Source organism: Neovison vison, chromosome 6 (genome assembly GCF_020171115.1).
Source record: "Neovison vison isolate M4711 chromosome 6, ASM_NN_V1, whole genome shotgun sequence".
NCBI classification, from domain to species: Eukaryota; Metazoa; Chordata; class Mammalia; order Carnivora; family Mustelidae; genus Neogale; species Neogale vison.
This window is the reverse complement of record NC_058096.1, coordinates 133,560,089-133,704,267: the sequence shown is the minus strand read 5'-3', so window position 1 is coordinate 133,704,267 and position 144,179 is coordinate 133,560,089.

The window sequence follows — 144,179 nt, the reverse complement described above, 5'->3', positions numbered from 1 at the left end:
GTGGAGAGTAGCACAGGCAAGCATTAGCAGCATCCCACAGACCCGACCCTGAGACTCCAAGGAAAGCTGTGCTTTCCCAGAGGGGATGCCCTGAAAAGAGGATTTCGCTCTATGCGGGTTTTATACAAGGAGCTGTGGAGACTAGCTCAGGCAAGCAGCAGCAGCATCCCACAGACCCGACTCTGAGTTCCCAAAGAATGCAGTGCTTTCCCAGATCGGATACCTGGGCATCGAGGTTTTCATTCTATGCGGATTTCTCCCACCATGCTCCGAAAGCTAGCCTAAAAGACAAGCAGCACCAGCAGCCCACAGAACCGACTCTGATTGCCCAGCGACCGCTGTGCTTTCACAGAGGTTTTCAGCATGGCGCGAACCGCACTTCGCTGCTGCTTCCTCAGCAAGGCTGTGGGCGTTTGCTCTGTCGCGTCAGGGAAGAATAGCTGCTGAGAGCTGGTGCCTCTTGGGCCTTGCTTTCCCGGGCTTCATGTTCGTGCCCTGGGTTCACCCTGCCAAGACGAACGAAGCAGACACAGCCTCGACCCTGCGGCAGCGTGCATGGCCTAGCATGGCACTCTGTTCCATGCCATCTCCGGGCGTGGGCAAGGCCTGCCTTTTAGCTCTGGCATTCAGGTGGACAGGGCACTAGGCCAGTGCCTTTACGAGCCGAGAGGAGACGTGACAGGATCACAGCACACCGCCCACGCCCTGCGATGGGTAGTCATGGATAACTGTCCTCCTTCTCCGGGACACCCCCTGCCTCCGCCAATGCTGCCACATCCTGGAGCAAGATGACATCTGACTGCCCGTTCCACCAGGAGCTGTTTCTGCGAGTTCAGGGCCGGGAGCCTGCTGGTATGCCCACGTCTGCCCTATGGACAGGTGGCCAAGGAGCTGCTCTCCTCTTGGGCCCAGAGACACAGGACAGGCCTGCCTTCTGCCCAGACTCTTTCCTCAGAGTGGAGCAGGCGGGTTTGCCCTAGTCGTCCGCTCGTGTCTCCTTAGCAGCCAGGCTTCATTCTCTCCGCACAGGGAGAGGCAGAAACTTGTCCTGCCACAAGCCCACTGTTCCTGCCAGGGCAGGCTCTCCTGCTTCAAGACAGTTTCCAGACAACAAGGCCAATGGCCCCTTCTCTTCATCCCAGAGAGTTTGCTGCACTTTCCCATGATATGCTCCTCGAGAGCCCAGTGACAGACGTGTCCCTTTCCTTAAGCCTCTTTGGACAGGTGCAAGCACGATTCTCCCTCAGACAGCGGGTTTACAGGGTCATAATCATTTCGCTCCATGAGGGTTTATTACAACGTGCTGTGAGGACTAGCTCAGTAAAGCATTAGCAGCATCCCACAGACCCGACTCTGAGTTTCCAAAGAAAGCTGTGCTTTCCCAGACGGGTTGCCCCGGAAAAAGAGGATTTCGCTCTATGCGGGATTTATACATGGAGCTGTGGAGACTAGCTCAGGCAAGCATTTGCAGCATCCAAGAGAAGAGACTCTGAGTTTCCATGAAAGCTGGGCTTTCACAGTGGGGATGCCCCGGGAAAGATGATTTCGCTCTATGCGGGTTCTATACAAGGAGCTGTGGAGACTAGCTCAGGCAAGCAGCAGCAGCAGCATCCCACAGACCCGACTCTGAGTTCACAAAGAATGCTGTGCTTTGCCAGAAGGAAAGCCTGGGCAAAGAGGCTTTTGCTTTATGTGGGTTTCTCCCACCGTTCTACAAATACTAGGATAAGGCAAGCAGCACCAGCAGCCCACAGAACCGACTCTGATTCCGAGAGACTGCTGTGTTTTCCCAGAGGTTTTCACCATGGCGCGAACCGCACATGGCTGCTCCTTCCTCAGCAAGGCTGTGGGCGTTCGCTCTGTTGCGTCAGGAAAGAATAGCTGCGGGAGAGCTGGTGCCTTCTGGGCCTTGTTTCCTGGGCTTCATGTGCGCGCCCTGGGTTCACCCTGCCATGCTGAACTAAGCAGACATAGCCTCGACCCTTCAGCAGAGTGCGTGGCCTAGGATGGCACTCTGCTCCAATGCCATCTCCGGGCGTGGTCAAGGCCTGCCCTTTTGCTCTGGCGTTCAGTTGGACAGGGCACTAGGCCAGTGCCTTCCCCAGCGAGAGGTGACATGACATGTTCACAGCACACCATACACGCCCTGTGATGGGGAGTAATAGGTAACTGTCCTGCTTCACCGAGTCACACCCTGCCTCCGCCAATGCTGCCACATCCTGGAGCAAGATGTCATCTGACTGCCCGTTCCTCCAGGAGCTGTTTCTGCGAGTACAGGGCCGGGCCCCTGCTGGTATGCCCACTTCTGCCATATGGGCTGGTGGCCAAGGAGCTGCTGTCCCCTTCGGTCCAGAGGCACAGGACAGGCCTGCCTTCTGCCCAGACACTTTCCTCAGAGTGGAGCAGGCGCGTCTGCCCTAGTCGTCCGCTCTTGTCTCCTTAGCAGCCAGGATTCATTCTCTCCGCACAGGGAGAGGGGCACACTTGTCTTGCCACAGGCCCGCTGTTCCTGCTTGGGCAGGCTCTACTGCTACACGACCGTGTCCCGACAGCAAGGACAATGGCTCCTTCTCTTCATTCCCGAGCAGTGTGCTGCACTTTCCCATGACATGTCCTCGGGAGCGCAGTGACAGACGTGTCCCTTTCCTTAAGCCCCTTTCCACAGGCGCAAGCACGTTTCTCCCTCAGAGAGAGGGGATGCCCGGTCAAAGATCATTTCGCTCCATGAGGGTATATTACAACGTGCAGTGGAGAATAGCTCAGGCAAGCAGCAGCAGCATCCCACAGACCTGGCTTGAGTTCCCAAAGAATGCTGTGCTTTCCCAGAGGGGATGCCCCAGAAAAAGAGGATTTCGCTCTATGCGGGTTTTCATACAACGTACTGTGGAGACTAGCACAGCCAAGCTGGAGGAGCATCCCACAGACCTGACTCTGAGTTTCCAAGGAAAGCTGTGCTTTCCCAGAGGAGATGCCCCGGAAAAGGGGATTTCGCACTATGCGGGTTTTATACAAGGAGCTGTGGAGAGTAGCACAGGCAAGCATTAGCAGCATCCCACAGACCCGACCCTGAGACTCCAAGGAAAGCTGTGCTTTCCCAGAGGGGATGCCCTGAAAAGAGGATTTCGCTCTATGCGGGTTTTATACAAGGAGCTGTGGAGACTAGCTCAGGCAAGCAGCAGCAGCATCCCACAGACCCGACTCTGAGTTCCCAAAGAATGCAGTGCTTTCCCAGATCGGATACCTGGGCATCGAGGTTTTCATTCTATGCGGATTTCTCCCACCATGCTCCGAAAGCTAGCCTAAAAGACAAGCAGCACCAGCAGCCCACAGAACCGACTCTGATTGCCCAGCGACCGCTGTGCTTTCACAGAGGTTTTCAGCATGGCGCGAACCGCACTTCGCTGCTGCTTCCTCAGCAAGGCTGTGGGCGTTTGCTCTGTCGCGTCAGGGAAGAATAGCTGCTGAGAGCTGGTGCCTCTTGGGCCTTGCTTTCCCGGGCTTCATGTTCGTGCCCTGGGTTCACCCTGCCAAGACGAACGAAGCAGACACAGCCTCGACCCTGCGGCAGCGTGCATGGCCTAGCATGGCACTCTGTTCCATGCCATCTCCGGGCGTGGGCAAGGCCTGCCTTTTAGCTCTGGCATTCAGGTGGACAGGGCACTAGGCCAGTGCCTTTACGAGCCGAGAGGAGACGTGACAGGATCACAGCACACCGCCCACGCCCTGCGATGGGTAGTCATGGATAACTGTCCTCCTTCTCCGGGACACCCCCTGCCTCCGCCAATGCTGCCACATCCTGGAGCAAGATGACATCTGACTGCCCGTTCCACCAGGAGCTGTTTCTGCGAGTTCAGGGCCGGGAGCCTGCTGGTATGCCCACGTCTGCCCTATGGACAGGTGGCCAAGGAGCTGCTCTCCTCTTGGGCCCAGAGACACAGGACAGGCCTGCCTTCTGCCCAGACTCTTTCCTCAGAGTGGAGCAGGCGGGTTTGCCCTAGTCGTCCGCTCGTGTCTCCTTAGCAGCCAGGCTTCATTCTCTCCGCACAGGGAGAGGCAGAAACTTGTCCTGCCACAAGCCCACTGTTCCTGCCAGGGCAGGCTCTCCTGCTTCAAGACAGTTTCCAGACAACAAGGCCAATGGCCCCTTCTCTTCATCCCAGAGAGTTTGCTGCACTTTCCCATGATATGCTCCTCGAGAGCCCAGTGACAGACGTGTCCCTTTCCTTAAGCCTCTTTGGACAGGTGCAAGCACGATTCTCCCTCAGACAGCGGGTTTACAGGGTCATAATCATTTCGCTCCATGAGGGTTTATTACAACGTGCTGTGAGGACTAGCTCAGTAAAGCATTAGCAGCATCCCACAGACCCGACTCTGAGTTTCCAAAGAAAGCTGTGCTTTCCCAGACGGGTTGCCCCGGAAAAAGAGGATTTCGCTCTATGCGGGATTTATACATGGAGCTGTGGAGACTAGCTCAGGCAAGCATTTGCAGCATCCAAGAGAAGAGACTCTGAGTTTCCATGAAAGCTGGGCTTTCACAGTGGGGATGCCCCGGGAAAGATGATTTCGCTCTATGCGGGTTCTATACAAGGAGCTGTGGAGACTAGCTCAGGCAAGCAGCAGCAGCAGCATCCCACAGACCCGACTCTGAGTTCACAAAGAATGCTGTGTTTTGCCAGAAGGAAAGCCTGGGCAAAGAGGCTTTTGCTTTATGTGGGTTTCTCCCACCGTTCTACAAATACTAGGATAAGGCAAGCAGCACCAGCAGCCCACAGAACCGACTCTGATTCCGAGAGACTGCTGTGTTTTCCCAGAGGTTTTCACCATGGCGCGAACCGCACATGGCTGCTCCTTCCTCAGCAAGGCTGTGGGCGTTCGCTCTGTCGCGTCAGGAGAGAATAGCTGCGGGAGAGCTGGTGCCTTCTGGGCCTTGTTTCCTGGGCTTCATGTGCGCGCCCTGGGTTCACCCTGCCATGCTGAACTAAGCAGACATAGCCTCGACCCTTCAGCAGAGTGCGTGGCCTAGGATGGCACTCTGCTCCAATGCCATCTCCGGGCGTGGTCAAGGCCTGCCCTTTTGCTCTGGCGTTCAGTTGGACAGGGCACTAGGCCAGTGCCTTCCCCAGCGAGAGGTGACATGACATGTTCACAGCACACCATACACGCCCTGTGATGGGGAGTAATAGGTAACTGTCCTGCTTCACCGAGTCACACCCTGCCTCCGCCAATGCTGCCACATCCTGGAGCAAGATGTCATCTGACTGCCCGTTCCTCCAGGAGCTGTTTCTGCGAGTACAGGGCCGGGCCCCTGCTGGTATGCCCACTTCTGCCATATGGGCTGGTGGCCAAGGAGCTGCTGTCCCCTTCGGTCCAGAGGCACAGGACAGGCCTGCCTTCTGCCCAGACACTTTGCTCAGAGTGGAGCAGGCGCGTCTGCCCTAGTCGTCCGCTCTTGTCTCCTTAGCAGCCAGGATTCATTCTCTCCGCACAGGGAGAGGGGCACACTTGTCTTGCCACAGGCCCGCTGTTCCTGCTTGGGCAGGCTCTACTGCTACACGACCGTGTCCCGACCCGACAGCAAGGCCAATGGCTCCTTCTCTTCATTCCCGAGCAGTGTGCTGCACTTTCCCATGACATGTCCTCGGGAGCGCAGTGACAGACGTGTCCCTTTCCTTAAGCCCCTTTCCACAGGCGCAAGCACGTTTCTCCCTCAGAGAGAGGGGATGCCCGGTCAAAGATCATTTCGCTCCATGAGGGTATATTACAACGTGCAGTGGAGAATAGCTCAGGCAAGCAGCAGCAGCATCCCACAGACCTGGCTTGAGTTCCCAAAGAATGCTGTGCTTTCCCAGAGGGGATGCCCCAGAAAAAGAGGATTTCGCTCTATGCGGGTTTTCATACAACGTACTGTGGAGACTAGCACAGCCAAGCTGGAGGAGCATCCCACAGACCTGACTCTGAGTTTCCAAGGAAAGCTGTGCTTTCCCAGAGGAGATGCCCCGGAAAAGGGGATTTCGCACTATGCGGGTTTTATACAAGGAGCTGTGGAGAGTAGCACAGGCAAGCATTAGCAGCATCCCACAGACCCGACCCTGAGACTCCAAGGAAAGCTGTGCTTTCCCAGAGGGGATGCCCTGAAAAGAGGATTTCGCTCTATGCGGGTTTTATACAAGGAGCTGTGGAGACTAGCTCAGGCAAGCAGCAGCAGCATCCCACAGACCCGACTCTGAGTTCCCAAAGAATGCAGTGCTTTCCCAGATCGGATACCTGGGCATCGAGGTTTTCATTCTATGCGGATTTCTCCCACCATGCTCCGAAAGCTAGCCTAAAAGACAAGCAGCACCAGCAGCCCACAGAACCGACTCTGATTGCCCAGCGACTGCTGTGCTTTCACAGAGGTTTTCAGCATGGCGCGAACCGCACTTCGCTGCTGCTTCCTCAGCAAGGCTGTGGGCGTTTGCTCTGTCGCGTCAGGGAAGAATAGCTGCTGAGAGCTGGTGCCTCTTGGGCCTTGCTTTCCCGGGCTTCATGTTCGTGCCCTGGGTTCACCCTGCCAAGACGAACGAAGCAGACACAGCCTCGACCCTGCGGCAGCGTGCATGGCCTAGGATGGCACTCTGTTCCATGCCATCTCCGGGTGTGGGCAAGGCCTGCCTTTTAGCTCTGGCATTCAGGTGGACAGGGCACTAGGCCAGTGCCTTTACGAGCCGAGAGGAGACGTGACAGGATCACAGCACACCGCCCACGCCCTGCGATGGGTAGTCATGGATAACTGTCCTCCTTCTCCGGGACACCCCCTGCCTCCGCCAATGCTGCCACATCCTGGAGCAAGATGACATCTGACTGCCCGTTCCACCAGGAGCTGTTTCTGCGAGTTCAGGGCCGGGAGCCTGCTGGTATGCCCACGTCTGTCCTATGGACAGGTGACCAAGGAGCTGCTCTCCTCTTGGGCCCAGAGACACAGGACAGGCCTGCCTTCTGCCCAGACTCTTTCCTCAGAGTGGAGCAGGCGGGTTTGCCCTAGTCGTCCGCTCGTGTCTCCTTAGCAGCCAGGCTTCATTCTCTCCGCACAGGGAGAGGCAGAAACTTGTCCTGCCACAAGCCCACTGTTCCTGCCAGGGCAGGCTCTCCTGCTTCAAGACAGTTTCCAGACAACAAGGCCAATGGCCCCTTCTCTTCATCCCAGAGAGTTTGCTGCACTTTCCCATGATATGCTCCTCGAGAGCCCAGTGACAGACGTGTCCCTTTCCTTAAGCCTCTTTGGACAGGTGCAAGCACGATTCTCCCTCAGACAGCGGGTTTACAGGGTCATAATCATTTCGCTCCATGAGGGTTTATTACAACGTGCTGTGAGGACTAGCTCAGTAAAGCATTAGCAGCATCCCACAGACCCGACTCTGAGTTTCCAAAGAAAGCTGTGCTTTCCCAGACGGGTTGCCCCGGAAAAAGAGGATTTCGCTCTATGCGGGATTTATACATGGAGCTGTGGAGACTAGCTCAGGCAAGCATTTGCAGCATCCAAGAGAAGAGACTCTGAGTTTCCATGAAAGCTGGGCTTTCACAGTGGGGATGCCCCGGGAAAGATGATTTCGCTCTATGCGGGTTCTATACAAGGAGCTGTGGAGACTAGCTCAGGCAAGCAGCAGCAGCAGCATCCCACAGACCCGACTCTGAGTTCACAAAGAATGCTGTGTTTTGCCAGAAGGAAAGCCTGGGCAAAGAGGCTTTTGCTTTATGTGGGTTTCTCCCACCGTTCTACAAATACTAGGATAAGGCAAGCAGCACCAGCAGCCCACAGAACCGACTCTGATTCCGAGAGACTGCTGTGTTTTCCCAGAGGTTTTCACCATGGCGCGAACCGCACATGGCTGCTCCTTCCTCAGCAAGGCTGTGGGCGTTCGCTCTGTCGCGTCAGGAAAGAATAGCTGCGGGAGAGCTGGTGCCTTCTGGGCCTTGTTTCCTGGGCTTCATGTGCGCGCCCTGGGTTCACCCTGCCATGCTGAACTAAGCAGACATAGCCTCGACCCTTCGGCAGAGTGCGTGGCCTAGGATGGCACTCCGCTCCAATGCCATCTCCGGGCGTGGTCAAGGCCTGCCCTTTTGCTCTGGCGTTCAGTTGGACAGGGCACTAGGCCAGTGCCTTCCCCAGCGAGAGGTGACATGACATGTTCACAGCACACCATACACGCCCTGTGATGGGGAGTAATAGGTAACTGTCCTGCTTCACCGAGTCACACCCTGCCTCCGCCAATGCTGCCACATCCTGGAGCAAGATGTCATCTGACTGCCCGTTCCTCCAGGAGCTGTTTCTGCGAGTACAGGGCCGGGCCCCTGCTGGTATGCCCACTTCAGCCATATGGGCTGGTGGCCAAGGAGCTGCTGTCCCCTTCGGTCCAGAGGCACAGGACAGGCCTGCCTTCTGCCCAGACACTTTCCTGAGAGTGGAGCAGGCGCGTCTGCCCTAGTCGTCCGCTCTTGTCTCCTTAGCAGCCAGGATTCATTCTCTCCGCACAGGGAGAGGGGCACACTTGTCTTGCCACAGGCCCGCTGTTCCTGCTTGGGCAGGCTCTACTGCTACACGACTGTGTCCCGACCCGACAGCAAGGACAATGGCTCCTTCTCTTCATTCCCGAGCAGTGTGCTGCACTTTCCCATGACATGTCCTCGGGAGCGCAGTGACAGACGTGTCCCTTTCCTTAAGCCCCTTTCCACAGGCGCAAGCACGTTTCTCCCTCAGAGAGAGGGGATGCCCGGTCAAAGATCATTTCGCTCCATGAGGGTATATTACAACGTGCAGTGGAGAATAGCTCAGGCAAGCAGCAGCAGCATCCCACAGACCTGGCTTGAGTTCCCAAAGAATGCTGTGCTTTCCCAGAGGGGATGCCCCAGAAAAAGAGGATTTCGCTCTATGCGGGTTTTCATACAACGTACTGTGGAGACTAGCACAGCCAAGCTGGAGGAGCATCCCACAGACCTGACTCTGAGTTTCCAAGGAAAGCTGTGCTTTCCCAGAGGAGATGCCCCGGAAAAGGGGATTTCGCACTATGCGGGTTTTATACAAGGAGCTGTGGAGAGTAGCACAGGCAAGCATTAGCAGCATCCCACAGACCCGACCCTGAGACTCCAAGGAAAGCTGTGCTTTCCCAGAGGGGATGCCCTGAAAAGAGGATTTCGCTCTATGCGGGTTTTATACAAGGAGCTGCGGAGACTAGCTCAGGCAAGCAGCAGCAGCATCCGACAGACCCGACTCTGAGTTCCCAAAGAATGCAGTGCTTTCCCAGATCGGATACCTGGGCATCGAGGTTTTCATTCTATGCGGATTTCTCCCCCCATGCTCCGAAAGCTAGCCTAAAAGACAAGCAGCACCAGCAGCCCACAGAACCGACTCTGATTGCCCAGCGACTGCTGTGCTTTCACAGAGGTTTTCAGCATGGCGCGAACCGCACTTCGCTGCTGCTTCCTCAGCAAGGCTGTGGGCGTTTGCTCTGTCGCGTCAGGGAAGAATAGCTGCTGAGAGCTGGTGCCTCTTGGGCCTTGCTTTCCCGGGCTTCATGTTCGTGCCCTGGGTTCACCCTGCCAAGACGAACGAAGCAGACACAGCCTCGACCCTGCGGCAGCGTGCATGGCCTAGGATGGCACTCTGTTCCATGCCATCTCCGGGCGTGGGCAAGGCCTGCCTTTTAGCTCTGGCATTCAGGTGGACAGGGCACTAGGCCAGTGCCTTTACGAGCCGAGAGGAGACGTGACAGGATCACAGCACACCGCCCACGCCCTGCGATGGGTAGTCATGGATAACTGTCCTCCTTCTCCGGGACACCCCCTGCCTCCGCCAATGCTGCCACATCCTGGAGCAAGATGACATCTGACTGCCCGTTCCACCAGGAGCTGTTTCTGCGAGTTCAGGGCCGGGAGCCTGCTGGTATGCCCACGTCTGCCCTATGGACAGGTGGCCAAGGAGCTGCTCTCCTCTTGGGCCCAGAGACACAGGACAGGCCTGCCTTCTGCCCAGACTCTTTCCTCAGAGTGGAGCAGGCGGGTTTGCCCTAGTCGTCCGCTCGTGTCTCCTTAGCAGCCAGGCTTCATTCTCTCCGCACAGGGAGAGGCAGAAACTTGTCCTGCCACAAGCCCACTGTTCCTGCCAGGGCAGGCTCTCCTGCTTCAAGACAGTTTCCAGACAACAAGGCCAATGGCCCCTTCTCTTCATCCCAGAGAGTTTGCTGCACTTTCCCATGATATGCTCCTCGAGAGCCCAGTGACAGACGTGTCCCTTTCCTTAAGCCTCTTTGGACAGGTGCAAGCACGATTCTCCCTCAGACAGCGGGTTTACAGGGTCATAATCATTTCGCTCCATGAGGGTTTATTACAACGTGCTGTGAGGACTAGCTCAGTAAAGCATTAGCAGCATCCCACAGACCCGACTCTGAGTTTCCAAAGAAAGCTGTGCTTTCCCAGACGGGTTGCCCCGGAAAAAGAGGATTTCGCTCTATGCGGGATTTATACATGGAGCTGTGGAGACTAGCTCAGGCAAGCAGCAGCAGCATCCAAGAGAAGAGACTCTGAGTTTCCATGAAAGCTGGGCTTTCACAGTGGGGATGCCCCGGGAAAGATGATTTCGCTCTATGCGGGTTCTATACAAGGAGCTGTGGAGACTAGCTCAGGCAAGCAGCAGCAGCATCCCACAGACCCGACTCTGAGTTCACAAAGAATGCTGTGTTTTGCCAGAAGGAAAGCCTGGGCAAAGAGGCTTTTGCTTTATGTGGGTTTCTCCCACCGTTCTACAAATACTAGGATAAGGCAAGCAGCACCAGCAGCCCACAGAACCGACTCTGATTCCGAGAGACTGCTGTGTTTTCCCAGAGGTTTTCACCATGGCGCGAACCGCACATGGCTGCTCCTTCCTCAGCAAGGCTGTGGGCGTTCGCTCTGTCGCGTCAGGAAAGAATAGCTGCGGGAGAGCTGGTGCCTTCTGGGCCTTGTTTCCTGGGCTTCATGTGCGCGCCCTGGGTTCACCCTGCCATGCTGAACTAAGCAGACATAGCCTCGACCCTTCGGCAGAGTGCGTGGCCTAGGATGGCACTCCGCTCCAATGCCATCTCCGGGCGTGGTCAAGGCCTGCCCTTTTGCTCTGGCGTTCAGTTGGACAGGGCACTAGGCCAGTGCCTTCCCCAGCGAGAGGTGACATGACATGTTCACAGCACACCATACACGCCCTGTGATGGGGAGTAATAGGTAACTGTCCTGCTTCACCGAGTCACACCCTGCCTCCGCCAATGCTGCCACATCCTGGAGCAAGATGTCATCTGACTGCCCGTTCCTCCAGGAGCTGTTTCTGCGAGTACAGGGCCGGGCCCCTGCTGGTATGCCCACTTCTGCCATATGGGCTGGTGTCCAAGGAGCTGCTGTCCCCTTCGGTCCAGAGGCACAGGACAGGCCTGCCTTCTGCCCAGACACTTTGCTCAGAGTGGAGCAGGCGCGTCTGCCCTAGTCGTCCGCTCTTGTCTCCTTAGCAGCCAGGATTCATTCTCTCCGCACAGGGAGAGGGGCACACTTGTCTTGCCACAGGCCCGCTGTTCCTGCTTGGGCAGGCTCTACTGCTACACGACCGTGTCCCGACCTGACAGCAAGGACAATGGCTCCTTCTCTTCATTCCCGAGCAGTGTGCTGCACTTTCCCATGACATGTCCTCGGGAGCGCAGTGACAGACGTGTCCCTTTCCTTAAGCCCCTTTCCACAGGCGCAAGCATGTTTCTCCCTCAGAGAGAGGGGATGCCCGGTCAAAGATCATTTCGCTCCATGAGGGTATATTACAACGTGCAGTGGAGAATAGCTCAGGCAAGCAGCAGCAGCATCCCACAGACCTGGCTTGAGTTCCCAAAGAATGCTGTGCTTTCCCAGAGGGGATGCCCCGGAAAAAGAGGATTTCGCTCTATGCGGGTTTTCATACAACGTACTGTGGAGACTAGCACAGCCAAGCTGTAGGAGCATCCCACAGACCTGACTCTGAGTTTCCAAGGAAAGCTGTGCTTTCCCAGAGGAGATGCCCCGGAAAAGGGAATTTCGCACTATGCGGGTTTTATACAAGGAGCTGTGGAGAGTAGCACAGGCAAGCATTAGCAGCATCCCACAGACCCGACTCTGAGACTCCAAGGAAAGCTGTGCTTTCCCAGAGGGGATGCCCTGAAAAGAGGATTTCGCTCTATGCGGGTTTTATACAAGGAGCTGTGGAGACTAGCTCAGGCAAGCAGCAGCAGCATCCCACAGACCCGACTCTGAGTTCCCAAAGAATGCAGTGCTTTCCCAGATCGGATACCTGGGCATCGAGGTTTTCATTCTATGCGGATTTCTCCCACCATGCTCCGAAAGCTAGCCTAAAAGACAAGCAGCACCAGCAGCCCACAGAACCGACTCTGATTGCCCAGCGACTGCTGTGCTTTCACAGAGGTTTTCAGCATGGCGCGAACCGCACTTCGCTGCTGCTTCCTCAGCAAGGCTGTGGGCGTTTGCTCTGTCGCGTCAGGGAAGAATAGCTGCTGAGAGCTGGTGCCTCTTGGGCCTTGCTTTCCCGGGCTTCATGTTCGTGCCCTGGGTTCACCCTGCCAAGACGAACGAAGCAGACACAGCCTCGACCCTGCGGCAGCGTGCATGGCCTAGGATGGCACTCTGTTCCATGCCATCTCCGGGCGTGGGCAAGGCCTGCCTTTTAGCTCTGGCATTCAGGTGGACAGGGCACTAGGCCAGTGCCTTTACGAGCCGAGAGGAGACGTGACAGGATCACAGCACACCGCCCACGCCCTGCGATGGGTAGTCATGGATAACTGTCCTCCTTCTCCGGGACACCCCCTGCCTCCGCCAATGCTGCCACATCCTGGAGCAAGATGACATCTGACTGCCCGTTCCACCAGGAGCTGTTTCTGCGAGTTCAGGGCCGGGAGCCTGCTGGTATGCCCACGTCTGCCCTATGGACAGGTGGCCAAGGAGCTGCTCTCCTCTTGGGCCCAGAGACACAGGACAGGCCTGCCTTCTGCCCAGACTCTTTCCTCAGAGTGGAGCAGGCGGGTTTGCCCTAGTCGTCCGCTCGTGTCTCCTTAGCAGCCAGGCTTCATTCTCTCCGCACAGGGAGAGGCAGAAACTTGTCCTGCCACAAGCCCACTGTTCCTGCCAGGGCAGGCTCTCCTGCTTCAAGACAGTTTCCAGACAACAAGGCCAATGGCCCCTTCTCTTCATCCCAGAGAGTTTGCTGCACTTTCCCATGATATGCTCCTCGAGAGCCCAGTGACAGACGTGTCCCTTTCCTTAAGCCTCTTTGGACAGGTGCAAGCACGATTCTCCCTCAGACAGCGGGTTTACAGGGTCATAATCATTTCGCTCCATGAGGGTTTATTACAACGTGCTGTGAGGACTAGCTCAGTAAAGCATTAGCAGCATCCCACAGACCCGACTCTGAGTTTCCAAAGAAAGCTGTGCTTTCCCAGACGGGTTGCCCCGGAAAAAGAGGATTTCGCTCTATGCGGGATTTATACATGGAGCTGTGGAGACTAGCTCAGGCAAGCAGCAGCAGCATCCAAGAGAAGAGACTCTGAGTTTCCATGAAAGCTGGGCTTTCACAGTGGGGATGCCCCGGGAAAGATGATTTCGCTCTATGCGGGTTCTATACAAGGAGCTGTGGAGACTAGCTCAGGCAAGCAGCAGCAGCATCCGACAGACCCGACTCTGAGTTCACAAAGAATGCTGTGTTTTGCCAGAAGGAAAGCCTGGGCAAAGAGGCTTTTGCTTTATGTGGGTTTCTCCCACCGTTCTACAAATACTAGGATAAGGCAAGCAGCACCAGCAGCCCACAGAACCGACTCTGATTCCGAGAGACTGCTGTGTTTTCCCAGAGGTTTTCACCATGGCGCGAACCGCACATGGCTGCTCCTTCCTCAGCAAGGCTGTGGGCGTTCGCTCTGTCGCGTCAGGAAAGAATAGCTGCGGGAGAGCTGGTGCCTTCTGGGCCTTGTTTCCTGGGCTTCATGTGCGCGCCCTGGGTTCACCCTGCCATGCTGAACTAAGCAGACATAGCCTCGACCCTTCGGCAGAGTGCGTGGCCTAGGATGGCACTCCGCTCCAATGCCATCTCCGGGCGTGGTCAAGGCCTGCCCTTTTGCTCTGGCGTTCAGTTGGACAGGGCACTAGGCCAGTGCCTTCCCCAGCGAGAGGTGACATGACATGTTCACAGCACACCATACACGCCCTGTGATGGGGAGTAATAGGTAACTGTCCTGCTTCACCGAGTCACACCCTGCCTCCGCCAATGCTGCCACATCCTGGAGCAAGATGTCATCTGACTGCCCGTTCCTCCAGGAGCTGTTTCTGCGAGTACAGGGCCGGGCCCCTGCTGGTATGCCCACTTCTGCCATATGGGCTGGTGTCCAAGGAGCTGCTGTCCCCTTCGGTCCAGAGGCACAGGACAGGCCTGCCTTCTGCCCAGACACTTTGCTCAGAGTGGAGCAGGCGCGTCTGCCCTAGTCGTCCGCTCTTGTCTCCTTAGCAGCCAGGATTCATTCTCTCCGCACAGGGAGAGGGGCACACTTGTCTTGCCACAGGCCCGCTGTTCCTGCTTGGGCAGGCTCTACTGCTACACGACCGTGTCCCGACAGCAAGGCCAATGGCTCCTTCTCTTCATTCCCGAGCAGTGTGCTGCACTTTCCCATGACATGTCCTCGGGAGCGCAGTGACAGACGTGTCCCTTTCCTTAAGCCCCTTTCCACAGGCGCAAGCACGTTTCTCCCTCAGAGAGAGGGGATGCCCGGTCAAAGATCATTTCGCTCCATGAGGGTATATTACAACGTGCAGTGGAGAATAGCTCAGGCAAGCAGCAGCAGCATCCCACAGACCTGGCTTGAGTTCCCAAAGAATGCTGTGCTTTCCCAGAGGGGATGCCCCAGAAAAAGAGGATTTCGCTCTATGCGGGTTTTCATACAACGTACTGTGGAGACTAGCACAGCCAAGCTGGAGGAGCATCCCACAGACCTGACTCTGAGTTTCCAAGGAAAGCTGTGCTTTCCCAGAGGAGATGCCCCGGAAAAGGGGATTTCGCACTATGCGGGTTTTATACAAGGAGCTGTGGAGAGTAGCACAGGCAAGCATTAGCAGCATCCCACAGACCCGACCCTGAGACTCCAAGGAAAGCTGTGCTTTCCCAGAGGGGATGCCCTGAAAAGAGGATTTCGCTCTATGCGGGTTTTATACAAGGAGCTGTGGAGACTAGCTCAGGCAAGCAGCAGCAGCATCCCACAGACCCGACTCTGAGTTCCCAAAGAATGCAGTGCTTTCCCAGATCGGATACCTGGGCATCGAGGTTTTCATTCTATGCGGATTTCTCCCACCATGCTCCGAAAGCTAGCCTAAAAGACAAGCAGCACCAGCAGCCCACAGAACCGACTCTGATTGCCCAGCGACTGCTGTGCTTTCACAGAGGTTTTCAGCATGGCGCGAACCGCACTTCGCTGCTGCTTCCTCAGCAAGGCTGTGGGCGTTTGCTCTGTCGCGTCAGGGAAGAATAGCTGCTGAGAGCTGGTGCCTCTTGGGCCTTGCTTTCCCGGGCTTCATGTTCGTGCCCTGGGTTCACCCTGCCAAGACGAACGAAGCAGACACAGCCTCGACCCTGCGGCAGCGTGCATGGCCTAGGATGGCACTCTGTTCCATGCCATCTCCGGGCGTGGGCAAGGCCTGCCTTTTAGCTCTGGCATTCAGGTGGACAGGGCACTAGGCCAGTGCCTTTACGAGCCGAGAGGAGACGTGACAGGATCACAGCACACCGCCCACGCCCTGCGATGGGTAGTCATGGATAACTGTCCTCCTTCTCCGGGACACCCCCTGCCTCCGCCAATGCTGCCACATCCTGGAGCAAGATGACATCTGACTGCCCGTTCCACCAGGAGCTGTTTCTGCGAGTTCAGGGCCGGGAGCCTGCTGGTATGCCCACGTCTGCCCTATGGACAGGTGGCCAAGGAGCTGCTCTCCTCTTGGGCCCAGAGACACAGGACAGGCCTGCCTTCTGCCCAGACTCTTTCCTCAGAGTGGAGCAGGCGGGTTTGCCCTAGTCGTCCGCTCGTGTCTCCTTAGCAGCCAGGCTTCATTCTCTCCGCACAGGGAGAGGCAGAAACTTGTCCTGCCACAAGCCCACTGTTCCTGCCAGGGCAGGCTCTCCTGCTTCAAGACAGTTTCCAGACAACAAGGCCAATGGCCCCTTCTCTTCATCCCAGAGAGTTTGCTGCACTTTCCCATGATATGCTCCTCGAGAGCCCAGTGACAGACGTGTCCCTTTCCTTAAGCCTCTTTGGACAGGTGCAAGCACGATTCTCCCTCAGACAGCGGGTTTACAGGGTCATAATCATTTCGCTCCATGAGGGTTTATTACAACGTGCTGTGAGGACTAGCTCAGTAAAGCATTAGCAGCATCCCACAGACCCGACTCTGAGTTTCCAAAGAAAGCTGTGCTTTCCCAGACGGGTTGCCCCGGAAAAAGAGGATTTCGCTCTAGGCGGGATTTATACATGGAGCTGTGGAGACTAGCTCAGGCAAGCATTTGCAGCATCCAAGAGAAGAGACTCTGAGTTTCCATGAAAGCTGGGCTTTCACAGTGGGGATGCCCCGGGAAAGATGATTTCGCTCTATGCGGGTTCTATACAAGGAGCTGTGGAGACTAGCTCAGGCAAGCAGCAGCAGCAGCATCCCACAGACCCGACTCTGAGTTCACAAAGAATGCTGTGTTTTGCCAGAAGGAAAGCCTGGGCAAAGAGGCTTTTGCTTTATGTGGGTTTCTCCCACCGTTCTACAAATACTAGGATAAGGCAAGCAGCACCAGCAGCCCACAGAACCGACTCTGATTCCGAGAGACTGCTGTGTTTTCCCAGAGGTTTTCACCATGGCGCGAACCGCACATGGCTGCTCCTTCCTCAGCAAGGCTGTGGGCGTTCGCTCTGTCGCGTCAGGAAAGAATAGCTGCGGGAGAGCTGGTGCCTTCTGGGCCTTGTTACCTGGGCTTCATGTGCGCGCCCTGGGTTCACCCTGCCATGCTGAACTAAGCAGACATAGCCTCGACCCTTCAGCAGAGTGCGTGGCCTAGGATGGCACTCCGCTCCAATGCCATCTCCGGGCGTGGTCAAGGCCTGCCCTTTTGCTCTGGCGTTCAGTTGGACAGGGCACTAGGCCAGTGCCTTCCCCAGCGAGAGGTGACATGACATGTTCACAGCACACCATACACGCCCTGTGATGGGGAGTAATAGGTAACTGTCCTGCTTCACCGAGTCACACCCTGCCTCCGCCAATGCTGCCACATCCTGGAGCAAGATGTCATCTGACTGCCCGTTCCTCCAGGAGCTGTTTCTGCGAGTACAGGGCCGGGCCCCTGCTGGTATGCCCACTTCTGCCATATGGGCTGGTGGCCAAGGAGCTGCTGTCCCCTTCGGTCCAGAGGCACAGGACAGGCCTGCCTTCTGCCCAGACACTTTGCTCAGAGTGGAGCAGGCGCGTCTGCCCTAGTCGTCCGCTCTTGTCTCCTTAGCAGCCAGGATTCATTCTCTCCGCACAGGGAGAGGGGCACACTTGTCTTGCCACAGGCCCGCTGTTCCTGCTTGGGCAGGCTCTACTGCTACACGACCGTGTCCCGACAGCAAGGCCAATGGCTCCTTCTCTTCATTCCCGAGCAGTGTGCTGCACTTTCCCATGACATGTCCTCGGGAGCGCAGTGACAGACGTGTCCCTTTCCTTAAGCCCCTTTCCACAGGCGCAAGCACGTTTCTCCCTCAGAGAGAGGGGATGCCCGGTCAAAGATCATTTCGCTCCATGAGGGTATATTACAACGTGCAGTGGAGAATAGCTCAGGCAAGCAGCAGCAGCATCCCACAGACCTGGCTTGAGTTCCCAAAGAATGCTGTGCTTTCCCAGAGGGGATGCCCCAGAAAAAGAGGATTTCGCTCTATGCGGGTTTTCATACAACGTACTGTGGAGACTAGCACAGCCAAGCTGGAGGAGCATCCCACAGACCTGACTCTGAGTTTCCAAGGAAAGCTGTGCTTTCCCAGAGGAGATGCCCCGGAAAAGGGGATTTCGCACTATGCGGGTTTTATACAAGGAGCTGTGGAGAGTAGCACAGGCAAGCATTAGCAGCATCCCACAGACCCGACTTTGAGACTCCAAGGAAAGCTGTGCTTTCCCAGAGGGGATGCCCTGAAAAGAGGATTTCGCTCTATGCGGGTTTTATACAAGGAGCTGTGGAGACTAGCTCAGGCAAGCAGCAGCAGCATCCCACAGACCCGACTCTGAGTTCCCAAAGAATGCAGTGCTTTCCCAGATCGGATACCTGGGCATCGAGGTTTTCATTCTATGCGGATTTCTCCCACCATGCTCCGAAAGCTAGCCTAAAAGACAAGCAGCACCAGCAGCCCACAGAACCGACTCTGATTGCCCAGCGACTGCTGTGCTTTCACAGAGGTTTTCAGCATGGCGCGAACCGCACTTCGCTGCTGCTTCCTCAGCAAGGCTGTGGGCGTTTGCTCTGTCGCGTCAGGGAAGAATAGCTGCTGAGAGCTGGTGCCTCTTGGGCCTTGCTTTCCCGGGCTTCATGTTCGTGCCCTGGGTTCACCCTGCCAAGACGAACGAAGCAGACACAGCCTCGACCCTGCGGCAGCGTGCATGGCCTAGGATGGCACTCTGTTCCATGCCATCTCCGGGCGTGGGCAAGGCCTGCCTTTTAGCTCTGGCATTCAGGTGGACAGGGCACTAGGCCAGTGCCTTTACGAGCCGAGAGGAGACGTGACAGGATCACAGCACACCGCCCACGCCCTGCGATGGGTAGTCATGGATAACTGTCCTCCTTCTCCGGGACACCCCCTGCCTCCGCCAATGCTGCCACATCCTGGAGCAAGATGACATCTGACTGCCCGTTCCACCAGGAGCTGTTTCTGCGAGTTCAGGGCCGGGAGCCTGCTGGTATGCCCACGTCTGCCCTATGGACAGGTGGCCAAGGAGCTGCTCTCCTCTTGGGCCCAGAGACACAGGACAGGCCTGCCTTCTGCCCAGACTCTTTCCTCAGAGTGGAGCAGGCGGGTTTGCCCTAGTCGTCCGCTCGTGTCTCCTTAGCAGCCAGGCTTCATTCTCTCCGCACAGGGAGAGGCAGAAACTTGTCCTGCCACAAGCCCACTGTTCCTGCCAGGGCAGGCTCTCCTGCTTCAAGACAGTTTCCAGACAACAAGGCCAATGGCCCCTTCTCTTCATCCCAGAGAGTTTGCTGCACTTTCCCATGATATGCTCCTCGAGAGCCCAGTGACAGACGTGTCCCTTTCCTTAAGCCTCTTTGGACAGGTGCAAGCACGATTCTCCCTCAGACAGCGGGTTTACAGGGTCATAATCATTTCGCTCCATGAGGGTTTATTACAACGTGCTGTGAGGACTAGCTCAGTAAAGCATTAGCAGCATCCCACAGACCCGACTCTGAGTTTCCAAAGAAAGCTGTGCTTTCCCAGACGGGTTGCCCCGGAAAAAGAGGATTTCGCTCTATGCGGGATTTATACATGGAGCTGTGGAGACTAGCTCAGGCAAGCAGCAGCAGCATCCAAGAGAAGAGACTCTGAGTTTCCATGAAAGCTGGGCTTTCACAGTGGGGATGCCCCGGGAAAGATGATTTCGCTCTATGCGGGTTCTATACAAGGAGCTGTGGAGACTAGCTCAGGCAAGCAGCAGCAGCAGCATCCCACAGACCCGACTCTGAGTTCACAAAGAATGCTGTGTTTTGCCAGAAGGAAAGCCTGGGCAAAGAGGCTTTTGCTTTATGTGGGTTTCTCCCACCGTTCTACAAATACTAGGATAAGGCAAGCAGCACCAGCAGCCCACAGAACCGACTCTGATTCCGAGAGACTGCTGTGTTTTCCCAGAGGTTTTCACCATGGCGCGAACCGCACATGGCTGCTCCTTCCTCAGCAAGGCTGTGGGCGTTCGCTCTGTCGCGTCAGGAAAGAATAGCTGCGGGAGAGCTGGTGCCTTCTGGGCCTTGTTTCCTGGGCTTCATGTGCGCGCCCTGGGTTCACCCTGCCATGCTGAACTAAGCAGACATAGCCTCGACCCTTCGGCAGAGTGCGTGGCCTAGGATGGCACTCCGCTCCAATGCCATCTCCGGGCGTGGTCAAGGCCTGCCCTTTTGCTCTGGCGTTCAGTTGGACAGGGCACTAGGCCAGTGCCTTCCCCAGCGAGAGGTGACATGACATGTTCACAGCACACCATACACGCCCTGTGATGGGGAGTAATAGGTAACTGTCCTGCTTCACCGAGTCACACCCTGCCTCCGCCAATGCTGCCACATCCTGGAGCAAGATGTCATCTGACTGCCCGTTCCTCCAGGAGCTGTTTCTGCGAGTACAGGGCCGGGCCCCTGCTGGTATGCCCACTTCTGCCATATGGGCTGGTGGCCAAGGAGCTGCTGTCCCCTTCGGTCCAGAGGCACAGGACAGGCCTGCCTTCTGCCCAGACACTTTGCTCAGAGTGGAGCAGGCGCGTCTGCCCTAGTCGTCCGCTCTTGTCTCCTTAGCAGCCAGGATTCATTCTCTCCGCACAGGGAGAGGGGCACACTTGTCTTGCCACAGGCCCGCTGTTCCTGCTTGGGCAGGCTCTACTGCTACACGACCGTGTCCCGACAGCAAGGCCAATGGCTCCTTCTCTTCATTCCCGAGCAGTGTGCTGCACTTTCCCATGACATGTCCTCGGGAGCGCAGTGACAGACGTGTCCCTTTCCTTAAGCCCCTTTCCACAGGCGCAAGCACGTTTCTCCCTCAGAGAGAGGGGATGCCCGGTCAAAGATCATTTCGCTCCATGAGGGTATATTACAACGTGCAGTGGAGAATAGCTCAGGCAAGCAGCAGCAGCATCCCACAGACCTGGCTTGAGTTCCCAAAGAATGCTGTGCTTTCCCAGAGGGGATGCCCCAGAAAAAGAGGATTTCGCTCTATGCGGGTTTTCATACAACGTACTGTGGAGACTAGCACAGCCAAGCTGGAGGAGCATCCCACAGACCTGACTCTGAGTTTCCAAGGAAAGCTGTGCTTTCCCAGAGGAGATGCCCCGGAAAAGGGGATTTCGCACTATGCGGGTTTTATACAAGGAGCTGTGGAGAGTAGCACAGGCAAGCATTAGCAGCATCCCACAGACCCGACCCTGAGACTCCAAGGAAAGCTGTGCTTTCCCAGAGGGGATGCCCTGAAAAGAGGATTTCGCTCTATGCGGGTTTTATACAAGGAGCTGTGGAGACTAGCTCAGGCAAGCAGCAGCAGCATCCCACAGACCCGACTCTGAGTTCCCAAAGAATGCAGTGCTTTCCCAGATCGGATACCTGGGCATCGAGGTTTTCATTCTATGCGGATTTCTCCCACCATGCTCCGAAAGCTAGCCTAAAAGACAAGCAGCACCAGCAGCCCACAGAACCGACTCTGATTGCCCAGCGACTGCTGTGCTTTCACAGAGGTTTTCAGCATGGCGCGAACCGCACTTCGCTGCTGCTTCCTCAGCAAGGCTGTGGGCGTTTGCTCTGTCGCGTCAGGGAAGAATAGCTGCTGAGAGCTGGTGCCTCTTGGGCCTTGCTTTCCCGGGCTTCATGTTCGTGCCCTGGGTTCACCCTGCCAAGACGAACGAAGCAGACACAGCCTCGACCCTGCGGCAGCGTGCATGGCCTAGGATGGCACTCTGTTCCATGCCATCTCCGGGCGTGGGCAAGGCCTGCCTTTTAGCTCTGGCATTCAGGTGGACAGGGCACTAGGCCAGTGCCTTTACGAGCCGAGAGGAGACGTGACAGGATCACAGCACACCGCCCACGCCCTGCGATGGGTAGTCATGGATAACTGTCCTCCTTCTCCGGGACACCCCCTGCCTCCGCCAATGCTGCCACATCCTGGAGCAAGATGACATCTGACTGCCCGTTCCACCAGGAGCTGTTTCTGCGAGTTCAGGGCCGGGAGCCTGCTGGTATGCCCACGTCTGCCCTATGGACAGGTGGCCAAGGAGCTGCTCTCCTCTTGGGCCCAGAGACACAGGACAGGCCTGCCTTCTGCCCAGACTCTTTCCTCAGAGTGGAGCAGGCGGGTTTGCCCTAGTCGTCCGCTCGTGTCTCCTTAGCAGCCAGGCTTCATTCTCTCCGCACAGGGAGAGGCAGAAACTTGTCCTGCCACAAGCCCACTGTTCCTGCCAGGGCAGGCTCTCCTGCTTCAAGACAGTTTCCAGACAACAAGGCCAATGGCCCCTTCTCTTCATCCCAGAGAGTTTGCTGCACTTTCCCATGATATGCTCCTCGAGAGCCCAGTGACAGACGTGTCCCTTTCCTTAAGCCTCTTTGGACAGGTGCAAGCACGATTCTCCCTCAGACAGCGGGTTTACAGGGTCATAATCATTTCGCTCCATGAGGGTTTATTACAACGTGCTGTGAGGACTAGCTCAGTAAAGCATTAGCAGCATCCCACAGACCCGACTCTGAGTTTCCAAAGAAAGCTGTGCTTTCCCAGACGGGTTGCCCCGGAAAAAGAGGATTTCGCTCTATGCGGGATTTATACATGGAGCTGTGGAGACTAGCTCAGGCAAGCAGCAGCAGCATCCAAGAGAAGAGACTCTGAGTTTCCATGAAAGCTGGGCTTTCACAGTGGGGATGCCCCGGGAAAGATGATTTCGCTCTATGCGGGTTCTATACAAGGAGCTGTGGAGACTAGCTCAGGCAAGCAGCAGCAGCAGCATCCCACAGACCCGACTCTGAGTTCACAAAGAATGCTGTGTTTTGCCAGAAGGAAAGCCTGGGCAAAGAGGCTTTTGCTTTATGTGGGTTTCTCCCACCGTTCTACAAATACTAGGATAAGGCAAGCAGCACCAGCAGCCCACAGAACCGACTCTGATTCCGAGAGACTGCTGTGTTTTCCCAGAGGTTTTCACCATGGCGCGAACCGCACATGGCTGCTCCTTCCTCAGCAAGGCTGTGGGCGTTCGCTCTGTCGCGTCAGGAAAGAATAGCTGCGGGAGAGCTGGTGCCTTCTGGGCCTTGTTACCTGGGCTTCATGTGCGCGCCCTGGGTTCACCCTGCCATGCTGAACTAAGCAGACATAGCCTCGACCCTTCAGCAGAGTGCGTGGCCTAGGATGGCACTCCGCTCCAATGCCATCTCCGGGCGTGGTCAAGGCCTGCCCTTTTGCTCTGGCGTTCAGTTGGACAGGGCACTAGGCCAGTGCCTTCCCCAGCGAGAGGTGACATGACATGTTCACAGCACACCATACACGCCCTGTGATGGGGAGTAATAGGTAACTGTCCTGCTTCACCGAGTCACACCCTGCCTCCGCCAATGCTGCCACATCCTGGAGCAAGATGTCATCTGACTGCCCGTTCCTCCAGGAGCTGTTTCTGCGAGTACAGGGCCGGGCCCCTGCTGGTATGCCCACTTCTGCCATATGGGCTGGTGGCCAAGGAGCTGCTGTCCCCTTCGGTCCAGAGGCACAGGACAGGCCTGCCTTCTGCCCAGACACTTTGCTCAGAGTGGAGCAGGCGCGTCTGCCCTAGTCGTCCGCTCTTGTCTCCTTAGCAGCCAGGATTCATTCTCTCCGCACAGGGAGAGGGGCACACTTGTCTTGCCACAGGCCCGCTGTTCCTGCTTGGGCAGGCTCTACTGCTACACGACCGTGTCCCGACAGCAAGGCCAATGGCTCCTTCTCTTCATTCCCGAGCAGTGTGCTGCACTTTCCCATGACATGTCCTCGGGAGCGCAGTGACAGACGTGTCCCTTTCCTTAAGCCCCTTTCCACAGGCGCAAGCACGTTTCTCCCTCAGAGAGAGGGGATGCCCGGTCAAAGATCATTTCGCTCCATGAGGGTATATTACAACGTGCAGTGGAGAATAGCTCAGGCAAGCAGCAGCAGCATCCCACAGACCTGGCTTGAGTTCCCAAAGAATGCTGTGCTTTCCCAGAGGGGATGCCCCAGAAAAAGAGGATTTCGCTCTATGCGGGTTTTCATACAACGTACTGTGGAGACTAGCACAGCCAAGCTGTAGGAGCATCCCACAGACCTGACTCTGAGTTTCCAAGGAAAGCTGTGCTTTCCCAGAGGAGATGCCCCGGAAAAGGGGATTTCGCACTATGCGGGTTTTATACAAGGAGCTGTGGAGAGTAGCACAGGCAAGCATTAGCAGCATCCCACAGACCCGACTTTGAGACTCCAAGGAAAGCTGTGCTTTCCCAGAGGGGATGCCCTGAAAAGAGGATTTCGCTCTATGCGGGTTTTATACAAGGAGCTGTGGAGACTAGCTCAGGCAAGCAGCAGCAGCATCCCACAGACCCGACTCTGAGTTCCCAAAGAATGCAGTGCTTTCCCAGATCGGATACCTGGGCATCGAGGTTTTCATTCTATGCGGATTTCTCCCACCATGCTCCGAAAGCTAGCCTAAAAGACAAGCAGCACCAGCAGCCCACAGAACCGACTCTGATTGCCCAGCGACTGCTGTGCTTTCACAGAGGTTTTCAGCATGGCGCGAACCGCACTTCGCTGCTGCTTCCTCAGCAAGGCTGTGGGCGTTTGCTCTGTCGCGTCAGGGAAGAATAGCTGCTGAGAGCTGGTGCCTCTTGGGCCTTGCTTTCCCGGGCTTCATGTTCGTGCCCTGGGTTCACCCTGCCAAGACGAACGAAGCAGACACAGCCTCGACCCTGCGGCAGCGTGCATGGCCTAGGATGGCACTCTGTTCCATGCCATCTCCGGGTGTGGGCAAGGCCTGCCTTTTAGCTCTGGCATTCAGGTGGACAGGGCACTAGGCCAGTGCCTTTACGAGCCGAGAGGAGACGTGACAGGATCACAGCACACCGCCCACGCCCTGCGATGGGTAGTCATGGATAACTGTCCTCCTTCTCCGGGACACCCCCTGCCTCCGCCAATGCTGCCACATCCTGGAGCAAGATGACATCTGACTGCCCGTTCCACCAGGAGCTGTTTCTGCGAGTTCAGGGCCGGGAGCCTGCTGGTATGCCCACGTCTGCCCTATGGACAGGTGGCCAAGGAGCTGCTCTCCTCTTGGGCCCAGAGACACAGGACAGGCCTGCCTTCTGCCCAGACTCTTTCCTCAGAGTGGAGCAGGCGGGTTTGCCCTAGTCGTCCGCTCGTGTCTCCTTAGCAGCCAGGCTTCATTCTCTCCGCACAGGGAGAGGCAGAAACTTGTCCTGCCACAAGCCCACTGTTCCTGCCAGGGCAGGCTCTCCTGCTTCAAGACAGTTTCCAGACAACAAGGCCAATGGCCCCTTCTCTTCATCCCAGAGAGTTTGCTGCACTTTCCCATGATATGCTCCTCGAGAGCCCAGTGACAGACGTGTCCCTTTCCTTAAGCCTCTTTGGACAGGTGCAAGCACGATTCTCCCTCAGACAGCGGGTTTACAGGGTCATAATCATTTCGCTCCATGAGGGTTTATTACAACGTGCTGTGAGGACTAGCTCAGTAAAGCATTAGCAGCATCCCACAGACCCGACTCTGAGTTTCCAAAGAAAGCTGTGCTTTCCCAGACGGGTTGCCCCGGAAAAAGAGGATTTCGCTCTATGCGGGATTTATACATGGAGCTGTGGAGACTAGCTCAGGCAAGCAGCAGCAGCATCCAAGAGAAGAGACTCTGAGTTTCCATGAAAGCTGGGCTTTCACAGTGGGGATGCCCCGGGAAAGATGATTTCGCTCTATGCGGGTTCTATACAAGGAGCTGTGGAGACTAGCTCAGGCAAGCAGCAGCACCATCCCACAGACCCGACTCTGAGTTCACAAAGAATGCTGTGTTTTGCCAGAAGGAAAGCCTGGGCAAAGAGGCTTTTGCTTTATGTGGGTTTCTCCCACCGTTCTACAAATACTAGGATAAGGCAAGCAGCACCAGCAGCCCACAGAACCGACTCTGATTCCGAGAGACTGCTGTGTTTTCCCAGAGGTTTTCACCATGGCGCGAACCGCACATGGCTGCTCCTTCCTCAGCAAGGCTGTGGGCGTTCGCTCTGTCGCGTCAGGAGAGAATAGCTGCGGGAGAGCTGGTGCCTTCTGGGCCTTGTTTCCTGGGCTTCATGTGCGCGCCCTGGGTTCACCCTGCCATGCTGAACTAAGCAGACATAGCCTCGACCCTTCGGCAGAGTGCGTGGCCTAGGATGGCACTCTGCTCCAATGCCATCTCCGGGCGTGGTCAAGGCCTGCCCTTTTGCTCTGGCGTTCAGTTGGACAGGGCACTAGGCCAGTGCCTTCCCCAGCGAGAGGTGACATGACATGTTCACAGCACACCATACACGCCCTGTGATGGGGAGTAATAGGTAACTGTCCTGCTTCACCGAGTCACACCCTGCCTCCGCCAATGCTGCCACATCCTGGAGCAAGATGTCATCTGACTGCCCGTTCCTCCAGGAGCTGTTTCTGCGAGTACAGGGCCGGGCCCCTGCTGGTATGCCCACTTCTGCCATATGGGCTGGTGGCCAAGGAGCTGCTGTCCCCTTCGGTCCAGAGGCACAGGACAGGCCTGCCTTCTGCCCAGACACTTTGCTCAGAGTGGAGCAGGCGCGTCTGCCCTAGTCGTCCGCTCTTGTCTCCTTAGCAGCCAGGATTCATTCTCTCCGCACAGGGAGAGGGGCACACTTGTCTTGCCACAGGCCCGCTGTTCCTGCTTGGGCAGGCTCTACTGCTACACGACCGTGTCCCGACCTGACAGCAAGGACAATGGCTCCTTCTCTTCATTCCCGAGCAGTGTGCTGCACTTTCCCATGACATGTCCTCGGGAGCGCAGTGACAGACGTGTCCCTTTCCTTAAGCCCCTTTCCACAGGCGCAAGCATGTTTCTCCCTCAGAGAGAGGGGATGCCCGGTCAAAGATCATTTCGCTCCATGAGGGTATATTACAACGTGCAGTGGAGAATAGCTCAGGCAAGCAGCAGCAGCATCCCACAGACCTGGCTTGAGTTCCCAAAGAATGCTGTGCTTTCCCAGAGGGGATGCCCCGGAAAAAGAGGATTTCGCTCTATGCGGGTTTTCATACAACGTACTGTGGAGACTAGCACAGCCAAGCTGTAGGAGCATCCCACAGACCTGACTCTGAGTTTCCAAGGAAAGCTGTGCTTTCCCAGAGGAGATGCCCCGGAAAAGGGGATTTCGCACTATGCGGGTTTTATACAAGGAGCTGTGGAGAGTAGCACAGGCAAGCATTAGCAGCATCCCACAGACCCGACTCTGAGACTCCAAGGAAAGCTGTGCTTTCCCAGAGGGGATGCCCTGAAAAGAGGATTTCGCTCTATGCGGGTTTTATACAAGGAGCTGTGGAGACTAGCTCAGGCAAGCAGCAGCAGCATCCCACAGACCCGACTCTGAGTTCCCAAAGAATGCAGTGCTTTCCCAGATCGGATACCTGGGCATCGAGGTTTTCATTCTATGCGGATTTCTCCCACCATGCTCCGAAAGCTAGCCTAAAAGACAAGCAGCACCAGCAGCCCACAGAACCGACTCTGATTGCCCAGCGACTGCTGTGCTTTCACAGAGGTTTTCAGCATGGCGCGAACCGCACTTCGCTGCTGCTTCCTCAGCAAGGCTGTGGGCGTTTGCTCTGTCGCGTCAGGGAAGAATAGCTGCTGAGAGCTGGTGCCTCTTGGGCCTTGCTTTCCCGGGCTTCATGTTCGTGCCCTGGGTTCACCCTGCCAAGACGAACGAAGCAGACACAGCCTCGACCCTGCGGCAGCGTGCATGGCCTAGGATGGCACTCTGTTCCATGCCATCTCCGGGCGTGGGCAAGGCCTGCCTTTTAGCTCTGGCATTCAGGTGGACAGGGCACTAGGCCAGTGCCTTTACGAGCCGAGAGGAGACGTGACAGGATCACAGCACACCGCCCACGCCCTGCGATGGGTAGTCATGGATAACTGTCCTCCTTCTCCGGGACACCCCCTGCCTCCGCCAATGCTGCCACATCCTGGAGCAAGATGACATCTGACTGCCCGTTCCACCAGGAGCTGTTTCTGCGAGTTCAGGGCCGGGAGCCTGCTGGTATGCCCACGTCTGCCCTATGGACAGGTGGCCAAGGAGCTGCTCTCCTCTTGGGCCCAGAGACACAGGACAGGCCTGCCTTCTGCCCAGACTCTTTCCTCAGAGTGGAGCAGGCGGGTTTGCCCTAGTCGTCCGCTCGTGTCTCCTTAGCAGCCAGGCTTCATTCTCTCCGCACAGGGAGAGGCAGAAACTTGTCCTGCCACAAGCCCACTGTTCCTGCCAGGGCAGGCTCTCCTGCTTCAAGACAGTTTCCAGACAACAAGGCCAATGGCCCCTTCTCTTCATCCCAGAGAGTTTGCTGCACTTTCCCATGATATGCTCCTCGAGAGCCCAGTGACAGACGTGTCCCTTTCCTTAAGCCTCTTTGGACAGGTGCAAGCACGATTCTCCCTCAGACAGCGGGTTTACAGGGTCATAATCATTTCGCTCCATGAGGGTTTATTACAACGTGCTGTGAGGACTAGCTCAGTAAAGCATTAGCAGCATCCCACAGACCCGACTCTGAGTTTCCAAAGAAAGCTGTGCTTTCCCAGACGGGTTGCCCCGGAAAAAGAGGATTTCGCTCTATGCGGGATTTATACATGGAGCTGTGGAGACTAGCTCAGGCAAGCATTTGCAGCATCCAAGAGAAGAGACTCTGAGTTTCCATGAAAGCTGGGCTTTCACAGTGGGGATGCCCCGGGAAAGATGATTTCGCTCTATGCGGGTTCTATACAAGGAGCTGTGGAGACTAGCTCAGGCAAGCAGCAGCAGCATCCGACAGACCCGACTCTGAGTTCACAAAGAATGCTGTGTTTTGCCAGAAGGAAAGCCTGGGCAAAGAGGCTTTTGCTTTATGTGGGTTTCTCCCACCGTTCTACAAATACTAGGATAAGGCAAGCAGCACCAGCAGCCCACAGAACCGACTCTGATTCCGAGAGACTGCTGTGTTTTCCCAGAGGTTTTCACCATGGCGCGAACCGCACATGGCTGCTCCTTCCTCAGCAAGGCTGTGGGCGTTCGCTCTGTCGCGTCAGGAAAGAATAGCTGCGGGAGAGCTGGTGCCTTCTGGGCCTTGTTTCCTGGGCTTCATGTGCGCGCCCTGGGTTCACCCTGCCATGCTGAACTAAGCAGACATAGCCTCGACCCTTCAGCAGAGTGCGTGGCCTAGGATGGCACTCTGCTCCAATGCCATCTCCGGGCGTGGTCAAGGCCTGCCCTTTTGCTCTGGCGTTCAGTTGGACAGGGCACTAGGCCAGTGCCTTCCCCAGCGAGAGGTGACATGACATGTTCACAGCACACCATACACGCCCTGTGATGGGGAGTAATAGGTAACTGTCCTGCTTCACCGAGTCACACCCTGCCTCCGCCAATGCTGCCACATCCTGGAGCAAGATGTCATCTGACTGCCCGTTCCTCCAGGAGCTGTTTCTGCGAGTACAGGGCCGGGCCCCTGCTGGTATCCCCACTTCTGCCATATGGGCTGGTGGCCAAGGAGCTGCTGTCCCATTCGGTCCAGAGGCACAGGACAGGCCTGCCTTCTGCCCAGACACTTTCCTCAGAGTGGAGCAGGCGCGTCTGCCCTAGTCGTCCGCTCTTGTCTCCTTAGCAGCCAGGATTCATTCTCTCCGCACAGGGAGAGGGGGACACTTGTCTTGCCACAGGCCCGCTGTTCCTGCTTGGGCAGGCTCTACTGCTACACGACCGTGTCCCGACAGCAAGGCCAATGGCTCCTTCTCTTCATTCCGGAGCAGTGTGCTGCACTTTCCCATGACATGTCCTCGGGAGCGCAGTGACAGACGTGTCCCTTTCCTTAAGCCCCTTTCCACAGGCGCAAGCACGTTTCTCCCTCAGAGAGAGGGGATGCCCGGTCAAAGATCATTTCGCTCCATGAGGGTATATTACAACGTGCAGTGGAGAATAGCTCAGGCAAGCAGCAGCAGCATCCCACAGACCTGGCTTGAGTTCCCAAAGAATGCTGTGCTTTCCCAGAGGGGATGCCCCGGAAAAAGAGGATTTCGCTCTATGCGGGTTTTCATACAACGTACTGTGGAGACTAGCACAGCCAAGCTGGAGGAGCATCCCACAGACCTGACTCTGAGTTTCCAAGGAAAGCTGTGCTTTCCCAGAGGAGATGCCCCGGAAAAGGGGATTTCGCACTATGCGGGTTTTATACAAGGAGCTGTGGAGAGTAGCACAGGCAAGCATTAGCAGCATCCCACAGACCCGACCCTGAGACTCCAAGGAAAGCTGTGCTTTCCCAGAGGGGATGCCCTGAAAAGAGGATTTCGCTCTATGCGGGTTTTATACAAGGAGCTGCGGAGACTAGCTCAGGCAAGCAGCAGCAGCATCCGACAGACCCGACTCTGAGTTCCCAAAGAATGCAGTGCTTTCCCAGATCGGATACCTGGGCATCGAGGTTTTCATTCTATGCGGATTTCTCCCCCCATGCTCCGAAAGCTAGCCTAAAAGACAAGCAGCACCAGCAGCCCACAGAACCGACTCTGATTGCCCAGCGACTGCTGTGCTTTCACAGAGGTTTTCAGCATGGCGCGAACCGCACTTCGCTGCTGCTTCCTCAGCAAGGCTGTGGGCGTTTGCTCTGTCGCGTCAGGGAAGAATAGCTGCTGAGAGCTGGTGCCTCTTGGGCCTTGCTTTCCCGGGCTTCATGTTCGTGCCCTGGGTTCACCCTGCCAAGACGAACGAAGCAGACACAGCCTCGACCCTGCGGCAGCGTGCATGGCCTAGGATGGCACTCTGTTCCATGCCATCTCCGGGCGTGGGCAAGGCCTGCCTTTTAGCTCTGGCATTCAGGTGGACAGGGCACTAGGCCAGTGCCTTTACGAGCCGAGAGGAGACGTGACAGGATCACAGCACACCGCCCACGCCCTGCGATGGGTAGTCATGGATAACTGTCCTCCTTCTCCGGGACACCCCCTGCCTCCGCCAATGCTGCCACATCCTGGAGCAAGATGACATCTGACTGCCCGTTCCACCAGGAGCTGTTTCTGCGAGTTCAGGGCCGGGAGCCTGCTGGTATGCCCACGTCTGCCCTATGGACAGGTGGCCAAGGAGCTGCTCTCCTCTTGGGCCCAGAGACACAGGACAGGCCTGCCTTCTGCCCAGACTCTTTCCTCAGAGTGGAGCAGGCGGGTTTGCCCTAGTCGTCCGCTCGTGTCTCCTTAGCAGCCAGGCTTCATTCTCTCCGCACAGGGAGAGGCAGAAACTTGTCCTGCCACAAGCCCACTGTTCCTGCCAGGGCAGGCTCTCCTGCTTCAAGACAGTTTCCAGACAACAAGGCCAATGGCCCCTTCTCTTCATCCCAGAGAGTTTGCTGCACTTTCCCATGATATGCTCCTCGAGAGCCCAGTGACAGACGTGTCCCTTTCCTTAAGCCTCTTTGGACAGGTGCAAGCACGATTCTCCCTCAGACAGCGGGTTTACAGGGTCATAATCATTTCGCTCCATGAGGGTTTATTACAACGTGCTGTGAGGACTAGCTCAGTAAAGCATTAGCAGCATCCCACAGACCCGACTCTGAGTTTCCAAAGAAAGCTGTGCTTTCCCAGACGGGTTGCCCCGGAAAAAGAGGATTTCGCTCTATGCGGGATTTATACATGGAGCTGTGGAGACTAGCTCAGGCAAGCATTTGCAGCATCCAAGAGAAGAGACTCTGAGTTTCCATGAAAGCTGGGCTTTCACAGTGGGGATGCCCCGGGAAAGATGATTTCGCTCTATGCGGGTTCTATACAAGGAGCTGTGGAGACTAGCTCAGGCAAGCAGCAGCAGCATCCGACAGACCCGACTCTGAGTTCACAAAGAATGCTGTGTTTTGCCAGAAGGAAAGCCTGGGCAAAGAGGCTTTTGCTTTATGTGGGTTTCTCCCACCGTTCTACAAATACTAGGATAAGGCAAGCAGCACCAGCAGCCCACAGAACCGACTCTGATTCCGAGAGACTGCTGTGTTTTCCCAGAGGTTTTCACCATGGCGCGAACCGCACATGGCTGCTCCTTCCTCAGCAAGGCTGTGGGCGTTCGCTCTGTCGCGTCAGGAAAGAATAGCTGCGGGAGAGCTGGTGCCTTCTGGGCCTTGTTTCCTGGGCTTCATGTGCGCGCCCTGGGTTCACCCTGCCATGCTGAACTAAGCAGACATAGCCTCGACCCTTCAGCAGAGTGCGTGGCCTAGGATGGCACTCTGCTCCAATGCCATCTCCGGGCGTGGTCAAGGCCTGCCCTTTTGCTCTGGCGTTCAGTTGGACAGGGCACTAGGCCAGTGCCTTCCCCAGCGAGAGGTGACATGACATGTTCACAGCACACCATACACGCCCTGTGATGGGGAGTAATAGGTAACTGTCCTGCTTCACCGAGTCACACCCTGCCTCCGCCAATGCTGCCACATCCTGGAGCAAGATGTCATCTGACTGCCCGTTCCTCCAGGAGCTGTTTCTGCGAGTACAGGGCCGGGCCCCTGCTGGTATCCCCACTTCTGCCATATGGGCTGGTGGCCAAGGAGCTGCTGTCCCATTCGGTCCAGAGGCACAGGACAGGCCTGCCTTCTGCCCAGACACTTTCCTCAGAGTGGAGCAGGCGCGTCTGCCCTAGTCGTCCGCTCTTGTCTCCTTAGCAGCCAGGATTCATTCTCTCCGCACAGGGAGAGGGGGACACTTGTCTTGCCACAGGCCCGCTGTTCCTGCTTGGGCAGGCTCTACTGCTACACGACCGTGTCCCGACAGCAAGGCCAATGGCTCCTTCTCTTCATTCCGGAGCAGTGTGCTGCACTTTCCCATGACATGTCCTCGGGAGCGCAGTGACAGACGTGTCCCTTTCCTTAAGCCCCTTTCCACAGGCGCAAGCACGTTTCTCCCTCAGAGAGAGGGGATGCCCGGTCAAAGATCATTTCGCTCCATGAGGGTATATTACAACGTGCAGTGGAGAATAGCTCAGGCAAGCAGCAGCAGCATCCCACAGACCTGGCTTGAGTTCCCAAAGAATGCTGTGCTTTCCCAGAGGGGATGCCCCGGAAAAAGAGGATTTCGCTCTATGCGGGTTTTCATACAACGTACTGTGGAGACTAGCACAGCCAAGCTGGAGGAGCATCCCACAGACCTGACTCTGAGTTTCCAAGGAAAGCTGTGCTTTCCCAGAGGAGATGCCCCGGAAAAGGGGATTTCGCACTATGCGGGTTTTATACAAGGAGCTGTGGAGAGTAGCACAGGCAAGCATTAGCAGCATCCCACAGACCCGACCCTGAGACTCCAAGGAAAGCTGTGCTTTCCCAGAGGGGATGCCCTGAAAAGAGGATTTCGCTCTATGCGGGTTTTATACAAGGAGCTGCGGAGACTAGCTCAGGCAAGCAGCAGCAGCATCCGACAGACCCGACTCTGAGTTCCCAAAGAATGCAGTGCTTTCCCAGATCGGATACCTGGGCATCGAGGTTTTCATTCTATGCGGATTTCTCCCCCCATGCTCCGAAAGCTAGCCTAAAAGACAAGCAGCACCAGCAGCCCACAGAACCGACTCTGATTGCCCAGCGACTGCTGTGCTTTCACAGAGGTTTTCAGCATGGCGCGAACCGCACTTCGCTGCTGCTTCCTCAGCAAGGCTGTGGGCGTTTGCTCTGTCGCGTCAGGGAAGAATAGCTGCTGAGAGCTGGTGCCTCTTGGGCCTTGCTTTCCCGGGCTTCATGTTCGTGCCCTGGGTTCACCCTGCCAAGACGAACGAAGCAGACACAGCCTCGACCCTGCGGCAGCGTGCATGGCCTAGGATGGCACTCTGTTCCATGCCATCTCCGGGCGTGGGCAAGGCCTGCCTTTTAGCTCTGGCATTCAGGTGGACAGGGCACTAGGCCAGTGCCTTTACGAGCCGAGAGGAGACGTGACAGGATCACAGCACACCGCCCACGCCCTGCGATGGGTAGTCATGGATAACTGTCCTCCTTCTCCGGGACACCCCCTGCCTCCGCCAATGCTGCCACATCCTGGAGCAAGATGACATCTGACTGCCCGTTCCACCAGGAGCTGTTTCTGCGAGTTCAGGGCCGGGAGCCTGCTGGTATGCCCACGTCTGCCCTATGGACAGGTGGCCAAGGAGCTGCTCTCCTCTTGGGCCCAGAGACACAGGACAGGCCTGCCTTCTGCCCAGACTCTTTCCTCAGAGTGGAGCAGGCGGGTTTGCCCTAGTCGTCCGCTCGTGTCTCCTTAGCAGCCAGGCTTCATTCTCTCCGCACAGGGAGAGGCAGAAACTTGTCCTGCCACAAGCCCACTGTTCCTGCCAGGGCAGGCTCTCCTGCTTCAAGACAGTTTCCAGACAACAAGGCCAATGGCCCCTTCTCTTCATCCCAGAGAGTTTGCTGCACTTTCCCATGATATGCTCCTCGAGAGCCCAGTGACAGACGTGTCCCTTTCCTTAAGCCTCTTTGGACAGGTGCAAGCACGATTCTCCCTCAGACAGCGGGTTTACAGGGTCATAATCATTTCGCTCCATGAGGGTTTATTACAACGTGCTGTGAGGACTAGCTCAGTAAAGCATTAGCAGCATCCCACAGACCCGACTCTGAGTTTCCAAAGAAAGCTGTGCTTTCCCAGACGGGTTGCCCCGGAAAAAGAGGATTTCGCTCTATGCGGGATTTATACATGGAGCTGTGGAGACTAGCTCAGGCAAGCATTTGCAGCATCCAAGAGAAGAGACTCTGAGTTTCCATGAAAGCTGGGCTTTCACAGTGGGGATGCCCCGGGAAAGATGATTTCGCTCTATGCGGGTTCTATACAAGGAGCTGTGGAGACTAGCTCAGGCAAGCAGCAGCAGCAGCATCCCACAGACCCGACTCTGAGTTCACAAAGAATGCTGTGTTTTGCCAGAAGGAAAGCCTGGGCAAAGAGGCTTTTGCTTTATGTGGGTTTCTCCCACCGTTCTACAAATACTAGGATAAGGCAAGCAGCACCAGCAGCCCACAGAACCGACTCTGATTCCGAGAGACTGCTGTGTTTTCCCAGAGGTTTTCACCATGGCGCGAACCGCACATGGCTGCTCCTTCCTCAGCAAGGCTGTGGGCGTTCGCTCTGTCGCGTCAGGAAAGAATAGCTGCGGGAGAGCTGGTGCCTTCTGGGCCTTGTTTCCTGGGCTTCATGTGCGCGCCCTGGGTTCACCCTGCCATGCTGAACTAAGCAGACATAGCCTCGACCCTTCGGCAGAGTGCGTGGCCTAGGATGGCACTCCGCTCCAATGCCATCTCCGGGCGTGGTCAAGGCCTGCCCTTTTGCTCTGGCGTTCAGTTGGACAGGGCACTAGGCCAGTGCCTTCCCCAGCGAGAGGTGACATGACATGTTCACAGCACACCATACACGCCCTGTGATGGGGAGTAATAGGTAACTGTCCTGCTTCACCGAGTCACACCCTGCCTCCGCCAATGCTGCCACATCCTGGAGCAAGATGTCATCTGACTGCCCGTTCCTCCAGGAGCTGTTTCTGCGAGTACAGGGCCGGGCCCCTGCTGGTATGCCCACTTCTGCCATATGGGCTGGTGGCCAAGGAGCTGCTGTCCCCTTCGGTCCAGAGGCACAGGACAGGCCTGCCTTCTGCCCAGACACTTTGCTCAGAGTGGAGCAGGCGCGTCTGCCCTAGTCGTCCGCTCTTGTCTCCTTAGCAGCCAGGATTCATTCTCTCCGCACAGGGAGAGGGGCACACTTGTCTTGCCACAGGCCCGCTGTTCCTGCTTGGGCAGGCTCTACTGCTACACGACCGTGTCCCGACCCGACAGCAAGGACAATGGCTCCTTCTCTTCATTCCCGAGCAGTGTGCTGCACTTTCCCATGACATGTCCTCGGGAGCGCAGTGACAGACGTGTCCCTTTCCTTAAGCCCCTTTCCACAGGCGCAAGCACGTTTCTCCCTCAGAGAGAGGGGATGCCCGGTCAAAGATCATTTCGCTCCATGAGGGTATATTACAACGTGCAGTGGAGAATAGCTCAGGCAAGCAGCAGCAGCATCCCACAGACCTGGCTTGAGTTCCCAAAGAATGCTGTGCTTTCCCAGAGGGGATGCCCCAGAAAAAGAGGATTTCGCTCTATGCGGGTTTTCATACAACGTACTGTGGAGACTAGCACAGCCAAGCTGGAGGAGCATCCCACAGACCTGACTCTGAGTTTCCAAGGAAAGCTGTGCTTTCCCAGAGGAGATGCCCCGGAAAAGGGGATTTCGCACTATGCGGGTTTTATACAAGGAGCTGTGGAGAGTAGCACAGGCAAGCATTAGCAGCATCCCACAGACCCGACCCTGAGACTCCAAGGAAAGCTGTGCTTTCCCAGAGGGGATGCCCTGAAAAGAGGATTTCGCTCTATGCGGGTTTTATACAAGGAGCTGTGGAGACTAGCTCAGGCAAGCAGCAGCAGCATCCCACAGACCCGACTCTGAGTTCCCAAAGAATGCAGTGCTTTCCCAGATCGGATACCTGGGCATCGAGGTTTTCATTCTATGCGGATTTCTCCCACCATGCTCCGAAAGCTAGCCTAAAAGACAAGCAGCACCAGCAGCCCACAGAACCGACTCTGATTGCCCAGCGACTGCTGTGCTTTCACAGAGGTTTTCAGCATGGCGCGAACCGCACTTCGCTGCTGCTTCCTCAGCAAGGCTGTGGGCGTTTGCTCTGTCGCGTCAGGGAAGAATAGCTGCTGAGAGCTGGTGCCTCTTGGGCCTTGCTTTCCCGGGCTTCATGTTCGTGCCCTGGGTTCACCCTGCCAAGACGAACGAAGCAGACACAGCCTCGACCCTGCGGCAGCGTGCATGGCCTAGGATGGCACTCTGTTCCATGCCATCTCCGGGCGTGGGCAAGGCCTGCCTTTTAGCTCTGGCATTCAGGTGGACAGGGCACTAGGCCAGTGCCTTTACGAGCCGAGAGGAGACGTGACAGGATCACAGCACACCGCCCACGCCCTGCGATGGGTAGTCATGGATAACTGTCCTCCTTCTCCGGGACACCCCCTGCCTCCGCCAATGCTGCCACATCCTGGAGCAAGATGACATCTGACTGCCCGTTCCACCAGGAGCTGTTTCTGCGAGTTCAGGGCCGGGAGCCTGCTGGTATGCCCACGTCTGCCCTATGGACAGGTGGCCAAGGAGCTGCTCTCCTCTTGGGCCCAGAGACACAGGACAGGCCTGCCTTCTGCCCAGACTCTTTCCTCAGAGTGGAGCAGGCGGGTTTGCCCTAGTCGTCCGCTCGTGTCTCCTTAGCAGCCAGGCTTCATTCTCTCCGCACAGGGAGAGGCAGAAACTTGTCCTGCCACAAGCCCACTGTTCCTGCCAGGGCAGGCTCTCCTGCTTCAAGACAGTTTCCAGACAACAAGGCCAATGGCCCCTTCTCTTCATCCCAGAGAGTTTGCTGCACTTTCCCATGATATGCTCCTCGAGAGCCCAGTGACAGACGTGTCCCTTTCCTTAAGCCTCTTTGGACAGGTGCAAGCACGATTCTCCCTCAGACAGCGGGTTTACAGGGTCATAATCATTTCGCTCCATGAGGGTTTATTACAACGTGCTGTGAGGACTAGCTCAGTAAAGCATTAGCAGCATCCCACAGACCCGACTCTGAGTTTCCAAAGAAAGCTGTGCTTTCCCAGACGGGTTGCCCCGGAAAAAGAGGATTTCGCTCTATGCGGGATTTATACATGGAGCTGTGGAGACTAGCTCAGGCAAGCATTTGCAGCATCCAAGAGAAGAGACTCTGAGTTTCCATGAAAGCTGGGCTTTCACAGTGGGGATGCCCCGGGAAAGATGATTTCGCTCTATGCGGGTTCTATACAAGGAGCTGTGGAGACTAGCTCAGGCAAGCAGCAGCAGCAGCATCCCACAGACCCGACTCTGAGTTCACAAAGAATGCTGTGTTTTGCCAGAAGGAAAGCCTGGGCAAAGAGGCTTTTGCTTTATGTGGGTTTCTCCCACCGTTCTACAAATACTAGGATAAGGCAAGCAGCACCAGCAGCCCACAGAACCGACTCTGATTCCGAGAGACTGCTGTGTTTTCCCAGAGGTTTTCACCATGGCGCGAACCGCACATGGCTGCTCCTTCCTCAGCAAGGCTGTGGGCGTTCGCTCTGTCGCGTCAGGAAAGAATAGCTGCGGGAGAGCTGGTGCCTTCTGGGCCTTGTTTCCTGGGCTTCATGTGCGCGCCCTGGGTTCACCCTGCCATGCTCAACTAAGCAGACATAGCCTCGACCCTTCGGCAGAGTGCGTGGCCTAGGATGGCACTCCGCTCCAATGCCATCTCCGGGCGTGGTCAAGGCCTGCCCTTTTGCTCTGGCGTTCAGTTGGACAGGGCACTAGGCCAGTGCCTTCCCCAGCGAGAGGTGACATGACATGTTCACAGCACACCATACACGCCCTGTGATGGGGAGTAATAGGTAACTGTCCTGCTTCACCGAGTCACACCCTGCCTCCGCCAATGCTGCCACATCCTGGAGCAAGATGTCATCTGACTGCCCGTTCCTCCAGGAGCTGTTTCTGCGAGTACAGGGCCGGGCCCCTGCTGGTATGCCCACTTCTGCCATATGGGCTGGTGGCCAAGGAGCTGCTGTCCCCTTCGGTCCAGAGGCACAGGACAGGCCTGCCTTCTGCCCAGACACTTTGCTCAGAGTGGAGCAGGCGCGTCTGCCCTAGTCGTCCGCTCTTGTCTCCTTAGCAGCCAGGATTCATTCTCTCCGCACAGGGAGAGGGGCACACTTGTCTTGCCACAGGCCCGCTGTTCCTGCTTGGGCAGGCTCTACTGCTACACGACCGTGTCCCGACCCGACAGCAAGGACAATGGCTCCTTCTCTTCATTCCCGAGCAGTGTGCTGCACTTTCCCATGACATGTCCTCGGGAGCGCAGTGACAGACGTGTCCCTTTCCTTAAGCCCCTTTCCACAGGCGCAAGCACGTTTCTCCCTCAGAGAGAGGGGATGCCCGGTCAAAGATCATTTCGCTCCATGAGGGTATATTACAACGTGCAGTGGAGAATAGCTCAGGCAAGCAGCAGCAGCATCCCACAGACCTGGCTTGAGTTCCCAAAGAATGCTGTGCTTTCCCAGAGGGGATGCCCCAGAAAAAGAGGATTTCGCTCTATGCGGGTTTTCATACAACGTACTGTGGAGACTAGCACAGCCAAGCTGGAGGAGCATCCCACAGACCTGACTCTGAGTTTCCAAGGAAAGCTGTGCTTTCCCAGAGGAGATGCCCCGGAAAAGGGGATTTCGCACTATGCGGGTTTTATACAAGGAGCTGTGGAGAGTAGCACAGGCAAGCATTAGCAGCATCCCACAGACCCGACCCTGAGACTCCAAGGAAAGCTGTGCTTTCCCAGAGGGGATGCCCTGAAAAGAGGATTTCGCTCTATGCGGGTTTTATACAAGGAGCTGTGGAGACTAGCTCAGGCAAGCAGCAGCAGCATCCCACAGACCCGACTCTGAGTTCCCAAAGAATGCAGTGCTTTCCCAGATCGGATACCTGGGCATCGAGGTTTTCATTCTATGCGGATTTCTCCCACCATGCTCCGAAAGCTAGCCTAAAAGACAAGCAGCACCAGCAGCCCACAGAACCGACTCTGATTGCCCAGCGACTGCTGTGCTTTCACAGAGGTTTTCAGCATGGCGCGAACCGCACTTCGCTGCTGCTTCCTCAGCAAGGCTGTGGGCGTTTGCTCTGTCGCGTCAGGGAAGAATAGCTGCTGAGAGCTGGTGCCTCTTGGGCCTTGCTTTCCCGGGCTTCATGTTCGTGCCCTGGGTTCACCCTGCCAAGACGAACGAAGCAGACACAGCCTCGACCCTGCGGCAGCGTGCATGGCCTAGGATGGCACTCTGTTCCATGCCATCTCCGGGCGTGGGCAAGGCCTGCCTTTTAGCTCTGGCATTCAGGTGGACAGGGCACTAGGCCAGTGCCTTTACGAGCCGAGAGGAGACGTGACAGGATCACAGCACACCGCCCACGCCCTGCGATGGGTAGTCATGGATAACTGTCCTCCTTCTCCGGGACACCCCCTGCCTCCGCCAATGCTGCCACATCCTGGAGCAAGATGACATCTGACTGCCCGTTCCACCAGGAGCTGTTTCTGCGAGTTCAGGGCCGGGAGCCTGCTGGTATGCCCACGTCTGCCCTATGGACAGGTGGCCAAGGAGCTGCTCTCCTCTTGGGCCCAGAGACACAGGACAGGCCTGCCTTCTGCCCAGACTCTTTCCTCAGAGTGGAGCAGGCGGGTTTGCCCTAGTCGTCCGCTCGTGTCTCCTTAGCAGCCAGGCTTCATTCTCTCCGCACAGGGAGAGGCAGAAACTTGTCCTGCCACAAGCCCACTGTTCCTGCCAGGGCAGGCTCTCCTGCTTCAAGACAGTTTCCAGACAACAAGGCCAATGGCCCCTTCTCTTCATCCCAGAGAGTTTGCTGCACTTTCCCATGATATGCTCCTCGAGAGCCCAGTGACAGACGTGTCCCTTTCCTTAAGCCTCTTTGGACAGGTGCAAGCACGATTCTCCCTCAGACAGCGGGTTTACAGGGTCATAATCATTTCGCTCCATGAGGGTTTATTACAACGTGCTGTGAGGACTAGCTCAGTAAAGCATTAGCAGCATCCCACAGACCCGACTCTGAGTTTCCAAAGAAAGCTGTGCTTTCCCAGACGGGTTGCCCCGGAAAAAGAGGATTTCGCTCTATGCGGGATTTATACATGGAGCTGTGGAGACTAGCTCAGGCAAGCATTTGCAGCATCCAAGAGAAGAGACTCTGAGTTTCCATGAAAGCTGGGCTTTCACAGTGGGGATGCCCCGGGAAAGATGATTTCGCTCTATGCGGGTTCTATACAAGGAGCTGTGGAGACTAGCTCAGGCAAGCAGCAGCAGCAGCATCCCACAGACCCGACTCTGAGTTCACAAAGAATGCTGTGTTTTGCCAGAAGGAAAGCCTGGGCAAAGAGGCTTTTGCTTTATGTGGGTTTCTCCCACCGTTCTACAAATACTAGGATAAGGCAAGCAGCACCAGCAGCCCACAGAACCGACTCTGATTCCGAGAGACTGCTGTGTTTTCCCAGAGGTTTTCACCATGGCGCGAACCGCACATGGCTGCTCCTTCCTCAGCAAGGCTGTGGGCGTTCGCTCTGTCGCGTCAGGAAAGAATAGCTGCGGGAGAGCTGGTGCCTTCTGGGCCTTGTTTCCTGGGCTTCATGTGCGCGCCCTGGGTTCACCCTGCCATGCTGAACTAAGCAGACATAGCCTCGACCCTTCAGCAGAGTGCGTGGCCTAGGATGGCACTCCGCTCCAATGCCATCTCCGGGCGTGGTCAAGGCCTGCCCTTTTGCTCTGGCGTTCAGTTGGACAGGGCACTAGGCCAGTGCCTTCCCCAGCGAGAGGTGACATGACATGTTCACAGCACACCATACACGCCCTGTGATGGGGAGTAATAGGTAACTGTCCTGCTTCACCGAGTCACACCCTGCCTCCGCCAATGCTGCCACATCCTGGAGCAAGATGTCATCTGACTGCCCGTTCCTCCAGGAGCTGTTTCTGCGAGTACAGGGCCGGGCCCCTGCTGGTATGCCCACTTCTGCCATATGGGCTGGTGGCCAAGGAGCTGCTGTCCCCTTCGGTCCAGAGGCACAGGACAGGCCTGCCTTCTGCCCAGACACTTTCCTCAGAGTGGAGCAGGCGCGTCTGCCCTAGTCGTCCGCTCTTGTCTCCTTAGCAGCCAGGATTCATTCTCTCCGCACAGGGAGAGGGGCACACTTGTCTTGCCACAGGCCCGCTGTTCCTGCTTGGGCAGGCTCTACTGCTACACGACCGTGTCCCGACCTGACAGCAAGGACAATGGCTCCTTCTCTTCATTCCCGAGCAGTGTGCTGCACTTTCCCATGACATGTCCTCGGGAGCGCAGTGACAGACGTGTCCCTTTCCTTAAGCCCCTTTCCACAGGCGCAAGCACGTTTCTCCCTCAGAGAGAGGGGATGCCCGGTCAAAGATCATTTCGCTCCATGAGGGTATATTACAACGTGCAGTGGAGAATAGCTCAGGCAAGCAGCAGCAGCATCCCACAGACCTGGCTTGAGTTCCCAAAGAATGCTGTGCTTTCCCAGAGGGGATGCCCCAGAAAAAGAGGATTTCGCTCTATGCGGGTTTTCATACAACGTACTGTGGAGACTAGCACAGCCAAGCTGGAGGAGCATCCCACAGACCTGACTCTGAGTTTCCAAGGAAAGCTGTGCTTTCCCAGAGGAGATGCCCCGGAAAAGGGGATTTCGCACTATGCGGGTTTTATACAAGGAGCTGTGGAGAGTAGCACAGGCAAGCATTAGCAGCATCCCACAGACCCGACCCTGAGACTCCAAGGAAAGCTGTGCTTTCCCAGAGGGGATGCCCTGAAAAGAGGATTTCGCTCTATGCGGGTTTTATACAAGGAGCTGTGGAGACTAGCTCAGGCAAGCAGCAGCAGCATCCCACAGACCCGACTCTGAGTTCCCAAAGAATGCAGTGCTTTCCCAGATCGGATACCTGGGCATCGAGGTTTTCATTCTATGCGGATTTCTCCCACCATGCTCCGAAAGCTAGCCTAAAAGACAAGCAGCACCAGCAGCCCACAGAACCGACTCTGATTGCCCAGCGACTGCTGTGCTTTCACAGAGGTTTTCAGCATGGCGCGAACCGCACTTCGCTGCTGCTTCCTCAGCAAGGCTGTGGGCGTTTGCTCTGTCGCGTCAGGGAAGAATAGCTGCTGAGAGCTGGTGCCTCTTGGGCCTTGCTTTCCCGGGCTTCATGTTCGTGCCCTGGGTTCACCCTGCCAAGACGAACGAAGCAGACACAGCCTCGACCCTGCGGCAGCGTGCATGGCCTAGGATGGCACTCTGTTCCATGCCATCTCCGGGCGTGGGCAAGGCCTGCCTTTTAGCTCTGGCATTCAGGTGGACAGGGCACTAGGCCAGTGCCTTTACGAGCCGAGAGGAGACGTGACAGGATCACAGCACACCGCCCACGCCCTGCGATGGGTAGTCATGGATAACTGTCCTCCTTCTCCGGGACACCCCCTGCCTCCGCCAATGCTGCCACATCCTGGAGCAAGATGACATCTGACTGCCCGTTCCACCAGGAGCTGTTTCTGCGAGTTCAGGGCCGGGAGCCTGCTGGTATGCCCACGTCTGCCCTATGGACAGGTGGCCAAGGAGCTGCTCTCCTCTTGGGCCCAGAGACACAGGACAGGCCTGCCTTCTGCCCAGACTCTTTCCTCAGAGTGGAGCAGGCGGGTTTGCCCTAGTCGTCCGCTCGTGTCTCCTTAGCAGCCAGGCTTCATTCTCTCCGCACAGGGAGAGGCAGAAACTTGTCCTGCCACAAGCCCACTGTTCCTGCCAGGGCAGGCTCTCCTGCTTCAAGACAGTTTCCAGACAACAAGGCCAATGGCCCCTTCTCTTCATCCCAGAGAGTTTGCTGCACTTTCCCATGATATGCTCCTCGAGAGCCCAGTGACAGACGTGTCCCTTTCCTTAAGCCTCTTTGGACAGGTGCAAGCACGATTCTCCCTCAGACAGCGGGTTTACAGGGTCATAATCATTTCGCTCCATGAGGGTTTATTACAACGTGCTGTGAGGACTAGCTCAGTAAAGCATTAGCAGCATCCCACAGACCCGACTCTGAGTTTCCAAAGAAAGCTGTGCTTTCCCAGACGGGTTGCCCCGGAAAAAGAGGATTTCGCTCTATGCGGGATTTATACATGGAGCTGTGGAGACTAGCTCAGGCAAGCATTTGCAGCATCCAAGAGAAGAGACTCTGAGTTTCCATGAAAGCTGGGCTTTCACAGTGGGGATGCCCCGGGAAAGATGATTTCGCTCTATGCGGGTTCTATACAAGGAGCTGTGGAGACTAGCTCAGGCAAGCAGCAGCAGCAGCATCCCACAGACCCGACTCTGAGTTCACAAAGAATGCTGTGTTTTGCCAGAAGGAAAGCCTGGGCAAAGAGGCTTTTGCTTTATGTGGGTTTCTCCCACCGTTCTACAAATACTAGGATAAGGCAAGCAGCACCAGCAGCCCACAGAACCGACTCTGATTCCGAGAGACTGCTGTGTTTTCCCAGAGGTTTTCACCATGGCGCGAACCGCACATGGCTGCTCCTTCCTCAGCAAGGCTGTGGGCGTTCGCTCTGTCGCGTCAGGAAAGAATAGCTGTGGGAGAGCTGGTGCCTTCTGGGCCTTGTTTCCTGGGCTTCATGTGCGCGCCCTGGGTTCACCCTGCCATGCTGAACTAAGCAGACATAGCCTCGACCCTTCAGCAGAGTGCGTGGCCTAGGATGGCACTCCGCTCCAATGCCATCTCCGGGCGTGGTCAAGGCCTGCCCTTTTGCTCTGGCGTTCAGTTGGACAGGGCACTAGGCCAGTGCCTTCCCCAGCGAGAGGTGACATGACATGTTCACAGCACACCATACACGCCCTGTGATGGGGAGTAATAGGTAACTGTCCTGCTTCACCGAGTCACACCCTGCCTCCGCCAATGCTGCCACATCCTGGAGCAAGATGTCATCTGACTGCCCGTTCCTCCAGGAGCTGTTTCTGCGAGTACAGGGCCGGGCCCCTGCTGGTATGCCCACTTCTGCCATATGGGCTGGTGGCCAAGGAGCTGCTGTCCCCTTCGGTCCAGAGGCACAGGACAGGCCTGCCTTCTGCCCAGACACTTTCCTCAGAGTGGAGCAGGCGCGTCTGCCCTAGTCGTCCGCTCTTGTCTCCTTAGCAGCCAGGATTCATTCTCTCCGCACAGGGAGAGGGGCACACTTGTCTTGCCACAGGCCCGCTGTTCCTGCTTGGGCAGGCTCTACTGCTACACGACCGTGTCCCGACCTGACAGCAAGGACAATGGCTCCTTCTCTTCATTCCCGAGCAGTGTGCTGCACTTTCCCATGACATGTCCTCGGGAGCGCAGTGACAGACGTGTCCCTTTCCTTAAGCCCCTTTCCACAGGCGCAAGCACGTTTCTCCCTCAGAGAGAGGGGATGCCCGGTCAAAGATCATTTCGCTCCATGAGGGTATATTACAACGTGCAGTGGAGAATAGCTCAGGCAAGCAGCAGCAGCATCCCACAGACCTGGCTTGAGTTCCCAAAGAATGCTGTGCTTTCCCAGAGGGGATGCCCCAGAAAAAGAGGATTTCGCTCTATGCGGGTTTTCATACAACGTACTGTGGAGACTAGCACAGCCAAGCTGGAGGAGCATCCCACAGACCTGACTCTGAGTTTCCAAGGAAAGCTGTGCTTTCCCAGAGGAGATGCCCCGGAAAAGGGGATTTCGCACTATGCGGGTTTTATACAAGGAGCTGTGGAGAGTAGCACAGGCAAGCATTAGCAGCATCCCACAGACCCGACCCTGAGACTCCAAGGAAAGCTGTGCTTTCCCAGAGGGGATGCCCTGAAAAGAGGATTTCGCTCTATGCGGGTTTTATACAAGGAGCTGTGGAGACTAGCTCAGGCAAGCAGCAGCAGCATCCCACAGACCCGACTCTGAGTTCCCAAAGAATGCAGTGCTTTCCCAGATCGGATACCTGGGCATCGAGGTTTTCATTCTATGCGGATTTCTCCCACCATGCTCCGAAAGCTAGCCTAAAAGACAAGCAGCACCAGCAGCCCACAGAACCGACTCTGATTGCCCAGCGACTGCTGTGCTTTCACAGAGGTTTTCAGCATGGCGCGAACCGCACTTCGCTGCTGCTTCCTCAGCAAGGCTGTGGGCGTTTGCTCTGTCGCGTCAGGGAAGAATAGCTGCTGAGAGCTGGTGCCTCTTGGGCCTTGCTTTCCCGGGCTTCATGTTCGTGCCCTGGGTTCACCCTGCCAAGACGAACGAAGCAGACACAGCCTCGACCCTGCGGCAGCGTGCATGGCCTAGGATGGCACTCTGTTCCATGCCATCTCCGGGCGTGGGCAAGGCCTGCCTTTTAGCTCTGGCATTCAGGTGGACAGGGCACTAGGCCAGTGCCTTTACGAGCCGAGAGGAGACGTGACAGGATCACAGCACACCGCCCACGCCCTGCGATGGGTAGTCATGGATAACTGTCCTCCTTCTCCGGGACACCCCCTGCCTCCGCCAATGCTGCCACATCCTGGAGCAAGATGACATCTGACTGCCCGTTCCACCAGGAGCTGTTTCTGCGAGTTCAGGGCCGGGAGCCTGCTGGTATGCCCACGTCTGCCCTATGGACAGGTGGCCAAGGAGCTGCTCTCCTCTTGGGCCCAGAGACACAGGACAGGCCTGCCTTCTGCCCAGACTCTTTCCTCAGAGTGGAGCAGGCGGGTTTGCCCTAGTCGTCCGCTCGTGTCTCCTTAGCAGCCAGGCTTCATTCTCTCCGCACAGGGAGAGGCAGAAACTTGTCCTGCCACAAGCCCACTGTTCCTGCCAGGGCAGGCTCTCCTGCTTCAAGACAGTTTCCAGACAACAAGGCCAATGGCCCCTTCTCTTCATCCCAGAGAGTTTGCTGCACTTTCCCATGATATGCTCCTCGAGAGCCCAGTGACAGACGTGTCCCTTTCCTTAAGCCTCTTTGGACAGGTGCAAGCACGATTCTCCCTCAGACAGCGGGTTTACAGGGTCATAATCATTTCGCTCCATGAGGGTTTATTACAACGTGCTGTGAGGACTAGCTCAGTAAAGCATTAGCAGCATCCCACAGACCCGACTCTGAGTTTCCAAAGAAAGCTGTGCTTTCCCAGACGGGTTGCCCCGGAAAAAGAGGATTTCGCTCTATGCGGGATTTATACATGGAGCTGTGGAGACTAGCTCAGGCAAGCATTTGCAGCATCCAAGAGAAGAGACTCTGAGTTTCCATGAAAGCTGGGCTTTCACAGTGGGGATGCCCCGGGAAAGATGATTTCGCTCTATGCGGGTTCTATACAAGGAGCTGTGGAGACTAGCTCAGGCAAGCAGCAGCAGCAGCATCCCACAGACCCGACTCTGAGTTCACAAAGAATGCTGTGTTTTGCCAGAAGGAAAGCCTGGGCAAAGAGGCTTTTGCTTTATGTGGGTTTCTCCCACCGTTCTACAAATACTAGGATAAGGCAAGCAGCACCAGCAGCCCACAGAACCGACTCTGATTCCGAGAGACTGCTGTGTTTTCCCAGAGGTTTTCACCATGGCGCGAACCGCACATGGCTGCTCCTTCCTCAGCAAGGCTGTGGGCGTTCGCTCTGTCGCGTCAGGAAAGAATAGCTGCGGGAGAGCTGGTGCCTTCTGGGCCTTGTTTCCTGGGCTTCATGTGCGCGCCCTGGGTTCACCCTGCCATGCTGAACTAAGCAGACATAGCCTCGACCCTTCAGCAGAGTGCGTGGCCTAGGATGGCACTCCGCTCCAATGCCATCTCCGGGCGTGGTCAAGGCCTGCCCTTTTGCTCTGGCGTTCAGTTGGACAGGGCACTAGGCCAGTGCCTTCCCCAGCGAGAGGTGACATGACATGTTCACAGCACACCATACACGCCCTGTGATGGGGAGTAATAGGTAACTGTCCTGCTTCACCGAGTCACACCCTGCCTCCGCCAATGCTGCCACATCCTGGAGCAAGATGTCATCTGACTGCCCGTTCCTCCAGGAGCTGTTTCTGCGAGTACAGGGCCGGGCCCCTGCTGGTATGCCCACTTCTGCCATATGGGCTGGTGGCCAAGGAGCTGCTGTCCCCTTCGGTCCAGAGGCACAGGACAGGCCTGCCTTCTGCCCAGACACTTTCCTCAGAGTGGAGCAGGCGCGTCTGCCCTAGTCGTCCGCTCTTGTCTCCTTAGCAGCCAGGATTCATTCTCTCCGCACAGGGAGAGGGGCACACTTGTCTTGCCACAGGCCCGCTGTTCCTGCTTGGGCAGGCTCTACTGCTACACGACCGTGTCCCGACAGCAAGGACAATGGCTCCTTCTCTTCATTCCCGAGCAGTGTGCTGCACTTTCCCATGACATGTCCTCGGGAGCGCAGTGACAGACGTGTCCCTTTCCTTAAGCCCCTTTCCACAGGCGCAAGCACGTTTCTCCCTCAGAGAGAGGGGATGCCCGGTCAAAGATCATTTCGCTCCATGAGGGTATATTACAACGTGCAGTGGAGAATAGCTCAGGCAAGCAGCAGCAGCATCCCACAGACCTGGCTTGAGTTCCCAAAGAATGCTGTGCTTTCCCAGAGGGGATGCCCCAGAAAAAGAGGATTTCGCTCTATGCGGGTTTTCATACAACGTACTGTGGAGACTAGCACAGCCAAGCTGGAGGAGCATCCCACAGACCTGACTCTGAGTTTCCAAGGAAAGCTGTGCTTTCCCAGAGGAGATGCCCCGGAAAAGGGGATTTCGCACTATGCGGGTTTTATACAAGGAGCTGTGGAGAGTAGCACAGGCAAGCATTAGCAGCATCCCACAGACCCGACCCTGAGACTCCAAGGAAAGCTGTGCTTTCCCAGAGGGGATGCCCTGAAAAGAGGATTTCGCTCTATGCGGGTTTTATACAAGGAGCTGTGGAGACTAGCTCAGGCAAGCAGCAGCAGCATCCCACAGACCCGACTCTGAGTTCCCAAAGAATGCAGTGCTTTCCCAGATCGGATACCTGGGCATCGAGGTTTTCATTCTATGCGGATTTCTCCCACCATGCTCCGAAAGCTAGCCTAAAAGACAAGCAGCACCAGCAGCCCACAGAACCGACTCTGATTGCCCAGCGACTGCTGTGCTTTCACAGAGGTTTTCAGCATGGCGCGAACCGCACTTCGCTGCTGCTTCCTCAGCAAGGCTGTGGGCGTTTGCTCTGTCGCGTCAGGGAAGAATAGCTGCTGAGAGCTGGTGCCTCTTGGGCCTTGCTTTCCCGGGCTTCATGTTCGTGCCCTGGGTTCACCCTGCCAAGACGAACGAAGCAGACACAGCCTCGACCCTGCGGCAGCGTGCATGGCCTAGGATGGCACTCTGTTCCATGCCATCTCCGGGCGTGGGCAAGGCCTGCCTTTTAGCTCTGGCATTCAGGTGGACAGGGCACTAGGCCAGTGCCTTTACGAGCCGAGAGGAGACGTGACAGGATCACAGCACACCGCCCACGCCCTGCGATGGGTAGTCATGGATAACTGTCCTCCTTCTCCGGGACACCCCCTGCCTCCGCCAATGCTGCCACATCCTGGAGCAAGATGACATCTGACTGCCCGTTCCACCAGGAGCTGTTTCTGCGAGTTCAGGGCCGGGAGCCTGCTGGTATGCCCACGTCTGCCCTATGGACAGGTGGCCAAGGAGCTGCTCTCCTCTTGGGCCCAGAGACACAGGACAGGCCTGCCTTCTGCCCAGACTCTTTCCTCAGAGTGGAGCAGGCGGGTTTGCCCTAGTCGTCCGCTCGTGTCTCCTTAGCAGCCAGGCTTCATTCTCTCCGCACAGGGAGAGGCAGAAACTTGTCCTGCCACAAGCCCACTGTTCCTGCCAGGGCAGGCTCTCCTGCTTCAAGACAGTTTCCAGACAACAAGGCCAATGGCCCCTTCTCTTCATCCCAGAGAGTTTGCTGCACTTTCCCATGATATGCTCCTCGAGAGCCCAGTGACAGACGTGTCCCTTTCCTTAAGCCTCTTTGGACAGGTGCAAGCACGATTCTCCCTCAGACAGCGGGTTTACAGGGTCATAATCATTTCGCTCCATGAGGGTTTATTACAACGTGCTGTGAGGACTAGCTCAGTAAAGCATTAGCAGCATCCCACAGACCCGACTCTGAGTTTCCAAAGAAAGCTGTGCTTTCCCAGACGGGTTGCCCCGGAAAAAGAGGATTTCGCTCTATGCGGGATTTATACATGGAGCTGTGGAGACTAGCTCAGGCAAGCATTTGCAGCATCCAAGAGAAGAGACTCTGAGTTTCCATGAAAGCTGGGCTTTCACAGTGGGGATGCCCCGGGAAAGATGATTTCGCTCTATGCGGGTTCTATACAAGGAGCTGTGGAGACTAGCTCAGGCAAGCAGCAGCAGCAGCATCCCACAGACCCGACTCTGAGTTCACAAAGAATGCTGTGTTTTGCCAGAAGGAAAGCCTGGGCAAAGAGGCTTTTGCTTTATGTGGGTTTCTCCCACCGTTCTACAAATACTAGGATAAGGCAAGCAGCACCAGCAGCCCACAGAACCGACTCTGATTCCGAGAGACTGCTGTGTTTTCCCAGAGGTTTTCACCATGGCGCGAACCGCACATGGCTGCTCCTTCCTCAGCAAGGCTGTGGGCGTTCGCTCTGTCGCGTCAGGAAAGAATAGCTGCGGGAGAGCTGGTGCCTTCTGGGCCTTGTTTCCTGGGCTTCATGTGCGCGCCCTGGGTTCACCCTGCCATGCTGAACTAAGCAGACATAGCCTCGACCCTTCAGCAGAGTGCGTGGCCTAGGATGGCACTCCGCTCCAATGCCATCTCCGGGCGTGGTCAAGGCCTGCCCTTTTGCTCTGGCGTTCAGTTGGACAGGGCACTAGGCCAGTGCCTTCCCCAGCGAGAGGTGACATGACATGTTCACAGCACACCATACACGCCCTGTGATGGGGAGTAATAGGTAACTGTCCTGCTTCACCGAGTCACACCCTGCCTCCGCCAATGCTGCCACATCCTGGAGCAAGATGTCATCTGACTGCCCGTTCCTCCAGGAGCTGTTTCTGCGAGTACAGGGCCGGGCCCCTGCTGGTATGCCCACTTCTGCCATATGGGCTGGTGGCCAAGGAGCTGCTGTCCCCTTCGGTCCAGAGGCACAGGACAGGCCTGCCTTCTGCCCAGACACTTTCCTCAGAGTGGAGCAGGCGCGTCTGCCCTAGTCGTCCGCTCTTGTCTCCTTAGCAGCCAGGATTCATTCTCTCCGCACAGGGAGAGGGGCACACTTGTCTTGCCACAGGCCCGCTGTTCCTGCTTGGGCAGGCTCTACTGCTACACGACCGTGTCCCGACAGCAAGGACAATGGCTCCTTCTCTTCATTCCCGAGCAGTGTGCTGCACTTTCCCATGACATGTCCTCGGGAGCGCAGTGACAGACGTGTCCCTTTCCTTAAGCCCCTTTCCACAGGCGCAAGCACGTTTCTCCCTCAGAGAGAGGGGATGCCCGGTCAAAGATCATTTCGCTCCATGAGGGTATATTACAACGTGCAGTGGAGAATAGCTCAGGCAAGCAGCAGCAGCATCCCACAGACCTGGCTTGAGTTCCCAAAGAATGCTGTGCTTTCCCAGAGGGGATGCCCCAGAAAAAGAGGATTTCGCTCTATGCGGGTTTTCATACAACGTACTGTGGAGACTAGCACAGCCAAGCTGGAGGAGCATCCCACAGACCTGACTCTGAGTTTCCAAGGAAAGCTGTGCTTTCCCAGAGGAGATGCCCCGGAAAAGGGGATTTCGCACTATGCGGGTTTTATACAAGGAGCTGTGGAGAGTAGCACAGGCAAGCATTAGCAGCATCCCACAGACCCGACCCTGAGACTCCAAGGAAAGCTGTGCTTTCCCAGAGGGGATGCCCTGAAAAGAGGATTTCGCTCTATGCGGGTTTTATACAAGGAGCTGTGGAGACTAGCTCAGGCAAGCAGCAGCAGCATCCCACAGACCCGACTCTGAGTTCCCAAAGAATGCAGTGCTTTCCCAGATCGGATACCTGGGCATCGAGGTTTTCATTCTATGCGGATTTCTCCCACCATGCTCCGAAAGCTAGCCTAAAAGACAAGCAGCACCAGCAGCCCACAGAACCGACTCTGATTGCCCAGCGACCGCTGTGCTTTCACAGAGGTTTTCAGCATGGCGCGAACCGCACTTCGCTGCTGCTTCCTCAGCAAGGCTGTGGGCGTTTGCTCTGTCGCGTCAGGGAAGAATAGCTGCTGAGAGCTGGTGCCTCTTGGGCCTTGCTTTCCCGGGCTTCATGTTCGTGCCCTGGGTTCACCCTGCCAAGACGAACGAAGCAGACACAGCCTCGACCCTGCGGCAGCGTGCATGGCCTAGCATGGCACTCTGTTCCATGCCATCTCCGGGCGTGGGCAAGGCCTGCCTTTTAGCTCTGGCATTCAGGTGGACAGGGCACTAGGCCAGTGCCTTTACGAGCCGAGAGGAGACGTGACAGGATCACAGCACACCGCCCACGCCCTGCGATGGGTAGTCATGGATAACTGTCCTCCTTCTCCGGGACACCCCCTGCCTCCGCCAATGCTGCCACATCCTGGAGCAAGATGACATCTGACTGCCCGTTCCACCAGGAGCTGTTTCTGCGAGTTCAGGGCCGGGAGCCTGCTGGTATGCCCACGTCTGCCCTATGGACAGGTGGCCAAGGAGCTGCTCTCCTCTTGGGCCCAGAGACACAGGACAGGCCTGCCTTCTGCCCAGACTCTTTCCTCAGAGTGGAGCAGGCGGGTTTGCCCTAGTCGTCCGCTCGTGTCTCCTTAGCAGCCAGGCTTCATTCTCTCCGCACAGGGAGAGGCAGAAACTTGTCCTGCCACAAGCCCACTGTTCCTGCCAGGGCAGGCTCTCCTGCTTCAAGACAGTTTCCAGACAACAAGGCCAATGGCCCCTTCTCTTCATCCCAGAGAGTTTGCTGCACTTTCCCATGATATGCTCCTCGAGAGCCCAGTGACAGACGTGTCCCTTTCCTTAAGCCTCTTTGGACAGGTGCAAGCACGATTCTCCCTCAGACAGCGGGTTTACAGGGTCATAATCATTTCGCTCCATGAGGGTTTATTACAACGTGCTGTGAGGACTAGCTCAGTAAAGCATTAGCAGCATCCCACAGACCCGACTCTGAGTTTCCAAAGAAAGCTGTGCTTTCCCAGACGGGTTGCCCCGGAAAAAGAGGATTTCGCTCTATGCGGGATTTATACATGGAGCTGTGGAGACTAGCTCAGGCAAGCATTTGCAGCATCCAAGAGAAGAGACTCTGAGTTTCCATGAAAGCTGGGCTTTCACAGTGGGGATGCCCCGGGAAAGATGATTTCGCTCTATGCGGGTTCTATACAAGGAGCTGTGGAGACTAGCTCAGGCAAGCAGCAGCAGCAGCATCCCACAGACCCGACTCTGAGTTCACAAAGAATGCTGTGCTTTGCCAGAAGGAAAGCCTGGGCAAAGAGGCTTTTGCTTTATGTGGGTTTCTCCCACCGTTCTACAAATACTAGGATAAGGCAAGCAGCACCAGCAGCCCACAGAACCGACTCTGATTCCGAGAGACTGCTGTGTTTTCCCAGAGGTTTTCACCATGGCGCGAACCGCACATGGCTGCTCCTTCCTCAGCAAGGCTGTGGGCGTTCGCTCTGTTGCGTCAGGAAAGAATAGCTGCGGGAGAGCTGGTGCCTTCTGGGCCTTGTTTCCTGGGCTTCATGTGCGCGCCCTGGGTTCACCCTGCCATGCTGAACTAAGCAGACATAGCCTCGACCCTTCAGCAGAGTGCGTGGCCTAGGATGGCACTCTGCTCCAATGCCATCTCCGGGCGTGGTCAAGGCCTGCCCTTTTGCTCTGGCGTTCAGTTGGACAGGGCACTAGGCCAGTGCCTTCCCCAGCGAGAGGTGACATGACATGTTCACAGCACACCATACACGCCCTGTGATGGGGAGTAATAGGTAACTGTCCTGCTTCACCGAGTCACACCCTGCCTCCGCCAATGCTGCCACATCCTGGAGCAAGATGTCATCTGACTGCCCGTTCCTCCAGGAGCTGTTTCTGCGAGTACAGGGCCGGGCCCCTGCTGGTATGCCCACTTCTGCCATATGGGCTGGTGGCCAAGGAGCTGCTGTCCCCTTCGGTCCAGAGGCACAGGACAGGCCTGCCTTCTGCCCAGACACTTTCCTCAGAGTGGAGCAGGCGCGTCTGCCCTAGTCGTCCGCTCTTGTCTCCTTAGCAGCCAGGATTCATTCTCTCCGCACAGGGAGAGGGGCACACTTGTCTTGCCACAGGCCCGCTGTTCCTGCTTGGGCAGGCTCTACTGCTACACGACCGTGTCCCGACAGCAAGGACAATGGCTCCTTCTCTTCATTCCCGAGCAGTGTGCTGCACTTTCCCATGACATGTCCTCGGGAGCGCAGTGACAGACGTGTCCCTTTCCTTAAGCCCCTTTCCACAGGCGCAAGCACGTTTCTCCCTCAGAGAGAGGGGATGCCCGGTCAAAGATCATTTCGCTCCATGAGGGTATATTACAACGTGCAGTGGAGAATAGCTCAGGCAAGCAGCAGCAGCATCCCACAGACCTGGCTTGAGTTCCCAAAGAATGCTGTGCTTTCCCAGAGGGGATGCCCCAGAAAAAGAGGATTTCGCTCTATGCGGGTTTTCATACAACGTACTGTGGAGACTAGCACAGCCAAGCTGGAGGAGCATCCCACAGACCTGACTCTGAGTTTCCAAGGAAAGCTGTGCTTTCCCAGAGGAGATGCCCCGGAAAAGGGGATTTCGCACTATGCGGGTTTTATACAAGGAGCTGTGGAGAGTAGCACAGGCAAGCATTAGCAGCATCCCACAGACCCGACCCTGAGACTCCAAGGAAAGCTGTGCTTTCCCAGAGGGGATGCCCTGAAAAGAGGATTTCGCTCTATGCGGGTTTTATACAAGGAGCTGTGGAGACTAGCTCAGGCAAGCAGCAGCAGCATCCCACAGACCCGACTCTGAGTTCCCAAAGAATGCAGTGCTTTCCCAGATCGGATACCTGGGCATCGAGGTTTTCATTCTATGCGGATTTCTCCCACCATGCTCCGAAAGCTAGCCTAAAAGACAAGCAGCACCAGCAGCCCACAGAACCGACTCTGATTGCCCAGCGACTGCTGTGCTTTCACAGAGGTTTTCAGCATGGCGCGAACCGCACTTCGCTGCTGCTTCCTCAGCAAGGCTGTGGGCGTTTGCTCTGTCGCGTCAGGGAAGAATAGCTGCTGAGAGCTGGTGCCTCTTGGGCCTTGCTTTCCCGGGCTTCATGTTCGTGCCCTGGGTTCACCCTGCCAAGACGAACGAAGCAGACACAGCCTCGACCCTGCGGCAGCGTGCATGGCCTAGGATGGCACTCTGTTCCATGCCATCTCCGGGCGTGGGCAAGGCCTGCCTTTTAGCTCTGGCATTCAGGTGGACAGGGCACTAGGCCAGTGCCTTTACGAGCCGAGAGGAGACGTGACAGGATCACAGCACACCGCCCACGCCCTGCGATGGGTAGTCATGGATAACTGTCCTCCTTCTCCGGGACACCCCCTGCCTCCGCCAATGCTGCCACATCCTGGAGCAAGATGACATCTGACTGCCCGTTCCACCAGGAGCTGTTTCTGCGAGTTCAGGGCCGGGAGCCTGCTGGTATGCCCACGTCTGCCCTATGGACAGGTGGCCAAGGAGCTGCTCTCCTCTTGGGCCCAGAGACACAGGACAGGCCTGCCTTCTGCCCAGACTCTTTCCTCAGAGTGGAGCAGGCGGGTTTGCCCTAGTCGTCCGCTCGTGTCTCCTTAGCAGCCAGGCTTCATTCTCTCCGCACAGGGAGAGGCAGAAACTTGTCCTGCCACAAGCCCACTGTTCCTGCCAGGGCAGGCTCTCCTGCTTCAAGACAGTTTCCAGACAACAAGGCCAATGGCCCCTTCTCTTCATCCCAGAGAGTTTGCTGCACTTTCCCATGATATGCTCCTCGAGAGCCCAGTGACAGACGTGTCCCTTTCCTTAAGCCTCTTTGGACAGGTGCAAGCACGATTCTCCCTCAGACAGCGGGTTTACAGGGTCATAATCATTTCGCTCCATGAGGGTTTATTACAACGTGCTGTGAGGACTAGCTCAGTAAAGCATTAGCAGCATCCCACAGACCCGACTCTGAGTTTCCAAAGAAAGCTGTGCTTTCCCAGACGGGTTGCCCCGGAAAAAGAGGATTTCGCTCTATGCGGGATTTATACATGGAGCTGTGGAGACTAGCTCAGGCAAGCATTTGCAGCATCCAAGAGAAGAGACTCTGAGTTTCCATGAAAGCTGGGCTTTCACAGTGGGGATGCCCCGGGAAAGATGATTTCGCTCTATGCGGGTTCTATACAAGGAGCTGTGGAGACTAGCTCAGGCAAGCAGCAGCAGCAGCATCCCACAGACCCGACTCTGAGTTCACAAAGAATGCTGTGCTTTGCCAGAAGGAAAGCCTGGGCAAAGAGGCTTTTGCTTTATGTGGGTTTCTCCCACCGTTCTACAAATACTAGGATAAGGCAAGCAGCACCAGCAGCCCACAGAACCGACTCTGATTCCGAGAGACTGCTGTGTTTTCCCAGAGGTTTTCACCATGGCGCGAACCGCACATGGCTGCTCCTTCCTCAGCAAGGCTGTGGGCGTTCGCTCTGTCGCGTCAGGAAAGAATAGCTGCGGGAGAGCTGGTGCCTTCTGGGCCTTGTTTCCTGGGCTTCATGTGCGCGCCCTGGGTTCACCCTGCCATGCTGAACTAAGCAGACATAGCCTCGACCCTTCAGCAGAGTGCGTGGCCTAGGATGGCACTCTGCTCCAATGCCATCTCCGGGCGTGGTCAAGGCCTGCCCTTTTGCTCTGGCGTTCAGTTGGACAGGGCACTAGGCCAGTGCCTTCCCCAGCGAGAGGTGACATGACATGTTCACAGCACACCATACACGCCCTGTGATGGGGAGTAATAGGTAACTGTCCTGCTTCACCGAGTCACACCCTGCCTCCGCCAATGCTGCCACATCCTGGAGCAAGATGTCATCTGACTGCCCGTTCCTCCAGGAGCTGTTTCTGCGAGTACAGGGCCGGGCCCCTGCTGGTATGCCCACTTCTGCCATATGGGCTGGTGGCCAAGGAGCTGCTGTCCCCTTCGGTCCAGAGGCACAGGACAGGCCTGCCTTCTGCCCAGACACTTTCCTCAGAGTGGAGCAGGCGCGTCTGCCCTAGTCGTCCGCTCTTGTCTCCTTAGCAGCCAGGATTCATTCTCTCCGCACAGGGAGAGGGGCACACTTGTCTTGCCACAGGCCCGCTGTTCCTGCTTGGGCAGGCTCTACTGCTACACGACCGTGTCCCGACAGCAAGGACAATGGCTCCTTCTCTTCATTCCCGAGCAGTGTGCTGCACTTTCCCATGACATGTCCTCGGGAGCGCAGTGACAGACGTGTCCCTTTCCTTAAGCCCCTTTCCACAGGCGCAAGCACGTTTCTCCCTCAGAGAGAGGGGATGCCCGGTCAAAGATCATTTCGCTCCATGAGGGTATATTACAACGTGCAGTGGAGAATAGCTCAGGCAAGCAGCAGCAGCATCCCACAGACCTGGCTTGAGTTCCCAAAGAATGCTGTGCTTTCCCAGAGGGGATGCCCCAGAAAAAGAGGATTTCGCTCTATGCGGGTTTTCATACAACGTACTGTGGAGACTAGCACAGCCAAGCTGGAGGAGCATCCCACAGACCTGACTCTGAGTTTCCAAGGAAAGCTGTGCTTTCCCAGAGGAGATGCCCCGGAAAAGGGGATTTCGCACTATGCGGGTTTTATACAAGGAGCTGTGGAGAGTAGCACAGGCAAGCATTAGCAGCATCCCACAGACCCGACCCTGAGACTCCAAGGAAAGCTGTGCTTTCCCAGAGGGGATGCCCTGAAAAGAGGATTTCGCTCTATGCGGGTTTTATACAAGGAGCTGTGGAGACTAGCTCAGGCAAGCAGCAGCAGCATCCCACAGACCCGACTCTGAGTTCCCAAAGAATGCAGTGCTTTCCCAGATCGGATACCTGGGCATCGAGGTTTTCATTCTATGCGGATTTCTCCCACCATGCTCCGAAAGCTAGCCTAAAAGACAAGCAGCACCAGCAGCCCACAGAACCGACTCTGATTGCCCAGCGACCGCTGTGCTTTCACAGAGGTTTTCAGCATGGCGCGAACCGCACTTCGCTGCTGCTTCCTCAGCAAGGCTGTGGGCGTTTGCTCTGTCGCGTCAGGGAAGAATAGCTGCTGAGAGCTGGTGCCTCTTGGGCCTTGCTTTCCCGGGCTTCATGTTCGTGCCCTGGGTTCACCCTGCCAAGACGAACGAAGCAGACACAGCCTCGACCCTGCGGCAGCGTGCATGGCCTAGGATGGCACTCTGTTCCATGCCATCTCCGGGCGTGGGCAAGGCCTGCCTTTTAGCTCTGGCATTCAGGTGGACAGGGCACTAGGCCAGTGCCTTTACGAGCCGAGAGGAGACGTGACAGGATCACAGCACACCGCCCACGCCCTGCGATGGGTAGTCATGGATAACTGTCCTCCTTCTCCGGGACACCCCCTGCCTCCGCCAATGCTGCCACATCCTGGAGCAAGATGACATCTGACTGCCCGTTCCACCAGGAGCTGTTTCTGCGAGTTCAGGGCCGGGAGCCTGCTGGTATGCCCACGTCTGCCCTATGGACAGGTGGCCAAGGAGCTGCTCTCCTCTTGGGCCCAGAGACACAGGACAGGCCTGCCTTCTGCCCAGACTCTTTCCTCAGAGTGGAGCAGGCGGGTTTGCCCTAGTCGTCCGCTCGTGTCTCCTTAGCAGCCAGGCTTCATTCTCTCCGCACAGGGAGAGGCAGAAACTTGTCCTGCCACAAGCCCACTGTTCCTGCCAGGGCAGGCTCTCCTGCTTCAAGACAGTTTCCAGACAACAAGGCCAATGGCCCCTTCTCTTCATCCCAGAGAGTTTGCTGCACTTTCCCATGATATGCTCCTCGAGAGCCCAGTGACAGACGTGTCCCTTTCCTTAAGCCTCTTTGGACAGGTGCAAGCACGATTCTCCCTCAGACAGCGGGTTTACAGGGTCATAATCATTTCGCTCCATGAGGGTTTATTACAACGTGCTGTGAGGACTAGCTCAGTAAAGCATTAGCAGCATCCCACAGACCCGACTCTGAGTTTCCAAAGAAAGCTGTGCTTTCCCAGACGGGTTGCCCCGGAAAAAGAGGATTTCGCTCTATGCGGGATTTATACATGGAGCTGTGGAGACTAGCTCAGGCAAGCATTTGCAGCATCCAAGAGAAGAGACTCTGAGTTTCCATGAAAGCTGGGCTTTCACAGTGGGGATGCCCCGGGAAAGATGATTTCGCTCTATGCGGGTTCTATACAAGGAGCTGTGGAGACTAGCTCAGGCAAGCAGCAGCAGCAGCATCCCACAGACCCGACTCTGAGTTCACAAAGAATGCTGTGTTTTGCCAGAAGGAAAGCCTGGGCAAAGAGGCTTTTGCTTTATGTGGGTTTCTCCCACCGTTCTACAAATACTAGGATAAGGCAAGCAGCACCAGCAGCCCACAGAACCGACTCTGATTCCGAGAGACTGCTGTGTTTTCCCAGAGGTTTTCACCATGGCGCGAACCGCACATGGCTGCTCCTTCCTCAGCAAGGCTGTGGGCGTTCGCTCTGTCGCGTCAGGAAAGAATAGCTGCGGGAGAGCTGGTGCCTTCTGGGCCTTGTTTCCTGGGCTTCATGTGCGCGCCCTGGGTTCACCCTGCCATGCTGAACTAAGCAGACATAGCCTCGACCCTTCAGCAGAGTGCGTGGCCTAGGATGGCACTCCGCTCCAATGCCATCTCCGGGCGTGGTCAAGGCCTGCCCTTTTGCTCTGGCGTTCAGTTGGACAGGGCACTAGGCCAGTGCCTTCCCCAGCGAGAGGTGACATGACATGTTCACAGCACACCATACACGCCCTGTGATGGGGAGTAATAGGTAACTGTCCTGCTTCACCGAGTCACACCCTGCCTCCGCCAATGCTGCCACATCCTGGAGCAAGATGTCATCTGACTGCCCGTTCCTCCAGGAGCTGTTTCTGCGAGTACAGGGCCGGGCCCCTGCTGGTATGCCCACTTCTGCCATATGGGCTGGTGGCCAAGGAGCTGCTGTCCCCTTCGGTCCAGAGGCACAGGACAGGCCTGCCTTCTGCCCAGACACTTTCCTCAGAGTGGAGCAGGCGCGTCTGCCCTAGTCGTCCGCTCTTGTCTCCTTAGCAGCCAGGATTCATTCTCTCCGCACAGGGAGAGGGGCACACTTGTCTTGCCACAGGCCCGCTGTTCCTGCTTGGGCAGGCTCTACTGCTACACGACCGTGTCCCGACAGCAAGGACAATGGCTCCTTCTCTTCATTCCCGAGCAGTGTGCTGCACTTTCCCATGACATGTCCTCGGGAGCGCAGTGACAGACGTGTCCCTTTCCTTAAGCCCCTTTCCACAGGCGCAAGCACGTTTCTCCCTCAGAGAGAGGGGATGCCCGGTCAAAGATCATTTCGCTCCATGAGGGTATATTACAACGTGCAGTGGAGAATAGCTCAGGCAAGCAGCAGCAGCATCCCACAGACCTGGCTTGAGTTCCCAAAGAATGCTGTGCTTTCCCAGAGGGGATGCCCCAGAAAAAGAGGATTTCGCTCTATGCGGGTTTTCATACAACGTACTGTGGAGACTAGCACAGCCAAGCTGGAGGAGCATCCCACAGACCTGACTCTGAGTTTCCAAGGAAAGCTGTGCTTTCCCAGAGGAGATGCCCCGGAAAAGGGGATTTCGCACTATGCGGGTTTTATACAAGGAGCTGTGGAGAGTAGCACAGGCAAGCATTAGCAGCATCCCACAGACCCGACCCTGAGACTCCAAGGAAAGCTGTGCTTTCCCAGAGGGGATGCCCTGAAAAGAGGATTTCGCTCTATGCGGGTTTTATACAAGGAGCTGTGGAGACTAGCTCAGGCAAGCAGCAGCAGCATCCCACAGACCCGACTCTGAGTTCCCAAAGAATGCAGTGCTTTCCCAGATCGGATACCTGGGCATCGAGGTTTTCATTCTATGCGGATTTCTCCCACCATGCTCCGAAAGCTAGCCTAAAAGACAAGCAGCACCAGCAGCCCACAGAACCGACTCTGATTGCCCAGCGACCGCTGTGCTTTCACAGAGGTTTTCAGCATGGCGCGAACCGCACTTCGCTGCTGCTTCCTCAGCAAGGCTGTGGGCGTTTGCTCTGTCGCGTCAGGGAAGAATAGCTGCTGAGAGCTGGTGCCTCTTGGGCCTTGCTTTCCCGGGCTTCATGTTCGTGCCCTGGGTTCACCCTGCCAAGACGAACGAAGCAGACACAGCCTCGACCCTGCGGCAGCGTGCATGGCCTAGGATGGCACTCTGTTCCATGCCATCTCCGGGCGTGGGCAAGGCCTGCCTTTTAGCTCTGGCATTCAGGTGGACAGGGCACTAGGCCAGTGCCTTTACGAGCCGAGAGGAGACGTGACAGGATCACAGCACACCGCCCACGCCCTGCGATGGGTAGTCATGGATAACTGTCCTCCTTCTCCGGGACACCCCCTGCCTCCGCCAATGCTGCCACATCCTGGAGCAAGATGACATCTGACTGCCCGTTCCACCAGGAGCTGTTTCTGCGAGTTCAGGGCCGGGAGCCTGCTGGTATGCCCACGTCTGCCCTATGGACAGGTGGCCAAGGAGCTGCTCTCCTCTTGGGCCCAGAGACACAGGACAGGCCTGCCTTCTGCCCAGACTCTTTCCTCAGAGTGGAGCAGGCGGGTTTGCCCTAGTCGTCCGCTCGTGTCTCCTTAGCAGCCAGGCTTCATTCTCTCCGCACAGGGAGAGGCAGAAACTTGTCCTGCCACAAGCCCACTGTTCCTGCCAGGGCAGGCTCTCCTGCTTCAAGACAGTTTCCAGACAACAAGGCCAATGGCCCCTTCTCTTCATCCCAGAGAGTTTGCTGCACTTTCCCATGATATGCTCCTCGAGAGCCCAGTGACAGACGTGTCCCTTTCCTTAAGCCTCTTTGGACAGGTGCAAGCACGATTCTCCCTCAGACAGCGGGTTTACAGGGTCATAATCATTTCGCTCCATGAGGGTTTATTACAACGTGCTGTGAGGACTAGCTCAGTAAAGCATTAGCAGCATCCCACAGACCCGACTCTGAGTTTCCAAAGAAAGCTGTGCTTTCCCAGACGGGTTGCCCCGGAAAAAGAGGATTTCGCTCTATGCGGGATTTATACATGGAGCTGTGGAGACTAGCTCAGGCAAGCATTTGCAGCATCCAAGAGAAGAGACTCTGAGTTTCCATGAAAGCTGGGCTTTCACAGTGGGGATGCCCCGGGAAAGATGATTTCGCTCTATGCGAGTTCTATACAAGGAGCTGTGGAGACTAGCTCAGGCAAGCAGCAGCAGCAGCATCCCACAGACCCGACTCTGAGTTCACAAAGAATGCTGTGTTTTGCCAGAAGGAAAGCCTGGGCAAAGAGGCTTTTGCTTTATGTGGGTTTCTCCCACCGTTCTACAAATACTAGGATAAGGCAAGCAGCACCAGCAGCCCACAGAACCGACTCTGATTCCGAGAGACTGCTGTGTTTTCCCAGAGGTTTTCACCATGGCGCGAACCGCACATGGCTGCTCCTTCCTCAGCAAGGCTGTGGGCGTTCGCTCTGTCGCGTCAGGAAAGAATAGCTGCGGGAGAGCTGGTGCCTTCTGGGCCTTGTTTCCTGGGCTTCATGTGCGCGCCCTGGGTTCACCCTGCCATGCTGAACTAAGCAGACATAGCCTCGACCCTTCAGCAGAGTGCGTGGCCTAGGATGGCACTCTGCTCCAATGCCATCTCCGGGCGTGGTCAAGGCCTGCCCTTTTGCTCTGGCGTTCAGTTGGACAGGGCACTAGGCCAGTGCCTTCCCCAGCGAGAGGTGACATGACATGTTCACAGCACACCATACACGCCCTGTGATGGGGAGTAATAGGTAACTGTCCTGCTTCACCGAGTCACACCCTGCCTCCGCCAATGCTGCCACATCCTGGAGCAAGATGTCATCTGACTGCCCGTTCCTCCAGGAGCTGTTTCTGCGAGTACAGGGCCGGGCCCCTGCTGGTATGCCCACTTCTGCCATATGGGCTGGTGGCCAAGGAGCTGCTGTCCCCTTCGGTCCAGAGGCACAGGACAGGCCTGCCTTCTGCCCAGACACTTTCCTCAGAGTGGAGCAGGCGCGTCTGCCCTAGTCGTCCGCTCTTGTCTCCTTAGCAGCCAGGATTCATTCTCTCCGCACAGGGAGAGGGGCACACTTGTCTTGCCACAGGCCCGCTGTTCCTGCTTGGGCAGGCTCTACTGCTACACGACCGTGTCCCGACAGCAAGGCCAATGGCTCCTTCTCTTCATTCCCGAGCAGTGTGCTGCACTTTCCCATGACATGTCCTCGGGAGCGCAGTGACAGACGTGTCCCTTTCCTTAAGCCCCTTTCCACAGGCGCAAGCACGTTTCTCCCTCAGAGAGAGGGGATGCCCGGTCAAAGATCATTTCGCTCCATGAGGGTATATTACAACGTGCAGTGGAGAATAGCTCAGGCAAGCAGCAGCAGCATCCCACAGACCTGGCTTGAGTTCCCAAAGAATGCTGTGCTTTCCCAGAGGGGATGCCCCAGAAAAAGAGGATTTCGCTCTATGCGGGTTTTCATACAACGTACTGTGGAGACTAGCACAGCCAAGCTGGAGGAGCATCCCACAGACCTGACTCTGAGTTTCCAAGGAAAGCTGTGCTTTCCCAGAGGAGATGCCCCGGAAAAGGGGATTTCGCACTATGCGGGTTTTATACAAGGAGCTGTGGAGAGTAGCACAGGCAAGCATTAGCAGCATCCCACAGACCCGACCCTGAGACTCCAAGGAAAGCTGTGCTTTCCCAGAGGGGATGCCCTGAAAAGAGGATTTCGCTCTATGCGGGTTTTATACAAGGAGCTGTGGAGACTAGCTCAGGCAAGCAGCAGCAGCATCCCACAGACCCGACTCTGAGTTCCCAAAGAATGCAGTGCTTTCCCAGATCGGATACCTGGGCATCGAGGTTTTCATTCTATGCGGATTTCTCCCACCATGCTCCGAAAGCTAGCCTAAAAGACAAGCAGCACCAGCAGCCCACAGAACCGACTCTGATTGCCCAGCGACTGCTGTGCTTTCACAGAGGTTTTCAGCATGGCGCGAACCGCACTTCGCTGCTGCTTCCTCAGCAAGGCTGTGGGCGTTTGCTCTGTCGCGTCAGGGAAGAATAGCTGCTGAGAGCTGGTGCCTCTTGGGCCTTGCTTTCCCGGGCTTCATGTTCGTGCCCTGGGTTCACCCTGCCAAGACGAACGAAGCAGACACAGCCTCGACCCTGCGGCAGCGTGCATGGCCTAGGATGGCACTCTGTTCCATGCCATCTCCGGGCGTGGGCAAGGCCTGCCTTTTAGCTCTGGCATTCAGGTGGACAGGGCACTAGGCCAGTGCCTTTACGAGCCGAGAGGAGACGTGACAGGATCACAGCACACCGCCCACGCCCTGCGATGGGTAGTCATGGATAACTGTCCTCCTTCTCCGGGACACCCCCTGCCTCCGCCAATGCTGCCACATCCTGGAGCAAGATGACATCTGACTGCCCGTTCCACCAGGAGCTGTTTCTGCGAGTTCAGGGCCGGGAGCCTGCTGGTATGCCCACGTCTGCCCTATGGACAGGTGGCCAAGGAGCTGCTCTCCTCTTGGGCCCAGAGACACAGGACAGGCCTGCCTTCTGCCCAGACTCTTTCCTCAGAGTGGAGCAGGCGGGTTTGCCCTAGTCGTCCGCTCGTGTCTCCTTAGCAGCCAGGCTTCATTCTCTCCGCACAGGGAGAGGCAGAAACTTGTCCTGCCACAAGCCCACTGTTCCTGCCAGGGCAGGCTCTCCTGCTTCAAGACAGTTTCCAGACAACAAGGCCAATGGCCCCTTCTCTTCATCCCAGAGAGTTTGCTGCACTTTCCCATGATATGCTCCTCGAGAGCCCAGTGACAGACGTGTCCCTTTCCTTAAGCCTCTTTGGACAGGTGCAAGCACGATTCTCCCTCAGACAGCGGGTTTACAGGGTCATAATCATTTCGCTCCATGAGGGTTTATTACAACGTGCTGTGAGGACTAGCTCAGTAAAGCATTAGCAGCATCCCACAGACCCGACTCTGAGTTTCCAAAGAAAGCTGTGCTTTCCCAGACGGGTTGCCCCGGAAAAAGAGGATTTCGCTCTATGCGGGATTTATACATGGAGCTGTGGAGACTAGCTCAGGCAAGCATTTGCAGCATCCAAGAGAAGAGACTCTGAGTTTCCATGAAAGCTGGGCTTTCACAGTGGGGATGCCCCGGGAAAGATGATTTCGCTCTATGCGAGTTCTATACAAGGAGCTGTGGAGACTAGCTCAGGCAAGCAGCAGCAGCATCCCACAGACCCGACTCTGAGTTCACAAAGAATGCTGTGTTTTGCCAGAAGGAAAGCCTGGGCAAAGAGGCTTTTGCTTTATGTGGGTTTCTCCCACCGTTCTACAAATACTAGGATAAGGCAAGCAGCACCAGCAGCCCACAGAACCGACTCTGATTCCGAGAGACTGCTGTGTTTTCCCAGAGGTTTTCACCATGGCGCGAACCGCACATGGCTGCTCCTTCCTCAGCAAGGCTGTGGGCGTTCGCTCTGTCGCGTCAGGAAAGAATAGCTGCGGGAGAGCTGGTGCCTTCTGGGCCTTGTTTCCTGGGCTTCATGTGCGCGCCCTGGGTTCACCCTGCCATGCTGAACTAAGCAGACATAGCCTCGACCCTTCAGCAGAGTGCGTGGCCTAGGATGGCACTCTGCTCCAATGCCATCCCCGGGCGTGGTCAAGGCCTGCCTGCCCTTTTGCTCTGGCGTTCAGTTGGACAGGGCACTAGGCTAGTGCCTTCCCCAGTGAGAGGTGACATGACAGGATCACAGCACACCACACACGCCCTGTGATGGGGAGTAATGGGTAACTGTCCTCTTTCCCCGGGTCACGCCCTTCCTCCGCCAATACGGCCACATCCTGAGCAAGATGTCATCTAACTGCCATTCCCTTCAGGAGCTGTTTCTGCGAGTATAGGTCCGGGCGCCTGTTGGTATTCCCACGTCTGCCCTATGGACAAGTGGCCATGGAGATGCTGTCACCTTGGGCACAGAGGCACAGGACAGGCCGGCCGTAGGTCCAGAATCTTTCTTCAGAATGGAGCAGGCGTGTCTGCCCTTGTCGTCCGCTCTTGTCTCTTTAGCAGCTAGGATTCATACGCTCCGCACAGGGAGAGGGGGACACTTGTCTTGCCACAGGCCCGCTGTTCCTGCTTGGGCAGGCTCTACTGCTACACGACCGTATCCTGACAGCAAGGCCAATGTCTCCTCTTCATTCCCGAGCAGTGTGCTGCACTTTCCCATGACATGTCCTCGGGAGCGCAGTGACAGACGTGTCCCTTTCCTTAAGCCCCTTTCCACAGGCGCTAGCACGTTTCTCCCTCAGAGAGAGGGGATGCCCGGTCAAAGATCATTTCGCTCCATGAGGGTATATTACAACGTGCAGTGGAGAATAGCTCAGGCAAGCAGCAGCAGCATCCCACAGACCTGGCTTGAGTTCCCAAAGAATGCTGTGCTTTCCCAGAGGGGATGCCCCATAAAAAGAGGATTTCGCTCTATGCGGGTTTATAACAACGTGCTGTGGAGACTAGCTCAGGCAAGCAGCAGCAGCATCCCACAAACCCGACTCTGATTTCCAAAGAATCCTGTGCTTTCCCAGAAGGGATGCCTGGGAAGAGAGGCTTTAGCTCTCTGCGGGTTTCTCCCACCGTGCTGCGAATATTAGGCGAAGGCAAACAGGACCAGCATCCCACAGAACCGACTCTGATTGCCCAGCTATCGCTGTGCTTTGGCAGAGGTTTTCAGCTTGGTGCGAACCGCCTTTCACTGCTGCTTCCTAGGAAGGTTGTGGTCGTTCGCTCTTTCGAGTCAGGTAAGAATAGCTGCGGGATAGCTGGAGCCTCTTCAGCCTTGCTTTCCCGGGCTTCAGGTTCGTGCCCTGGCTTCACTCTGCCATACCGAACTAAGCAGACACAGCCTCGAGCCTGCAGCAGCGTGCATGGCCGAGAATGGCACTCTGCTCCAAATCCATCTCAAGGCGTGGGAAATACCTGCCCTCTTGCTCCGGCATTCAGGTGAACAGGGCATTGGGTCAGTGCCTTTCCGGGCGAGAGGAGACATGACAGGATCACAGCACACCGCCTACGGCCTGTGATGAGTAGTAATGGATAACAGCCCCTCCTTCCCCGGGACACCTCCTGCCTCCGCCCATGCTGCCACATTTTGGAGGAAGATGGCATCTGACTGCCAGTTGCTCCAGGAGCTGTTTCTGTGAGTTCAGGCCCGGGCGCATGTTGGTATGCCCATTTCAGCCCTATGGACAGGTGGCCAAGGACAATCTGTCCCCTTGATCCCAAAGGAACAGGACAGGCCTCCTTCTGCCAGGACTCTTTCCTCAGAATTGGGCAAGTGCGTCTGCCCTAGTTGTCCGCTCGTGTCTCCTTAGCAGCCAGGCTTCATTCTCTCCACACAGGGAGAGGGGGACACTCGTCTGGCCACAGGCCCGCTGTTCCTGCCTGGGCAGGCTCTCCTGCTTCATGACCATTTCCTGAGAGCGGGGCCCACGGCTCCTCTTTACCGGGGTGGCGTGCTGTGCCTTCTTCAGAGTAGCTCGTCGAGAGCGCAGTAACAGACGTGTCCCTTTCCTTAAAGCACTTTCCACAGGCCCAACAATGCTTCTCGCTCAGACAGAGGGGATGCCCCGTCAAAGATCATTTCGCTCTATGAGGGTTTATTACAACGTGCAGTGGAGACTAGCTCAGGCAAGCAGCAGCAGCATCCTACCGACCCGAGTCTGAGTAGCCAAGGAAAGCTGTGCTTTCCCAGAGGGGATGCCCGGGAGAAAGAAGATTTCGCTCCATGCGGATTTTATACATGTGCTGTGGAGACTAGCTCAGGCAAGCAGCAGCAGCAGCCCACCGATCTGACTCTGAGTTCCCAAAGAATGCTGTGCTTGTCCAGAAGGGATGCCTGGGCAAAGAGCTTTGTCTCTATGCGGGTTTCTCCAACCGTGCTGTGAATACTAGGCTAAGGCAGGCAGCACCACCAGCCCTCAGAACTGACTCTGATTGCCCAGGGATTGCTGTGCTTTGGCAGAGGTTTTCCGCTTGGCGCAAACCGCACTTAGCTGCTGCTTCCTCAGCAAGGATGTGGGCGTTCGCACTGTCGCATCAGGGAAGAATAGCTGCGGGACAGCCTGTGCCTCTTGGGTCTTGCTTTCCCGGGCTTCATTTGCGTGCACTGGGTTCACCCTGCCACGCCGAACTATGCAGACACAGCGTCGACCCTGCAGCAGTGTGTTGGCCTAGGATGGCACTCTGCTCCAATGCCATTTCAAAGCGTGTGCAAGGCCTGCCCTTTTGCTCTGGAGTTCCGTTGGAAAGGACATTAGGCCAGTGCCTTCCCCAGCGGGATGAGATGTGACAGGATCACAGTACACCGCTCACGCCCTGTGAGGAGTAGTAATGGGTATCTGTCCTCCTTCCCAGGACACCTGCCTCCGCCAACGCTGCCACATTTTGGCGGAAGATAGCATCTGACTACCCTTTCCTCCAGGAGCTTTTTCTGCGAGATTAGGCCTGGGCGCCTGTTGGTATGCCCACTTCTTCCCTATGGACAGGTGGCCAAGGACAATCTGTCCCCTTGTTGCCAGAGGAACAGGACAGGCCTGCCTTCTTCCCAGACTCTTTCCTTAGAATGGAGCAGGCTTGTCTGCCCTAGTCGTCCGTTCGTGTCTCCTTAGCAGCCAGGCTTCATTCTCTCCACATAGGGAGAGGGGGACACTTGTCTTTCCATAGGCCAGCTGTTCCTGCCTAGGCAGGCTCTCCTGCTTCACGACCGTTTCCAGACAGCAGGGCCAACGGCTCCTGTTCACCGGGGGCGTGTTGTGCCTTCTTCAGACAAGCTCGATGGGAGCGCAGTGACAGACGAGTCTCTTTCCTTAAAGCATTTTCCACAGGCCCAACAATGCTTCTCGCTCAGACAGAGGGGATGCCCCGTCAAAGATCATTTCGTTCTATGAGGGTTTATTACAATGTGCAGTGGAGACTAGCTCAGGCAAGCAGCAGCAGCATCCTACCGATCCGAGTCTGAGTTGCCAAGGAAAGCTGTGCTTTCCCAGAAGGGATGCCCGGGACAAAGAGGATTTCGATCCATGCGGGTTTTATACACGTACTGTGGAGACTAGCTCAGGAAAGCAGCAGCATCCCACCGATCTGACTCTGAGTTCCCAAAGAATGCTGTGCTTTTCCAGAAGGGATGCCTGGGCAAAGAGCTTTCCCTCTATGCGGGTTTCTCCAACCGTGCTGTGAATACTAGGCTAAGGCAGTCAGCACTAGCAGCCCTCAGAACTGACTCTGATTGCCCAGGGATTGCTGTGCTTTGGCAGAGGTTTTCCGCTTGGCGCAAACCGCCCTTAGCTGCTGCTTCCTCAGCAAGGCTGTGGGCGTTCCTACTGTCGCATCAGGGAAGAATACCTGCGGGAGAGCCTGTGCCTCTTGGGCTTTGCTTTCCCGGGCTTCATATGCGCGCCCTAGGTTCACCCTGCCAAGCCGAACTATGCAGACACAGCGTCGACCCTGCAGCTGTATGCGTGGCCTTGAATGGCACTCTGCTCCAATGCCATCTCTAGGCATGTGCAAGGCCTGCCCTTTTGCTCTGGAGTTCAGGTGGACAGGGCATTAGGCCAGTGCCTTCTCCAGCGGGATGAGATGTGACAGTATCACAGCACACCGCTCACACCCTGTGAGGAGTAGTAATGGTTATCTGTCCCAACTTCCCCAGACACCTGCCTCCGCCAATGCTGCCACATTTTGGCGGAAGATGGCATCTGACTATCTGTTCCTCCAGGAGCTGATTCTGCGAGTTCATGCCCAGGCGCCGGTTGGTATGCCCACTTCTTCCCTATGGACAGGTGGCCAAGGACAATCTGTCCCCTTGTTGCCAGAGGAACAGGACAGGCCTGCCTTCTGCAAAGACTCTTTCCTCAGAATGGAGCGGGCGCGTCTGCCCTAGTCGTCCGCTCGTGTCTCCTTAGCAGCCAGGCTTCATTCTCTCCGTACAGGTAGAGGGGGACACTTGTCTGGCCACAGGCCCGCTGTTCCTGCCTGGGCAGGCTCTCCTGCTTCATGATCGTTTCCTGACAGCAGGGCGAACGGCTCCTCTTTACCGGGGTGGCATGCTGTGCCTTCTTCAGACTAGCATGTCAGGAGCACAGTGACAGACGTGTCCCTTTCCTTAAAGCACTTTCCACAGGCCCAACCATGCTTCTCGCTCAGACAGAGGGGATGTCCGGTCAAAGGTCATTTCGTTCCATGAGGGTTTATTACAAGGTGCAGTCGAGACTAGCTCAGGCAAGCAGCAGCAGCATCCTACAGACCCGAGTCTGAGTTCCAAAGGAATGCTGTGCTTTCCCAGAGGGGATGCCCCAGAAAAAGGATTTCGTTCCATGCGGGTTTTATACAACGTGTTGTGGAGACTAGCTCAGGCAAGCGGCATAAGAATCCCACAGACCTGACTCTGACTTCCCAAAGTTTGCTGTGCTTTCCCAGAATGGATGTCTAGGCAGAGAGGATTTCACTCTATGCGGGTTTCTCCCACCGTGCTGTGAATACTAGGCAAAGGCAGGCAGCACCAGTAGCTCCCAGAACCGGCTCTGATTGCCCAGGGATTGCTGTGCTTTGGCAGAGGTTTTCAGCTTGGCGCAAACCGCACTTAGCTGCTGCTTCCTCAGCAAGGCTGTGGGCGTTCACACTGTCGCATCAGGGAAGATAGCTGCGGGAGAGCTGGTGCCTCTTGGGCCTTGCTTTCCCTGGCTTCATGTGCGCGCCCTGGGTTCACCCTGCCAAGCCAAAATAAGCAGACACAGCGTCGACCCTGCAGCAGTGTGCGTGGCCTAGGATGGCACTCTGCTCCAATGCCATCTCAAGGCGTTGCAAGGCCTGCCCTTTTGCTCTGGAGTTCAGGTGGACAGGGCATTAGGCCAGTGCCTTCCCCAGCGGGATGAGACGTGACAGGATCACAGCACACCGCTCACGCCCTGTGAGGAGTAGTAATGGGTATCTGTCCCTCCTTCCCAGGACACCTGTCTCCGCGAATGCTGCCACATTTTGGCGGAAGATGGCATCTGACTATCCGTTCCTCCAGGAGCTGATTCTGAGAGTTCAGGCCCGGGCACCTGTTGGTATTCCCATTTCTGCCCTATGGACAGGTGGCCAAGGACAATGTGTCCGCTTGTGCCCAGAGGAACAGGACAGGCCTCCTTCTGCCAAGACTCTTTCCTCAGAGTGGAGCAAGTGCGTCTGTCCTAGTTTTCCGCTCGTGTCTCCTTAGCAGCCAGGCTTCATTCTCTCCGCTCAGGGAGAGGGGGACTCTTGCCTGGCCACAGACCCGCTGTTCCTGCCTGGGTAGGCTCTCCTGCTTCATGACCGTTTCCTGACAGCAGGGCCCACGGCTCCTCTTTACCGGGGTGGCGTGCTGTGCCTTCTTCAGACTAGCACGTCAGGAGCACAGTGACAGACGTGTCCCTTTCCTTAAAGCACTTTCCACAGGCCCAACCATGCTTCTTGCTCAGGCAGAGGGGATGCCCGGGCAAAGAGCCTTTCGATCCATACGGGTTTATTACAACGTGCAGTGGAGACTAGATCAGGCACGCAGCAGCAGTATCCCACAGACCCGACTCTGTGTTCCCAAGGAATGCTGTGCTTTCTCAGAGGGGATGCCCCAGAAAAGAGGATTTTTCTCCATGCAGGTTTTATACTACGTGCTGTGGAGACTAGCTCAGGCAAGCAGCAGCAGCATCCCACAGATCTGACTCTGAGTTCCCAAAGAATGCTGTGCTTTCCCAGAACAGATGCCTGGGCAAAGAGGCTTTCGTTTTATGTGGGTTTCTCCCACCGTGCTTCAAATACTAGGCTAAGGCAAGCAGCACTAGCAGCCCATAGAACCGCCTCTGATTGCCCTGCGACTGCTCTGCTTTCATAAACGTTTTCAGCTTGGTGCAAACCGCACTTCGCTTCTGCTTCCTCAGCCAGGCTGTGGGTGTTCGCTCTGTCGCGTCAGGGAAGAATAGCTGCGGGAGAGCTGGTGCCTCTTGGGCCTTGCTTTCCCGGGCTTCATGTTCGCACCCTGGGTTCACCCTGGCAGGTGGAACTAACAGACACAGCCTCGACCCTGTAGGAGCGTGCATGTCCTAGGATGGCACTCTGCTCCAATGCCATCTCCCGGCATGCTCAAGGCCTGCCCTTTTGCTCCGGCGTTCAGGTGGACAGGGCACTATGTCAGTGCCTTCCCCAGCCGAGAGGAGACGTGACAAGATCACAGCACACCGTCCACGCCCTGGGTTGGGGAGTAATGGGTAACTGTCCCTCCTTCTTCGGGACACCCCCTGCCTCCGCCAACACTGCCACATCCTGGAGGAAGACGGCATCTGACTGCCTGTTCCTCCAGGAGCTCTTTCTGTGAGTTCAGGGCCGGGCGCCTTTTGCTATGTATCCCTTGTGTGTTGTGTGGCAAGTAAAAAAGGCTTGGACTTGGTCACAATATTTCCAAAAGAAGAAACATGTACCAAGAACGTTGGTATTGTCTTACAATTTTGCAAATCTCTTTAATGTCTGCCTTGACTGATGACATTGGAGTCTCACATCTGCTTCTGCATCCAATCCCTTTTGGTTTTGCACATCATGTAGGCTCAGAAAAAATCAATTGTACACTCATGAGAGTAAATTAGACAAATATTCTTAGTGTTATTCTGAGAATAGTCTGACCTTGTGTCTCCCCAGAAAACTGCTCGGAACCCTTTGTGTTCCCTAGACTATACTTTGAAAACCACTGGCCTATGTTATCTTTGCACCAGAGGAATTGCCTTTCTTTGTATGATTAATTTTTAGAAAAATATTTCTTTATTCTTTACAACGTCATTTAACGTATTTATTGTGTGATTATGATACACAGTCATAATCTTTAAAGTCAAGCTTTGATGTTTATTGCAGTTAGAGGATTACTTTGATCTATGATTTCCCACCAATGGATTGCCCAGGAACATGCCAAAGATGTTATTTTCATTTTATGGGATTAAGAATGTTAATTATTTGCCATCAAAACCTGAACACTGCCATTTCTTTGTTTGAGTAAGTAATAGAATTCCTTTTAAGAAGTAACTCACCTTGATTGAAAAGATGTTTCCATAACTGTTAGTCATAACTGCAATGTTTTGTGGCAGAACTGCTCTGTTTAGAGCCCATTTATGGTCTGTAACTAGAATGCTTTACCTCCTCAGAAGCCATGAAATCAATAAACAGCTTATTTGAGAATAGCTTTAAGTAATCTGCATATATATAAATTGAGACTGATTGCAGCAGCAGAAATATCAGTTTTCCCACCTCTGTGAATGTTGGGCAATGCAAAATGAGGGCAGGTGCCAATGTCCTAGGGTTCTGACTCAGCAGGTTTGCTTGGGTCTCCGCTCTGAAAGCTAACCACTGCCTCAGGTAACGACTGTAACAGGATGATTTGACAGACTCTAAACTATATTCAGAGTTGTGTTTCCCCAGTAACCATGCTTATTATCCAGGATTAGAAGCTTACCATCAACGAACACTTATGGATGGTTCGACTCCATTTCCAGCCATTCTCAAAAGAAGTCAAGGCAACCAGGCGGTCAGTGGAAAAGAGAGAAAGACAGACTAGGCTAGCAAGACTCTCCTTTGTCCTGGAATATTGTGAAGGAAGGGAAAGTTTTTCTTCTCTATCCAAGCCTTGTTGAAACCCTTGAAAGTCCAGACTCCCAGGGGGGACTCCATGGTCCAAGATCTCCTTTAGAGGGAATACTGGGTCTAGTATGCTGAATATGTCAAGAACTCTCACAGAATAGAATGGCTGTTGCCAGGGGCAGCCAGATTGTTGCGGTGGTATAGGAAGTGGGGAGAGTTGGTCAAAAGGAAAAGGTACAAACTGCAAGTTATGAGATGACTAAGTTCTGGAGATGTCCTATAGAGACAGTGACCACAGTTAGCAATACTGTATTACTGGAGCCAGGGGTCTTGGTGAGTCAGTGGTTTTGGCATGATGACCCCGCCTGGTCACTCCTTAGGTGTTCTCTATCGCGCTGGAAAACTTCAAAGAAATCATTAACTCTTTGACCTTTACAAGGAGGACACACATTATCTGTACTAGAAGGCACGTGTAAGGTGGCAGTGCAGGTCCTAGGAAAGAAAGAAGCAGGAAAGGGAGCAAAAAAACAGTCCTTCGTGGGGTCCCTTTAGTTTCCCTGTCTCAAAATCATCCTGTTGAACACCTTATATGAAGTATATATCAACTATACCTTAATAAAGTCAGAAAAAAATCCTCTTTCAAGAATTAAAATAAAAGAACCCTACAACTCAACAATAAAAAGACAAAGAACCCAATTAAGATGTGAACATAGACTCGAACAGACATCTTTCTGAAGAAGACCTACACTCAACAATCACATGAAAATATGTACAGCATCAATTGTTAGAAAAATGCAAATCAAAGTCACAATGAGGTACCACTTCACACACGTGATTAAGTGTCAACATTAAAAATAAAAGAGCCAGTTACCATATGAGCAAAATCAGTTTATTTAGTAATAGCAGAGGAATTGTAATTTGGGACAAGCAAACTATATAAACCATGGACAAGTCTGGAGAACAAAGGGAAGGTCAAATTTTTTAAAAAGACTTATTTATTTGAAAGAGGGAAGGAGGGAGAGGGAGGGGAAGACAGAAGCTTAAGCACACTCCACACTGAGTGGGGAGTCCAACACAGGGTTCCATCTCATGACCCTGAGATCACGACCTGAGCTGAAACCAAGAGTCAGACACTTAAGTCAATCTACCATCCAGGTGTCCCAGGAAGGTCAACTTTTATGAGGTTTTATGAGGAAACGTGTGTTTTGAACACAAGTTTATTTGAGAAAAAAGACTCTGAGGTTGTGGTAGTTTCTCCTCAGCAAGCAGTGGTTAATGTGCTGTTGTTGGGGTAAAGAAAGCTCCTTTTTTTAAAATGAAATTCCTACCTGTGTCCTCCCTTGTCGAGATAAGAATTCTTGCCATTCTTGCTGCTGGATATGCAGGCAGCCGTGAGTGGCGCACACTGGACAGTCCCCACCCAGGGCTCCCTGACTCCTTCTTAACTGAGGTTTTCCTTATCTGTTTTCATACAACTATAACAAAAATAAGGAAAACAGAAAATAAGTATAGGAGGCAATGGGGAGAAACTGGAACCCTCTCACACTGCTGGTAGAAATGTAAAATGGTGTAGCCAGTATGGAAAACAGTCTGGAGGTTTCTCAAAAAGTTAAACATAGAATTATGAACAAGCAATTGTATTCCTAGGTATATACCTGAAAGAACTGAAAAAACGTGGTACACAAATGTTCATTGTGTCGCTACCAGTGACATTGGGAATGTAGAGTCCAAACACCCATCACATGATGCACAAATAAATAAAAGGCTGCATATAAATACAAAAGAATAGGGGTGTCTGGGTGGCTCAGTGGGTTAAAGCCTCTGCCTTCGGCTCGGGTCATGGTCTCAGGGTCCTGGGATCGAGCCCTGCATCAGGCTCTCTGCTTGGTGGGGAGCCTGCTTCCCCCCCCTCTCTGCCTGCCTCTCTGCCTCCTTGTGATCTCTGTCTGTCAAATAAATAAGTTAAATCTTTAAAAAAATAAATAAATACTATAGAATGTTACTTAGTTTTTAAAAAGAAAGAACATTCTGCGATATGCTATAGCATGAATGAAACTTGAAAACATGGTGCTAAGTGAAATAAGCCATTCACACACATACACGTACACACACTACTACATAATTCCAATTTATGAGATTCCTTGAGTAGTCAGATTCATAGAGACAGACCTAGAATGCTGGTCGTCACAGGCTGGGGAACAGAGAAGTGAGCCGTTACTGCTAGGGTGATTGCTTGATGGGGGCCCAGTCTCCTTTGGTGTAATACAAATGATGGGGAGCTGGGCAGAGGGGATGGTAGCACAACCTTGTGAATGTACCATATGCCTCTGATCCCTATCCTATATCTTTTCAAAGATTTATTTCTTTATTTTATAGAGATAGAGACAGAGAAAGAGAGAGAGAACGACAGTGAGAGTGCAAGCAGGGGGAGGGGCAGAAGGAGAGCAAGAGAGAATCCCAAGCAGACTCTCCACCAAGTATGGACCCAGACATAGGACTCGATCCCACAAACCTGAGATCATGACCTGAGCCAAAATCAAGTGTCAGACGCTCAATCAACTGAGCCATCCAGGCACCCATGAACTGTATACTTTAAAATGGCTAATTTCCTGTTCCTTAAATTTCACTTCAACTTAAAAAAAAAAAGGCAAGAGAGGCTCCTTCATGGTGAGGAAAGGCCTGGAGACCAGTGTGCAGATCATGAAAAAGGAAAAAAAAAAAAGAAAAGAAAAGAAAAAAGAAGATCTTTGGCACAATGTAGGTATGCAGGCTCGGAGCTGAGAAGAGGTCCCTCAGCCAGCCGGCCCCCCTTACTGAGCAGACATTGACCATTGTCATCCTTACCTGAGACTCAGGTTTTATTTGTTCTGATCTTAAGTATCTAGTGATATCCCCAAGTCTGTATTCATGCTTCCTTCATTAATGCAACCAGTATCTTTTCTCAAGAATCAAGATGCTTGGAAAACCAAGAAAAGGAACTGGGTATTGAAAACAGCTTTGGCCTGGAGAAGAGGGGATAAGCGGAAAACAGAGCAAGAGTTGAGAGCAGGGATGCAGACAACCTTCCAGAAAAACTTGTGGGACAAGCACACATTCAGAGGCCTGAGAAAAGGCTAGACTTCCAGTATTCACTCAGGGGGCCTAGATGAACTCTTAGTATGTGGATATCTAGAGAACATGGGGACATCTGGTTTATACTGAGAAGCACAAACATATGGCAGAAATCCTGCATGTGGAGTGGAATTCTGGAAAAGCTCATGGTCCAGAACATAGTGCATGCCTCCAGGCACAGCACCTGCCGGCCCCAAGAAGACTGATGGTTCTCTAGACAACCACTCTCCCATAACATTCAGGGAGATTAATTCACACAAAGGTCAGATCAGATTCTCAAAATCTGGCTCACAATCTTTGCCTTTGAAATCCCAAAAGTTGCAGGAGAGTTCGTATGAAAAGTGCCACAAGAGGAGTTTCCTGGGAAGGCTGGGGTTCGGTAGAAACTCATTAGCTCTGGCTGGTGACAGTCTTCCCTAGCCCCAAGACGTGGACTCTCTAGGGTATCCAGGATTGTTGGCAATGACACCAAAGCCCAGCTGGGGAGACCCATGGGACACAGGCTCCACATGGATAGGATGTTGGCTAATGCTGAGAACACCATCTGGCACAGAGGAGGTGATAAATATACTGATATGTATCTAAATGAGTGAGAGAGAAGAGGGCTTGATCCCAGCTGCGAAGGAAGAGACTTTATTGAATCTCCACATGCAGGTCACTAGGGAGCACGGAAAAGAATGCTGCTGGGTCAGAGCCCAGCCCTATCTAAACCCAGAGTGGGGGAGAATAGCTGCGATTCCTCACAATCCATTCAAGTTGTTGTTGTTGTTTGGATTCTTTTTTGGGAGGCTCCACACCCAGCACAGAGCCCAATGCAGAGCTTGAACTCATGACCTTGAGATCAAGACCTGAGCAGAGATCAAGAGTCAGAAGCTTACTCCACTGAGCCATCCAAGTGCCCTTGTTTTGTTTCGGTTTCAATCCTTCTATTTTCAGATTCTACTTTGTCATTTATCATCCATAAAATCCCCTTCATAAAAAATTTTAAAAGGAGTCAGAAAAATATGGCTGAAGGAGTTTTTTTGTGTCTCCTTCTGGTGGTTTCTTGTATACTCCACAACAGTTTCACTTTCAATATTGGATAAGTACCAGCTGTGGGATAGGACCTCTCAGTGCCTTACTGGCCGAACCCCATGAAGGCTGAAATACTGAAATAGAATGTACTTCAGAGGTCCAAATGCAAGGAGCTCACATTATTGGCCCAAATTTGCACATTCATGGGACCATCAAGGAGCCTGCTAAATTCCTTTACAAAGTAGTGAAAGAAGTCTAAAATTAAGGACCAAAAAAAAAAAAGACCTATTCATTTATCTATTTGACACTGAAAGAGCTGGAGCAGGGAGAGGGGCAGAGGCAGAGGGAGAGGGAGAAGCAGGCTCCCTGCTGTCAGGACCCTGAGAGCATAACCTGAGCAAACAGATACTCGACTGAGCCACCCAGGTGCTCCAAGGAAGAAATTCTTATCCAACAGACATCAGCTGTCCGTTACTAGCATCCAGTGATATACAGTCCTGTGTAGTCTTAGACTCTCAAACATCCTCTGCTCCCTTCTCAGCCAAAACATCTATATTTTCATTAAAAACGTTGTGCATAGAATATTACTAAGTCTGTAAGATTTCCATGACTACATTTTTGGTAGGCAACTTGACACTATTCATGAATTATAATTGACAACACATGTTTATACCCAGGCATCCATTACAGGCACTATAAAAATGTATGTGCAGACTTACTGATAATGGTCCCATCCCCCACAAAAAAAAACTCTCAAAAAAATTAAAAATGGAAAATAAATTGGAAACAAATTAATGCTTACCCACAGGGGAAAGATGAGTTAAGTCATGATCTAGGCAGACTGAGATACGATGATGCTCACGAGAAGGTCAGGGCCATGCTGGCTGCCCCAGGTTCCTTCTCTAGAGAATAACAACACCACCAGGGCATCATACAACTTGGGAGTTGCTGCTTCCTTGTTGAGACCAGTGAGCTCTGACCTCCATCCTGTCCTTCTGTTCTGCTCCCCTTTGTCACATCAGAGGATCCCAACATCCTCATATAGTGAAGATCCACATACTCTGGCTTGATCTGACTTGGCCTCACAGCCCAATCATCAGACTTTTTCCTTGAAACACTTTAGAATTCAGCAGCTCACCACCCCCACTGTAATTTCTCACCCAGACCCTGGTAATAGCCTCCTAACCAGTCTCCTTCTGTCCACTCTGACCCTATATCTTATTTGTCACACAAGCATTGAAGAGATCATTGCACAATGCAAATTATTGTGTCATTCTTGAAACCTCTTATGGATTCCACCACAGTTGGCAAGAAATTGACATTGCCTCATGGAGGCCACACCTTTTGGCTTTATCTTCCTCTTTGTTACTCTCAGTTCCCTCTCAGTCAACCCAAACTCGTTGTCTTTCTGGGCCTTACACAGGCTGTTCCTTGTGTTTCCAACACTCATCTTTCAGATCTCTCCAGAGCTGCTCCCTCATCATCATTCAGATCTTAATTTAAATATCTGCTTTTCGGAAAGGCCATCTCTAACATTAGATAAAAGCACCTTAAAAATTATTATCTTTTCCGTAGTAATTAACAGTGCCTTACACGATCTTATATTTTTGTTGAAATGTTTATTTCCTATCCTTTCAGAAGAATATAAGCTCCTGTGGGCAGGACTCTCGCTTGTGATTAGAACAATGCTCGGCTGACAATAGGGAATCAAAACACGAAACAAGAGAAACAAGCATAACACACCAAATTGCTCACACTAATTTCCCAGAGTATGGAGAAGGCAAGAGAGATGAGAAAAAAATAAGACTGTGAATTCTTTTAAAAGATTTTATTTATTTATTTGACAGAGATCACAAGTAAGCCGAGAGAGACAGAGAAGCAGGCTCCCTGTTGAGCAGAGAGCCCAATGCGGGACTCGATCCCAGGACTCTGAGATCATGACCTGTGCTGAAGGCAGAGGCTTTAACCCACTGAACCACCCTGGTGCCCAAGACTGTGAATTTTTTTTAAATGTCCATGATAAGAATGAATGTATAGTGATAACTATTTTGCACATACATAAAACTGAGCATGTATGAATGTGTGTTTATATTATCAGTGAAAAATTATTTATGACTTCTGTTAAAGATAGTAAGGAAGACTTTACTGAAGAGGGCTACTAAAACAGGGTTGTGTAGCTGGGGGAGAGAGAGAGAGGGTTGCCTCGGAATACAACAAAGAAAACTGGAGACTTAACAGCCCAGCAAGTCCGTAGATAGAAAACTAAGAGGAAGCATCAAGGGCAGAATGGATTCTGGCCAAACAGGATCCTACTGAATTCTAACAGGATGCCTGCTGAAAGCAGGCTAGGGTGATCAGATGGAACTCCAACACCCCTGAAGAGGCCATGCCTTGAGCTTCAGTAGTCAGTATGATTGTCAACGAGCTAAGAGCATGCTGAGAGCAGGTTGTCCCTGCAGGGGACTGTCTGTGGGCATGAGTCACAGCAAATACATGTGGGCGCCCTGCTGGGGGTAGGAGCCAAAGCTATCAATAGGGAAGGCAAGAATATCAAAGACAAAAGTCACCCAGGTGCCCAGCAGCTTCTGCCAGCTCTCATGAAGCAAGATCACCTGGCATTATGGTTCCAATGAGGAGGTAGGTGTCCCCGAGGTGTGACTGATTCCTTAGCCTTCTCCACCTCGAAGCTCTGTGACTGCCTGGGAGAACCTTACATGTAAGCAGAAAAGTTCCAGGATAAAGATTATGAATCTTCCATACATTTTTTAAAAGAAACATACATTTTTGCAAAAAAGAGAGGGTGCATGCACACAAGCAGGGGGAGCAGCAGAGGGAGAGGGAGATGGTCCCAGAGTAAATAGTCTTTTAGGACTGGAATTGTCACCGTGGTGCGGGGACAAAGGAAGACCTATACTGCCATCTATAAACAGCAGTAGAATATATCTAGGAAGAAAGATAGTTTCATAACATAGAAGAAAATCTATGTTATTCAATGAATCTTGGGACACTGAAAAACAAAATTAAAAAAAAAAAAGAAGAAAATCTACATTATGAAAATCTACACTGACCAGAGCCCCCAATGTGGAGCTTGATCCCAGGATCCTGGGATCATGACCTGGGCCAAAGGCAGCTGCTTAACCAACTGAGCCGCTGAGGCTCCCTGAAACCATTATTACTCTTTGAAAATTTGATAAAATCCCTGATAATTGCCCTGGTCATTCAATATGTTATTATCTTTAATCTTCCCACACATCTATTTGGATGAAGTGTATTCAGTAATCAGTGGATGGCCTGTATGTCTGTTTTGGCAATTTAGATAGTATTTTCCCTGTTTTATGGGTCTCAATAGGGCCAATGGCTTTCAAGTTGGATTATAAGAAACCCTAGCTTTCTACACAGGGTACAACTGGTCATTGGTCTTAATTCAGATCACGGTAGTTACTTATTTATTTACTTCCATTATAATTAACATACAGTGTTATGTTGGTTTCAGGAGTATATAGTTGCATTTTTATGGAAACAAAGCTAAACTTGGGACTGCACTCTAACCAAAGGCTCACTAACAGCAAGTAAATCATAACCTGTTAAATAATGTCTTAAAGGCAAAAATACTATAGTAATCCACTTTGAGCATTTATGTGGTCATGATCCCTGTCATTGTCTTCGAGATTATGAAAGAATAGCAGAATACAAATCATCTTTGTTTAATGGATAAGAACACTGTGTTTCATGGAGATGAAGTAACTTGGTCAAAGTGACACTGGTTTTAATGGCTGAACTTTAGAGAACTGGAGAAATAATCAGAGCATTATTGGAGATTTATAATGGTGTCGTGATCTGGTTATCAAGCTGTTAGGTCAATGTACGAGTGTGAGGACTCCATAAATACAACAGCAAAAAGGTTCTGATAGGAAATGAGAGAGAACTTTATTCAGCATTTTCTTTTGCAAAAGATTTTTAAAAAGCATACATGAGGTTGATGCATTCAGAGAACTATGGAGAACTTTCATAATTTCTTAAAGAATTGTAGTGATAGGGGCACCTGGGTGGCTCAGTGGGTTAAGCCTCTGCCTTCGGCTCAGGTCTTGTTCTCAGGGTGCTAGGATCGAGCTCCCCATTGTGCTCTGTCCTCAGCGGGGTGCCTGCTTCTCCCTCTCTCTCTGCCTGCCTCTCTGCCCACTTGTGATTTCTCTCTCTGTCAAATAAATAAAATCTTAAGAAAAAAAAAAAGAATTGTAGTGATAACAGTATTCCAAGATTTCCCAGCTGTTAGTAACACAGTGCTACCACAGGAACATGAATGTCAATCCTACAGCTCTGAGCACCCTACCACCACATACACCTGCTCACACCTGGATTCGTTGTAAGCCCACTGTACCCTTGGGCCTCTCTGGTGGTGGTACTTTTCATTGTGATGATCTCTTGCCCTTTAAGCCCTGGATGCAAGGCCAGTGGTAGAGGCTCAGCTTCCTTGTGGCCCCACAGCTCTAAGATGAGATGAATGTTCCTCTGTTAATTCAGGTCACAGTGGGTCATCTGAGTCACAGTCTTCCCAAAGCCTATTGAAACCATATCAGTAACTTGGAGCTGTTTTGTTCATTACTTATCCAATTTGACAAATCCCATTTGTGAGATAATATCAAATTGTGGTGAGGAACTCTGGGGCAATTCTACCTTGGTAGAATTCTGTAAGTAAGACCACAGCACTCATTGGTGCTGTGGCCTTACTTGCCATAACAAATTTATTTCTATTTTCCTGCATTTTAAGGGCAGACAATGCCCACAAGTTTCTTCGTATGTATCAACTGTGTATTAATGGGTTAGTACAGGCTTGACATTCAGTTAACTCTCATAAATGTGTTATTATTCTTTCTGTATGTTGGCAGTGGTATAAATTGTGAATAAGACACAGACTTGTTCTTTTTTTTTTTAGATTTTATTTATTTATTTGACAGAGAGAGAAAGAAATCACAAGCAGGCAGAGAGGCAGGCAGAGAGAGAGCGGGAAGCAGGCTCCCCACTGAGCAGAGAGCCCAATGCGGGGCTTGATCCCAGGACCCTGAGACCATGACCCGAGCTGAAGGCAGAGGCTTGACCCACTGAGCCACCCAGGCACCCCGACACAGACTTGTTCCTAAGATGTTTCTAGCTCTAGTTTATGTCAGTCAGTTGAGTTTATTTCAACAGATATTAATAATTTATCAACAGATAATAATAAAAGTATTTTTTCTCAAAAAGATGAAACTCTACAAAGAAATACGGCTGTTTGGTAAACAAATAATTGTAATAAGTAAAATAAAAAAGAAGTGTGCAGTAAAAGGTAGTAGCCACAAAGACACCAGGAACTTTAAATTTTATTGTAATGTTAACTTAAAAATAAAACGGTTAGTTATTTTACCAGCAAAACCAAAGGTAAGCCAACAAATGAAGGAGAGAACTATGATTTCATAAAGAAGATGGAGGACGTTGGTAGGAGTTGTTTTCAATGAACACCCTAGAAGAAAAGCAAGAGTTCAGGTGAGGTTCTCAGGGGCTGAGTTGCAGGGAGAGTTGATTTCCCTGGGGAGATGTAGTCAACATCTTTTCCTTTTGGAGCCTGAAACTGACAATTCTTCCCTGTTGAAGATTCTTCCGCTGAAGCCTGTAATTGACATTTCTTCCTGTCTTAATGTTGAATAGTACTGTCCCCCCCTTGGAGCTTCCCCTTCCAGTCTCTCCGTTCTATTTTAGTGAGGTTTCCCTTTATTAATTTCCACAGTAATGTGGATCAGGCTACATTGGTTAACCTGCACTTCCCAACCACACTCCACAGAACCAGAATAGGATAAAGTCCTAGATGAATTCTACTGTTCTACTAGAGACAAATGGGGACAGAAAGGTGAGGTTCAAACCAACATTCAGACTGCTAAAGCCACATCGGTGGAGCTAAGATCAGCTGACCAGGCTGAGGGGAGAAGCAGCAGTAAACAAGGAAAACACCACAGTGCTCAGTGAGTCAATGACCGAAAGATGAGGATCTTGGCTTTGTCTTCAAAAGGAGTTTGGAGTTCTTGAATTTTCTCCCCAGGCAATTGGCTTCAGGGTTTTGATGGTTGCTCCTTAAAACAATGTTAAATAAAAAGCAAGCAAACAGAACCTATTCAACACCACACACATTTTTAGGTTATTTAAATCACCTTATCATTAATTAACAAATACAAAGAATTTATCTGCCAGGATACTGCAGACAGGGTTTTTTTTTAAAAGATTTTATTGATTTATTTGACAGAGATCACAAGTAGGCAGAGAGGGGAGGAAGTAGGAAGGCAGAAGCTTGACCCACTGAGCCACCCAGGCACCCCAAGAAACAGACTCTTAATTATAGAGAAAACACTGATGGTTAGCAGAAGGGAGGTGGGGGAGGGATGGGTGAACTAGGTGTTGGGGAGTAAGGAGTGCACTTTTGAGGAGTACTGAGTGATGTATGGAAGTGCGGAATCACTATCTCATACACCTGAAACTAATATAACACTGTTAGCTAACTGGAATTAAAATAAAATAAATGAAATATTAGCACGTGCTCACTAACTCTTTGGGTGAGAATTATGTTTTTAACATTTAGACCACTACATGTTGACAGAAAAATATGCATGAGGTGCACAAAAGGTCCAAGGAAAGGGTATATGATACAGAAGAGGAGACATAAAGAATACCAGGTGGAGATAATGCCTGAGTTGAGGGGGAGGGGCACAGGTCATTCTAGACAGAGGGAACCTTAGGTATATGAGCACAATGACATTGGTATAGGATGATACCAGGTGATGAGGTGGAGAGGCGGGCAAACTTAGAGATCCAGGGCCATCCATGTCATGCTAATGAATTGGAGATTTACCTTGCATAAAAATAGGATACCTTGAAGAATTTTTAGCAAGGAAGTGACCCAAGATGGATTTGTATTGGAAATACCAATTTTATTTGAAGACTATATATATAGTTGGAAGTAAACCCAAAGATAAAGACACTAAATTACTGAGAGATGAGAAGGGCATGAACGAAGGCAATGACAGTGGGAGTGAGCAGGTGAAGAATGACTTGAGATATAGAATAAATAGGGCATGATGGTTGCTTGGATGTGTAGGGAAAGATAGGTAGGAGGTGGGAAAGGCTATAAGTAACATTTGATAATTGATTATGAGGGGGTGGCAAGGAAAAGGAGGAGCTGACCTACATCAGCAAAAATTCCTGCTTTAGGCATAGAGATTGTATCAGGTGGCAGCAACACACATTCAGCATGTGAAACAGAGAGAAGTAGGGCAAGAAAGAAAGTCCTTGAGTTCCTCACCTTTTATATAGTTCACACACATTGTAGAATAAACTCTTTGTCTACCTGACCCACTCAAAATGCCATCCTTCCTTATAAAATGTTTGCCTGTCCCTTCCGATTCTAAATTATCCTAGTATCCACTGTAGCCTAACATATACTTTTTTTTTCAAATGGTAAATCATGGGATACCTGCTGACTCTATTGTCTAAGCATCTGCTTTCAGCTCAGGTCATGGTCCCAGGGTCCTGAGATCGAGTCTTGTAGCAAGCTCCATTCTCAGTGAGAAGCCTGCTTCTCCCTCTGCCTGCCACTCTCCCTGCTTGTGCTCTCTCTCTCTCTCTGGTAAATAAATAAAATCTTTTTAAAAAAATGTTAAAAAAAACAAAAAAAAAACCAAAGGTAAATCACATGTTGACAGATTACAAATCTGTAAAACACATGTTGGTTACCTTTTAACCAAATTTCCTATATAGAATTGCTCTGTAATGCAAGGAATTGGGAAGATTAAGTAAGCATAGTTCTCCATGAAAAAAGGGGGGCAGCTAAAGTGAATCCTTCCAGACAGACAGATATAGAGATAGAGAGAGAGATATGTGTCTACATGAGAGGGCCTAGAGACATTGATACCTCAGTAGCAGCAGCACACCCACTACCCATATCTTGGTTTGTAAGTGCCACTCTAATAAAAGGAATCAGAAAAGGCTGATTCTAGGGACAGGCTGAGAAAATACAGTTTGAACCTGGAGCATCTTGTAGTGTCAGAAAATAACAAAGTTCTTTTTTAAAAAAGCGATTTCTCTGGAGGACTCAGAGAAAACCTGAAAGATCCCCCAGTGGCCAAAGATGGAACAATTTGAACAAAATGAATGATAGAACTCTAGGTTGAGGCAATGTTGAGGTTGGCCTTTTCTCTTCTTTCAATACTCTAAAAATGTTGCCCCACTGTCTTCTAGCTTGCATTGTTACTAAAAAAATATATACTCTCATTCTCATCTTTGCTCTTTTGTATACGATGTGTCTTTTGGGGGGCTGCTTTTAAGATTTTCTGTTTATAACTAGTTTCTAGTAATTTAATTATGATGTGCTTTAGTGTGCTTTCCTTCATGTTCTTGTCCTTAGAGATTCTGGAGCTTCTTGGATCTGTGGGTTTACAGACTTCATCAAATTTGTAAAATTTTGGCCATTATTTCTTGAAACATTTTCTGTGCCCCTCCCCATTCTCCTCTGGGGACTCAAATTATATATTAAGCTAATGTGAATCTGTCATACACTGAGGCATTCCACTTCTTGCCCAGTTTTTGTTTTCAATCTGTGTCATTTTGCATAACTTCTATTGTTATTTTCAAGTTCACTAATCTATTCTGCCAAGTCTAAAATGTCATTAATCCCATCCAGGGCAATTTTCATCTTTGACATCTTATACATTATTATAATTATATATTATATATTATCATCATTGTATATTATTAACTTTATATATTACTAACTTTATTACTAACTTTAACATTATATATTACTAACTCAAATGGAAACCACAGCAGGATTTCATTGGATAACCTGAATGGCTGATTCTGTTATTCTTCTTAGAAAATATATGGTATATATATATATATTTTTAAAAGATTTTATTTATTTATTTGACAGAGAGAAATCACAAGTAGATGGAGAGGCAGGCAGAGAGAGAGAGGAAGGGAAGCAGGCTCCCTGCTGAGCAGAGAGCCCGATGCGGGACTCGATCCCAGGACCCTGAGATCATGACCTGAGCTGAAGGCAGCGGCCTAACCCACTGAGCCACCCAGGCGCCCCAAAAATATATGGTATATATAGTGGATTTCTTCAGAACTGGTTATTTTACTAGGCACCTTGCCTTCAAAGACCTCTTCTAGGGCATGTCTAGAGGGAATACTGCAGGCCTGTGTGTGCAGTCTAAGAAGTACTTTTGAGAAGATGTACGCATATGTCTGTTAAGGGGAAGGTGATGTGCAGAGAGAAGGTACGCTGGAGTATCAAAGGAATTAAGTCTTGGACGGATGATGGGATCGTAGTGTGTTTCATTCCTGCACTCCTGAGTATAGTTCCTTTTACTTTGTGTTTGTTTTCTTAATGTCTGCCATGGTGTTACACTCATAGAACCTCAGCAATTGCTCTATTTCTCCTTCAAGGCCCATGACTCTACTGTCTTTAATAAGCAATTCCCAGACATTAGTCTCAGTGAAAATTCCACCATTCTAGGTATTTCTCTTGTGCACAGAGGATCTGAGCAACCTAGTTATACTAAGCACACTGTTCTTACATCCCCCTTTTAAGTAACCCCTTTTGGTCCTGCCTTGAATCTGTATCTTTCAATCCTCATTGCTACCATCCTATCCAAGTCACCATCACAAGGTACATGGACCACTGAAGTAGCCTCATACCTGATTCTCTTACTTTTGTTCTCACTCTTCTCAAATTCATTCCCTAGAAAGCATGGAATGATTGGTTTTATTTTATTATTTCCCTGGAGAATACTGACTGACTTCTGCATGTTGATTTTTGTGTCCTGCAACTTCAATGAATGTTTATTATTTCTTTTTTTAAAAAGATTTTTATTTATTTATTTGACAGAGATCACAAGCAGGCAGAGAGGCAGGTAGAGAGAGAGAGAGGAGGAAGCAAGCTCCCTGTTGCCAGGGAGCCCGATGCGAGGATCAATCCCCGGACCCTGAGATCATGACCTGAGCCGAAGGCAAAGGCTTTAACCCACTGAGCCACCCAGGCGCCCCTGAATGTTTATTATTTCTTTAAGATTTTATTTAGGGGCCTCTGGGTGGTTCAGTTGGTTGGGCCTCTGCCTTCGGCTTAGGTCATGATTCCAGGGTCCTGGGATTAGGCCCTGCATTGGGCTCCGTGATCCTCAGAAAGCCTGCTTCTCCCTCTCCTTCCTTTTTTTTTTTTTAAGATTTTACTTATTTATTTGACAGACAGAAATCACAAGTAGGCAGAAGGCAGGCACAGAGAAAGGGGGAGGCAGGATCTCTGTCCAGCAGAGAGCCTGATGCAGGGCTCGATCCCAAGACCCTGGGGTCATGACCTGAGCCGAAGGCAGAGGCTCTAACCCACTGTGCCACCCAGGCGCCCCTCTCCCTCTCCTTCTGCTGCTCCTCACTGCTTGGGCTCTCTCTCCGTCTCTAAATAAGATTTCTTTAAAAAGAAATTTTTTAAATTTCTTTAAAAAGAAATTATTTAAAAACTATTTAAATAATTTTTAAAAATAGCTTATTTATTAATTTGAGAGAGTGAGCTCAGGTTGGGGGAGGGGCAGAAGGAGATGCAGAGGGAGAAGTAGACTTCCCACTGAGCAGGGAGCCCAATGTGGGGCTCAATCCCAGGACCCTGGGATCATGACCTGAGCGAAAGGTAGATGCTTAACTGACTGAGCCACTCAGGTGTCACGTGTTTAATATTTCTTTTTTTTTTCCCAATTTATTTATTTTCAGAAAACAGTATTCATTATTTTTTCACCACACCCAGTGCTCCATGCAAGCTGTGCCCTCTATAATACCCACCACCTGGTACCCCAACCTCCCACCCACCCGCCACTTCAAACCCCTCAGATTGTTTTTCAGAGTCCATAGTCTCTCATGGTTCATCTCCCCTTCCAATTTACCCAAAAGCACATAACCTCCCCAATGTCCATAACCCTACCCCCCTTCTCTCAACTCCCCTCCCCCCAGCAACCCACAGTTTTTTTGGTGAGATTAAGAGTCACTTATGGTTTGTCTCCCTCCCTATCCCATCTTGTTTCATGGATTCTTCTCCTACCCACTTAAGCCCCCATGTTGCATCACCACTTCCTCATATCAGGGAGATCATATGATAGTTGTCTTTCTCCGCTTGACTTATTTCGCTAAGCATGATACGCTCTAGTTCCATCCATGTTGTCGCAAATGGCAAGATTTCGTTTCTTTTGATGGCTGCATAGTATTCCATTGTGTATATATACCACATCTTCTTGATCCATTCATCTGTTGATGGACATCTAGGTTCTTTCCATAGTTTGGCTATTGTGGACATTGCTGCTATAAACATTCGGGTGCACGTGCCCCTTCGGATCACTACGTTTGTATCTTTAGGGTAAATACCCAGTAGTGCAATTGCTGGGTCATAGGGCAGTTCTATTTTCAACATTTTGAGGAACCTCCATGCTGTTTTCCAGAGTGGTTGCACCAGCTTGCATTCCCACCAACAGTGTAGGAGGGTTCCCCTTTCTCCGCATCCTCGCCAGCATCTGTCATTTCCTGACTTGTTGATTTTAGCCATTCTGACTGGTGTGAGGTGATATCTCATTGTGGTTTTGATTTGTATTTCCCTGATGCCGAGTGATATGGAGCACTTTTTCATGTGTCTGTTGGCCATCTGTATGTCTTCTTTGCAGAAACGTCTGTTCATGTCCTCTGCCCATTTCTTGATCGGATTATTTGTTCTTTGGGTGTTGAGTTTGTTAAGTTCTTTATAGATTTTGGACACTAGTCCTTTATCTGATATGTCGTTTGCAAATATCTTCTCCCATTCTGTCAGTTGTCTTTTGGTTTTGTTAACTGTTTCCTTTGCTGTGCAAAAGCTTTTGATTTTGATGAAATCCCAAAAGTTCATTTTTGCCCTTGCTTCCCTTGCCTTTGGCGATGTTCCTAGGAAGATGTTGCTGCGGCTGAGGTCGAAGAGGTTGCTGCCTGTGTTCTCCTCAAGGATTTTGATGGATTCCTTTCTCACATTGAGGTCCTTAATCCATTTTGAATCTATTTTTGTGTGTGGTGTAAGGAAATGGTCCAATTTCATTTTTCTGCACGTGGCTGTCCAATTTTCCCAACACCATTTATTAAAGAGGCTGTCTTTTTTCCATTGGACATTCTTTCCTGCTTTGTCGATGATTAGTTGACCATAGAGTTGAGGGTCTATTTCTGGGCTCTCTATTCTGTTCCATTGGTCTATGTGTCTGTTTTTGTGCCAGTACCATGCTGTCTTGATGATGACAGCTTTGTAATAAAGCTTGAAGTCCGGAATTGTGATGCCACCAACTTTGGCTTTGTTTTTCAATATCCCTTTGGCTATTCGAGGTCTTTTCTGGTTCCATATAAATTTTAAAATTATTTGTTCCATTTCTTTGAAAAAGATGGATGGTACTTTGATAGGAATTGCATTAAATGTGTAGATTGCTTTAGGTAGCATAGACATTTTCACAATATTTATTCTTCCAATCCAGGAGCATGGAACATTTTTCCATTTCTTTGTGTCTTCCTCAATTTCTTTCATGAGTACTTTATAGTTTTCTGAGTATAGATTCTTAGCCTCTTTGGTTAGGTTTATTCCTAGGTATCTTATGGTTTGGGGTGCAATTGTAAATGGGATTGACTCCTTAATTTCTCTTTCTTCTGTCTTGTTGTTGGTGTAGAGAAATGCAACTGATTTCTGTGCATTGATCTTATATCCTGACACTTTACTGAATTCCTGTATAAGTTCTAGCAGTTTTGGAGTGGAGTCTTTTGGGTTTTCCACATAGAGTATCATATCATCTGCGAAGAGTGATAATTTGACTTCTTCTTTGCCGATTTGGATGCCTTTAATTTCCTTTTGTTGTCTGATTGCTGAGGCTAGGACTTCTAGTACTATGTTGAATAGCAGTGGTGATAATGGACATCCCTGCCGTGTTCCTGACCTTAGTGGAAAAGCTTTCAGTTTTTCTCCATTGAGAATGATATTTGCAGTGGGTTTTTCATAGATGGCTTTGATGATATTGAGGTATGTGCCCTCTATCCCTACACTTTGAAGGGTTTTGATCAGGAAGGGATGCTGTACTTTGTCAAATGCTTTTTCAGCATCTATTGAGAGTATCATATGGTTCTTGTTCTTTCTTTTATTGATGTGTTGTATCACATTGACTGATTTGCGGATGTTGAACCAACCTTGCAGCCCTGGGATAAATCCCACTTGGTCGTGGTGAATAATCCTTTTAATGTACTGTTGAATCCTATTGGCTAGTATTTTGGTGAGAATTTTTGCATCTGTGTTCATCAAGGATATTGGTCTATAGCTCTCTTTTTTGATGGGATCCTTGTCTGGTTTTGGGATCAAGGTGATGCTGGCCTCATAAAATGAGTTTGGGAGTTTTCCTTCCATTTCTATTTTTTGGAACAGTTTCAGGAGAATAGGAATTAGTTCTTCTTTAAATGTTTGGTAGAATTCCCCCGGGAAGCCATCTGGCCCTGGGCTTTTGTTTGTTTGGAGATTTTTAATGACTGTTTCAATCTCCTTACTGGTTATGGGTCTGTTCAGGCTTTCTATTTCTTCCTGGTTCAATTTTGGTAGTTTATATGTTTCTAGGAATGCATCCATTTCTTCCAGATTGTCAAATTTGTTGGCGTAGAGTTGCTCATAGTATGTTCTTATAATAGTTTGTATTTCTTTGGTGTTAGTTGTGATCTCTCCTCTTTCATTCATGATTTTATTTATTTGGGTCCTTTCTCTTTTCTTTTTGATAAGTCTGGCCAAGGGTTTATCAATTTTATTAATTCTTTCAAAGAACCAGCTCCTAGTTTGGTTGATTTGTTCTATTGTTTTTTTGGTTTCTATTTCATTGATTTCTGCTCTGATCTTTACGATTTCTCTTCTCCTGCTGGGCTTAGGGTTTCTTTCTTGTTCTTTCTCCAGCTCCTTTAGGTGTAGGGTTAGGTTGTGTACCTGAGACCTTTCTTGTTTCTTGAGAAAAGCTTGTACCGCTATATATTTTCCTCTAAGGACTGCCTTTGTTGTGTCCCACAGATTTTGAACCGTTGTATTTTCATTATCATTTGTTTCCATGATTTTTTTCAATTCTTCTTTAATTTCCCGGTTGACCCATTCATTCTTTAGAAGGATGCTGTTTAGTCTCCATGTATTTGTGTTCTTTCCAAACTTCCTCTTGTGGTTGAGTTCTAGCTTCAGAGCATTGTGGTCTGAAAATATCCAGGGAATGATCCCAATCTTTTGATACTGGTTGAGTCCTGATTTAGGACCGAGGATGTGATCTATTCTGGAGAATGTTCCATGTGCACTAGAGAAGAATGTGTATTCTGTTGCTTTGGGATGAAATGTTCTGAATATATCTGTGATGTCCATCTCATCCAGTGTATCATTTAAGGCCTTTATTTCCCTGTTGATCTTTTGCTTGGATGATCTGTCCATTTCAGTGAGGGGAGTGTTAAAGTCCCCTACTATTATTGTATTATTGTTGATGTGTTTCTTTGATTTTGTTATTAATTGGTTTATATAGTTTGCTGCGCCCACGTTGGGGGCATAGATATTTAAAATTGTTAGATCTTCTTGTTGGACAGACCCTTTGAGTATGATATAGTGTCCTTCCTCATCTCTTATTATAGTCTTTGGCTTAAAATCTAATTGATCTGATATAAGGATTGCCACTCCTGCTTTTTTCTGATGTCCATTAGCATGGTAAATTCTTTTCCACCCCCTCACTTTAAGTCTGGAGGTGTCTTCGGGTTTAAAATGAGTTTCTTGGAGGCAACATATAGATGGGTTTTGTTTTTTTATCCATTCTGATACCCTGTGTCTTTTGATTGGGGCATTTAGCCCATTAACATTCAGGGTAACTATTGAGAGATATGATTTTAGTGCCATTGTATTGCCCATAAGGTGACTGTTACTGTATATTGTCTCTGTTCCTTTTTGATCTACCATTTGTAGGCTCTCTCTTTGCTTAGAGGACCCCTTTCAGTATTTCCTGTAGAGCTGGTTTGGTGTTTGCAAATTCTTTCAGTTTTTGTTTGTCCTGGAAGCTTTTAATCTCTCCTTCTATTTTCAATGATAGCCTAGCTGGATATAGTATTCTTGGCTGCATATTTTTCTCGTTTAGTGCTCTGAAAATATCATGCCAGCTCTTTCTGGCCTGCCAGGTCTCTGTGGATAAGTCAGCTACCAATCTAATACTTTTACCATTGTATGTTACAGACTTCTTTTCCCGGGCTGCTTTCAGGATTTTCTCTTTGTCACTAAGGCTTGTAAATTTTACTATTAGGTGACGGGGTGTGGGCCTATTCTTATTGATTTTGAGGGGCGTTCTCTGAACCTCCTGAATTTTGATGCTCGTTCCCTTTGCCATATTGGGGAAATTCTCCCCAATAATTCTCTCCAGTATACCTTCTGCTCCCCTCTCTCTTTCTTCTTCTTCTGGAATCCCAATTATTCTAATGTTGTTTCGTCTTATGGTGTCACTTATCTCTCGAATTCTCCCCTCATGGTCCAGTAGCTGTTTGTCCCTCTTTTGCTCAGCTTCTTTATTCTCTGTCATTTGGTCTTCTATATCGCTAATTCTTTCTTCTGCCTCATTTATCCTAGCAGTGAGAGCCTCCATTTTTGATTGAACTTCATTAATAGCTTTTTTGATTTCAACTTGGTTAGATTTTAGTTCTTTTATTTCTCCAGAAAGGGCTTTTATATCTCTGGAGAGGGTTTCTCTAATATCTTCCATGCCTTTTTCAAGCCCGGCTATAACCTTGAGAATTGTCATTTTGAACTCTAGATCTGACATATTACCAACGTCTGTATTGATTAGGTCCCTAGCCTTCGGTACTGCCTCTTGTTCTTTTTTTTGTTGTGAATTTTTCCGCCTTGTCATTTTGTCCAGCTAAGAGTATATGAAGGAGCAAGTAAAATACTAAAAGGGTGGCAACAATCCCAGGAAAATATGCTTTAACCAAATCAGAAGAGATCCCAAATCGTGAGGGGGGATTTCTCCCCCCTCACGATTGGGTGAGGGATCTCCTCTGATTGGGATCTCCTTTGATTGGGATCTCCCAATCTCTTCTGATTGGGATCTCCCAATCTCTTAGGATTTGGGGATAAAAAGAGGTTCAAAAAGAAAGAAAGAAAAAAAAGAAAAAAAGAATTAAAAAAAAGAGATTGAATTAAAAATTCAATCAAGAATTTAAAAAAGAATTAAGAAAAAAAGATTGAAGAGATTAGGATCTCTTCTGATTTGGGGATAAAAAGAGGTTCAAAAATAAAGAAAAAAAGAAAAAAAAGAATTAAAAAAAAGAAAATGAATAAAGAAAAGTATAAAAAAGAAAAATATATATATATTAGATAGTCTAGTTAAAAAACATTAAAAAATAAAAGGGTAAAAGTTATAAAAAATTTTAGCAGAAGAAGAGAAAAAAAATGAAAAAGAAAAAAAATTAAATTAACTGCAAGACTAAAAAATCACAGGGAGAAATCCATGAGTTCCGTGGTTTGTTTTCTCCTCCTTTGGAATTCTGCTGCTCTCCTTGGTATTGAAACTGCACTCCTTGGTAGGTGAACTTGGTCTTGCCTGGATTTCTTGTTGATCTTCTGGGGGAGGAGCCTGTTGTAGTGATTCTCAAGTGTCTTTGCCCCAGGCGGAATTACACCGCCCTTACCAGGGGCCGGGCTGAGTGATCTGCTCGGCTTTGCTTTCAGGAGCTTTTGTTCCCTGAGCGCTTTCCGTAGAGTTCCGGAGGACGGGAATACAAATGGCGGCCTCCTGGTCTCCGGCCCGGAGGAGCCGAGAGCCCGGGGCCCCGCTCCCCTGTGCGCCCTCAGCGAACAGCTCCCGGTAACTTGCGTCTGCCCAACCTCCGGCCGCGCTCCGAGCTCACCGAGCTTGCGACCGATTCAAGGCAACTCCGAGCTGCGAGCTTACTGTCGGCTCTGTCTCTGCAGCCGGCTTTCCCGTTCCAATAACCGCAAGCTCTGCGACACTCAGACACCCCCGATCCTTCTGTGACCCCGCGGGACCTGAGGTCACGCCAACCCCACGTGGGCTTCGCCCCGGTTTAGCCTCCGGAGCGATGTCCCTCAGCGGAACAGACTTTTAAAAGTCCTGATTTTGTGCTCCGTTGCTCCGCCGCTTGCCGGGAGCCAGCCCCTCCCCCCGGGGTCTATCTTCCCGTCGCTTTGGATTCACTTCTCCGCCAGTCCTACCTTTCAGAAAGTGGTTGTTTTTCTGTTTCTAGAATTGCTGTTCTTCTTCTTTTCGATCTGCCGATGGATTTGCAGGTGTTTGCAATCTTTAGATAAGCTCTCTAGCTGATCTCCTGCTAGCTGAGGTAGTCTCAGCCTGCTACTTCTCCACCATCTTGACTCCTCCTCCACGTGTTTAATATTTCTAATAGTTATTTTTTTTTGTTGTGTCTTCAGGGTTTTCTATATGTAATATCATATCATCTGCAATGGTATTTTTACTTCATCTGTCATTAACTGCCTTTTATTTCTTTTTCTTGTTAAGTTTCTCTGGCTAGAACTTCCAGTATTACATTAAAGAGAGGTGGTTAAAGTGCACATTCTTGCCTTGTACCAGATCTTAGATAGGAAGTTCTCATTTTTCCCCATTTGTTATGAAGTTAGATGATATGGCCTTTATTTTTGAGTTAGGCTCCTTCTGTGCCTATTTTGTTGAGTCTTAATGATGAAAGATATTGACAAATGTCTTCTCTGTATCTGTTTAGATAATTATGTGGTGGGGGTGTTTTCTTTCATCTTGTTTATGTGGTGTGTCATATTTATTGTGAACATTGAACCATCCTTGTGGTCCAGTGATAAATTCCACTGGTCACGGTGTATGGTCCTTTCAATGTGCTCTTGAATTCAGCGTGCTAATATTTTATTGAGGATTTTTGCATCTGTGTTCATTAGGAATATTGGCTTGTACTTTATGAACTCAGATGCTGGGTGTGTATATTTTTGTAATTGTTATATCTTACTATTGAATTGACCATTTCATCATTATATTATGACCTTGTCTTTAAAGACAGGCTTTGACTTAAAGTCTATTTTATATAATATAATTATACCACCTCTACTTTCCTTTGATTAACATTTGCATATAATATTTTTTCCCATCCATTCTTTCTTTCTTTCTTTTTTTTATTTAAAGATTTTTTAAAAATTTATTTATTCAACAGAGATCACAAATAGGCAGAGAGGCAGGCAGAGAGAGAGGGGGAAGTAGGCTCCCCACTTTGCAGAGAGTCCGACACAGGGCTCAATCCCAGGACCCTGAGATCATGACCTGAGCCAAAGGCAGAGGTCACCGAGCCACGCAGGTTCCCCGTCTTTTTTTCTTTCTTTCTTTAAAAAAAGTTTTCTTTAAAGATTTATCTTTAAGTAATCTCCACATTCAACATGGGACTTGGACTCATAATCCCAATCGAGTCACATGCTCTTCCAACTGAGCCAGCCAGGTGCACTTCCCATTCCTTCAAGCTTAGCCTGTGTGTCTTTAAATCTGAAGGGAGGTCCCCTGTAGACAGCATACCACTCCATCATATTTTTTTAACCATTCAGTCACTCTATGCTTTTTGACTGGTGTGGTTAATTCAAGTATATCTAAAGTAATTATTGATAATTGAAGACTTACTATAGCCCACTTATTTATTTACTTAGATTTTATTTATTTAAGAGAAGGAGAGAACAAGCCAGAGAACACAATCAGGGGGAGTGGCAGAGGGAGAAGCAGTCTCCCCACTGATCAGGGAGCCTGATGTGGGACCTGATCCCAGGACCCTGGGATCATGACCTGAGCCAAAGGCAGATGCTTAATGATTGAACAACCCAGGTGCCCCATCCCTTTTAGTTATTTAAAAAAATTTTTAAGATTATTTATTTTATATAGAGAGGGTATTAGCACATTTTGCTCTGACATGGTAATACTGATCAACAATTGTTAGAAGGTGGAAGAGGGATATTCAAGCATCATCCAGATGGAGAAGGCACTTTAAGACCAAAAAATGAAGAAAGCCACTCCGTATGATTTAAACTGTTTTACTCAGGGTAACTTAATGGCAGTGGGGGGTGCGCAGTGGGTGTCAGGACAGATGACCGTCCAGGTGCTTTGCAGCTATTCTCTGACAAGCCTAGATCTCAATCTACAGGTTTTACAGAGTGAGTTAAAGTGGTGCCATCTGTGTAGCAGAAGGGAGGGAGGGGAAGAAACTATATTATCTCTCCTAGTTATCTAAAGAACTTTAGGGAACCTCAAAACAAGCCTTCCTGAATTCTGGTCATGGCATACATTAACCTCCAAAGGGCTTGGAATACAGCCCTGAGGGAGGTCATTGCACAAACAGAAGCAAGATGTGGGGCCAAAGATCAGGATTATCAGCACACCTACCAGCATTACAATGACATCCTTATCTTGTACTGATTTTAAAATAAGCCTTAGTAGAATCATACCTTGATCTATATACCCTGCCAATATTACATCAAATTTCAGTGGATGCTATGGAAAAAAAAAATAAACTTCAAAAGTCTCCACTGCTCCCTCTAGAACAACTCTCTACTGTGAGAGTTAAGAAAGTGGCTTACAAATTTTTCTGGTTTTTGGTCCCAGGAGTCAGGAAATGATACTCAAGCTACTAAGTGATACAATCATTATAATCAAATAGCATGACATTGTGCATACATTTTCCTTCTTGTTTAGAAAACTGTTTGTTGAAATTAAATACTCATTCAGAAAAATAGGCAAATCATAAGTATATAACTGATGAATTTTCACCAAATGTACATGTCTGTGTACCCAGAATCCAGATCCAGAAAGAGAATATGATCAGCCCTGTAGAAACCTCTACAATACTGATTATCCTGACTTTGAACAGCACAAATTATTTTTTTTTGCATTTTTTTAAAGATTTTTATTTATTTGACAGATCACAAGTAGGCAGAGGCAGGCAGAGAGAGAGGAGGAGGAGGCAGGCTCCCTGCTGAGAAGAGAGCCAGATATGAGGCTTGATCCCAGGACACTGGGATCATGACCTGAGCAGAAGGCAGAGACTTTAACCACTGAGCCACCCAGATGCCCCATTTTTTGGATTTTTGAATCATGTAAAAGGAATCATATTGCCTATATGCCTTTCTGTTTGACTTCTTTTGTTCAACATCAACCTGTGATTCAGTGATGCTGTTGAGAATAGTTATAATTCATTCATTTTCATTGTTGAGTGCTATTCTACTGTGTAGCCACTGTGATTTAGGAGATAATGTATATATTTTCTCTCCAAAATAATACACTGGCTGCATTACACTGTACAAATTCCTTTGTGTAAAACGGGGCTTCTCAACCTTAGCATGGACATTTTGGCCTACATAATTCTTTGCTGTTAGGGACTATTCTACGCATTGTAGGATGTTTGTTAGCATGTCTGGCCTCTTAGCAACCTCTTCTCTCTGGTGATCCGGACAATAAAGAACATTTCTAGAAATTATCAAATGCCCCCCTGGGAAGCAAAATTACACCAGTTAAGGACAGTTGGTTTGAAGAATCTGACAATTTTACAGAAACTTGGGACTGGTATATGTACCATTAGAGAAAGTCTACTTAAAAAAAAAAAGTTCCTCTTTTTTTACTTAGATTTAAGCATGTGAGCAAATAGCAAATCCGAAACTATTTCTTTTATTTCTTTAAGATGCTTTTTAATTTTGGGGTTTGTTTGAGGGGTTGTTTTTATTTAAATTCCAGCTAGTTAACATACAGTTTTGTATTAGTTTCAGGAGTACTATATAGTGCAATCAATATCTGGTACTCATCACAATTCCCCTCCTTAATCCCCAAGAAACAGACTCTTTTTTTAAGGCTTTATTTATTTATTTGAGAGAGAGAGAATGAGAGAGAAAGAGAATGAGAAGAGGGAGGGTCAGAGGGAGAAGCAGACTCCCCGCTGAGCAGGGAGTCCAGTGCGGGAATTGATCGTGGGACTCCAGGATCATGATCTGAGCCAAAGGCAAACACAACCAACTAAGCTACCCCAGGCATCCAAGAAACAGACTCTTACCTCTAGAGAACACACTAACAGTTACCAGAATGGAGGTGGGTGGAGGAAAGGGTTGAACAGGTGACGGGGATTGAGGAGTACACTTGGGACCACCCGGTAAGATTTCAACAAGAGAGGAAGTGTAAATAGCACATTAAAAGAGGCAACAAAGTCAAAGGCTTCTGCAAGGTCTGTGTGTGTAATATTTTCATGTTACTCAACTCTTCCCAGAGTCACTGAATGAGGAAAGACAATATCCAGAAAGAGAAAATAACTGAGAACTTTACATATCTACTGCAACTAATTATCTCAATGATCTCTACATACATATAATCATATAATGTGCTCTCTGTAATCATCGCAACAGTCCCAAGAGGGTGGGTATTAATTACCCCCAATTTGTAAATGGGGAGAATGAGGATTACGGACTTTAAAACACTTTTTCAAGGTCACACAAGCAATAACTGGTGAAATAGATCCCAGCTCAAGTTGGTCTCTCAACTACTACTGCTACCACTTCCTTTTGTCTATTTCTTAAGAGTTTCCAGTGAAAAACCACAAGTGTGTGTGTGTGTGTGTGTGTGTTTTATATTAAGTATCTGATCCACACAAGCCTCAACTATCAATTCCAGCTAAAGTTCTAAAACTTGACATAGACATACCAGGTAAAAACAAGAGGAATGTACTTGTTTATAACTTTCTGGTATGTCACTTGTTCCACTTGTCCCTATGAACATTTCTGCCTTCCAGAACAGGATTAGCAACACACAATATACTGTATGAATCCAGTAGAATGACGTAGGAAAGACTTCCAATACATACCATGGGGATTTTCTTCCTAAATTCACCCTGTTTGAAACAGTATTAACTGGCTTAATTTCTCCTACAAGCATTCACTGACCATCTCTTACATTCTGGGCACTGAGCCAGGCTATGGGACTACAAAGCTAAGTGAAAGAAGTTCCTTGTTCTAAAGAAGTGTCTGGTATGATAGGCAGAATTCTAAGATGGTCCTCACGATTGTTGTACTCTAGTGTACACATGCTGCATTACCCTTCCACCAGACTGCAGGCAGGACCCGTGAATACATGAGATATCACTTCTGTGTTGAGGTTACTCATCAGTTGACTTTGGGTAAATCAAAAAGAAGATAATCCTGGGTGGACTTCATCTACTCAACTAAGCTCTTTCCAAGAAGGTGAAGTCTCAGAGAGATGTGGGAAGGAGCAAACTGCTGCAGAGAGGACCACTCGGCAAGTAACAGAACAGCCTCCAGACGCTGAGAGGAGTAGCTGAATAATAGCCAGCAAGAATATGGGTCCCTTCGTCATAGGACCACAAGGAAATGAATTCCAGCAATAACTTGGGAGAGCTTGGAAGCAGACCTTTACTTGGTTGAGCTTCCAGATAAGTATGTAGTCAGCTGACATCTTGATTTTACCCTTGTGAGACCCTCAGCAAAGACAGTTAAAATCTGCGAGATTTTTTCCCCACAGAGACACTCCGATAATACACTGGTGCTGACTTAAGCCCCTAAGTCTGAGGTAATTTGCTATGTAACAATAGGAAACTAGAAAAGTATAATTCATTATATTTTTTTAGATTGGGAAATTGGTCTGTTTTCTTTTTCTGATTATAAAAGTATACTATTACATATTCATAGCCCCAGATCAGAAGCTTATATGAAAAATATTTTTAATCCTAGAGCCAATCATTATTAAAAAATATTCATTCTTTTTTGATTAATGTTTTTTAAAACGATCAAACATTATTGTTTTACAATCTTTCTATGCTACAATATTGTATGCATATTGGAACTGTAAGAAATAAGTTTCTGTTGTTTAAACCATCCACCCTATGGTATTTTGTAACGGCAGCCTGAACTAAGACACCAAAGTTAAACTAGCTCAAGGCCTGGGAGGGATCTAAGCCAGTATGCAGACTGTGTCAGAGCACACAAAAATCTTTAAGATTGTGCATGAACTGTTTGAAATGTTAACTTTAAAAATAAAACTGCCAGTTATTTGACCAGCAAAAATGGGTTTATTCAGAAATATCAGAGAATTGCAATCCAGGGCAAGTAAGGAAGCTCGTGTTAAAACCATAGACAAGCCCCAAGAACCAGAGAGGAAGGTTCTCTTACAGAGAAAGTTGGGAAGGCTGTTACGAAGAAAAAGTCCACTGGAGTAAACCAAGGGTTTGAGGTATAATGGTTTCTCATTGTTTGGGCTGGTGGAACTGGGGAGAGAACCCTTCTTCCTCCTGCTGGAATAAGACAGTAGCTAAAGCACTATAGACTTGCAAGGGGAGTCTCTCTCTGCTGGGTCTACAAATGATGCTCTGCCATGGGAGCTCAAGCTTCTGATTTCCTTTTACTAACTCTCATAGTAATAATACAAGCTGTAAATCAACGGTGGACTGATTGGACATATTTTATTGTTAGTTAAGTCTACCTGGGTTTCCCTAATAAGGAGAAAGATGTAAGGCCTTCAGGGTTTCAAGCTAATTCCTCTTCTTTCAAGAAGGCATTGAATGCTCAACCCTCTAGCAAGAAAAAATATTCTGACCTTATCTGTACTCCAAATTGGTGCAATAGTCCTACCTGTTTGTTACCTTAGCTTTGTAACTCCCAAGTCACTTACCTTTTGAAGCTTGGGTTGGCACCTGCAAAACAGAGATGTGGTATCTTACAAGGTCCTTTATGGCCAGTAATCACGAGAGCAGCATTTACGAAGCCCGGCTTAGTATTACTTCTATACATCATCACCTTGCCCAGAACGGGCTATTATCATTATTTCAGACGTAAAGTTCTGTGATTCTGAGTAACCGGTTCATATCCGCCTCGTTGGAGCCATCAAGTAGCTACTGACTGGAACAGGGGCTTGCACGTTTCCTCCTACTGTCCTTCCCACGCATCCCACAGCCTCACCAAGCTCCCCAGCAGCTTCTGTAGATTTTGGGGAGGAACATGATATCTTAGATACAGTGCATACAGCACTTTCCCAGTTCTGGATTCCCAACCGGGGTGGGGGGAGTTTTTCCCGTGTCAGAACATGTCCATTCTGTACCTGACGAGGACACAAGGAATCATTCCAGAGCTGCTGTAATTACAAAAATCCCGCGCCTCTAGGTAGGCTTGCCACACTGGGCGGTGTCTCAGAAAACAGAAAGTTGGGTTGGGGCGGTCCTGGGAGATGACGTACTTCCGGCGCGCGGCAGGTCTGGAGGCGCGGAGGCGGGGCCCGAGGTGGGCGAGTCGCTGCTGAATAAGGCCTTGGGCGCGGCCCGGAGGGTGAGGCGGGAGCTTAGGCCGAGCGCGGGGCGTCCCGACCGACCCGGGCGGCAGCCACCAGCCAGGAGAGTGGCGGTATTTGCCGCCGGCGGCGTTAGTAGCTTACTGCGGTGCCTTCGCCGTCTCCTCAGCGGCTCCAGCCCCAGCCGCCCTTCCAGCCCTCCGCGTCGCCACTGGCACCGCCGCTTGACGCGCAGTCCGCCGCAGGCCGCGGAGCCCATGAGGGCGCGGGCCCTGCCGCCGCGTTCGCGGCACGCCGTCGTCCGAGAGCGTCCCGAGCCGGCGCGGGCATGGCAGCGGCATGAGTGCCGAGCCGCCGCCGGAGCCGGAGGACCAGGCGGTGTCGGAGCCCGCGGCGGGAGCCATGCCGGAGAAGCTCCGGGGCGCGCAGACCGCCGGCGGCGTCTCGGTGAGCGCGGGTGTGGGTTCCGGCCCCGGTGCTCCACCGGAGGCCCCGGGTCAGGGGAGCCTGGGCAGGGCCTGGGCTCTGGGCTGCGCGGTGCGGGCAGGGCCCTGCATCCCCCGCGGTTTGGGCAGACACGGAGCATTGGCTTTGCCTCTGGCTCTCGGAAAGCCCGTCCTTCCCGGGGTCGGCCATTGGATTCCTCACCACTGGGCTTTCCCAGCGCCACTGCTGGCCACACCGAACTCGAGGGTTATTGTTTCAAAGAGCGCTAGACACAGGGCCCCGAGTACAAATAATGTAGTTCTTTCAAGAATTTCCAGACGGGTGCCTGGCGATGAGATTTCCGTGGTGCGTTTCCTGGCCGAGCCTGCATGGACGTGTAGGGGCTTCAACCGGGAAGTTGGCTGTGGAGGCTGGGCAGCACCTCCGCCGCTTCTTCCTCCTCCCCGCTGTCGCGCCCTTGCAGGGCAGGATCTCGCAGCCAGCTGCTGAGGCCGGGGCCGGCTGCGGAGCGTGTGCAGGCCAGGCTTGCGCCCGTTTTACGCCAAGTTCAGGGGGCTTCCAAGCCCTGACCTAAGTGGCCCAGCTTCGGCAGAGCAGGCTTTGTTAGTGGCGCTTTGGTTTGCTGTGGTGGAATACTTAGCAGAGAGAGCCAGTCATTTCTTACAGACTTTTGGAGGCGGGGGGGAGTGTATTTAGGACAGGAAATACAGAAGCCTTACAGTGACTAGAAACTAACACAAAGAAAACTAGAAATTTTAGGAAAATTAAGTGTATGCAGTTGGCTTCACATTTGAGCTTAGGTCTTTGTATTTACTTTTAAAAAACGCTACATGATTCTTTCTGGGTGAGGTGAGTCTCCATTAGGAGAATTGGGAGGGTGGGTGAAGTAGGAGCAGTAAGTAGAGCGGAGCCAGAAGAGCGTGTTTCTCGTCCTGGTTCTCTAGACAAGGTCTCCACACAACCCTGACACTCAGTGTCTCCTCTGTAGCAGGAGAGCTTAGGAATGTTGAGGGACCCTCCTTGCTCAAGTGAATTCTAGTTTTTGAAAAAGCATTAGGAGTTCCTCGTTCCAAAGACAAGATTTCCATAAAGAGTTTTGTGTTCGAGGGAAGGAAATTCCAGAGAATTAGTTTTTCTCGTTTTGTTCTTGGTTATTTAAAAAGTAGACTTGTCATCTCCCCCCCCCCCCCAAACTAAACCAAACTGCCAGGTCCTCCTTCTGTCTTTGAATTGATAGACCGTAATTACTAACCAGAGGCAATGCCAGTAACGTAAGAGGTAGCCTCCTTCATCCCTTGCCATGCTTACAACTTCCAGTACGTTACCAAGTCTAGGTAATTCTACCAGACGAAGATTTTAGGTTTTTTTTTAATATTTTTATTTATTTATTTGATAGAGATCACAAGTAGGCAGAAGGCAGGCAGAGAGAGAGGGGGAAGCAGGCTCCCCGCTGAGCAGAGAGCCCGATGTGGGGCTCAATCCCAGAACCCTAAGATCATGACCTGAGCTGAAGGCAGAAGCTTAAACCACTGAGCCACCCAGGCGCCCGAGATTTTAGGTTTTTATTCTCTGCATCCCTATGGTTCATTTCCTCAGCATTTTGTGCTTAGACTTATTTGGGGGGACCCTTGCTTACCTCGCATTGGTCTGCTGTCCACGGTGTTGATCAGTGTGATCTAACATGTAAATGTGATAATTACTGCTGTCCTGAAATTTTTTCATTCGCTCCCTTGGTTTATTGGATAGAAAAATAACCTGGCAGGTTGAAGCATTATAGCATAGTGATTAGGTGAGCATGCTTGGAATCCCAGTTCCCACCTTTTATTACCTGCATAACTTTGGGCAAGTTACATAATATCTCCGAATTAATAATAGTATTTACCACAGAGGATTGTGAGGGTTACTGCAACCCTCCACCTAGTAAGTTCTCAATAAATATTAGCTGTTATAAAGATTTTATTTATTTATTTGACAGACACAGATCACAAGTAGGCAGAGAAGCAGGCAGAGAGAGCGGGAGGTGGGGGGGAGCAGGCTCCCTGCCGAGCAGAGAGCCAGATGTGGGGCTAGATCCCAGGACCCTGGAATCATGACCTGAGGGGAAGGCAGAGGTTTTAACCCACTGAGCCACCCAGGTGCCCCAATTCTCATTATTTTTGGCATGAATGATTGGTCAGTATGTATAGGTGATCCCTGCCAGTCACTTACTAAAAATTAAAGTTCCTAATTTTACGTGCTTAGAGCTAGAACTTTTTTTTTTAAGATTTTATCTATTTATTTGACAGAGAGAAGAGAGAGAGATCACAAGTAGGCAGAGAGAGAGACAGAGAGAGAGGAAGGGAAGCAGGCTCCCTGCCTAGCAGAGAGCCCGATGTGGGGCTTGATCCCAGGACCCTGGGATCATGACCTGAGCTGAAGGCAGAGGCTTTAACCCACCGAGCCACCCAGGTGCCCCTAGAGCTAGAACGTTTGAGGGATGGTTACTCAAGGACACTTACACACTATATTCCCTGATTCCTTTTCCTGTGGACCCTGATGCTCATATGATAATTTGGGCACAAGTACATTCCTGCCCAGTCTTTCCTGGTCTCTGAGGGTGCATGGAGTCAGTATTGATAAACTGCAGCAGATACGGACCGAGTTTTCCAAGTTTTGTGAAATGATTAGCACGGGCAGGTGGCACAGTTCAGACCCTGGTGCTTTTTGGAATGTGTGGTGGCTGGGAAGGCAAATGAATGCCTTTAATCACCTGGGTTCATATTGTATCCTGGCAACCTAAATTATGCGTCTTTCCTGCTTGCACTTTCTGCCTGGTATCACTTCCAGGAGCTATGTTCTGCAGCCTCCATGACTTGATTTCATTTTAATGTATTGGAATTTCCTTAAAGCTTGATTCCAGTGATACTCATTATTTCAGATTCTTAGAAGCTAATAATTGTGGGGGAGACTGCCCATACCCAGGGAACCTGCTGACAGCTTTTCAACCTTGTTTGGCAAAGAGATTTAATGACCAGGAGACTGGCAGAGAAATCTATTGATCTGAGTAATAAAAGGGAATCAAGTATTTACTTCAAGAGATCATTGCCTTGTAGAAAACAGATATGTGTTTAGCAAACAAGCTCTTGTTTTATTATTTCCTCCTTGCTCTATCCTTTCCTAATCATGTGTGTACAAACAACTTGAGATGTTTTATCAGAATTGTTTGCATTATCATTAAATGTATACTTTCCATTATACTTAACCTTCATAGCCAGGTAAGGGGAAAGTTTTTTTTGGCATCATTTACCCGTGAACATCTGATGAAAATTAAGAATTTGCTACAGAGAAAACACAACCACGTTTAGCATACTATTTCAGGATGTTCTTGGACTCCAGAAGCCAATGCTTAGAAATGGGTTAAGAATTATGTTATGAGGTCTCCTCAGGATCTATGTTGTTCTGGTGACATTTGCTGTCTCTTAAGTTGATTTTCCCAAGACTGTTTCCGAAGGTTTTCTATAAAGGTTAATTTTGATTTTTGAGAACAAGAATATTATTTATTATGTAGGCAAATGTAAATAATACTCAAGAGCAGCTTCAGGTAAAAAAAAATGCTAAAATGACTATGTTATGTTTATAAAAGGATAAAAGAGGATCTAGGGACATAGGGAAAATTATTTCAATTGTTTCTTGACACTGTTAGGGACCAGTACGATCATTTTAGTAATAGTACTGGCACATTGGCATAGCAACCTCTCTTAAGTAAATTATGGCAGATAAGGGGAGAAACTGAAAGCATTTGTGAGTAGTAGATACATTGAAATTTAGAAAAGCAAATACGCAGAAACATTTACTGTATTTTGTATTTAGAATTATGTAAATTTCTAATTAGCTCAGTATCATCACAGTTAGCCTTTGTCATAACACAGACTTATCCTTGCAGTTATGTTGTTCTCAGGTCTTGTATAGGCAGGATTTTGTAGATCTTGCTTCTTAGGGTATTTGAGCATCCTTTCCACCATTTCTCTCACTAGATTAAGTCTTTGAAGGTAGGGACTACAGCTGTGTTTCTTTTAATCTGAAATAGTCTTTAAGGAGATTATCAATAAATGTTAATAAAGAAGTCAGTTTAGCTTGAAGCCAGTTTTTTGGCTTGTCAATGACATAAGCTTGTCTTACTTTTTTTTTTCCTCTTGTCATTTATATAATATGCTTTGGCCTTATAAAACATGTTGGGGAGTTCTAATTTCTTTTCTCTGAAGGTTTTGTGTAATACTCGTAAAATAATTGAAGAACTTTATGTTTTTTAGGCTGGGGTAATGTAGTAATCTAGGTTTTCTATTTGATTTTTCTTTTCCTGTCTGTTTTAGTAAGTTGTATTTTGTTAGGAATTTGTCCATTTCACCTTCAGATTAACTGGCATGAAGTCGTTCCTAATAGCCTCTTAGGCTTTTTCAGACTACTCTAAGATCCTTACTGTTTTTATTGCTGACGCTGGTAGTTTTCACCTCATCTTATAATTTTTTAATAAAAATTTTATGTATTTATTTGACAGAGATAGAGAGCACAAGTAGGCAGAGTAGCAGGGAGAGGGAGAAGCAGGCTCTCTGCTGAGCAAGGAGCCCAATGCGGGGCTCAATCCCTGCACCCTGGGATTCTGACCGAAGCTGAAGGCAGCCGCTTCATTGACTGAGCCACCCAGGCACCCCTTCGCCTCATCTTTACAAAAAATAATAGTAATTCTCCAGTGTATCTGGGTAATGATCAGTTTTGCAAATGATGATAATTTTGTGTCTTCTGTATTTCTATGTTGTATGAGCTAGAATATCCAGGAAAAGGTTCAGTAGCAATGGCAAAAGTAAAAAGGTAAAACTTTCTCTTTGTAACAGAAATAGATTTTTTCATTGTTAAGGATGGTATAAACTATATGTATGAGAGAAATATGTTTTATTACCTGACAGAAGCATCTTTTTATTTCTCATTCTCTCTTTTTTTAATGCATCCTCCTCCTTCTTTCCCCCTCTTTATTCCTTTTTGCCTTGCTCCCCACTTTCTTCCAGTTAAGTGTCTCATAGAACCTTCACAAGTAGGCTACAAAGTTTGAGATGTGCCCTGGAGAAAGACATTGTGGCATGTAAGGGCATTGCTTTAGGAGAATTGGAGACAAATTTGTCATCAGTACCTGCAATCAACTCTAATAAATAATATGCTAAAATATAGAACATCTGCAAAATTGTGTCTGCTTCTGCCTAGCTCCCTGACTTTTTAACACATAGTTTTATATTTGCTTATATTTCTAAAATAGCTTTATTGAAATAAAATTGACATAGTAAAAACTATGTTTAGAGTGTATAGGTTTGTGTTTTGACATATGTATACACTTGTAAAATCATTACCACAGTCAAAATAGTGAATATATCACTCCCAGAGTTTCCTTGTGCCCATTTTACATCCTTTCTCTCCACCTACTCCGTAGGCAAGCATTTATCTACTTTCTTTCTTTTTTTTAAGATTTTATTTATTCATTTGACAGACAGAGATCACAAGTAGGCAGAGAGGCAGGCAGAGAGAGGAGGAAGCAGGCTCACGGCTGAGCAGAGAGCCCGATGCGGGGCTCAATCCCAGGACCCTGAGATCACGACCCGAGCCAAAGGCAGTGGCCTAACCCACTGAGCCACCCAGGCGCCCGCATTTATCTACTTTCTGTCCCTATATTTTACTTTTAATTTTTTAGCATATGCTCTTTTTGGTTTGGCTTTTTTTCCCCTCAACATAAATTGAGATTTATCCGTATTGTATATAAATCAGTGCATTCTTTTTTTTGTTGCTGAGTAGTATTCCATTGCCGAGATGTGCCACAATTTGTCCATTCAGCTTTGATGAACATTTGGTTTATCACCAGGTTTTGGCTAGTATAAATAAAGTTGCTATGAGCATTTGTCTACCAATCTTTGTATGGGATATACTTTTATCAGAATGGAATGGATGAATCATAGAAACAATACATAGATGTATTGTTTAACTTTTTAAGAAGATTACCAAACTCTTCTCTAAAGTGATTGTACAGTTTTACGTTGTCACTAGCTCTCTGAGGGTTCCACTTCATCGACATCCTCAACACTTAGCTTTATTATTATTTTTTATTTTATTTAATTATTTGACAGAGATCCCAAGTAGGCAGGGAGGCAGGCAGAGGGCGGAAGGGAAGCAGGCCCTCTGCTGAGCAGAGAGCCCAGTGTGGGGCTCGACCCCAGGACACTGGGATCGTGATCTGAGCCAAAGGCAGAGGCTTTAACCCAATGAACCACCCAGGTGCCCCTCAAGAGTTAGTTTTAGCCCATGTAATAGGTCTGCCGTGTATCTTACTGTGTTTTTAATTTGGATGTCCCTGTGGCTTATGATGTTCAACATCTCTCTGTAAGTTTACTTGCCATCTTTATATCTTCTTGTTGAAGTGTCTGCTTAAGTCTAGCCTATTTTTTGTTGTTGTTGTTAGGTTATTATCTTAAAATTGCTTTTGGAGAGTTCTTTATACATTTGGGATGTAAGTCCTTTATTAAATATATGCTTAGCAAAAATTTTCTTCCAAGCTGTGCTTCTGGAAGAACAGAGTTTTTAATTTTCATGAAATTTAATTAATTTATTTGTTCTTTCATGGATAGTGTTTTTGGTTTCACATCTAAGAAGTGCTTGTTTCCTGTGTTTTTAGAAGTTTTTTAGATTTTTACAATTAGGTTTATGACCATTTTGAATTAGTTTAAAATATGGTGCAGTGTGGATGGAAGTTCTTTTTTTATGTATGGATAACTGATTGTTGCATGCTTTGTTGAAGAGGTTTTTTTTTGTGTGTGTGTGTTTTTAAGATTTTATTATTTGAAAGAGAGAGCCTGTGGTGGGGAGGGGTAGAGAGAGGGAAAAGGAGAGAGAGAATCTCAAGGTGACTCAGTGCTGAGCATAGGTCCTGATTTGGTGCTCAGTCCCAAAACCCCGAGATCCTGACCTGAGCTAAAACTAAGATTCCAATACTTACCCAACTGAGTCACGTACACCCCCTGAAAAGACCTTTTTTTTTTTTTTCACTAAATTGTCTTTGCACTTTATTGGAAATTCACTTTCAGTTGTCCATATATGTGTCAGTCTATTCTGGATTCTCTGTTTCATCTATTTATCATTATATCAGTACCACTTAATCTGTATTACTGGAGGTACCTAATACTTGAAACAAATAGCGTAAGGCTTCCAACTTTGTTTTCTTTTAAAATTATTTTGACTATTCTAGGTCCTTTATATTTTAGAAGTATAGAATCAGATTATTGGCTAATACCAAAAAAACCCAAAACCCTGCTTGTATTTTCATTGGTATTTTGTTGACTCTGCTGATCAGTTTGGGAAGAATTGAAGACAACATTGAGTCTCCTCCTCCGTGAAGGAGGTGCTGCTGCATTTATTTTAGGTCTTTTAAATTTCCCACCTGTATTATAGTTTTCAGTATATAGCTGTTTCACGTCATTTGTCAGATTTTACCGTAGTTCATATTTTTTGATGCTATTGTACATAGCAGTGTAAATGTATTAAAAATGTGAACTCTTAAAAAATTCAGATTTATAGTTGTTTGTTGCCAGTATATTGAAATACAGTTGATTTAAGAAATTCTCTTAACATTGCGATATATTGCAATATTGACTATTTTAACTTTTTTTTTTAAAGTGGATTCCACTCTGGGCCCAGTGTGGGGCTTAAACTCACAATCCTGAGATCAAGACCTGAGCTGAGGTCAAGAGTTGGATAGTTGGAAGCTTAACTCACTGAGCTATCCAGGTGTCACTTTGCCTTTTTTTTTTTTTTTAATTATTTACTTATTTGAGAGAGTGAGCGAGAGAGCATGAGCAGATGGAGAGTAAAGACGGAGAGGGAGAAGCATGCTCCACACTGAGCAAGGGAGCTCGACCCCAGGACCATGGGATCTTGATAAGAGCCAAAGGCAGACAGCTAACAGACTGAGCCGCTCCGGTGCCCCAATGCCTTAACCATTTTTAAGCATGCAGTTTAGTAGTGTTAAATATATTTATATTATTGGGAAACCAATCTCTAGAACTTTTTCAGTTTGTAAAATTAACTTCTATGTCCATTACATGGCATTTACCCTATCCCCCATTCCCTAATAACCACCTTTCTGCTTTCATTTACTTTAAATTTGCCTACTCTAGATACCTCATATAAGTGGAATCACAGTCTTTTGTGACACTCAGCATAATATCCTCACTGTTGTTGTTGACACATGTTGAAATATGTTGTCTTTAAGATTGTTGAAGACTGGGGTGCCTGGGTGGCGCAGTGGGTTAAAGCCTCTGCCTTTGGCTCAGGTCATGATCCCAGGATCGGGCTCTCTGCTCCGCAGGTAGCCTGCTTCCTCCTCTCTCTCTGCCTGCCTCTCTGCCTGTTTGTGATCTCTGTCAAATAAATAAATAAAATCTTAAAAAAAAAAGATTGTTGAAGACTGGTAGTGTGCCTCAGAATTTCCTTCAAGACTGAATAGTATTCCAGTTTATGTGTATACCGCGTTCTGTTTCTGCAGTTATCTGTTAAGTGTTTCATTGCTTCTAGGTGGTGGTGGTGGTGGTGGTGATTATTTGACTATTGTGAATAATGTCTTTGTGAACATGATTGTAGAAATAAATTTCTTATTGAGATCCTGCTTTCAGTTCTTTTGGAGACCTACCTAGAAGTGGAATCACTGGATTATTGGATAATTCCATTTTTAATTTATTTTTAAAGATTTTATTTATTTATTTGACAGAGATCACAAGTAGGCAGAGAGGCAGGCGAGGGGGTGGTGGGGAAGCAGGCTCTGTGCAGAGCAGAGAGCTTGATGTGGGGCTCCATCCCAGGACCCTGGGATCATGACCTGAGCCCAAGGAAGAGGCTTTATTTAACCCACTGAGCCACCCAGCTGCCCCTCCATTTTTAATTTTTGAGGCACCACCATGCTGTTTCCCTTTGTGGCTGCACCATTTTAAATTCCTACCAACGTTACACAAGGATTCCAATATCTCTACATCCCCACCAACATCTATCATTTTCTGGTTTTCATTTTGTTTTGGAGAGTAACCATCCTGATGAATGTGAGGTGTTATCTCATTTTGATTTTGCATTTCACTTATTAGTGATTTTGATCATCTTTTCATATGTTTATTAGCCATTTTATAGTCTTTTGCTTTTTTTTTTAAAGATTTTATTTATTTATTTGACAGACAGAGATTACAAGTAAGCAGAGAGAGGAGGAAGCAGGCTCCCCTCCGAGTAGAGAGCCCGATTCGGGGCTTGATCCCGGGACCCTGGGATCATGACCTGAGCCGAAGGCAGAGGCTTTAACCCACTGAGCCACCCAGGCGCTCCAGTCTTTTGCTTTTTTTTTTTTTTTTAAGATTTCATTTATTTATTTGACAGAGAAAGAGATCACAAGTAGGCAGAGAGTCAGGCAGAGAGAGAAAGGGAAGCAGGCTCCCTGCTGAGCAGAGAGCCCGATGTGGGGCTCGATCCCAGGACACCGAGATCATGACCTGAGCTGAAGGCAGCGGCTTAATCCACTGAGCCACCCAGTCGCCCCTTGCTTTTTTTTTAATTGGGTTGTTACTGTTGTTATTTTGAGTTATTGGGGTTCTTGATAAATTCTGCAAATTATTGTCTTATTAGACAAAATGTGTTTCAAATATTTTCTCCATAGGTTGCCTTTTCACTCAGTTGATTTTATCTTTGGATGTGCAAAAGTTTTAAATTTTGGTAACATCCAGCTTACCTGTTTTTACTTTTGTTGTCTCTGTTTTTTGGTGTCATATCAATATATCATAGTCAAATCCAGTGTTAAAAGCTTTCCCCTTATGTCATTTTGTAGGAGTTTTAGGTCTTTTTTTTTTAAGATTTTATTTATTTATTTGACAGGGAGAGAGAGAGAGCACAAGCAGGGGGAGCAGCATACAGAGAGAGAGGGAGCAGCAGCAAGCTCCCTTCTGAGCAAGGAGCTCGATACGGGCTTCATCCCAGGACCCTGGGATCATGACCTGAGCCAAAGGCAGATGCTTAACCAACTGAGTCACGCAGGTGCCCAAGAGTTTTATGTCTTACATTTCGAGTTTTGGTGTATTTTAACAGTTTATGATTTTGTTGAAGCCCAATATCTTTTTTTTCTTTAGTTGCTGTGGAGCCATGTCTAAGAATCTATAACTAAATTCAAGATTTACCTCTGTTTTCTTCCAGAAGCTTTGTGGCTTTAGGTTAGATCATTTATCTGGTCTGAGTTAACTTTTGTATATTGGATAAGGTAGAGTTCCAGCTTCATTCTTTATATGTGGAAATTCAGTTGTTTCAGCATCATTTGTTGAAGAAACCATTCTTTCCCTTTTTGAATGGATTTGGCACTTTTGCCAAAAATCATCAGAACATAGATGTATGGGTTTATTTGTGGAAACTCAGTGCTAGTCAGTTGGTGTATATGACAGCCCCTCTTTCTTCTGCTCTCATGTGGGCAAGTCACTGATGTTTGCTGTGTACTGTGATCTTTGAGTTGGGGATCATGTTTGGGACAAATGGGAGTAGCTTTCAACCTTCTCTTTTTCCAGTTGAAGGCAGATGGCCTGATTCACAAAATCCAGATGCTCTAGTTCATCTGATGTTTTCAGGTCATGTTGAGAAAGCAAGTGAGGGATTAGTGGAGATTGTTCTTTTGTCCAGGTACACACTGAACCAGGCCAGACTCCTTAGTGTGGGAAAGGCAAGGGGGTGGATAAGTAAAGGGCTGCACCTGGCCTGAGGAACTGTCTAAATTTGGCTCCTGTCACCTCTTCCTTAGGTTGCCGCAGTCCGTGCTACTTGTCATATATATGTGCTGTTTCTACTTGTGGAGAACTTTGGGCTCTCTAAGAAAGGTAGTTGAAATAATAAAGTGGTTAGTAGCATACACTCTGGAGGTAAATGTGTGCGTGGAACACCAGCCTAGGCACTTAGTAACTGTGTGAAATGGGCTAGTTACTTGAATTCTCTGCATCTGAGTTCTGTCACCTATAAAAAGGGAATAAAGCATAATTTAGGATACTTTTTGCCTTAGTATAGCTTAGGATTTTTTGTGGTAGCTTTTTAGAGTGTTTAAAATTTAAAATTTTATTTTAATTTTTAATTTAAAATTTTATATTCTATGAAATGGTAGCAGGGATAGTATCTTCTGTTGATACCATTGCCCCCAGCATCTAGCTGACATAATAGACCTCAACAGATATATGTTAGTGAATTAACCACTTAGAATTTAATGTTTTCATTCTTTTTTTATGAAGATTTCATTTATTTATTTGACAGAGAGAGAGAGAGATCACAAGTAGGCAGAGAGGCAGAGAGAGGGGGAAGCAGGCTCCCTGCTAAGAAGAGAGCCCAATGCAAGGCTCCATCCCAGGACCGCAGGACCAAGACCCAAGCTGAAGGCAGAGGCTTTAACCCACTGAGCCACCGAGGTGCCCCGAATGTTTTCATTCTTTTTTTTTTTTTTAAAGATTTTATTTATTTATTTGACAGAGAGAAACCACAAGTAGATGGAGAGGCAGGCAGAGAGAGAGGGAAGCAGGCTCCCTGCTGAGCACAGAGCCGGATGCGGGACTCGATCCCAGGACCCTGAGATCATGACCTGAGCCGAAGGCAGCGGCTCAACCCACTGAGCCACCCAGGCGCGCCCCGAATGTTTTCATTCTTAAAGAAGATTGATAAAGGTAGAAATACTTACAAAAGCAGCCCTTGGCCTCTTGGTTTGCTTTAAGTCAGGTGGTGCTGGCAAATTAGAGAGTTTGAAAAGTTGAGTTAGGGGCGCCTGGGTGGCTCAGCGGGTTAAGCCGCTGCCTTCGGCTCATGTCATGAACTCCGAGTCCTCGGATCGAGCCCCGCATCGGGGTCTCTGTTCAGCAGGGAGCCTGCTTCCTCCTCTCTCTCTCTCTCTGCCTGCTTGTGATCTCTCTCAATAAATGTCTCTCAAATAAATAAATAAGATCTTTCAAAAAAAAAAGAAAAGTTGAGTTAAAAGAAGTTATCTTACAAATGTTTAATAAATGCTTTGTCTATCCAACATCATAGTCATTGTATTTATTCAGCTATTTAATGTGGTGCTGAGAAAATTTTCATAATTTTTGTAGAAAAGTTATTTCATCTGAAGAAGCAACAAAACTGCTTTTCTTACTGGCATTCAAGTATTAGGAGGAAGAAAGCAAAATGTTCAGGTATAATTATTTGTTTTAAAATTATTTGTGTTCTTCATCTTTGTGTTTACATTTTAAAAGATTTCTGATAAGGAATTTATTTTTGATGGAGCAAGAAGTACTAAGTGTCTAAATTTTTAAAATACTAAGAGCTTATAGTGAAACATACATCTAAATGCCTGCAGTACTACTAGAGAGATGACTTTGAATCTTACGGGGTTCCAGTTCCAGTTTTCAATTAAAATGTATTTTAAAATCATTCTTCTGCTTAGAAGTACAATGGAACCAACAGTTTACAGTTACAGTCTTAGTTCCTTAGCTTACCCATTAAAATCAAACTAAAATACTTCATTTTTAATAGCTTAACATTGTTCATGGTGTAATGATACACTTGATAATAATGGAATTTTTTTCATTGTACTTGATAGGAGGTACAGGAATTGTGTGCTTATTTTGACAGTATAATATCACCAAAGACCCGAGTGGGCTCATCCATTCATATACTCTGCTCTTCCCAGGGTGCTAGTTTTTGGTCTTTAGGATTGACCACATTTGGTCTCCAGTTGGCTGTCCTTGCTAAGTATCACATGCTTACACAACAGCGCCCTCACACTGGAAACAGTAATGTTTTGATATATGTCCCTAGAAGAGTGAAGGAAAGTCCTTAAGCCCCCTGACATATTTCCCCTCATATCTCACTGGCCAGAATTGGGTGATACAGTTCATTCCTATTTTTTCCCCCAATTTATTTATTTTCAGAAAAACAGTATTCATTATTTTTTCACCACACCCAGTGCTCCATGCAAGCTGTGCCTTCTATAATACCCACCACCTGGTACCCCAACCTCCCACCCCCCCCCGCCACTTCAAACCCCTCAGATTGTTTTTCAGAGTCCATAGTCTCTCATGGTTCACCTCCCCTTCCAATTTACCCCAAAGCACATACCCTCCCCAATGTCCATAACCCTACCCCCTTTCTCCCAACCCCCCTCCCTCCAGCAACCCACAGTTTGTTTCGTGAGATTAAGAGTCACTTATGGTTTGTCTCCCTCCCTATCCCATCTTGTTTCATGGATTCTTCTCCTACCCACTTAAGCCCCCATGTTGCATCACCACTTCCTCATATCAGGGAGATCATATGATAGTTGTCTTTCTCCGCTTGACTTATTTCGCTAAGCATGATATGCTCTAGTTCCATCCATGTTGTCGCAAATGGCAAGATTTCGTTTCTTTTGATGGCTGCACCATCCATCTTTTTCAAAGAAATGGAACAAATAATTTTAAAATTTATATGGAACCAGAAAAGACCTCGAATAGCCAAAGGGATATTGAAAAAGAAAGCCAAAGTTGGTGGCATCACAATTCCGGACTTCAAGCTTTATTACAAAGCTGTCATCATCAAGACAGCGTGGTACTGGCACAAAAACAGACACATAGACCAATGGAACAGAATAGAGAGCCCAGAAATAGACCCTCAACTCTATGGTCAACTAATCTTTGACAAAGCAGGAAAGAATGTCCAATGGAAAAAAGAGAGCCTCTTTAATAAATGGTGTTGGGAAAATTGGACAGCCACGTGCAGAAAAATGAAATTGGACCATTTCCTTACACCACACACAAAAATAGACTCAAAATGGATTAAGGACCTCAATGTGAGAAAGGAGTCCATCAAAATCCTTGAGGAGAACACAGGCAGCAACCTCTTTGACCTCAGCCGCAGCAACATCTTCCTAGGAACATCGCCAAAGGCAAGGGAAGCAAAGGCAAAAATGAACTTTTGGGATTTCATCAAGATCAAAAGCTTTTGCACAGCAAAGGAAACAGTTAAGAAAACCAAAAGACAACTGACAGAATGGCAGTTCGTTCCTATTTTAAGTTATTGAATTATCCTGGTGAAGTTGGCTCATCAGGATTGAGCTATGGACCTGAAAAGTTATCAAGCCTGTAGTGGCAGGAGGGGACTATGTTCTCTTTCCACACACAGTTGCTAAATCCGAACACGGTCGGGAATTTGTTAACAAATATGTCTTGGGTGGTATGGGAAGTCGAAGCAGCTTTTTCTGTCACAAAACCTGTTACCTGCTGAGTTCAGGGTACGTTTAGAGAAGTACTGTTGAGATCCTTGCCTTTGAGAAGTGTTGTGTAGTATAGGAGAGAGAATAGTTATGTGTGGCAAAGAGGCTATAGGGGTTTGGTGGGGAAGCACCCGCCTCTGCTCAGGGTAGTTAAGAAATGTCAGCAGCTTCTCAGATACTTTATCAGGTTACTGATATTTGTAAACTCCCCTTCGTATTCCACTTACATTGGGGCCAGCAAACTTTCTCGTGTTAAGAATCTGATGTAAATATAGCTTTGGAGTAATTTTGGAAATCAAGAACTGTGAGTCCTTCCACTGTACTGCTTTTTTTCAAGGTTGTTTTGACCCTTCTGGGTTGTTTACATTTCTGTGTGAAGTGTAGGATTATTTCATCAAGTTCTGTAATAAAAGACTGCTGGGATTTTAATATGGATTGCATTGATCCATTCTTGGAGAATTATATTAACAATTTTTTAAAAATATTTTTATTTGTTTATTGACAGAGAAATCACAAGTAGACAGAGAGGCAGGCAGAGAGAGGGAGAAATAGGCTCTCTGCTGAGCAGAAAGCCGAATTCAGGGCTCAATCCCAGGACCCTAGGATCATGACCTGAGCTGAAGGCAGAGGTTTAAACCACTGAGCCACCCAGGTGACCTATATTAACAATATTAAATGTTCTGATTCATGGGCATGGAATACCTGTATATTTATTTCAACTTCATTTTGTTTCAGTATACAACTTTAACTCTCAGTTAAACTATTCCTAGGTTTTTTATGCTGTTGTAAGTGGAATTGTTTTATCAATTAAAAAAAATCTGATGGTAAATATTTTAGGTTTTGCAACTGTTCAGCTCTGCCAGTGTAGCACAAAAGCAGCCTTTCACATGTTTAAATGAATGAGCATTGCTAAATTTCAGTAGAACAATTTACAAAAACTGGTGGTAGATTTAGACTTTGGGCTATAGTTTGCCAGCCCCTGCTCAAATATTTCCTGTACTCTTTCCTTTCCTCGTTCAGGATGCTTTTGGTATTCTTGTCCATTTATTTTTTAAAACTTTATGTTAGTGTAGTTTAGACTTAACAGAACAATTGCAAAGATTATATAGACAGATTTCATAAACCCCACACCCATTTCCTTCTATCATTAGCATCTTAATTAATATGATATATTTATAAAAATTAGTGAACCAGTGTCCATACTTTACCATTATCTAAAGTCCACACTTTATTTATTCATATTTTCTTGGTCTTTATTGAATGCCCTTTTTCTGTTCCAGTATTTCGTTACATTTAGTTGTCATGTCTCCTTAAGTTCTTCTGGGCTGTGGTAGTTTCACACACTTTACTTGTTTTTGATGACCCTCACAGTTTTCATGAGTCCTGGTTAGACATATTGTAGGATATCCCTCAGATGGGATTCATTGGATGTTTTCCTCAATACTAGGGTGAGATTATGGGTTTGGGGGAGGAAGCCCAGAAAAATGAAGTTCCATTTTCAATACATTATATCAAGGATTAAAATAAAAATCGCTGTTGAGGGGCGTCTGGGTGGCTCAGTGGGTTAAAGCCTCTGCCTTCGGCTCAGGTCATGATCCCAAGATCCTGGGATCGAGCCCCGCATCGGGCTCTCTGCTCAGCAGGGAGCCTGCTTCCTCCTGTCTCTGTGCCTGCCTCTCTGCCTGCTTGTGATCTCTGTCTGTCAAATAAATAAATAAAAGCTTTAAAAATAATCACTGTTAATGTTAACATTTTCCCTGAGGTAGTGTTTTTCACCTTTCTTTATAAAGTTACTCTTTCCCCCTCTTTCTATATTCACTCTTTGGAGGAGAGTATGTGCACCCCACATTCGAAGAATGGGAAGTTATGCCTCACTTTCTTGAGTGCAGAGTACCTATGTAAATTATTTGGGGTTCTCTGCTTAGGAGTTTTGTCTGTTTTCCCCCATTTGTTTACTATGTCATCTTTTTAGTATAAACATACTTGTTTTATAATTTGAGTTATAATCCAAAACAGCTTTATTTTGTTGCTCATACTGCTCCAGCTTTAGCCATTGGGAGCTTTTTGACATATCCCCATGGTTTTGTAGTTTTCTTAGGTTTTGTGTATTTGTTGTTAGTTGTTATTGTTGTTGTTTTAGCACTTAACATTCTGGCACTACAAGATATTCCCTGTTCCTCTTGTATATTTCCTGCTTTAGCCCTAAAATTAACCATTTCTCCAAGGAGCCCTGGCTCCTTTGTTGGAAAATTGTATTTGAAACCAAGACCTGGGTACCAGATACTTAAAGTGCTGTTGGGCTGCCAGGGTGTCATTACTTTTAGGTTCTCAGGTGACAGGTCAAGGAAAATACATGTGTGAATATTAGTCTGTGTATATACATATATCTATGAATATTTCTATATGTGCCTGTCTGTATCCGTGTGAAGCTAATGATATCCAAATCTAATATGTTATCACATGGCTCATTCTATCTCTCCCCCTTTGTTTATTTATAACCTTCCACTCAGACAGTGAAAAAAGTAACTCCCACCATTTGCCATCCGTTTACTTAATTGTTCAGTTCCAGGACCCTGGTTTCAGAATTGTTATCTCTACCCTTGTGGGGAACACATTTTTCAGTTAGAGTACAGTGCTTATGTGAAGTTTCTTTTGCCTTTAATCTAACAGACTCTACTCATTCCTAATGTTACTTAGATCACAAACTTTCCCCCCTGCTCTCTCCAGTGAAGTTGATTCATACATTTCTAATACAGTTAGCTCTTTGTCACATTCTGCAGTCGAGGCTGAGATTCTCTGACCTCTTAAATATTTTTTTAAATTAACATGTATTAAGGTTCACTCTTTGTATTCTGAAAGTCTGTGGGTTTTGATACAAATACACAGTGCCACTTATCTACCATTACAGTGTTACATGTAAGTTTCGCTGCCTGAAAAAGTCCCATGTGGTTCAACTGTTTAACTTACCCTTCCACCCCTAGCAACCACTGATCTGTTTACCACCTCTATAGTTGTACCTAAATGGAATCATATACCATATAGCCTTCCAGACTTGCTTCTTTTCACTTAGCAGTATGCATTTAAATTCTGTTATCCAGCAATTGCATGGACTACATAAGTGACATGTTGGGCATCTTCTCATATAGTTATTTTCTGTATCATTTTTGGTTAGGGATCTTTTCAGATTCCTCCCTCCCAACCTCATTTTATAATTAGGGGATTTATTAAGCCATTTAACAAGAAATCTGATGGAAAGACAGTTTTGGGATTGGCTCATTTAGCATATAAGCAGTATAATCAAGAACCCGGGTACTTTGTGTTTTCTGTGTATTGCCTTGTCTGGCTCTTGTGGTCTCAAGGTGGCTGTCGTAGTTCCAGACTTCATGAAGTTCAGAGGCAGCCAAGAGACTGCCTCTTTCTGCATCTTTCTCTCATCCTTTTTACCATTGCATTTTTAAAAAAGATTTTATTTATTTATTTGACACAGAGAGATCACAAGTAGGCAGAGAGGCAGGCAGAGGGAGAGAGAGAGAGAGAGTAGTTGTCTTTTCTTGTAGTATCTTTTCTTTGGTACAGGTAAATGCTGTCTTCATAAAATGTGTTAGAAAGTGTTTCTTCTTTTTTGAGAAGTCTTTGAGAGTGATTGATTTTAATTCTGCTTTAAATGTTTGGTAGAATTTTCCTGATGAAGCCATGAGGTCCAGGACTTTTCTTTGTTGAGTAGTTTGATTAATTTTGATTAATCAGATTATCTATTTTTTTTCTTTTGTTGCCTTTTTTTGGCATTGAGGAAAGCATTGTCAAATCCAATGTCATGAAACTTCCCTCCTGTGTTTTCTTCCAAGAGTTTATAGTTTTAGCTTTTACATTTAGTGCTTTGATACATTTTGAATTCAATTTTTGTACATGATGTGAGGTTAGGCCCAGCTTTATTATTTTGCTTATGAATATCCAGTGTTCCCAGCACCATGTGTTGAAGAGACTATTCTCCATTGAATGGTCTTAGGACTCTTGTTGCAAATCATTCGGCTGTTACACGGTGTTTATTTCTGTACTCTTACTATTATATTCAATTGGTCTTTAATGTCTGTTTTTATGCTAGTACCATACTGTTTTGATAAGTTTTGTAGTATGCTTTAAATGCATGAAATGTGAGTACTGGAGTTTTTTTTTAATTGTTTTCGCTGTTATTTCAGGGTCACTTGAGATTCCATATGAATTATAGAATGAGTTTTCCCTTTTTTGCAAAAAAATGTAATTGGGATTTTTTGTAGGGATGACATTGAATCCATAGATCATTTAGGGCCATTCACATCTAGACAACATTAAGTTTCCTGATTCATGAACATGGAATATCTTTCCGTTTATTTTGGTCTTCTTAATTCCTTTCAGCAATGTTTTGTCGTTTTCAATGTTAAAGTATTTTGCCTGCCTGGTTCATTTTTCTTGTAAAAGGAATCGTTTTCGTAATTTCCTTTTCAGATTGTTCATTGTTAGGGTATAGAAATGCAACTGAGTGGTGCCTGGGTGGCTCAGTCAGTTAAGTGGCTGCCTTCTGCTCAGGTGGAAATGTCAGGGTCATGGGATTTAGACTTTCTGCAGGCTCCTTGCTCAGCAGGGAGCCTGCTCCTCTTCCACTCCCACCCCCACCCTCACCTTGCACCTTCCCCATTCGTGCAGGCTGTTTCTCAAAGATATTAAAATCTTTAAAGAAAGGTGCAACTGATATTTGCATGTTGATTTTTTTTTTTTTTGGTCCTGCAAGTTTGCTGAATTCATTTTTAGCTCTAATTTTTTTTTTAAATAAACTTGAGAGTTTTCTATATGTGAGATGATGGCATCCCCAAACAGAAATGATTTTACTTCTTCCTTTCCAGTTTGGATGTTTTTTTTTTTCATATGTAATTACTGTGCCTAGAACTCCCACTACTATGATGTATAAAATTGTGTTGAAATCAGGAATCCTTTCCATGTTCTGATGTTTTTTTAAAAAGATTTTATTTAGGGACGGCTGGGTGGCGCAGTTGGTTGGACCACTGCCTCCGGCTCAGGGCGTGATCCTGGAGTCCCGGGATCAAGTCCCACATCAGGCTCCCAGCTCCATGGGGAGTCTGCTTCGCTCTCTGACCTTCTCCTCGCTCATTCTCTCACTGTCTCTCTCTCTCAAATAAATAAAAATAAAATCTTAAAAAAAAAAAAAGATTTTATTTATTTATTTGACAGAGAGAGATCACAAGTAGACAGGCAGGCAGAAAGAGAGGAGGAAGCAGGCTCCCCGCTGAGCAGAGAGCCCAATGTGGGGCTCCATCCAAGGACCCCGAGATCATGACCTGAGCTGAAGGCAATGGCTTAACCCACTGAGCCACACAGGCGCCCCTCCATGTTCTGATGTTAAAGGAAAAGTTTTTTCAGCCTTTCACTATTGACTTTGATGTTAGGTGTGGATTTTTCATATGTGGCATTTATCATTTTGAGATAATTTCCTTTTATCCTTTTTAAGATTTTTTTTTATCATAAAAGGCTGTTGAGTTTGTGAGATGCTTTTTCTGCATCAGTGGAGGTGATCATGTATTTTTCTCCCCTTCATTTTAATGTGATGGTGTTCTGTTGATTGATTTTCATATGTGAAAATTTTAGCCATTTTTAAAGTGTACGGTCCAGTGGCATTTAAGTACATTAACATTGTCGTGCAACCATTACCCATTGTCCTTCTCCAGAGCTTAATCATTTGAAACTGAATTCTCTACCTATTGAACAGTAACTCATCATTTCCCTTTCTCTCTAGCCTCTGACAATCACCATTCTACTTTCTGTCTCTTTGAATCTCTACATCCTTGCCAACACTTGCTGTTTTCAGGTTTTTAAATTTTTTTTCTTTATAATCATAGCCATCCAAATGACCATGAGGTACTATCATTGTTGTTTAACTTTGCATTTCCCTAGTGATAAGTGATGTGGAGCATCTTTTCATGTATTTTTTTTGTCCTTTGCCCATTTTTGCATCTATTTGGTTTATAGGAGGTTTTTTAAAAGATTTTATTAATTTATTTGACAGACAGATCCTTTTGACAGATCAAAAGTAAATATTTTACTAATTTATTTGACAGACAGATCACAAGACAGAGAAGCAATCAGAGAGAGGGGGGGAAGCCGACTCCCCGCTGAGCAGAGAGCCCGATGTGGGGCTCGATCCCAGGACCCTGAGACCATGACCCGAGCCGAAGGCAGAGGCCTTAACCCACTGAGCCACCCAGGCGCCCCTATAGGAGTTTTTTTAAACATATAATCTGGGTATTCCTCATTGGATATATGACTTGTAAATATTTCTTCCATTCTCTGGGTTCCCTTTTCAGTCTGCTGATAATGCCCCATGATGCACAAAAGTTTCTTTTTTTTTTTTTAAAGATATTTATTTATTTATTTAACAGACTACAAGTAGGCAGAGAGGCAGGCAGATAGAGAGAGGAGGAAGCAGGCTCCCTACTGAGGAGAGAGCCCTATGCGGGGCTTGATCCCAGGACCCTGGGATCATGACCTGAGTTGAAGGCAGAGGCTTTAACCCACTGAGCCACCCAGGTGCCCTATAATCAAATTATAAAAAGAAAAACAAACTTTTCTTAGTCAAATATTTGTTTATGCTAAGATGCAGAAAGTGCCTCATCAGCTTTTACCTCATGGTTTTAACAGCTATTAATGGTTGTTGCCTAGATGGACTATATTAGATTACAAAGTGGCAGGGTTTTAAGTTAATCATTCTGTCATTCATTATCAAAAATTTATTTTTATTTTTTTTTATTTGACAGAGATCACAAGTAGGCAGAGAGGCAGGTGGGAGTGGGGAAGCAGGCTCCCTGCTGAGCAGAGAGGCCAATGCGGGGCTCTATCCCAGGACCCTGGGATCATGACCTTAGCTGAAGGCAGAGGCTTTAACCCACCGAGCCACCCAGGTGCCCTATAATCAAATTATAAAAAGAAAAACAAACTTTTCTTAGTCAAATATTTGTTTATGCTAAGATGCAGAAAAGCAGAATAAATGCTTTCTTTTTCCCACTCCTTCATATTTAGCAGTTCTCAGAATAATGGCTTAGTTTTCTGGCATCCTCCAAAGATCTCTGGACTTGGAAATTTGAACACATATAATAATGTTTTAATCAATGGCAGACATTACTCTCTTTACTCAGTCTTTGCCCAGTGGGAGTTAACTTCAGGTTGGCTCCTGAATCCTTTCAGTATGACTGTAGTCTTCAATAACATCTTCGCTTTTGGCAATGTAAGTTCCAGAGTCAATTGTATTTTTTTTTAAGATTTTATTTATTTATTTGTCAGAGAGAGATCACAAGTAGGCGAGAGGCAGGCAGAGAGAGAGGAAGGGAAGCAGGCTCCCTGCTGAGCAGAGAGCTCGATATGGTACTCGATCCCAGTACCCTGAGATCATGACCTGAGCTGAAGGCAGTGGCCTAACCCACTGAGCCACCCAGGCACCCCTCAATTGTATTTTTTACCCCAAATCTGGAATTAGCTATTTGTCCAAAAAGTCCCATTTTTTTTTAAAGTGGGAAATGATATTTGAAGACCACAGTCTTAAGCCCTGGGGGGGGCTGGTATTCACTCCTGTAGGGTTGCTCATTTTTTTTCTAGGTCTTTTCAGTTGCTCAAACTAGAAAAGTCTAACTTTTTCATTAAGGTAATGCAGATCATAATGTGTATATTTTTTTAAACCAAATTTAGAATTTAAGATTTTTAGTATTTTGATTTAATATTTTATCTCTTCTCTTACAATGAAAATCTCGTTCCCTAGTGACAATAGCATGGTAACTTATTATATTCTACTTACACTTGAAAGTTTCAAAAAATAAAAAGTGTTATTACTACCAACATGATTACTTAAAACAGTTTAAAATTTCATTTTATTTTTACCCTTAGGATATAGCTTCTAAGAATATTCATTCAAATTCTGTGTTTTAAAGCAACTAAACCACAACTCTTGATACATGGGTAGGTCGATGAATTTAATTTGGATTTGATTTTGTTTTAGAATTAGCTGAAGCAGTTCCCTGGTTCCAAAGTTAAATGTATGAACCAACATAAGAAATCTAGCTTCCATCCTGTCACTTTCATTCCCTTCTCTCCTTCCTGTATGTAATTGCTTGGATGCTTATTTTTCTTGACATCTTGTGTTTTGTTTACTCAAATAAATGTGTGTGCAAACGTATTCATACTCTTCAGCCCTCTCTCACGTTAAAAAGGTACTAACATTGCACATTATTCTATACCTTGCTTTTTTGGCGTCTGAGTCTTAGTTTTGGCTCAGGTCATCAGGGTCTTTCTCCCCCCGCCCCCCCCACCCCTTGCACATTCTCTCTCTAAAATAAATCTTTTTTAAAAAATCATTTATTTGTTTGGCAGCAGTAGTGTTCCCATAGCCTTGTGCACATGACACTTCATATTTTTGCCATATTGTCTGTGTGAGAAATCACTACAGTGGGGTTATTGCTTCAGAGGATAAATATATAAGTAATTTGGCTAAATATTGCCACATTGTTTCATTTCTCATCCCTTTAGCAGTGTAAGATCATATAGTCAAACTTCTGAAATTTTTACCATTCTAATAGTGAGGAATTAGATGAGTATGGCTTGATTTTGCATTTTTCTTGTAATAAAGTTGTTGAAGGGCTGTTCTATGAACTGTTAATATCTCTTACCCATCTTTTTGTTGGGTTGTTAGTCTTCTTGATTTTTCTAGAAACATTTTAAATGTTATAGCTGTTAGCTGATTAGCTGACATAGTAAGTTGAAGTAGTTTTTTCACTCACAGTTTCTACAGCTTTTTTTTTTTAAGATTTTTTTTTAATTTAGAGAGTATGCATGAGCAGGCTGAGAGGCAGAGGGAGAGAATCTCAAGCAGCCTATGTGCTGATTGCGGAGCTGTATGTGGGACTCAGTTTCACTACCCTGATGAGATCATGACTGGAGCCAAAACCAAGAATCTAATGTTTAATCTACTGAACCCTCCAGGTGCCCTGTACAGCTTTTTGATTACAGTTGATTGAATTTTATTTATTTATTTAAGATTTTATTTATTTATTTGACAGAGAGAAATCACAAGTAGGCAGAGAGGCAGGCAGAGAGGAAGGGAAGCAGGCCCCCTGCTGAGCAGAAAGCCTGATGCGGGAATCAATCCCAGGACCCTGAGACCATGACCCAAGCCAAAGGCAGCGGCTTAACCCACTGAGCCACCCAGGCGCCCCAGTTGGTTGAATTTTAATTATAATTTGATTACAGTTGAATAAAAAAGAAAGCGGTATATCCACATAATGGAATATTATTGGGCCATAAAATTGAATGATGAACATGGATGATTCTTAAAAACATGCTAAATGGATGAAGCAAGGCAAAGTAGGCCACATGCTGGATGATTCCATTTATATATGATTCTAGAATAGGCAAATCCATAGAGACAGAAAGTATGTTAGTCATTGCTAGGAAATGGGGTGAGGGGAGATTGGAGCGTGACTGCTCTTAGATATGAGGTTTCTTTTTGGGGTAATGAAAATATTCCAGAATTAGATAGTGGTGGTAATTTTACAACCTTGTGAATATACTAATAAACACTGTATGCTTGGAAATGGCTAATTTAATGGAATGTGATTTATAGCTCAAGGAAAAAATTAAAAATGCATATCATCACTCTAATCATGAGAACATGAAACAAATTCAAATGGGAGGGCATTCTATACAATAACTGGTAAAGAGTATACCAGTGGTTCTCAAAAGTGTCAGGATCATGAAAGTAAAAAATAAAAGTCTTAGTAGCTATCTCAGATTTGAAAAACCCAAGGATACATGAGAACAAAATGCAGTGCTAAATCCTGGATTAGATCCTAAACCAGGGAAAAGAAAAGATGACATTCAAATAACATATAAATTAGCTTAAAGTAGAATAGCAATGTTAATGTTTAGATTTGGATAATTGTACTGTAGTTATCTAAGACATTAGTATTTGGGGAAGTTTGGTGAAGGATATACTGGAACCCTGTACTGGTTTTGTAACTTTTCTGTGGGTTTTAAATTGTTTAAAAAAATAGAATGGGTGACTCAGTTGGTTGAGCATCTGAGTCTTAGTTTTGGCTCAGGTCATCAGGGTCTTTCTCCCTCCACCACCCCGCCCCTTGCACATTCTCTCTCTAAAATAAATCTTTTTTAAAAAAATCATTTAAAAATAAAAATAATTATTAAATTATTAATTGCAGCAATATTAAAAGTGGAAACTCTCTAGTAAATATCAGTAGTGGAATGGTTAAAATTATGGTACCTCTGTACAGTGGAATATTGTGTAGCTATTATAAAGAATGAAGATTTGCATGCAGTGACATGGAAATAGATAAAGGTAAAAAAGGCAACATGTGTATTGTATTACCAGTTATGAAAAAGTATGTTTTTACCTATGAATGTACATGCATAAAAATATGACAGATTTCTAACATTGTGAATACCTATGAAAATTAGAACATGTATATTGCCTTAAGGTTTTATAATGTTCATATATTAGTGTAACGGTTGTAATTTCTTAAGTATATATATTCCATATAAAATAACGCAAAAAGAGATTTGTCTCCTGCTTTTAAAAGGTGAAAGAGAAATGCTAAGTGCAGTTATGTATTCCTTTAATACTGGCTTTCATTAATTTGATATTTTGCGTCTTTGTATTCAGGCTCATGAGCTGACTTTTAGGAATATGTGTTGAGTGACTCTTTGGTTGTTGCTCTGTTCTACTTTGAATGAAATCCCAGGGAATACTTGTTTTGCACAGTTTTTTTTTTGATAACTAGTTATAAACTTCAGAATAGCCAGAGTGATGTTAAACCCCTACTCACTTCTCTTTGGGAGAGAATTATGATAGGCTTGTTTAACAGGTCTGAGTCTAGATGTTGTTTTCCTTCTTAAGCAACACAATGTTAATTCCTCAAATTAAGAAAAAAAAATACTCCGTGCTTATTATTTCCTCTTATGTGTAGTATACAGTCTTTACACAAAATGCTGGGGACCATGTTTTTTATTCACCTTCAAGCTAACTTCAGTATGTTAGGAAAATCATTAGTTCTCACTGAGGACCTTCTGGCTCCATTTTAGAACAGTTTCCATTTATTGATTTTCACAGTTATGTGTGGACTGAGCGATGAGACTGGATAATTACCAAAGGGATCTCAAGAAAGTTTCGTTTAAACTTAATCATGAGGGCAAAGGGGAGGAGGTTGTATCACTTAATGATTGCTACATAAGAAACGACCCCCAAATGTAGTGCCTTTAAAACACCAACCATTTATGACAATTCTTTGGGCTAAGGTCAGCTTGGGGTTCTTCACTGAATTTGTGTGAGTCACTCATGCTTCCATAGTCATCTTCAGGCTTGATGGAGTTGGGTGATCTTAGCCTTGTTCCTCTGCCAGGCAGCTGGTAATGGCTGTTCACGCTGGTTGGTCCAGGTGGCCTCAATAGGGAGGACTTCATATGCTTTCCTCCTCTTGTGCCTATAAGGCATTTCCATGTGGTCTTGAAGGCCTCTGGAGTCCATATTGTCACTTCACCCCAGCCCAGATCGAGGGAAGTGGAGAAATAGACTCTACCTTATTATGGCATAGACATCACAGTCATATTGCAAAAAGATTATTATGTGCACAGAAATTCAGAATTTGTAGCTCAATTTTTGTAGTCTTCTGCAGTGACCATTTTAGAATGGTCACTCTGTGGTATCCAGAAAGATTTGGAAAAGGCAGGGTAGAGAAATCAAGGTAGAGTGAAGAGGCCATTGCAGTCATCTGTGGGAGAGATGGTAGTAGGAATGAATAAAGAAATCACCACATACTTATCTTCTAAACATCTCAACCTGTTCCGTACTGATTTATAAAAGGGCAAATGGAGAGACAAGCCATTGAACTAATCCAGAGAGGCTGCACTAGATCAGGCTCAACTGGAAATTTGTTAAAGTTTTTCTCATTACCTCAGATAATTTAAGTGAGAAAGTTGTGATGCTTTTTTTCATCAACATACTGGCCACCAAGAGCTTGAGAATTGGATGGATGGCAGACTTATTTTTGTTACCTTCTTATGTCTAGTTGCCCACACCATACCAAGGCCTGCCTGCCTATCATAGTACATTTCTTTTATGTATCACAGGTATTGACTAGTAATAGTTGATAGGTCAATTAAGTAATTTAGGTAGAGGTGAGAATAAGAACATGTTTTTATTTTAGAAGAGGTGTTTGTTAGACAATTTCTAATCGCTACATCTAAGCATATAATATGTAAACAAAAAGGTAGCGTTGTCTGGTTTTTTGCAGGGTGTTAAAATAGCATAATATCCTAAAAATACATCACACAGTTTAAAGTGTGTGTCTGTTCTTATGTTTAATCAGCATTACCATCACATGGATCTCTATTCCAGTGGTCTTCATAAATAGAGCACCATTGCTTAGGAAAAAACACCAAACCGTGGAAGCTGCAAATGAGAAATAGAGCTGCTTTCTTTGGCTTCCTGTTGTGTGCATTTTCAGAGTTTTGTGAGATTCTTATATGCATGATGCTTAATAAATAAAATGAATGATTCAAAAGCAATTGACATTCTCGCCCAGTGTACGGAAGCAATTGTTTTTTATAGTGTGTGGTTGGTGACTATCAGAATTTTTACCCAAACAGCTGGGAATTATTAGTTAATGCATATAGGCTCATTTACTTTTTAAAAATTATTTTTTGCTACCACTTCTACATCTTTTTTTCTGTAGATTTTTAAAACAGATTCCAAACATACTCTCATTTCACAAATACATTACTGTGTATCTCTAAGAGATAAGGATCTTTTAAAAACACACCTTACTTCAAAACCATTATTACAAAGAGTCTAATTCTTTAGTATCAGCAAATACCCAGTCCATTTTCAAATTTCCATGATTGTCTCAGAATTGTCTTTTTTCAGGTAGTTTGAGTCAAACCCCAGAGTCACACAGTATTGCATTTGGTTAATATTTCTTAAATTTCTTTTAATCTGTATACTAACATCATTCTCCCTCCTTTTCCTTTTTTTCTTTGCCCATACCATTTCCTTGTTGAAGAAATTGGAACATCTGCTTTAAAATTTTTTCCACATTTTGGGCTTTACTGTTTAAAGGCTCTGAGAAAAGATATTAGTCTCTGAAGAAGAGATCCTTCTTCCATCTCCTATATTTTGTGGAGTGCTTAGTACTATAGTGGGGTAAAAGGAGGGCTATTTGGATACATCATTGAACAAAGACAAAAACTTTTTCCTTCCTAGCATTTAAATTACCATTCCATGGGCAGTAGAACAAAAATGAATCATAAAGTTTGTTGGAAATCCTCCAGAAAACAGTAAGAGCATAACAAGCGGATAGGGAGGTGTGGGACCTTGTTGGACAAGGGGGATGTGGGGCTTAATGCCCTGGAAGTCTAAGAGGGCAGAGCAGAGGAGTTGCCAGGATCTGATTTACGTTTAAATGGAGGCACTGAGCCTCTTTGGAGAACAGTGTGGAGATGCCTCAAGAAATTAAAAATAGAGCTTCCCTATGACCCTGCAATTGCACTCCTGGGTATTTACCCCAAAGACACAGATGTCGTGAAAAGAAGGGCCGTCTGTACCCCAATGTTTATAGCAGCAATGGCCACAGTCGCCAAACTATGGAAAGAACCAAGATGCCCTTCAACGGATGAATGGATAAGGAAGATGTGGTCCATATACACTATGGAGTATTATGCCTCCATCAGAAAGGATGAATACCCAACTTTTGTAGCAACATGGACGGGACTGGAAGAGATTATGCTGAGTGAAATAAGTCAAGCAGAGAGAGTCAATTATCATATGGTTTCACTTATTTGTGGAGCATAACAAATAGCATGGAGGACAAGGGGCGTTAGAGAGGAGTAGGGAATTTGGGTAAATTGGAAGGGGAGGTGAACCATGAGAGACTATGGACTCTGAAAAACAGTCTGAGGGGTTTGAAGTGGCGGGGGGTGTGGGAGGTTGGGGTACCAGGTGGTGGGTATTATAGAGGGCACGGCTTGCATGGAGCACTGGGTGTGGTGAAAAAATAATGAATACTGTTTTTCTGAAAATAAATAAATTGGAAAAAAAAGAATATAGGAAAAAAAATAAACACATATTTTTGGTTCTTGAAAAAAAAAAATGGAGGCACTGCCGCTGCTGTGCAGCGGGTGAAAGGGCGGGGGTGGAAAGCTACTCTGTAACCTGGGAAAGAGATGGTAAAGGATTAGATAGAGGGCAGTGTGGGGAGAGCCAAGGGTGAAGGCCAAGTTTCTATCTCTAGCAGCTGGAACGACTTCATGCGGAGGGTCTCAGAAGGCTTAATCAGAGGTAGAGGCTGATTAGTTACTGCCATTTCCGTTCACTATTCTGTTGGTAAAGGACTACTGAAAACTAGTGCTTTTTGAAGGTTATGTTCATGGCCTTTTGTTTTGGAGGGGTTGAATTGTTAGATGCTTAAATATTTTCTCTTTTAAATTTTGCAAAATGCTTTCTGTTTTTGCCTCATCTATTGGCATTTTGAAGTACTTTCCATCGGACATTGTAAAAATTTAGAAATTTACAAGTTTGTATTTTTAATAACATATGTTCTTAGCTCATTGGAATTTTTCAGAACTATAACAAATTAAAAGTAAAATTATATTCCCTTCATCTAAATTCAGCAGTTAACATTTTTGACATTTCCTTTAGGAAATATGTTTTTTTTTTTTTTGTTGTTGTTGTTGTTGTTGGTTTGGTTTGTTTTTGTGTTTTCAGCCAAACCATTTGACAGTAAGTGGTAGACATCAAGAACACCAATGTGATTATCTAATATAAAGTCCATATTCATATTTTATCCTTTTGTTCCCTTCTCCTCCAGGATCCAGTCAAAGATCCCCCATTTTGTTATTGTGACTCTTGCATCCTTCAATATATATGAGTCTCCTGACCTTTACTTTCATCTTTTATGGCATTGACATTTTTAAGGAGATTCCACGCCTGTTATATTATAGAACGTCCCACAGTCTGGATTTGTCTGATTATTTCCTTATGATTAGATTCCAGTGAAATGATGCAGATTTAGTTCTACCTTTTAAAGACTTAAAAATATACGCCTGGGTGGCTCAGTTGGTTAAGCAGCTGCCTTTGGCTCAGGTCATGATCCCAGCGTCCTGGGATCGAGTCCCACATCGGGCTCCTTGCTCGGCAGGGAGCCTGCTTCTCTCTCTGCCTGCCGCTCTGCCTGCCTGTGCTCACTCTCTTTCCCTCTCTCTCTGACAAATAAATAAATAAAATCTTAAAAAAAATAAAAATATAAACATAGGAATAGTGAGGGGTTTGCAGTCTTCTATAAACATCACTTCCAGTTACTACCAAGTGGTAGCAAGGGGGGGCCTAATGTTGACAATGTCCTAAGTTTATTTTATACAGCATTTATTTTGTGTGTTAGATACCATTTTAGCAAAATGGATTTCTTTTATCTCGCTACTATTTTTCATAGTAACTTTCTTCCTTTTTTAGCTACAAGGCTTTGGCAGACCAAGTGTATATCATGCTGCTATTGTCATCTTCCTAGAATTCTTTGTGTGGGGCTTGTTGACAACTCCAATGTTAACTGTAAGTATTGCTGAACAGGTCCTTGTTTATGAAAGCAAAACATAGGTTCTTAAGCATGTATCTCCAGGGCCAAATGTTTAGGTATGTGTTTGAGAGACTCTCTTGATAGCGATTTGAAACAGCTTCTTCCACTGGGTTGTTTCCACTGTGTACACAGACTGTGAACTACCTGAGCAGCAAAACACCTGGGCTGCACTTTAAGTATTCTTGGGTAGCAGGGTCCTCCCACTGACCCAGAATCTTGGAAGTGCTGTGAGTGAACTGTAGGTATTTAGGAATATGCACTAGGGGAAGTTATTGCAAAGTTTTGTTGACTTTGTAACTTACTTTGTGTGGATGTAATGGCCTTTGACCAAGAACATAGTAAATGGATTGGTAAGTACCTTGTAACAGTGAGAGTGATCATTGTTAAGAATGTTTAGATTTCCATATTTGGTAGCTGACTTACCTATAGCCACTTTTTGCTGAGGCTGCACTGAATTTCTTAGCAAGAACCTCGATGTTTGATATATGTTGTGGTTAGAGGAAGGGAGATGTGTAAGAGAGGATTGGCATGTAGATTTTGGGTGCTTAATTACTATTTTATTTTGTTTTTTAAAATATTTTTGTTTTTTAAAATATAAATACATGTGTACATGAGCAGGTGGAGGAGCAGAGGGAAAGAGAGAATTCCAAGCAAATTCTATGCTGAGGACAGAGCCCCAAACAGGGCTCAATTTCAGGACCTTGAGATCACAACCTGAGCCAAAATCAAGAGTCAGACACTTACTCGACTGAGCCACCCAGGCACACCCCAATCACTAACAATTATACTAAAGATATTTTTAAATTGAAGAAAAAGATACTTTTTATATTTCAATTGTCTTAAATTGTTCTTTAAAAATCATTGGTGGTTAACACTTCCCAATCACCATGTTGCCATGCCAGAGAATCCCTTTGGATACAGATGAACTTTGTTTCAAAATTAGCTTTAGAAAATAGGGTACTTTAAAGAGGCTGTTAGCCTCACATTAGACTTCGCTATTTTTATTCTTCTGGTGCATTAAAAATGAAATTTGATTAATTAAAATGACAGCTTGAATGGAATAGTCAAAAGATTGCCTGTGTTTTTAAACCTCTGTTTTATTCTTTCTCATTACACTACCTTTTCCTTCCTAATGCTTTACTACAGAGGATAACTGGTTATTAGTTAGTGGGGTAAGTGGTCCCCATTTTAAGTTGACAAGCCTGCTATGTTCACCACTGTTTGGACTGCCTATGACACACTAAGTGCTGAGGAGATATTTTCTTTGAATAATAGGAATATGCATTGTAGGGTCACATGTGTGTCCTTGAGGGATTTCTTTGAGATGTATTTTCAGTATGAGTATAGACATACCAGACTACTTATTGTAAGGAAATAAGTTATTTAATTTTTAGTCTTAGCTCTCTGACTCTGTCCATGTCCGTCCCCCGTGTCTATTCCCCTCACACCCCTGCCCCCTCTTATGTGTTAAGTGTCCTTTTCTTTTAAAATTTATTTCTATTTATTTATTTATTTTTTAATTTGACAGAGAGAAGGAGATCCCAAGCAGGCAGAGAGGCAGGCAGAGAGAGAGAGGGAAATAGGCTCCTTGCTGAGCAGATAGCCCAGTGCAGGCCTCGATCCCAGGACCCTGTGAACATGACCTGAGCCGAAGGCAGAGGCTTAACCCACGGAGCCACCCAGGTTCCCTGTTAAGCGCTTAAATAGTATTTTTCTAAGGCAACCAGAAATCTCCTAGAGTGGTTCAGCAGGTTTCTCAATATGGAGTTAATCCTATAATCATGCTCTGGTAAGAATTCAAAGTGAAGTGAAGAACAACTTAATGTTTTTGAGGCCTTGTTAGAAATTCTAAAACCACTTTCCAGACAGTTAAAATCTTTGGGGACCTTTTTGGCCATAGACCAGATTGTCAGATCTCTTTTAGTTTCAATTAATTAATTAATTTTCGTATACATCCAAAGACTGATACTGCCCAATGCAGATAATTTTCCTAGGGGTTCTTTGTCCTCATTAGACCCTCGAATGCAGCCTTAGAAACCAAATAAAATGCTGCTTTATTTGCTCTTTGCAGTTTCTGAGCAGTTTTGCTGCTTGCAAAGATTTGGTTAAAATAAACATGTGTGAGGAGTACAGGGTTGCTGGCATCACTCTGACACACTATATTGTCATAGAAGAAGTGTTGCTGAGTTAATAGGTGGGTTCTTTCTCTTTTTTTCTGAGCTCTTGGTGTTGCTAAATTAAGCTAAATGTCCTTTACTGTACTATCTCACTTAGCCTTTACACCATAGTTTGCTACCTGTGTTTCTGTTCTGGAGGGGGTGGTTCCTTCCTAAAATATGGGAAGAGTCCCATATTTTAAAGAAAAAAGATAATCTCTGGCATATCCCCTCTACTTTCTCCCTTTTCTGGTTGGACAGAGAACTGATAATGTTGGGTTTTTTGATAAGGAAAGGATAAAATTAGGGTTTATTTCATTATAGCAGGAGTTCATTTATCCTCGTCTTTTATGTTGGGGTTTACTATTGTCATATAAGTAGTTCTTGTCATCCTGTATCTATCATCCACTTTGGTGTAACTATTAGAATGATGGTTCATGTGTGGGTTTTTTCCATGCTATAACTAGTGGACAGCACTCTGTCCTGTTCCCTTCAGGTGAGAAAAACAGCCTGATAAGGATTTGGAGATACAGAACAGTACCTGCATATTCATATGTTGTCCAGTCTGACTGTCTGCGTCCTAGCACTCAGTAGAGTGGTCTGTTTGAAGTAGTATATGGAATTGGAGACTTTCCAAGATGGCGGAGAAGTGGGAGACCTTAGTTTTGTCTGGTCCCAGGAATTCAGCTAGATTGCTGTCAAATCATTCTGAATACCTGCAAACTCATCCTGAAATCTAAGAAAAGAATTGCTCCAGTTCTACAAATAGAAAAGTGATCACATTCTGCAAGAATGACAAGACGGAAAAGCTCACCTCAAAAAAGAAAAAGAGACCGTACTGACAGCCAGAGACCTAATCAGTATGGATATAAGTAAGATGTCAGAACTAGAATGTGGAATAATGATTATAGAGATACTAGCTGGCTCAAAAAAAGCCTAGAAGACACTAGAGAATCCCTCTCTGGAGAAATGAAAGAACTAACATGTAATCAAGGTGAAATAAAAAAGGCTATTAATGAGATGCAATAAAAAAAATGGTAGCGGGGCCCCTGGGTGGCTCAGTGGGTTAAGCCACTCCCTCCGGCTCAGGTCATGGTCTCGGGGTCCTGGGATCGAGCCCCGAATTGGGCTCTCTGCTTGGCGGGGAGCCTGCTTACTCCTCTCTCTCTGCCTGCCTCTCTGCCTGCTTGTGATCTCCATCTGTCAAATAAATAAATAAAATCTTTAAAAAAAATGGTGGCTCTAACTGCTAGGTTAAATGAGGCAGATGGCTGCCATTCCCATTGGAAATACGGACTTTAGCCCTGCTTATAGTCCTCCCTATCCCATTGCTGCTTTTCTAAGTAGGTCTTAGTTCGCATTCCAGGGCTTGGGGCTGTTACACAGCCAGGGTGCCAAGACTGGTGGCAGGTTCCCAGTCAGCCCCTGAATGCGTGGTGCTTTCCTGGCCAGGGTATTCAGGGGGATGGGTAAGGTTTAATTTTCTATTATGCTGGTACACAAAACGATTTGTGTTTTTACCCTGTGTCTAGTAATTTTGATAAATTCAGTTACTAATCCTAAATGTTCATCAACAGGTTTTTATATACACATTCATATATTTTGTGAATGACAGTTTTTAGCTCCTCCCAGTCCTTTTTTATTTTTCTTATTGCACTGCTGTGACATCCAGTACAGTGTTGACTAGAAGCAGTCACTGTAGGCATCCTTATTTCATAGATGACCTCTGGTGGAAAGTGATCTGAAATTTAAAATTCACCACTAAGCATGTTATTTGCTATAGATTTGTTTTTGCCGATATTCTTTTTCAGAGAAAGGAAGTTCCCTTCTTCCTGTTTCACTTACAGTTATCCTAAATAGGTATTAAATTTTATCAAATGAATTTTCTGCATACAACCAGATAACAACTAGATTTTTCCATTATTTGAGTAGTGTGGTCAATTATATTGATTTTTTTAAAAAGATTTTGTTTATTTATTTGACAGATACAGATCACGTAGGCAGAGAGGCAGGCAGAGAGAAAGGGGGAAGCAGGCTACCTGCTGAGCAGAGAGCCTGATGCGAGGCTCGATCCCAGGACCCTGGGATCATGACCTGAGCCTAAGGCAGAGGCTTTAACCCACTGTGCCACCCAGGTGCCCCATATTGATTTTTTTTATTAAAATATTTTACTTACTAGAGCTTGAAAAAGAAAGATTACAGGAAGGGGCGGGTAGAGGGAGAAGCAGACTTCTCCCGCTGAGCAGGGAGCCCAATGCAGAACCTGATCCCAGGAGTCTGGGTTCATGACCCAAACTGAAAGCAGACACCTGACTAACTGAGCCACCCAGGTGCCTGGTTATACTGATTTTTGAATATTAGCCCACCCTTGCATAAATCCCACTCAATTTTGACATATATTTATAACTGGAAGCTTGTCCTCTGCTCCCTTTCACCCATTTCATCCTCCATCCTCTGCCTCTGGCAACCATTAGTCTATTCTCTGTATCTGTGAGCTTGTTTGTTTTATTTGCTTCCACGTATTAATGAGATAATACGATATTTGTCTTTCTCTGTTTGACTTATTTCTCTTAGCAAAATGCCCTCAGGGTCCACTGATGTCTCAAGTGGCAGAATTTCCTTTTTTAAGGCTGAATGATATTCGTGTGTGTGTGTCTGTGTGTGTGTGTGTGTGACAATTTCTTTTATTTTTAAAAATTTTATTTATTTAGGGACACCTGGGTGGCTCAGTTGGTTAAGCAGCTGCCTTCGGCTCAGGTCATGATCCCAGCATCCTGGGATCGAGTCCCACATTGGGCTCCTTGCTTGGCAGGGAGCCTGCTTCTCCCTCTGCCTCTGCCTGCCACTCTGTCTGCCTGTGCTTGCTCTCGCTTCTCTCTCTGTGACAAATAAATAAATAAAATCTTTAAAAAATAATTTTTATTTATTTATTTATTTGACAGAGAGACAGCAGGAGAGGAAATATAAGCAGGAGAACTGGGAGAGGGAGAAGCAGGCTTCCCACTGAGCAGGGAGCCTGACATGGGTCTTGATCCCAGGATCATGACCTGAGCCAAAGGCAGATGACTGAGCCATCCAGGCGCCCCTTATTTTTTATTTATTTTATTTATTTATTTTTTTAAAAGATTTTGTTTATTTATTTGACAGACAGATCACAAGTAGGCAGAGAGGCAGGCAGAGAGAGGAGGAAGCAGGCTCCCCGCTGAGCAGAGAGCCTGATGCAGGACTTGATCCCAGGACCCTGAGATCATGATCTGAGCAGAAGGCAGAGGATTTAACCCACTGAGCCACCCAGGCGCCCCTTATTTTTTATTTTTAATTGAAGTACAGGATAATACTAGTTTCAGGTATACAATATACTAATTTGATATTTCTATGCATTACAAGATGCTCACCATAATAAATACTTACCATCTGTCACCATACAAAGTTATTGCAATCTTAATCACTATATTTCCTGTGCTCATAAGCTATTGTAAGTATATTGTCTTAATTTCTAAACATTTGGGGACTTTTCTAAGTTGTATTATCAGAAATCATATTATGAATTATTTTAGTTCTTTGAAATTTATTGAAGCCTGTTTGGTATACTCATATAGGGTTAATTCTGGTAAATTTTCCATGTGATCTGCAAAGCATTAAATATTCCCTGGAGTAGTATTCTCTACAGGGTAAGTATGTTAAATTTGTTAATTTTGTTTGATGTCTTTTGTATATTCACTGGTATCATTTGTCTACCTGTTCTGGCATCTTGGAAGAGAGATGTGTTTCTCTTCTACTTTTTACATTGTTGTGCAGCTAAATTCTGTATTTTTTTTTAAACATTGCAGTACATTGTAATGTTTTGTACAGTCATTATTTATCCTGAAGTTACACATTCTTATGTTCTTCCTTTTTCTGTATTTCTGTGCTTTTACCAGTAATCAGTTCTTTTTTTTCTTTTTTTTTTTTTTAAGATTTATTTTATTATTTATTTGACAGACAGAGGTCACAAGTAGGCAGAGAGGCAGGCAGAGAGAGAGGAGGAAGCAGGCTCCCCTGCTGAGCAGAGAGCCCGATGCGGGGCTCGATCCCAGGACCCTGGGATCATGACCTGAGCCGAAGGCAGAGGCTTTAACCCACTGAGCCACCCAGGCGCCCCCAGTAATCAGTTCTTGAAGACTTTTTTTTTTTACCTGTTTTGCTTTGGTGCAGGTCCCTGTGAAGCACATTATTTTTAATATATGTAGCATTTTTTAAAATCTCTTGGAGGACACTTAAACTTATTTTAAAACTTTCTTCTGTTTCTCATCATAGTTTGGTTATTTGGCTGTAGGGTAGATTGTCTTTTCCTATTTATGCCTTTTAATGATTTTTAAATTTGTTATTGAATTTTATACATGCTTATATTTACAGATGTGGGGGTAGATCAGAGATTATGAAAACAAGTATCTTCTGGGGCCAGGCAAGTAATGTAAATGTCAGAAGTGGGGTGGAATACGTGCTGCTTTGGCCACAGCAGCCACTGTCTGCTTACTCAGCTAATCAGTGATGTAGCACTTCAAGCCCGATGTTTTCAAATCTTCTGACTTCTTGTGACATGCTAGAAAACCATATGGTATATGACTTTTTCCTGAAATTTTCACACTGACAGTTACTGCACTTTAGGAAACACAAAGACAAATCAGAAAGAATATCAGCTTGTGAGTTTGCCACCTGTACCCTAGACACCTGTGGTAGTTGGAGTATTGTTCTCCAGCCCAGAACAGGAAGGCCCTGTTCCTCAGAACTGAATGCAGGCATTGCTTGTAGGAGCTCCTGATTTCTGACAGTGTGGTTGTTCAGAGAGCCCTCTATAATGAAGTAGTTTATTATGTGATCGTAGGGCTTTTTGCTACTCTTGGCAGACCTAAGGGACCTGGGGCATTATTATTTTTTAATTCTACCCATTTGGTTCTGCAGGTAACCCTTTTAGTAGTCTCAGTTCAGAGAACTCTGCTGTTTGATTCTTATGTTGGGCACTCATAGGGAGCATTGCAGCTTTGAGAGCAAGATACAGGAACTCATTTTATAACCTTTTAAAAACCTGTTGAACAATGGCTGTTTTTCCTCCTCCTCCTGTTCTGGGTATTGGTTTGGTTTGGTTTTTTTTCCTGGACTCTGGAAAATTTATGTTTTCAAAGATCCTTTTTTCCCTCCCACCTTCACATGTTATTGTTACTTGAGCTCTTTCAGGGTTTCCTGTCTGCTGTGTGTCATCCACTATTCCTAGCTTCCCAGGAATACTGTAAATGTAGTTTCCTAGAAGCGGAATTTTAGGTAAAAGTGCAGAATTACAGCTGTGCGTATATAATGTGTAAGCAAATACATGCATACATATATGTCTCCGTGCTTACATACATTCAGTTATTTGCTTCATTGTACCAGAAGTCAGTTCAACCCTCTAAACTTGCAGTTATTAGGAAATACCATTATAGAGGTGCCTGGGTGGCTCAGGTCATTATCCCAGGGTCCTGGGATTGAGCCCCACCTCAGGCTCCCTGCTTAGTGGGGAGTCTGCTTCTCCCTCTCCCTCTGCTGCTTCCCCTGTTTCTGCTTTCTTTCTGTCAAGTAAATAAATAAAATCTTAAAAAAAAAAAACCCATTATATTTAATGCTTCCAGTAGTCTTGAAGAATAAAGGCAATTTCTTCCTTAAGTTTTATTTTATATAGAAAGAAGTTAAAAATGAAAGCTTTGATTTTATCAGAAATGTTTAATATACTTTTTATTATTAGATTTAATTTATTATGGTAACAGTTATTGTCTTTTGTAGTTAAATTATATACTGTATTTAATTTTTTTAAATTTATCATAAAATGGGTAGAATATTACCTTTTTTAAAGATTTTATTTATTTATTTGACAGAGATCAGAAGCAGGCAGAGAGAAAGGGGGAAGCAGGCTCCCTGCTAAGCAGAGAGCCCGACGTGGGGCTCGATCCCAGGACCCTGAGATCATGACCCAAGCCGAAGGCAGAGGTTTTAACCCACTGAGCCACCCAGGTGCCCCTCGTTTTTCCTTATAGCTGATTTATTTTATGAAGGCTTATCTTATTTTTATTGACTTTTGTTTTACTTCCTTATCCAGTAAGATTTAACTTCTATCTTCTCCACTTTCCCTCCAATTAGAAAAAAGCAGAAGAGGTTTGAAAAGCACTGATTGAAAATTCTTAGAGGAACTTCCTGCATCGTCTCTCACATAGCCAGATACCACATCAGATCTTTGTAGTTTACCCTTCAGCCCAATAAATGCATAGTCCATTGTTCATATATGGATACGGTTTTGCCAAATTTAAGTGGCTGTGTTCTGTTTCTGCTGCGTCATCTGCACAAGTGAATGCATGTTCTGGTCCTTTTGAGTGTAGAGTTGTTTTAAGGGAAGTCAGAGGACAGAGCTGGAGGCAGGGGAGGATCAACACTGGTGCAGCAAGCAGGAAGCCCTGGATTTGGTGTGGTATTAACAGGCCCTTCCCCACCTTCTGTTTCGCTCTGGCAGAAACTGAGGAAGCCTGTGAGCAAGGGGATTCTGTCTGTCTGCTCAGCCTCAGTTCGACAGAATATATAAGAATATATAAGGTTGTGAGGCAGTGGATACCCACACCCAATGGCATGCTCAGGGACAGAGAAACATTTTTAAAAATACATTGACTTTCTTGTGTTTTGCTGTTTCACTGTATTTTTGTGATGCATGTAACAAATGATACTGTGAAGTAGTTCTGATACTGATTTGGATCCTGTTTTCTTTAAAGAAAATTTTATATCTCTGTATCCTATGAAGTGTTATTTTTGAGATTTTGCTGAGAACTTGAGATTTTTAACTTGAGCTATTTGCTTTCATTTATTTGCTTGCTTATTTTTCCAGTACAGATAGGTAGAGTTCAAATGCCACTAGCTGAGATGACAAACCTTTTCTAAACCTTAAGAATAATCTTGTTAGGAAAAAGGTTGGAAACAATTTCTGTGAAATTGTTTTCATAGCATTCCGTGTGAACTTACTGAAGTCTGTCGGTATCTTCACCCTAATATAGGACAGCAGTGTCAGCACAAATGACTTTGTGCTTTGTTTATTTACCTCCTTTATTCTAATGTCATTAAGTCTTCAAATACACAATGAAAAATAAAAACTACAGGACACATCATTTTGTTGTGTGCATCACTGTTTGTTTATATTCACCGTTTTCTTTGCTGTTTATGTTGCATCTCAGATCTTACATCTGTACAATTTTCCTTCTTCTGGAAGTACATTATTTTATATCTCATTAGGTGGAGTCCATAAGTTAGTAGACGTACTGCTGTAAGTTTTGCTAGGTTAAAAATTGTGCTCAAAGTACATTTTAGCCAGGTATAGAATTGTAGGTTAGCATTTGTCTTTTCCCTGTTATGTTGATGATAGGATAGCATGCTTCTTTTCTGGGCTCCATTGTAACTGTTATGAAGACATTTTAACAGGAGCTCAATTGAAGGCAGTCTGTATCTCTTGCTGCATTTAGGATTTGTTATTGTTGTTGTTTTTGGTTTTCTGATTGTGAGTTTGGATTTCTTTTTATATTGCTTAGAATTTATTATGCTGCTTTAATCTCTGCCCTGATATCCATCATTGGTGTAGTTCATTCTCGGCCATTGGCTCCTGAAATGTTGTGTCTGCCTCATTTTCATTACAAGACAAGTTTAATTGAAATTGTGTCATATTTTCTTATAGGATCCTCTATGCCTTTTACTTTCTCTTTTATTTTTTGTCTTTTTTTCTATCCATGCTGCATTTTGGATAGTTTCTTTTCTTTTCTTTCTTTTTTTTAAAGATTTTTATTTATTTGTTAGTTAGAGAGATAGCAAGCGTGTGTGCATGAGCACAAGCGCACAAGCAGACAGAGGCAGAGAGAGAAGCAGGCTCCCCACCAAGCAAAAGCCAAATGTGGGACTCGATCCCAGGACCCTGGTATCATGACCTGAGCCAAAGGCAGTGGCATAAGCGACTGAGCCACCCAGGCATCCCAGGATAGTTTCTTTTGACCTACTTTTGGGTTAATAATTCTCCGCCACGTCTAATCTTGTTAAACATATCCATTGAGTGAGTTCCTAACTTGAGTCAATATGTTTTTTTTCTGTTTTGGAATTTCTTTTTGTTCTTCTTAAAAGCTGTGTGCTTTCTTACAGCTTCTAGTTCAAAAATTTCAAGCTTATTTTCTATATCTTGGAACATAGTAAAAAAAATATATATATGTGTATATGTATTTTTTAAAGATTTTATTTATTTGAGAGAGTGAGCATGCACATACCAGTGGGGGGAGGGGTAAAGGGAGAGGGGCAGGCAGACTACTTGCTAAATGAGGAGGATGATGTAGGACTTGATCCCAAGCCCCGAGATCATGAACTGAGCCAAAAGTCAGATGCTTAACCAACTGAGCCGCCTAGGTACCCTAAGCAAATTCATTTTACTTTATTTCTGTTAAGTAATTCCAAAATGTGACGTTGTTGAGAGTCTGTTTCTATTATATACATATTCTTTGTTGCTGTTTGTTGCTCATGGTATCATATTTCCTTTTGTATCTCATTACCTTTTTTTTTTTTAATGCCCTGGTCATTGTATTTGAAAAACATATATGTGTGGTTGATTTGAAGCCTAGATGATGCCTTTTGAGGGTTGATTTAAAATTTTTTCTGTTAGATATCCAGAGGTGCTACAAGTTCAGAATCACTATGATCCAAATTGAAGGCTTGGGGTTTACTAGACTACCTAGGTCACATGAACCTGGGCTGCAGGTTCATATATTGAGCTTATATAACCTTTTGTGGTACCTGCTTAAAATTGTTAGTAGTGAAAGGTGTAGCCAATTTACAATTTATGTTTGCTGCAGATGCTTTTGTAAGAAAAACATCTGAGTTCTCCTGTGTAGCTTCTTGCCTTATTTAGATTTCTGCCTCATTGCTTTTTATGTTTTCGTACTTTTGGGTATTTTCCATATTTCACTGATACTTAAAGTGCTTTCATTCCAGGGTTCATCTTATTTACCTAACCTAATATTAACAGAGGCAAAAATATTACCTTTTAATTTGTTGTCGAATTTTTCTTGATGTGTGTTTGCTTTTTGTAGGTTCGACATGAAACATTTCCTCAACATACATTCCTTATGAATGGTCTCATTCAAGGTGTAAAGGTAAGAACAATTTTTGTGTGGTTCACAAGGAACCAAAGACAGGAATCCTTAGTAGTTTAACTCTGGACGTTTGAATGCGAGGTGGGGAAATAATCACTATTTGTTCTTGAGACCTTAATCTAAACTTTTACTTGGATTATCAATGTCATAATGAAATACAACCCAAGTCCATAAGGCATGGAATGGTTTACTGGTAAAAGCGGTACTTCGTTTTTATTAACATGTACACAGCAATTTATAAAGAGTTTATGGGAGGCTTTTAATTCCCTGCCTATCTATCATGTTCTTTTCTACTTTTGAGATTGACTTTGATATTGAGGAAGAAGGCAGCATCAAGATTTCATCAGCTATGTAGTAGTCTTTCGTCAGAGCTTGTGTTTTAATCAAAGCTAAGTTCTTGACCATGTAATTATTAATTCATTGTTTAATGTGACATTTATCAGAAAAGTTTATAAATCAGAGATTAAAATAGAATGTTATGTTCCAGTCCCACTTTACAGTATGATTAGTATACGGGAATAGTGTCTAATGTGTTCCTCTCAGCTTAGACGGCTTTGATTT